The sequence below is a fragment of the Equus caballus genome, chromosome 2 (assembly GCF_041296265.1).
Source record: "Equus caballus isolate H_3958 breed thoroughbred chromosome 2, TB-T2T, whole genome shotgun sequence".
Classification (NCBI taxonomy): Eukaryota; Metazoa; Chordata; class Mammalia; order Perissodactyla; family Equidae; genus Equus; species Equus caballus.
Window position 1 is genome coordinate 86,870,887 of NC_091685.1, and position 113,468 is coordinate 86,984,354.

Here is a 113,468-nt window from a genome sequence, read left to right on the forward strand (position 1 = left end):
CATACCGACCTCCACCCCCTCAGATTTAAAGAATGAAGTAAAATATAATCAAAGTCTCTCTTTTAGGATCAGCAACGATTCTTTTTTTTTTTTTTTTTTTGAGGAAGATTAGCCCTGAGCTAACTACTGCCAGTCCTCCTCTTTTTGCTGAGGAAGACTGGCCCTGAGCTAACATCCATGCCCATCTTCCTCTACTTTATATGTGGGACGCCTACCACTGCATGGCTTGCCAAGCAGTGCCATGTCTGCCCCAGGGATCCGAACTGGTGAACCCCGGGCTGCCAAAAAGTGGAACGTGCGAACTTAACCACTGCACCACCAGGCCAGCCCTGGATCAGCAATGATTCTTAACTTGTTTTGGCAAAAAGAAATGGAAACTAAGTTATCAGGGCTAAAACAAAAATGTGCTCCACAGGAAAAAAGAATCAATCCGCAATGTCATAATTTCTAAAGGACTAATAATATTTAGCAATGTTAAATCAGCTAGATAAGATAAAAACTATTTATGAGGCAATGTTTTAGTGTTTTTTTTAATTAAGGCCACATATTACTGTACATGTGATTATATTCCCAGAGCAAGAGATTATCACATTGGCATAAACTTCACCAGTAATAAAAAGAGTCATCTGTAACTCAACAACAAAAAATGAACAATTTGATCAAAAAATAGTCAGAGGATATGAACAGAAATCTTTCCAAGGAAGATATACAGATGGCCACCAGGCCCATGAAAAGATGTTCAACATCACTAATTACTAGGGAAATGCAAATCAAAACTACAATGAGATATTACGTCACACCTGTCAGAATGGCTATTATTAAAAAGACATGAGGGGCCAGCCCTGTGGCCTAGTGGTTAAGTTTGGCACACTCCACTTTGGTGGCCCAGGTTTGGTTCCTGGGTGTGAACCTACACTACTCGACAGTAGCCACGCTGTAGCGGTGACCCACATGCAAAATAGAGGAAGATTGGCACAGATGTTAGCTCAGGGAGAATCATCCTCAGCAAAACAACAACAACAACAACAACAACAAAAAAGACGAGATATAACAAGTGTTAGGGAGGATGCGGAGAAAAGGGAATCCTTATACTCTGCTGGTCTGGACACAAACTTCTGCAGCCACTATGGAAAACAGTATGGAGATTTCTCAAAACATTAAATGTAGAAATACTATATGATCCAGTTATTCAACTTGTAGGTATTTATTCAAAGAACATGAAATCAACAATACAAACAGATCTGTGCACCCCTATATTCACCACGGCATTCTTCACAATAGCCAAGACTTGGAAGCAACCCAAATGCCCATCAACAGATGAAAGGGTAAGGAAGATGTGGTATATATACACAATGGAATACTACTTAGCCATAAAAAAGACAAAACTATGCCATTTTTGACAACGTGGATGGACCTTGAAGGTATTATGCTATGTGAAATAAGTCAGACAGAGAAAGACAAATACCATATGATCTCACTCATATGTGGAAGATAAACAAACAAACATGTAGACAAGGAGAACAGATTGCTGGTTAGTAGAGGGGAAGGGGGTAGGAGCAGGGTGGAAGGGGTAAAGGGGTACAAACATATGGTGACGGATGAAAACTAGACTATTGGCGATGAACACGATGCAGTCTACACAGAAGCTGAATATTTATATAATGCTATAAACCAATGTGACCTCAATAAAACAATTAATGGGAAAAAAAGAGAGTTACCAGGAGGATAGATTAGGTTCATGTACTTACTTAAATGGAAAATTTTAGTTTTAAAACAGGAAAACAAATGTGATTTTAGAATTATTCTTTGAAAAAAATTATAACTTATCTTTATTAATTTGAAAAAAATAACTCTGGAAAGAAATCATGGGTGACACTTTCATTTTATGCCATCTACTCATCTGTGTTTTCTAACGTTTCTACAGTGAGCATGGATCATCTGAAAAAAATTAAAATGTTATATTAATATACGGATTATAAGTAATTACAGAGAAGACAGTTTCTATTCAGTGTCATACCCAGCGTGGCGCCATAAGTAAATAAGTGCTTGCCTTTTTAAGCCTGTTAGGGTGACGATCTCCACCACAGAGTCAGCAGATGTAAATGGCACTAGATACTCTGGGAACACACTGTGGCTTATTTTGACTCATTTGAATTTAGAATTGTAGTAATAAAGCTATTTGGGTTCGTGTCATATGATGGCTACTCACATGACTATTTGTGCTATGACTTCACTTACTATGTACTTAAATAGCCACCGAAAGGACAGCTGTGCAAGATGCTATTTTCATCTGCCTCCAATTTCTCAGTAAGTTGTTTCATCCAAATTGTAGCAAAGCACGCAGTCCTCAGTGAAAACCCACCAACAACAAATACAATGGTTTTAAAAGCAACCCATTTTCTAATGTGGGCAGGAGGAATAAATGTTATTTAAAAGAAAATGTTCTTCATGAAGTGGGCTTACTAAAATACTTGTCAAATCACGTCACCACTGCCCTTAAAAATGTCCAGGGTTCCTCATTACCAAGAGAACACAGCTCCATCCCTCACTCGACCTCCAGGACCTTGGAAAGGACCCCAGCCTCCCTTCCCCTCCTTACTGCCCGCTGTATTTCTTTATACACCCCACTTTCTAACCACATGAGAGTCCCCTTCCCTGAGCAGGCCAAGCACTTTCAGACCCCCACATATCAAAAATTCCTCCTGCAGGTGTACAAGGAAATGTGACCAAGAGCCATTACCGAACGAAACTCTGCAGCTATTTCACCGACACTTGAGTATTTTCCTTCAGTTTCTTGCAATCACTACACACTGGAATTGGGACCTTCCTACCTTTTGCTTCAAGGGGAGTCCCTTTCCCTAAGTCACCTTCTGGAGTACAGCATATATTCACTCAACCATTTAGTTCAGAGATGACGTCACTGTGTCACATGGGGCTCCACAAGAGGGTCGACAGAGCAAGGAGCTGGGGCCAAAGACCTGGATTCCAAGTTGTGTGACCTTGGGTCTGTCCCTGGACTTCTGCTTCCTCTGCTGCCACAGGGAAATAAGGATGCCTGCCCTGCCTGCCTCAGGGTTTGGGGTGAGGAGCAAAAGGATACGAACACCCCTTGTAAACTGTAAAGCATGCACAGTGTGAGGTGTTAACGTCTCGATAAATCTCATTATTGACTTCAGTTCAGCACAGTTCCCCAGCCTCAGCACTACTGACATTTGGGGCTGGGGAATTCTTCGGGGGAGGGGAGGGCTGGCTTATGTGTTGCAGGAGGTCTACCCACTAGATGCCAGTAGCACCGAGTTGTGACAACCAAAGATGTCTCCAGATGTTGCCAAACGTCCTTTGGGGAAAAAATTGTCCCTGGTGAGAACCAGTGGTTTAATAAAAGCTTTTAGAATTGTGTTCTGGTCACCTTTCCATCTCTTCCCTCAAGCTGTCCCCTTGGGCCCCATCCATGTCTTTCCTGGTCATTGAATAACCAAGGCTTCTCAAAATTCCATGTTGGGACGCCTTCCCCCACTCTCCGCCAGCCTTTGACAATGATGCTTCTACAGTTATCAACGTGCAGACTTAGCAGCCTCTCTGGATTCTGTCAACAGAATCTCCTGGAACAAAACTTCATCTCCTGGCGTTGAACTCAAAAACACTCCCTCCATTCTAGCTCACCCCTTCCATCTTTGTTTACTAGACCAGCCTACTTTTGACATACGATTTCTCTTAAAAATCCAAGTTTTTTCATCAAGTCATCTCTCCTCTTCCCCACTGGCGTGAACAATCCAACCGTAGGCCTAAAGGTCATTCTATCATTGTAGGTCTGCTTTTCTCCTCACACATCTTTTTTTGCTTGTTTTTTATATTACAAAGGTAGCACAGGCCGCTACAATTTTTTCAAGTAGTACTGAAGTGGATTAAAGGAATCCGTCTCCTTATTTCCCCTTTTCCTCCTCCTTGCTGTCCTCTCACCCAGCTTTCAATGTCCCTCACCAGAGAGACACTGTTAATTCCTGGTGGATCCTATGCTTTCAGTTTTCTCTGCATATTCAAGCGTATTTTTGCTCATTGCTTTTTCAACATGCTAATGTTTGTATGTGAAGATAACGATTTTTGTCTTATTCTGTCTCTGGCCAGAATAATTCTCAAACCCAAAAATGATCAGAGAGGAGGTTTCGTTAGTGCTCTGCAGGTCTGGATAAGAGACCCCCGCCTCCTGCCAAAGTCCCACAGGAGTGCCACGTGCTGGACTTGCCGACAGCCTGAACAAGCCTCCAGACATCACGGAGCAAACCGCTTCAGGCATCCGCACGCAAAACCCCAAACATTAAAACCTCCATTCTATTGTGTTTGACTTAAAAAAAAAAAAAAAGAGGCAAGGGGTTTTTCAAAGGACCGTTAGGAGAGATGATAGATAGGTTTACGCAATGGAAAAAAATAACTGGACAGCCAAGGAGGAGAATTTAAGCCGGGTGAGCATGGGGGCTCATTGCAATGAATGTTCTCCCTTGCAAAGTTCCGTGCCTTCAACTCCTGGCAGGGAGACAGCACAAATTATTTTGTTTCTGATTTGTTAAACTGTGACCATTTACAAAGGCAGGTGCCCAAGTGCAAAAAAGAGATTTTTTTTTTAAATCCTATTTGAATAAGGGCCATTTTTAGATTCTTTAATTCCTTTGTTCATTCAATATGTATCAATTGGTTTTAGGCTCTCTTATGGAGCAGAGCTTTGAGTAAGGAAGGAAGGAAGGGGAGGAAGTCATAAAGTTAACTCAGACCTGGATCCTGCTTTCCAGAAGCCCGTGGTCAATTAGGGCAGAAAGATTGTCTAAATCATATAATTCAAATATAAAGTGATAAAGATCATGAGTACTACGCCCAGGGGCTATCAATATACTTCCTCTTCAGTAAACACTGCCAGGAACAGTGTTTCTAGCACAACTGTCCAGGAACTCAGAAATCCAGGAATGCCATGGGTGATAACACAGCATGACTCAGCCGTGCATATTTGTTGGCTCTGTGCTGACCAGTGGTCCCCGCAGGAGGAGAGAAGAAGATGGCAGTGGCGAGTTAAGTGTGAACAGCCCTGTCTTTACAAGCCCTGTCTTTACTGTCCACAGTAAGATGTGACAGCCACATTTCTCCAAGGTTCACGACTTTGCCAAAAGGAGCTCTTATTTTCTTTTCTGATTTTCTCCGTTCAGTTTGGCAACTTGTGAATAAAGAATCTTAAAAGACATATTAGGCAGCTATTGCTGCATTAACGCTGTGTAAAAAAACCTAAATCTCTCCACAGCTTACAGTCACAAACTTTTATTTTCATGCTCATGGGTTTGTAAGTCAGCTGAGATTTGGCTGATGTAGGCTGCGCTCGGCTGGATTCCAGGCGTCTGATCTTACTGAGGTCTGCTTCTCATTATGGGGCTCATGATCTCAGATCGCAGAGACATGGGATCGCAGGAACACAAGAAGGCAAGCCAGATAATGTGATGGCTCTCAAAGAATTTTGCCCACACCTGGCATACTGTCTCTCCTACCCATATTTTTTGTTCAGAGCAAGTCATACATGGCCTGGCCCAATGTCAATAAAGCAGGGAAATAAACTTTGCCTACTTCAGCGGAAGGAACAGCCAAGTCATGAAGGCGTAGATATAGTTCATATATTTCAGAGAAAGCATGAAGAACTGGGAACAATGATCTAATCTACTATAAGGGGTTGCCATTTTTCATGAAGAAAGAACCTAACAGTGAAATATATATGTAAATGACCTCTTCCCATGCAGTGGAGTTGTTGCTGACCTTTGGGTACTGAAACATGGTTGCTGACACCGGTACCCAGGGCCCCTGTGTGGCTGTAGCCGAAATGACTTGAAGACTTTTCTTCCTGGCTTCAGATATACTTTACACCTGATGCTTCACCGTCAGTGAAGGAAACACTTCCTCTTTCTTTTCAGCGTACACGCCTGCTTATTTCCTTCCTCCTGCCCGATTCCACAAATGTCATGCTTCTCCAACCCGCCATGTTTATGCTGCTCCATTTCAACTCAGTGATACTCAGCTGATTGGCAGCTCTGTGAGTCCCCTTCTGTCCCCTCTCACCCAGCCCATGGCTGCTACGTTGCTGTGAATGCATGTTTACATTTCTGGATTTCAGTGATGAAGGGAAGGTTCGAGAACCTGGCTGGGCTGTTTGTAGCAGGCCTGTCTTTAGAACCTAAGGTCTGCCTCTCTTCTGAACACCTTTTCTTGAGCCTGACCCCTAAAGGATCTCATGGACTCACAGGCTTTAGAAATCATCTAGTCAGCCCCACTGTGGTACAGATAAAGCAAATGGGGCCCAGAGAATCTAGCTAGTGAAAGAATTCACACTGGGGCCTTGGACTTCCCATTCTCAATCCAGTGGACCCAGAGTGTCTCCCCACGTCCATCCTTCCCTGGGGATGGGAGGGTGGGAGGTTAGTTGTGTTGTTATTGAAATTATCATGAATGTGTGTGGTGGGATAGTAGATGAAATTCTATATAGATTTGGGAGCCCTAGACTGTCTCTGTTTACATACCCATCTAAAGCCCCTCAAACTAGCAAATTGGACGATTTGGTCCAGGAAAAGGAGGTCTCAGCTCAAATGCAAAGATAAATAAAGAGTTAATTCTTGGCTTTTGATCTTCTAAGGTCCCAAGACCAGGGCTGCATTTTAGAGGAAGCCCTCCCTACCAACTCTGGCGTGCCCAAGGCAATCCTAGAGAAAAATTGGGGGTGGAGGGAGAAGAGGGGCCCTGAAATAACTGAAGTTAATCCTGGATAACTGGGAAATCACCAAACTGACTGGTTGTATTTGTAAGTGACTGTCTTCAGTTTACCTCCACTAGAATTGAAATTCAAAATTGATGCTATAATAGAAAAATAGAGTTACTATTTTTTCATACCTGAGTTTGTGGCCTATGAATTTTGTACTTACAGTGTGTTGACAGGATAGTAATACCAACTGCTAGCACTGGAAATGAAAGTAAGAGTAACACTGCTAGCTAATATGTATAGAAAAAGATCTGGAAGGATTTAAATATGGATTAATTTTGTTTTGCTTATGTGCATTTTTAACTTTTTCACAATAATAACGTACTGTTCTTGTAATAAGAAAAATATACTATTTTGTTTTAAAAACAATCACCTCCTACCCTCCACTACTCACTCCCACTTGGTACAAATCCTCTCAATTTCCATTTATTTTTGGCACTACCCACATACCCTGGCACTGGAGTTGTTCTTCCTACCGTCTTTCTTAGTTCTATTATAATTCACTATTTCCCCAAAATTTTTGCGCCTTTGTATTTTCTAGTTTCATTAGTGTTGAAGATTTAGTTGGCCAAGACACCATCACCCGTGAATCTGAAAAGCCAAATTAAACAGAAAAACAAAAGAGAAAGCATTGACAACGCTAATCAGTGTTTATCATTCTGAAGCAGGCTTTGGTGCAGATATTACATATTTTTGGATGATGTATGTTCTACTTCAAAAATACTGAAGAGACAGATAAAAAACTTATCAAGATATGATTTAATCGAAAATGAAACAGCAGCAGAAGGAAGTCTAGTTCCTTTTAACAGGTGTGGGAGGCCACAGATGAATAAGACTTGGACAGTCAGGTGCAGGGAGACAGACAAGATCTTCTTGGTATATTCTGATGGGCATTCTGGGGGCAGATGGAGGAAGGGAATTCAGCTCAGCCAGGGGGCTGGGGGCACTTCTGGGAAGGCTCCCTGGTGGAGACATCTCCTGAACTACGTCCTGAAAGACGAGTTAGAGTTAGCCAGGAAAAGAAACGTTCCTAGAAACGGGAAGGGGTCTGGGCTATGAAAGGTATGCAACCAAGCTTTACTTTCAGTTCTTTTAATTCTAGGCTTCCTGGCAAAGAGGACAAAAAAGGGAAATATGATGTACTATTTATTTCTTACTATTTGGAAAAAGGGACATAACTTTGCAGGAGCTAAGAATGACGCTCTAGAATGGTGATTCTTAAGTTTTGTTGTGTATAAAAATACCCCCAAACATCCTTAAAAATGCAGAGTTCTGGACCTCAGCTCCAGAGATTCTGACTCAATTGTTTTGGGGTGAGGTCTGGGGCTCTGAATCTAACAAGCTCCCCAAATCAGTCTGACGTAGGTGATCCTCCTCCAGCCCACTTAAAAAATACTGCCATAAAAGGAAGTTTTATTCATTCATTTGTTCACTCAAAACAATATTAAGCACAGTCCTATATCCTGGGGATGGACTGGAGAACAAGACAGAGCAGCCCCCGCCCTCAGGAAGACTCTGGTCAGTTAGAGGAGGACGGCCGACTCTGAGGACCTGCCTCTTCTCCTCAGGTGCTCCCCAAAGGGCCCTCAGGACCAGAGCTCTGCACCTTGTCCCCCACACCAGTTGTCACTTCTGCTCCTACACACAGTCCTTCTCAGTTTCATTTTTAGTGAACAGGCCATCTGCCTAGGCCCTGGAGACTGTCACAGAAAAGGTCCAGGTGGAGGCCTGTGGTGGAGGCCCCTAGGATTCTCCAAACCCCGCCGCAGCCTCCCTGAGTGATCAGCTGAAGAGTGTGTGACCAAGGTTGGCAGCCAGGATGCAGGGACAGAGGCCACTGAGGGACTGACAAGTGCTGATGGGCTGGTCAGGAGGAGCCTGGGTGTGTAGGCTCCCAGCTTCAAAGGCAATATGCAGTATGTGACCCCAAATTCAGATGCTGAAGCCCTAACTTGCAACAGGATGGCATTTGGAGATGAGGCCTTTGGGAGGTGACTACAGTTAGATGGGGTCATCAGGGTGAGGCCCTCATGATGAAACTAGTGCCCTTGAAAGAGGAGACACCAGACACCGTGCTCCCTCTCTCTCTCTCTCAGTGCCATGTGAGGACACAGCAAGAGGGAGGTCTTCCAAAACCATGAAGAGGGCTCCCACCAGAAATCGAGCACGCTGGCACCCTGATCTCCAGCCTCCAGAACTGTGAGAACATATATGTCTGTTGTTAAGCCACCCTGTGTATGGTATTTCGTATGGCAGCCCGGGCCGACTAAGACACAGAAATGCTGTCAGCCCCTCTCCTGGCAGCGGCTTCTCTGCACACTCTGGGGTCCTGTTTAATTCTTCTGCCCCGCCCCTGCCCTGCCCACTTATCTCTTGGGCACTCCTTCAGACTCTGGGACCTTAACCTGCTCCCTGTACCCTCCTAACCGGCTTCAGAGTGACTTCCAGGCCCCACCTGATGTTGCCATTCCCATGCCTGAGGGTCGGTCCCCTTGCTAAGCAAACCGTCCAGAGCCATCAGCTACCACCAGCTAGCATTTAGACGGAGAAAAAAGCCACAGAAAGCGTGCGCAGGAGTGCCAGCGTGAGTTTGTGTGTGAGCATGTGTGTACTTATGAGTATGTAGGTGTGTGTTGAGAGACTGAATATATAAAAGGACAATGGCCAGACCATATATACATAAAAACAGAACTCTGACCCATGATCCGCAGCAGACAACCCAGGAAGCCAGCCTGCTGTCAATCAAACTTCTAGGAAGTCAGACCTGATCTCTAGCAACTGGTCCAGGAAGCTGAACAAGAATCCTCGTAACAATGGGCCCTGCTCCCCCACTGCCCCCCCCCCCCCCCCGACTGCTTCCTATTTAGGAGAAGCAAATTTGCACCCCTGAGCAATCCTAGAACGATAACCAGAACTCTCCTCCAGCTCCCCATGCCAACCCCTCCCGTCAGGGCACACCTGAGCCTCCCCTTTTTCCGCTGCAGAGCTTTCCCTCTCTGCAAAACGCGAGTGATGGCGGCAGCTGTCTCCTCCTTACAGCAAGCTCGCATAAACCGCCTTTGCTTGTTCTCATTTGGTTCCTCTTCATGTATTTCTCCAGTGTGCCTGAGTGTGTGTACATGTGTGAGTGTGTCTGAGTGCGTGTGCCTGTCCCTGCACAGTGGGAATTGCACAGTCGGGGGCTCAAGGGCAATGCCGAGGGGGAGCCTGCACTGGCTTTAAGATCTCATTGTCTCTGGAAAAGTCTCTCCTCTATCAGGGCTGAAGGGGAGGGAGGGGAGAACGGGGGTGGGGGGGGAGGGAAGGGAGGAGGAACTGGATGAGAGTCACTTCTGTCATACAGAGAGTTGACTGTAAAAGCCAGACTTGTGTAAAGTAATAGAGCCTGCAGAACCAGTAACTGGCTTCTCCTCCTGCCCTCCTGAGCATGACGAGGCCTCAGGGCATTTCCTAGGCTCCATACTCCATCCCCTCCCTTCCTCCTTTCACTGCGGAAAGCCAGTGGCACGCACCAAGCTGCCATCACCCCTGCCTGTGCGCCTGCCATTCGCTCTGCAGGCTTCCCCTGGCGCCTCGTGGTTGTGACTGGGGCCCCGACTTCCTGCTAGGAGTGTATCGGGATTTAATCTGAGGCCAGGCAGCCACTTGCCAAATTAATGGTTGGTAAAATTAGAACAAACAGAGGTAAATAGCCCTTTACCTAGCACACAGCGTCTCTGTGATTTTAACAGCAGCAACGAGATCACCGAGGTGCTACAATTTTCTGATCAATGATGGTAATTTTCTTCCCCTTAAGATCAGCTTAACCATGCTAAGGGTCTCAGAGAGCTCAGGGGTCAAAAGAAAATTACACGGTTGTGCAGGATTTCTCTGCAGCCGAGGTTTATTTTGCACATCACTCTGACGCTGCTCAGAAGCAAGGCCCGGCACACTTGTGGAAAGGGTGAGGAATGGTCTGGCCACACGGCTGGGCTCCACTGAGGACTGTAGGGTAAGCCAGTCTGTGGTCCAGCTACAGATCCCTACTCTGCAAACTTCCAGCAAGGTGCGGTGTTAAAATCGAAGAAACCAAGGCTGACACCTCACCCTTGCCAAACATGTGCCTCTAGCCTGAAATCCAACAACAGCCACAATAGGGCATAAATGGCAACGTGAAGGGAATTTCCAAGCCATGGGCCTTCTCCCTTGCATGCATGTGTCGCAGCTGGAGAAATGTGTACTAGTACAGGCATAACTGCCAACCAGTCTCAGAGCCGGAGGGTCTCCGAGCCAGTGGGCTGTTGACATGCTCAGTGAGAGTTCCATTAATAGCTCTTTCCCTATGGTTTTCAAATCTATCATCCAGTTTTGAACTCGTCTATTTTCTTCCGCTGTATATTCTATATTGTCGCCTAAGGTGCAAAAGCATATTATACCAGGAGTTGACCTGATTGCCAGTTAACAACATTAAAGTGCATATTTAAATCCATTAACAAACTGATCATTACATGAATCACCAACCTATTTCTTGTGGATGAGAACTGAGAGAAATGGTGACTAATGACATTCAAAAGCAGCAAGGCACTAAACAAAAAATTAATGGCTATGTCAGGGGCTGAGGAATTCCAGTCACCTCGTATGTGTATGCCAACCAGACCACTGAAGATGAAACCTTCCGGAAGGTGGTGACTCGTGGTGACTCATGGTGACCAGCAGGCAAGGGGTTGGAGATGAGATGGGTATCTGATGCCTCTCCCTATCTGCTGGTCCATCTTGACACCATCACAAACACAGTTACAAAACTGCATTCTGTAGGGCCTAGGCCCTAAACCTAAACCAAGGGCAGGACTTCAACCAAAACACAAAAACCCAACACACTCTAATCTCTCCTACATCTGGTCTAAACAGATACCTTCATCCTGCATTGTTTCAATTGAGTAGGATTTCCACCCCATTCTAATGCATCTCAGGCCTATTTTGCTTGCTGTTAGCAACCTCTGAGGAATCTATTTGTCACGAGAGATGGAAGAAAGTGAAATGCAGATTCCCCACCCCCACCCCAGAGCATATTCTGCTTTGGAAATGGGCTCTTTATTTAAAAGATCTTTCTCTCTTACCATCAAACCATCTACCAAACCCTTTGGTAGTTTCCCAAAGGAGTTGAAAACTTCTGTCCACACAAATACTTTCACATGAATGTTTACAGCATCTTTATTTATAATTGCCAACATTTGGAAGCAGACAAGATGTCTTTCTTTAGGTAAATGAATAAACTGTGGTACATCCAGACAACGGAGTATTGTTGAGCACTAAAAAGAAATGAGCTATTAGCCATGAAAAGACATGGAGGAACCTTAAATGCATATTACTAAGTGAAAGAAACCAGTCTGAAAAGGCTGCACATTGTATGATTCCAATTCTATGACATTCTGGAAAAGGCAGTCCTATGGAGACAATAAAAAGATCAGTGGTTGGCAGGGCTTGAGGTCTGGCGAGGGACGAATAGGTGAGCACAGATGATTTTTAGGGCAGTGAAACTGTTCTGTACGATACTGTCATGCTGGATTTGTGTCATTATGCGTATGTCCAAACCCAGAGAATGTGCAAAACCAAGAGTGAGCCCTAATGTAAACTATGAACTTTGGGTGATTATGATGTGTCAATGTAGGTTCCTCAACTGTAACAAATGTGGTGGGTGTTGATAATGGGGAAGGCTGGGTATGTGTGGGGCAGAGGGTACAAAGGAAATCTCTGTACCTTCCTCTTAATTTTGTTGTCAATGTAAAACTGCTCTGAAAAGAAAAGTCTTCATAAAGAAAAAATAAAAGAAATAAAACAGAAACAAACAATAAAAATCTTTTTTTCTCCGAGGAAGTGGAGCACACTTTCAGGCAGGGTGTAGCATTACCCTTTACCTCCCTCTGAGCCTTGAAGTGAGGGGGCATTCAGGACCCAGCCGGGAGGATGCACCTGGCTGGAAGGAAGTTGCCTGGCCACTTTCCTATGGTGCAGGTGTCCCTGCTGTCTGGGCCTGCACTGTGCAACACAGCAGCTACTAGCCACGTGGCGTTATTTAAATCAGAATTAATAGAAATAAAAACCAAGGGCTGGCCCGGTGATGCAGCGGTTTTGAGTTTGCACGTTCCGCTTCTCGGTGGCCCTGGGTTCGCCTGTTCAGATCCCAGGTGCGGACAGGACACCGCTTGGCACGCCATGCTGTGGTAGGTGTCCCACATATAAAGTAGAGGAAGATGGGCACGGATGTTAGCTCAGGGCCAGTCTTCCTCAGCAAAAAGAGGAGGATTGGCAGCAGTTAGCTCAGGGCTAATCTTCCTCAAAATAAATTAAATAAATAAATAAATAAAAATTCAGTTTGCACTAGCCTCATTTCAAGTGCTCAACAGCATATGTGGCCAATGGCTACCGTATTGCACAGCACAAACGTAGAACATTTCCATCATCTCAGAAAGTTCTACTGGATAGGACTGCTCTAGACTCCAGGCAGCCCCAGAGACTCACCTGGGGGTGGAGTAAAATCGCAAATTGAGAATGCCTGTGGTCCGGGACCCCCAGTTGCAGATCCCGAATGATCTGTGAGCAACGGATACTGTTTCCACATCGACAATTTCAAAAGCTGGAGGCCAGTGCTAGGGCCGGGGCTGGAGAGAGCTGGCGAGGCGTGCTAACTGAATCAGTGCTTGAAGAGCAACTTCTCTTTTGCAATCCTTGCTGGTCTGACAGGCTCCTGCCGAATTACATCACTTCCTAAAAAACAGGCAAACACCTCTCCTTCAAGTTAGCACCGACCCAAACAAGCAGGAAACAGGAAATGTTCACGTTTCAGGGAGGCTGAAAGCCGGCGCAGCATCACGCCGGAGCAGCGAGCGCCCAGGCCCGCTGACATGAAGGCTCCTCGCGCCGCCCTGGTCCTTGCCCTGGCGATCGCGCTCCTTCCCACCCGCCCGGCTCAGGGTAAGCTCCCTCCAGGCTTTCCACTCCAGGGAAGGAGGAGAATGAAGGCTTGGTTGGTGCCCGAGGCTACAGAACTCTGCCGGGGAGGGGAACACCCAGAAAAATCTAATCCTTTCTACGAAAGTAGTGGAGAAAATTAGAGCTGTCTTTTTGGGGGAGGGTGGGGCGGGAGGGTGGACGTGGCTTTCCCTGCAGTTGGCTGCCGGCGCTCCAGCGCGCTCCCTTAATTTAACCTTCCTGCAATCTTTGTCTTCTAAGATACGTGGGTCCCTGTAATTTACAAACTTTAATGGCATATTAAGAAAACCGTAAACTCTTTGGCAGTTCGTGTGAAAGAACGTTTCAATCAGCTGAAACAGAGCAATAATGAATTTGCTTTTAATAATATGGGCTGAGAAGTCTGCCCGGTTCCAAAAACTCTTGGAAAAACTGGGGTGTGGAAATTTACTACTGGAAAGTATACTAAAGAAAAACTGTAAGTTAAAAAGGAAATTGTAAACAGGAAATTATCTGAGGAGTTACGAGGCATCCACTCTAACTTAGCAAGAGAGATCTTTCCTCTGCTTTTCTTTGATCTCCTTACTTTAGAGAACAGTTTCTTTTCATTGATTGTTACTAATGAAGCTTTGTTGAAAGAGGTAATGTGACTGTAGCAAATGAAAGGTATTGGAAAAGAAGAAATATTAGATCTCATTATTTTGAGCTAAGAGCAGTAAGCGGTTTATACCCTTGACCATGGCTTCAACAAGCACAATCAGCCTCAATTGCCTCTTACATTTTGTTGACTTGCCCTTTGGTGAATAAACTCGCTGGCCATGGATACTCTCTGCTTCTAGTATAGGGCCGTGTTAGCAAAAGGAAAGTTCTCAAGCCACAGTTCTTTAAATAGGATGGGGGGCATACGGCTCTGACCTAACAGATGTGGCAACTTCCTGGAGATTAGCAGTCAGCACCCAACCACCCCCACCCACAAAATTCTCTTTCCCTGGATGCTCTCCACATGGTCTCTCCAGCATCTGAGGTGGAAAACGGAAAGTGATGGGTGAACCATTCCAACTAGTTCGGTTAAAATTGAGGTTAGTGTTCAAAATGAGTTTGGGGGACAAAGTGTTGTTTTGTGCACAAAGTTTTGGAGCTGGAAGGGAGCTTTAAAGTGATGCAGCTCGAGCCTTACGAGGGAGACAGGTGACGAAACAGAGGCAGAGGAAGGTGAGATGTCTGAGTGTCCCCGCTCTTCTGACTTGGACTCCAGGGGACCGACCACACTCCCTGCCAAGACCTCTGTACCTGACTCCTTTCCCCAAAGGGCATCCCTTGGCGCCAGAGGCAGCGGAGCCTAACCATCCCCCTGCCACCTCTCTTAGCTTTCGCAACACTACCGCACGTGCCTCAAACACGCCCCTGAGGGTAATATTTAACCTTGCCTGAGTATTTGCTTGAGCTTCTGAAAAATGATTGAATCCAGTGTCTGCAGTTAGATGATGCAAAAGGAAAATCTGAAGAGACTCGGTAAGAGTTGTCTTTCTGATGCCTGTGTCTGATCATGTGACTCTCCACTTAGAGACCTTCCTTCGGATGTTCCTCATTTAGGCCCCTTAGTCTCTCACTTCTATCTCCCTTCCAGTGGCTCCTCCGTCCATGCACCTTCCCACTCCCCAGCCACGGCCCCCTCTAGTCGCACTGAATGGAGCATGTGCTCCGGGCCTCTGTGAAGTGAATAAGTTCTCTTTTTTCTACTTAGTGAACTCCTGTACGACTTTAAAAGACTCAGATCGAGCAATACTTCCTCCTTGATGTTTCCTCTTACTCCCCCTTTCGTGGTGCCCTGCACTTACCCCCTGTTCTGCCCCTAGAGACCTAAATTTCTGTGAACACAGCTCATCGCTTCGAACCATAATTGTGCCTATGTCTACATCTCTGACCAGGCTGTGATCACCTCCAGGGAAAGTCGTCTTCAGTTCCTCTTGGACTTTCCAAAGCCCTGTAAAAGGTTAGCAAAAAACTCAATAACTGCTCATAAATACTAAAATCATCCTAGAATGCGTAAGAAGCTGATCACTAAAAACTGATGAACTCCTGACAACAGGTAGAGTTAGAATGTCAGGAGCGGTCAAAGACGAAATGCCGCGTTTAAGTCAAAGACAGAAAGCTGCGTTTCAGTAGAGCGCAGGATTATGGAGGTAACCCAACCCACTTCCTGGGCCCTGCCTGGATTCCCCATGTCTGAAAATGCAAAACTGCCCATTACAAAAAGCCATATAATCAAAGCTTTTTAGAGAGTAGTCAATAGAAAGTCTGTTCTAAAGACCAAATGTATTAATCTTTTTTTTTTTTTTTAGGAAGATTATCCCTGAGCTAACATCTGCCGCCAATCCTCCTCTTTTTGCAGAGGAAGACTGGCCCTGAGCTAACATCTATGCCCATCTTCCTCTACTTTATATGTGGGATGCCTGCCCCAGCATGGTTTGATAAGCGGTGCATAGGTCCGCACCCAGGATCCAAACCGGCAAACCCTGGGCCACCAAAGTGGAATGTGTGAACTTAACCGCTGTGCAACCAGGCCAGCCCCCCAAATGTATATTTTTTAATGAATTAATGTATATCCTTTTGAGCTAATGGTGCCTAGGACTTCAAAATGTGAGTTAGTTTATAGGTGTCACACTTGTATTTCCTTGAATTCTTCAAAAAATATGTTGGAGGGGCCGGCCTGGTGGCACAGCAGTTAAGTTTGCATGCTCTGCTTCAGCAGCCCAGGGTTCGCCAGTTCAGATCCTGGGTGCAGACATGGCACCGCTTGGCAAGCTGTGCTGTGGCAGGCGTCCCACGTATAAAGTGGAGGAAGATGGGCACGGATGTTAGCTCAGGGCCCGTCTTCCTCAGCAAAAAGAGGAGGATTGGCAGCAGATGTTAGCTCGAGGCTAATCTTCCTCAAAAAAAAGAAAATATCTTGGAGACGTTTGGTAGAAGAATCTAACCGACTGAGCAGCCCAACTCTCTCCCTTGCAGGCATATTCCAGGATATATCGCAAATCAAGCATTTATTAACCACAAATGGGCTGCATTGTCTAACCCTGCAGTTGCCCGGACCAGCAGCTTTACCTCTGAGTCAGCATCTTTTCTCTTTGTGTAGATAGAGAGCCTGACGCAGAATTGATTACTATCCCAAGTGAAAGCAACCACTTAGACATCACCGGGAGAGAAATGAGAAAACAGCTTTTCTGGGATTTTGACCAAACAGATGAGCATAGTTACAGAAGACTCGGGGCCTGAGTATCGTGGCTGTGTGGGATGCTAAGAAGGTCAGAGTCAAGGCGACATTCTGCCCCTGGAGGGAAGGGAGGCGTCTCCACCTGGTTCTTCAGACTGTGCCCTGCCAACGTCAGCTTAACACTATCAGAAAGCTGAAAGCAACCTCCCAGATCCCAAAAGCATGAGATTTATTAGCTGCCACAGGCAGGATGGTTTGTAGAAAGGAGAGCTAAAGGGCATGAGGCAGAAACAAGGAGGCTGTAACAGTTTTGGTGGCCAGAGTCGTCAAATGTTGGGTTTGCCAGGAGGTGTGAGAGGTTTGCTGGGCTGTTTCAGAAGAGTAAGAACCAAATAATTATTGGATGAATCTTGCAAAGGAGAGAAATAATAGAAGAAAATACGAGGTGCGTCAGAGAAGTTGCACTTTCTGACACTGTTCTTGTTTCAATGAATGTGACTGCCATCTGCTATTTCCCGGGAAAGTCTCAATTTCAACTAGTAATAATGATGATGGCAAACATATACAGTGCTCATTATATGCCAGGCATTGTTCTAAACACTTTACATATGCTAACTCATTTAATTCTCATAACAACCTTATACAGTGGGTACTACTACCCCTGTTTTAAATATGATAAAACTGAGGCACAGAGAGGTTGAGTGACTTGCCCAAGGTCACACAGCTAAGTAGTAGATCTAAGTAAGTTTCAGCCTCAGGATTTCGTGCTCTAAGCATACGCTCTATTACTTCTGGGTTTTCGGGCTCTGCCGGGCTGTATGTCTACTTTCAGGTTTGGAACAATATAGCTCTGGTGCCTTCTCAACTGTAGATGTAACACGTAAGGTCTTGGCCAGGCTCTAAGGTTACCATGTGTTAATAAAAGAGCTGTGTTTGGTTGGTTGGGTCAGAGACTGGCTGACAGGAAAATGAATGGTGAGAATTGGGTTAAACTTCAGCCTGCAGAGTGGGAAGTGGGGGGGAGGGGAGCCGCTGAAAGGTGCAGAGTGAGCAACAGAGAATCTGAGGATTAGCATAATTAATACCAGAAGCAGGAAAAACAGAACGTTGAAGTCGCTCAGCAAGAGGCTTGAGGGTGTGGGAACCAGGGAGAGACGGCGCAGCCTTCTGTCAGGCAGAGTCGCTGTGGGAGAGCTCTGCTGAGAACTGACCCCAGGACCAAACACCAAAAAAACAAGCCGAGAGGGACTTACTGAGGCTTAAGTCCCTCTTTGTCTGAAAGGCTGACCCAGGAAACCAGAAGAGGGCAGGGGCTTGGCTGGGATCAGCTCAATTCTGTAAAGAAACAATGCAACCCGCAATTTGCCTACCTGTGTCTGGTTTGCACCACCCTCAAATGTTGGCAAAGACGTGGAGAAACCGGAACTGGGCGCCGCTGGGGGGATGGCAGGTTAATGCAATCGTCTCGTCTATCCTGCTGCAGAGCCCATCTGTTGGGCTTTTCCTTTCCGTTGTCACATTTTTCATTTCTAGAAAATATTTTTTTCATTTCTGGAAAATCCTTTTGTATGTTTATATAGTGTCTTGGTTTTATTTTTTTTCTTGTGTTCTTCTTTTACTTCTTTATTTTAAACATATTACTGTCTATTTGATACCTTTAATCTGAAGTTTATGTAGATCTTATCCTGTTGCTCATTGCATCTGTGGGCTCCTGTTCATGAGGGAAATCCTGGGGGCACTGAGGGCAGAATCTGGCACACAGAGGCTGGCTCACCCTGTTTAACAGAACCCCAAATTTTCTGATCCCATCATCAAGCTACTGTAAATACTTTCCCAATACACCCTCAGTGCCATCGCCACAAAATAGCATTTGGAAGAGACTCAGACAGGGATGTGCCGGCTTGAGGAGAACCGGTGCTTGGACCCCCCCCCCCCCCAGCCTTGGGATGGGGAAGGGGCCGCCTCAGGGGTCAGCCTCCAAGAGTTGAATGAAGACGTGCCGAAACCTCCTTAAAGGTGCAAGCCAGCAACCCAGAGTCAGCAGTGGGGCCAAGGTGGTAAACAGAAGCAGGTAACCAAGGAGACCAAAGTGATTGCCAAGGAGAAAGAAGTAGACAAAACAAAATTCAGAATCGGAGGAGGGGCCAGGGGCCGGCTGTCAGGATGATAGTGAGATCAGCTGGGGTTAGTGCACCTGACTTTGACTTTAAACTTTGCCAAAGACATTGCAACTGCTTTTCTTTCTCCCTCTCTCTCTGTCTCTCTCTGTCTCTGTCTCTGTCTGTCTCTCTCTCTCCATGGCCTTGTATTTTAGCTTTAACTTTTGACCCAATAGATGGACGGGAGCCCCTGAAAGCATTATACAGCCTCGTACATTCCTAAAGGTCCAAAGCTTTGTTCTCGGGAATCCCCATAGGAATATACAGTTCTGAATTTGAATTTCCTCTACAATCTTTTTTTTTTTTTTTTTTTCATATTTTCGGCCCTAGGGATTTCCTTGTTTTCTTGAGATTTCTTTTTTTTTTTAAGATTTTATTTTTTTTTCCTTTTTCTCCCCAAAGCCCCCCGGTACATAGTTGTATATTCTTCGTTGTGGGTCCTTCTAGTTGTGGTATGTGGGACGCTGCCTCAGCGTGGTTTGATGAGCAGTGCCATGTCCGCGCCCAGGATTCGAACTAACGAAACACTGGGCCGCCTGCAGCGGAGTGCGCAAACTTAACCACTCAGCCACGGGGCCAGCCCCTCTTGAGATTTCTTTATACATTTAAAAAATTACTTCTTATATGTCATCCAGTATTTCTAGATGTTGCATATTGGGAGAATTTTAGAGGTTACCAACTATACCAGATTACTAGAAAAGGGAATTTTTCCAGACAACCATTCTGAAGAACCATTTGGAAATATTTAGTCAAATGAAGACGTTCATACCCTCCAACCCCAACAATTTACTCCTAGGTGTACACCCCAGATCACTCACAAACGTGCAGCCACGTATCGCGGCCAAGAGTGTTGATTGTAGCATTGTTTGCCAAAATGGAAAAAATACAAACAACCTAAATGTCCATTAGCAGAAGAAAAACACCTGAAACTTGGTGTAGGCATAGTATAAGATATCATAGAACAGGTAAGATTAATGAACTAGAGCCAAATGTATCAAGATGAATCAGTCTCAAATGTGATGTTGACCAAAAAAGCCAGCTGAAGATTATTATGCACAGAATAATTACATTAGCTAAAGTTTTTAAGACACTTCAAATTCTGCTGATATTGATTAGGGCCATAGGCGGGATGATCCGTGCTAAGTTAGGAGAGCAGTTACTTTTGGGGAGGCAGAGAGAGCAGAGATCAAGGAGAGATGTAAGGAGGGCTTCAACCATGTCTATCATGTCGTTTCTTTCAGAAAAGACATGGAATCCAAGGGTCAGCAAGCTAAGACCCATGAGCCGAACTCAGCCAGCTTCCTGTTTTTTCCAACTCTTGAGCTGAGAACAGTTTTTACATTTTTAAATGGTTATATTTTAATGCTTATATAAGAACTTATATAATAGCCTATATTTTGCCTCTTGGCCCACAAGATCTAAAATACTTACCCTCTGGCCCTTTAAGAAAGAGATTGCCAATGCCTGCTCTAGTCAGCATGGGAAAATGTAGGACAATTAGTGGTGGGTACCCTGTTATTTGTTACATTATCCTCTATTCTTTTCGGTAGGTATACATTCATAATGAAAAATAATGAGAGAGCCTGTGAGTTCCGTTCCAGCTCTCCGGAGTCTGCCTCCAGCTTTTTTCCATCTTTCTTTTCCATAACTCTCCATCTCTTTGAAAGAGAGTCAACACTTCTTCATTTTCTCCCTTTCCATTCATTCCTCAACCCACCGCGATCTGGCTACGGCGTCAAGCACAGCATACAGAAGGCTATCACTGGGTCACTGGTGCCTCCTAATAGCTAAACCCAAAGGACCCATTTCTGTCCTTATTTTACATTTTTCTCTGTAACACTTAACATGATTAGTCAGTTATTGGAACTCTCCTCTTCCTTGGGTCTTATGATGCTATTTTCTTCTCCTATGACTCTGATTGGTCCTTTCCAGTTTTTGGTTATGAATCTTCCTCTTCCACCTTCTCATCTCATATTAATATGTACCTTTTCTTTTCACTCCTTACATCATTCCTGGGCCATGACATCCACTTGTGTGGCTTTCATCTCACTCCTCAGCCAATGATTCCCAGTCAGCCACCTCCAGCCGGCCTACCTGCCCGACTTGAGACCCACATGCTCATCATCAGTTCCCCTTGGATTTGTCACAGGGGCCTTGACCTCAGCGTGTCCCAGACAGAACTCATTCTCGGCTCCCTGCTGGTTTAGACTCTTGTTAGCTCTCACCTGGTCTGCTGGGTGGTGTTTCGGTTTCTCTTCCTTAAAACAAAACCAATTAATCTAGTTTCTTTTTGAAATTTGAATTTTTTTCTATAGTTCTTTGTTTTATAAGAATTGGAGCCATCTTTATTATTTCCTGCTTCTCACCCCATCGAAGTTTTCAGAAATAGAAGTCCAGTGGTTACCAGAATTTGCTGACATGTTCTTTCTGCCCCCTGACAATCCTGTTTACTAATTTAAAATTTTATTTGTTCCTTTCTAAAAATTATGCTTGTTTATTTATTTGTTTATGATTAAGATTGCCAGATGAAGCAAATAAAAATATAGGACACCCAGTTAAATATAAATTCCAAATAACCAAAACTTTTTTTAGTATAAGTACATCCCATGCAACTTAATATAAGTATAGGACACACAAATATTGCACGGGATATATTTATACTAAAAAATTATTCGTTGTTTATCTGATATTCAAATTTAACAGGATGTACTATGTTTTATCTAGTGACTCTATTTATGATTATGATTATCTTTTGTCAAGCAAAGAACATCCCTATATTGGTTCATCACTAAGGCCTCAGGCGTATTGACTATGTAGCCAGCTATCAAATATCAGAAGAATATTCAGGCTAGTCCTAGATCAATCATGCAAATGGCAAGTAAAGAAATCATTGCTGGAAAAAACAACCAATGATTAAGTAGAAAAAACCAGGGACCCAAGAGTGGATCAACTTCAGAGAATCTATTAATTTGTTGTATTAAAAACTAAATGAAAAGGGCCAGTCTGGTGGCGCAGTGGTTAAGTTGGTGCACTCCACTTCGGCAGCCCAGCGTTCGCGGGTTTGGATCCCAGGCGCAGACATGGCACTCCTTGGCAAGCCATGCTGTGGCAGGTGTCCCACATATAAAGTAGAGGAAGATGGGCACGGATGTGAGCTCAGGGCCAGTCTTCCTCAGCAAAAAGAGGAGGATTGGCAGCAGATGTTAGCTTGGGGTTAATCTTCCTCAAAAAAAGAAAAAAAGGGGCCGGCCCCATGGCCGAGTGGTTAAGTTCGTGTGTTCTGCTTTGGCGGCCCAAGGTTTCACCTGTTTGGATCCTGGGCGCGGACATGGCACCACTTGTCAAGCCATGCTGAGGCAGCATCCCACATGCCACAACTAGAAGGAACTACAACTAGAGTATGTGACTATGTACTGGGGGGCTTTGGGGAGAAGAAGAAGAAGAAAATGATTGGCAACAGATATTAGCTCAGGTGCCATCTTAAAAAAAAAAAACTAAATGAGAAAAAAATCATAGGATTATATTAACAAACCCAGAAAGAGTGAGCATAGCATGTCAGTAGCTCGAGCAGCAGCACTAAAATTCCGAGGACGTGGGGCCTGTTAGACCGTCTAGGATGGAAGGGCAGGATTGACTCTCTTTCAAGGCACAATAGGATCAGAAACTAGCCAGCCTGGGAAACCTGTCAAGGGCTTTGCTGACCCTGGAAAATCCAGCCACCATTTTGCTCCCCTCAGACACCACTTCAAAGACCTCAGGAACTTGCTTCCTTCTTGAGCCTCTTGTAAGAAAACCTCAGACAATAAACAAACTTCTGCTCCCTCCTCCCCATGGGCTGGCGATGTGGAACTTTCCCGTCCCTCCTGCTGCTCATGGTGAAGGTACATTAGCCACTGAGAAGCCCACATCTGCTTTCCCTGCTTTCTTGGTCTCTAATTTATCACAAACATCTGTCTATCACTGAGCACACCTGGTTTATCCAGCAGGCAGCGTGTCTCTGTTCTCTCTTCAGAGGGAGGCTGACAAGGCAGGCAGTCTAGGGAGAGGGCAAGGGCATGGCGAGGAGCACTTGTTTTCAAGTTACTTTTTTTTTTCTTTTTGTGGTAAGGAAGATTGGCCCTGAGCTAACATCTGTTGCCAATCTTCCTCTTTTTGCTGACCAAGATAGTCCCTGAGCTAACATCTGTGCCCATCTTCCTCTATTTTGTATGTGGGATGCCGCCACAGCATGGCTTGATGAGCAGTGTGTAGGCCTGCGCCCAGATCCAAACCTGTGAACCCCAGGCTGCCAAAGTGGAGAGCACAAACCTAACCACTATGCCACTGGGCCAGCCCCTCAAGTAACATTTTTAAATTATCATTTTGAAATTGGCTATTTAAAAAAGATATAGAAATACAATAAAAATAGGAAAGTTAATAATAACTATTATAATGATAACTTAATAATTAATGGCTAATATGATGATGATAATTCATTTAATAATCCTTTTAATTATGTTAATAATGGTAATAACTATCATTTAATAATCCTTTTTTTTAAGGTACTTTTGTGTCCTCTTATCCCACTGATTGTAGAAAGAATTTTTAAATGTTAAAAGTGTATGTATATTCTGTCCCATAAAAATACACACATTCCTTTAAACTGTCAAGTACTCTGGGCCAGAATAGGATTCCAGAGCACGAAAAGGTAGTCAGATGGGGAAAAATGCAGCTTCCCCAGGTGAGTAACTTCAAACCTGACACAGCCTTAGGGTCTGGGCAAGTCTGATGAACTATGAGCAAGCTTTCTCTAAAAAAGGCATCAAAATAAAAAGATTAAAACAAAAAAGACATCAGAGCATTGTAGGCCCCGCTGTGGGGCAGGTTTTAATCTGATAATAAATTGCAGCCACAGGTGTGCTTCTCAAGGCAACGAGGTAAAAATACAACCAGCCTTTGCCAGTAAATTCCCCGAGCAGACCTGCATCAAACCGTTTTACCAGACGACCCGTCCCCAAAAGAAACATTTCTTAACATTCTTTCCGTGTCCGGCAGTGTCACCTTTAGTTGGCTGACGGCTGAAGAGAAAGGTGTACAAAACCTAGGCACTGCTTCGCCTAAAGCGCCCTCTGCTCTGAAAGTCTGCCATTGACCTTCAGCGCCTTCACCTTGCCTCTGTTCAACCCGCTGTTTACTCTGAGCAGATCTTCTTCAAGTGAATATGTCAGGAAAAACATCCTAAGTGAATATTTTCACTTAATAAAAATTGTCAAATACATAGTAGGCAGAGCTTACAATGTAAACAAGGCTCCCTCCACTTGCCTGGTCCTGCTCCCCCCTGGTCTTCGCCTGTGGGAGACTGTGTGAAACACCACGAATGCCCTGGCCGAAAAAACAACAAAAAACCCACTAGGTACGTGAAGTTTCGTCATTAGGGATTCATAACTTCACGTTAAACAATTCCTCTCATTCCCCAGTGTTTTCTTTAAAACTCAGGTAGCTTTTGAGAGAAACCACTGAGAACACGCTGTGTGTTCCTGGAAGGCGGTGGGGGGGGGGGGGGGGGTGGTTGATACATGGGGAGGAGATCAGACTCTTGACTAAAGGTAAGAGGTGTACAACATTTCACCTCGCACTGACCTGCCTATTTCCCATCTCCTAGGCAACGCTTTATGGACCGGCTGCTGCACAGCAGACAGCATTGCAGGTGCTAGAGATGGATTTGGTACAAAACAGTGGGAGAGACAGACAAGAAACAAGTGCTCAAATGAAAGGATTTCAGATATAAACAATAAGTACTGTTTTGAAACCAAGTAGACTAGAGAACGGGCAGAGTGCTTCATGCTCCATCTGCGGTCCATGCAGCATGGTGGCCCAACACCAAGGAGCGACATTCATCTACTTGGTGTTAGCTCTCCCTGCATCAAACACGGTCACCCTCCCAGAGCCAGGCGGGGGCCTGAGGAGTCTGGTAAGGTCATTTGTTCCCATTTTGTTCCAGTTTTGTCCCTGGCCACATCACAGATCCCACAGATGCTGAAAATTGATCTTTAAAAAAAATTAGAGCTGAAGAGATAGACTATGTGATGCGTGCATGTGCCTACTGGTTTTGCTCCCAGAGCCTTCTTTCTGTGCAGGGTTCTCCAGTTGCCTTAAAGCTAGTAAGGACTGTCTTCGTGAACAATAGCAAACTAAAATAAACTCAACCGACTTATGATTTAACTCAGTAATTCTCAACCCAGCATATATACTTTCTGGAATCATTTGGGGAACTTTTATTTTTTGTGGTTTTGTTTGTTTGTTTGTTGAGGAAGATTAGCCCTGGCTAACATCTGCTGCCAATCCTCCTCTTTTTGCTGAGGAAGACTGGCCCTGAGCTAACATCTGTGCCCATCTTCCTCTACTTTATATATGGGATGCCTGCCACAGCATGGCTTGCCAAGCAGTGCCATGTCTGCACCTGGGATCCGAACCGGCGAACCCTAGGCCGCCAGAGGGGAACATGGGAACTTAGCTGCTGCGCCACTGGGCTGGCCCCTGGGGAGCTTTTAAAACATACCATTGCCCAGGCTGCAGCCTCAGATATCTTCAAGTAATTGATCTGAGCAGAACTTGAAAATCACTAGGAAAGTGAGACTAGCCCAGTGGTATGGTGGTTAAATTTGTGCACTCTGCTTCAGCAACGTGGGGTTCATGGGTTTGGATCCTGGGCGCAGACCTACACACCGCTCATCAAGCCATGTAGTGTCAACATCCCACATAGAAGAACTAGAAGGATTTACAACTGGGATATACAACTATGTACCGGGACTTTGGGGATAAAAAAAAAAAAAGAAGAGGAAGATTGGCAATAGATGTTAGCTCAGGGCCAATCTTCCTCACCAAAAAAAAGCATACCTTTAAAAAAGAAATCACCAGGAGATGCTGGTGCACAGTAAATGTTGAGAACAATAACATGTGTGACTAATGATTAAGTACAACTAAATGAGATTGTTTGGGCAACTTAAACCAATGGTTCTGAAATTATGGCCCCCAGACCAGCAGCCTCAACATTTTGTTAGAAATGAAAATTCTGGGGCTGGCCTGGTGGTGTAGTGGTTAAGTTTGTGTGCTCTGCTTCAGCAGCCTGGGGTACGCTGGTTCTGATCCCAGGTGCAGACACACAGACTGCTCATCAAGCCATGATGTGGCTGTATCCCACATACAAAACAAAGGAAGATTGGCACAGATGTCAGCTCAGCAACAATCTTCCTCAAGCAAAAAGAGGAAGATTGGCAACAGATGTTAGCTCAGGGCCAATCTTCCTCACCAAGGAAAAAAAAAAGAGGAAAGAAAAGAAATGAAAATTCTTGGCTCCATCCCGGACCTACTAAGTCAGAAATAGGAGCAGTGTCCAGCAGTCTGTGTTTAAGGAGCCCTCCAGGCGAATTCTGATGCAGGCTAAGATTTGAGGACCACTGATTTAAACTTCTAAGCTGTTCTGTGAACAGTGACCTTTGCTGGAGATGCAGGTTTTAAACTGCAACACGCATCTCTCTTATTCAGACTTATTCGAGAAGGCATGATTGTCAGAGTTCCCTCTCAAATATCCTGGCCAGAGTCTCTCAGGTGCTCGAGTCTTCAGGGATGACTTTTAAGCTATTGTGGTCCAGTGACAGAGTTGGCAGCTGTTGGGCAAGCCTTTGGCATCCAACTCCTGGATCTCTGACTTTTCACCAATTTGCCAAGAAGGAGCATAGAGAACAAGAGGGGAGAGAGATGCGGGGTGGCCCAGGGGAAGGCCAGAAGTGGGTAGGGTCTGGAGCAGCGGTCTCAACCTTGGCTGCACACTGGAGTCACCTGGGGAACTGTAAAAAATACTAAGGGCTGGGTTCACCCCGGATATTTTGATCCAATGGTTTGGCGTGTGGTCTGGCCACCAGGAGTATTAAAATCTCCCAGGTGATTCTGATGTGCTGCCGAGGCTGAGAACCACTGGGGGCCTCTTGGTTTGGTTGAATCTCTTCCTTCCAACACTCCTCTGGTTCTTTGCTGTATACGGAGATACAGGGGGAGAAAAAGTCGGCGGATTTCTTGGGTGTGGTTTCTTGAGCATCCTGAAATTCACGTACTGCAGTTACTCCACAGAGCAGGGCAGATTTGAACGCCTGACGTCTGACTTGTGTTTTCTTTCATTTCACTCTCTGAACCATAAAATCGCTTAAATAATTTGTGCATGGAGCCTACATAACAAATGAAAGAATGAGGCGTCTGATTGAGGTCCAACACACTCATGCTACCCTGAGTTTAATAACATCCTCTCATCATTGCTTTCGTTTACATTGTAATATCAGTGTGGCAATCGTTCAGTTGGTATAGGATACTTTTTGTTTTTAAACTTTAAAAGCCAGAGCTTGGTTGCACATTTCTTCCACTTTCAAAAAAACAGAAGTTCGCTAGTTTGCTTCACCGAGCACAGAGACATTCCACCAGCGATGATGCTTGGAGCAGTGATCAAGGGGAACGTGGCCGCCCTGCCGGGGGGCAGCCGGGCTCCCCTCAAGCATTGCCCTGTTTTCCCCCTTACAGGGGTCCCCCCAGAGACCTCACCAGATGTGTGAAATCTGCATCCCAGATGCGTTTGCATGGATATTATCAAAAATTGTTTGTAAGTGACTCTGCACATGTGTGGTTTATTGTTCAGTAATTTTAGGATTTTAGGATTAAAAGTAAGGGCAATATTTAGCTTAGTCTCATCACTCACGTGACCACTCCCATACCGCTTCCTAATACTCCGCTGTCTGAGCAGAGAGAGAGAAAGGGAGAATTCTAGGAGAGGTTGCGTTGGGGTCACTTGAGATAACCTTGACTGGCCCTCTCAAAAGGACGAGAGAGCGGCTGCTGGCCTGCTGCCCTGAGCCCTCACGCCAGTGATTCCACAGGCGGGTCACACGCAGGGTACAAAGCCAACCAGGCCCACCCTCACCTGGCCCTTCTGCTCTTAACGTGCTGTCCTCGTTCTTCCTTCTCTTCCGGACTTTTGCTGGCTGATGCCTCCCTCTTTTGACTCTCATGCTTGATCCTCTTTATCTTCTGCAGCATCTCCAGTTTTACCCAGGCTCACCCCCTTTTACCCTGAAATATGTCCAAATCCAGATAAGAAGATACAACAATAAAATGAACACGTTATAGCAGGCAGATGAGTCTCCTGGGGAACAGCAGAGAAACAGATACGTGTAGAGATGGGGGAAGAGAATGGGCGGAGAAGAGCACATCTCCCAGCACCTGGTGTGTGTTCGGCACTTCAGACAGCATTTTCACGATTAGGGTTTCCTTTGCTCTTCATGGGAACCCTATGGGATAGGCAGAGCTGATGGCCTCCTCTCTTGGCAACTAGGAAAGGGAGGGCTGGAGAACAGAGGGGCTGGTGCCAGGCCCCACGACTACAGAGGGCAGCTCCCAGGCTCAAGCTCTGCTCTTCTGAATCCAAACCCTTCCTTCCACAATGTCAAGGAGATGCCCACGAAGTCCACAGGCAACACAAGAAATGGCCCTGCACCTTCTGCAGGGTACACGCTCCAGATTCACTTCCTGAGACTTCTGGGCGCCTCTCCAGTGGTGCTGGACCCTTAAGTTTGTATAATGTCACTTTATCCAAGAAGCAGAGCCCGGCGCCTGCAGGCAATGACTGTTGACTATTATGGCCCTTAGCAAGTGTTTCTTAGAGAAGGCTGGACCCACAGGGGTGTCTGAGGCTGCGCCATCGGGTTAAGAATTGCTGTTAGCCCAGAGGCCACGGAGGAACTGCAGTAATGCTGGGCGGAAAGTCCCCTAGCCGCTGTCTGCGTTTCCTCTCCCATCCCTGTTCGTGACCTCTGGCTCCTCTCTGGTTTCCACCTTGGTTTTTTGTCTGCCTCTGGCTTTCTTCCTAACTCTCACCTATGTCCCCTTGGTGAGCCCCTCCTGGTTACCGATTTGATTCTATGGCCCACCCTGGTTTTCCTGCTCCCCTTTGATGACATTCGATGCTCCTGGCACAAACTCGTGGGGCTGATCCCCAATGTTTTCAGCGTCCCCCTGTACCATCACAGACCCCTTACATGCCCAGTCCTTCCCTGATTTAGTTTCTGCTGATGCTCACTGTGTGAGGACTGGGCTGGAGTTGTCTTGGAAAGGTTGTGCGGGCAGACCACCAGGAGCGGCTTGGTGCTAATCCCCTTCCTCTGCACCCAACGCCCTCTCCCCTGCTCTCCCCACTCTTGAGATGCGCTGCAGCATACATGTGCCCATGTGCACACTGAAGGATGCCGAGGGGTGTTTGTTGCAACATCATTGGGAAGTACAAAAGAAGTGACTTAAATCTCCTTCAGTAGGAATAGGTTATAATACGTCCAAATAATGGGAGGAAAAGAGAGTTCTCTGTACGCAGACATGGAATAATCTTCAAGATCAAATTTTAAGTGAAAAAAGCAAAGGGCCAAACAGTATATAAATTTTGCTACCATTTGTGTTAATAGAAGAAAACAGGAAATGATACTTATATTTGTATATGCATAGATTTCTCTGGAAAGCAGCAGAAACTGTGGTTACCTCTGGGGAAGGAAACCAAGTCACTGGGGAAAAGGGTGGCGGTGAAGTTTCCTTCCTGAGCTTAGTCCCATGTGTATGGTCCTTATTCAAAAATTATATTTAAAAAGATAAATGCTTTAGAATCAACACAGAGGCGTGGAAATACACGGCAGCTTGGGGACCACATTTTAGTTGTACAGATTAAAACATTAAACCATTAAGGGGTAAATAATGTCCAAATTCCCACAACTAGTAAGTTGACAGAGCTATGACTAGACCCCTCGCTGTCATTTGGCACCTATGCTCAAGGGAATGCGTCTTCTAAACCCTACGTATCAGTAGAACATACAACAAAAATGACAGAGTTATACCCCAGGGTGAGACATTTGAGACTCAGTTTCTTCATCTCTAAGTCGCAAACAGTAGAGTTGTTGTGAAGGTTGGATTAGATGGTGTGTGTTTATCCTAGCACCTGGCACACGCTAAGCATTTGATAAATGCCAGTAACGGTTACTGATCATTTTGAGGCTATTATGGAGTTGGTCGGGGCAGGCAGGGCTGTGAGGAAGGTTGTCATAAGAGTGCATGGAGGTGAAGGCTTGCAGGGTAAAGAAAAATAAAACACACAGAGAGAGAACACTTGGTTCTCAATTATTTAAATAGTCACTGGAGAATCGGAGAGAGTAAATGATGCTTAACCTGGAAAACATATATTAGGGAGTATGTGAGAGGGATACTGTGGAGAGAACTTCCAGCCCCTTTTCCTCCGAAATGCCACTAAGGGCCACCTGTGACCAGCATTGTCTCTCATGCTGAAAAATAAATGTACACAACTTGAGCCCATCTGGTGCGCTTCTTTCCATTTCTCTTTCACTCTCGATTGTCGAAATGCCCTCATTATTCTTGCTAGCTTATTTCCTTTCCTATCTTCTCTTCTTCTGGGGCCACGGGTCAAGTGGTGACTCAGGCCCTAAGTGTTCTACTGGGAGCTGGGTTTGCCTTGCTCGGAGAAGTGCTGACAAGATGCTGTCGTTCTGGGCAGCTTTGCCCACACCGCATCTGGGCTGTCAGCTTAGCAGGAGCCCCTGCAAAGCCAGGTTTCTGAGCACCGTTCCCCTCCCTTCCCCTTTGTGCCGGGAAGCCACCTCCTTACAGGCTGAGGGGCGAGAACGTGAGGTCCCCTCTCTTGTTCACCACTTTGAGATTTGTTATTATTATACTCCTGCCTGACTGGAAGGAAAATACCAGATGAGGTTCAAAGCTCAGGTTCTGCCATCGGCCCTCCTAGGTTCAAATCCTCACTCCTCCCCGATAGCTCGTGACCGTGGGCAAGTTGTGTAACCTCTTTGCCCCGGTTTCTGTCTGAAGAAATGATGAGGACAAAATGAGATAATCCGGGTAAAAGGCAGAACGCAGAACCTGAGTCTTAGTGAATTCTCTGTAAAGGTTAGCCTGAAATAGTACCAGCAGCTACTGCAGTAGCAGAAGTAAGCACAAGAAATACAAGGCCGGGGCCCGGCCCGGTGGCGCAGCGGTTAAGTTTGCACATTACGCTTCGGCAGCCCAGGGTTTGCCGGTTCGGATCCCGGGTTTGGACATGGCACTGCTTGGCAAGCCATGCTGTGGCAGGCATCCCACAAATAAAGTAGAGGAAGATGGGCATGGATGTTAGCTCAGGGCCAGCCTTCCTCAAAAAAAGAGGAGGATTGGCAACAGTTAGCTCAGGGCTAATCTTCCTCAAAAAAAAGAAAAGAAAAAGAAATATAAGGGTGGTCTGGGTATTTGAGGAAGATCCATAAGCGCTGACCTCAAGGAATAGGGTCACTACCTCCAACCACACATGTGTGCCATCCCCGTCCCCCACCCCATGCCCTCGCCCCACAACCGTCCAGTCTTCACTGGCTGGGTTACCAGTGAACAATGCTGTGTGGTCCCAATAGTTCTGAAAGCAGGATGACTTTACTGAGATTGTCCTCATGGACAAATATCTTTTCCTGATCCAGGGTGACACATCGCACATTGAAGCTTTCAACATATGAGTGAATACATTATTGACTTGCCTTATTTCAAAGACGTAAATATAAGACAAAGTCGCTTAACCAGGAAGGCAGATATTTTTTTAATCCTGCTCTTGGTACATACGTGTGAGGGACACCAGTTAGTTACACACTGCCATTTGTAATTGATTCTGATGGTTTTGGGTGGCATTTACTGACATGGTTGTCAAGTGGATTCTTGGTCTTGGGGGAAAGTGAAATGTTTGTCTTATATAACCCAAATAATTAGACGGTGCTCAAATGAAGATTTTTATAAATCAAATCAGAGGAATCCATTGTGCTAGAGTCATGCAGATAGATAAGTTACTGAATTGGCTCTCAGTGGCCAGTTGGGTCACTCTTTGGAGCGGTGACCTAACCTATAGTAACAGGGCACGGTTTAAAGCGTCAACTTCTCTGTTTGCATCGGACCTTTCTCCTTAGAAAGAACTTTCACATAAATTCACTCACTAGATAAGTTTCCCGTAGCCTAATCTCTATGCTCTTTTCCTCGATGGGCCCCACCTGTATGGTAGGCAGGTTATACCGTGATAGGACAGAGCCCTCAGCCTTTCACCGTGACCACTGCATAGCCAGACGAGGAAAGAATTTTCAAATAATCATCAAGCTACTAGTCCTTTCCTGTCCTGCCATGAGCCGCAGGATGATTTTCCAACACAATCTGACATTCGAACAGAATAAACTTGCCTGCGGTTTACTAATAGGGAAAGTCCTGAAGATGCATTTGGATTAAATAAATTTTAATATCGGTGCAGTTTCCCTAGCGTCTCAGGAAACTTCCCCCTGGAGAATTTCACTTTAAAAATGAGATACACGTGAATACTCTTATGTAGAATCCAGGAGGATTTCCGTCATATCGTCGCAGAGGCAGACTCAGTTCTCTGCAGAACGCGAGACCTGACGCTGAAACCTAAGCAGTCACCCCAATTTTAAAGAAGTCTTCCCCATCCATAGGTAAACTTTTATCAAAAATTAGGACACACACACACAAAAAGGGGGCCGGCCCCATGGCCAAGTGGTTAAGTTTTCGTGCTCTGCTTCGGGGGGTCGGGGTTCGCAGGTTTGAATCCTGGGCGTGGACCTACACACAGCTCATCAAGCCATGCTGAGGTGGCATCCCACATAGAGGAACTAGAATGACCTACAACTAGAGTATTCAACTATGTACTGGGGCTTTGTGGAGGGAAAAAAGAGAGGAAGATTAACAACAGATGTTAGCTCAGGGCCAATCTTCCTCACCAAAAAAGCATAGCTTAAAAAAAAAAATTAGGAAACAATGCATTGCTTTATATCTAAAAGTATTATATGGCAAGTACTTAACTTTCAGTAAATGTGAATTTCTATTTACTCAGAAATATTATTAAAATATCATGACACCCTATAGGAGGAGTCCTGGAATATAACACTTGACACGACAAAGCTTCTCAATGCCCTTTGCTTAAGCATCACTGAAACAGCTGATCGAGGCCAAAGTGCTTGCATTTGTGGGAGGTTTATCTCCGGCCTCTGATCCCACGTTCAATATACTCCCAGCTTGAGCTCCATTTATGTTAAATCAATACTTTGTGTCACATGGAACTGGAAGACCAAACACAGTGGATCAAGTTTATCCCTGGATGTACGCAGGATAAATTTAAAAATCATTGAAAACATAACATCCTAGCTTTGTCTCCCTGGCCATCTCAATTTTGTGTTTCCCCACAGATGTCGAAGGATCAGCACAGTCCGCAGATATGCCCCTGGAATTGGAAAGAACAGATGAAGAGGCTACTATTCTAAGTACATTTGCTGCAGTGACCACAGAAACGTTAATTACAAATACGAGTTCTACCCACACTGATGAGGGTGTAAATCAGTTAGAGTTTATATTAATGGTGTTGATTCCGTTGATATTATTGGCCGTCCTATTTTTATCTGTGATATTCCTCGTAACATGCTATAAAAGAAAAAGAACTAAACAAGGTAAATATTTTGTGTGTCCCCGTTTCGAGACAATTGTTCCATGTGTTAACGAACGATCAATAAAGCAAAATACTTTTTGCTTCTACACAGAGCCTTCTAGCCAAGGATCTCAGAGCGCTTTACAGACATGTGAGTATTTTCCTAACACCTGCCTGGCGTGGGGCATGGGGCAGGAGAAGGAACCGGGAGGTTTTAAAGTTAAGCTATACAAAATAGTAAACGATGAATGACGTATTTCAAGGAAATTTTCTAGAGTTTAAAAAGGCCAAATCGCTTTCTTTTTAAAAAAGAGAATGTTTTCAGCCTAAATTGAAATTTAAAATACACAGCGGCCATCCCTTTGCGTAATCCAGGTGAGGGCCCTGCATAATCTTGGCCAATAGGTCAATGTAACATTTCCTTGCTGTCAGGGCAGCGGGGGGGGGGGGGGGGGGGGGGGGGGGGGGGGGGGGGGGGCAGGAAGGTAAGCTGGTGAAGCAGTGGGTGGGACTGGGGTGAGGAACAGGAAGGCTGAAGACCTGGAGGCCATCTCCAGAGGAAGAGGGTCCTTACGTGTATATTTTTGTCACAGATATTGTTTTCTCCCCCACGTCACATCCCAATTTGGTCTTGAAAAGGCCTGAGTGAAGCATTGTTCCTATTCCCATGAAAGCTATGCTAACTTTTGTAATCCAACTCCTAATTGCCTAAAGATTACTACCATCAATCTGAAACCAATCTGATAGAAAATTCCCTAGGTCAGAGATGCACTTTGAGAGTGTTCAGTTCCAATCAGCGTTGTTCTGGGTCCAAAGAGGACTTAGGTCCTTCTGGCTTCTGCTGGTAAAAATGACTCTAATTAGATTTTTAAGTTGAAGCCTTTGGTCATTCCAAAAATCACTCCAGGGATAAGGATTTCTCTAATAAGATACATATTCATATGTGCAGACAAAACTCACTCTGTCCCTCACACCCGCTAACAGGGCACCTCTGGCTTTGAGATCATGACCTTGGCCTAGGGCCTCGCTCACTGTCCTTGCACGGGGAGCACCCTTCAGCTCTCAGCAGCAGCTGTAAAGTGTCCTTTTCCATTACGCCAGCAGGCACGGCATATGCGAGCTGGGGAAGAAGCGCTGGAGTGGATTTCCTTTCATGACAAGGGCTGACTTAATAGATTACAAGGAAATAGAAAATACATGTTTCTCCATGGCTTGAAATCTCAGGGTGACCTAATAACAGTGTCGTGTGGGAGCTCCTTTGTAAGCTGAAGAAAAAGAAAAAGCAAACAGGGCTGATTGGGTTCCATTTTTTTTAAAGTAGAGAAAGTAAGCATTTCCTGCTCAAACCATAGCCCACAGCTAGTCTTACCTCATGGAGTTATGGCGTTGGAGGGAGGATGGAGGTGTCCAGTCAGTGGTCGTGCTCTTCGGCTCTAAATCCAGAAAGGGGCTTTCCATTGAACTTTACTGTGAGAATCTCAAAGTTCAAAAGCCCTTCACGAGTGAGGGCTGGCCTCATCCCCAGACGTGGCCTGTGCATCCTACACTGTAGCCATACATGAAGCGTTTGCTCTTCCCCCAGCATGGTACATTCACGATGCCTCCATGCCTGATCGATGCTATTTCTTCTGTCTGAAATTTCCTCCTCGTCTGCCTGGCAAACTGCCACCGCATTCTTCAATGCCCAGTTCTAAAGTTTTTATGAAACCTTGAGTAATCACTCCGCAGGCAAAATTAATCACCACCTCTTCTGTGCTCTCACAGACTGTGGTCGCCCTTGTTGTGCACAGTATTTACATTGGCTTAAGATAGGAACTTGCCCTTTTTTGGTCTTTCTTTCTTACTAGGCTGTGTTCTATTTAAGGTCCAAGAGAAGCAAGAACTTGTCTTATTTATCTGGTTTAACAGCGTGGCACTGAGGCTGAGAGTGCAGACTCTAGAACCACATTGCCCAGTGGGCTTTCGCACTTCCTAGCTCTTTGACTTTCTGGTTCAGTTTCCTCCTCTGTAAAATGGGCAAATTCAATATCTACCTTAGAGAGTTATTGTGAGAATTAAATGGATTCATCCATGTAACGCACTTAGAAAAAACAGTACCTGGTATATTGTGTTAGCTTATTATCACTGTCCCTTTTACCTAACATAGTGGCTGGCCCAACACATATATTAGCCACTCAATAAATGTTTGTTGAATGAATGAGTTCGTGAAAGAATGTTAGAACTTTTTTTAAAGAACACCTATTCTCAGAGATAAAAACAAATTTGCACATTATCTTTAACACAAATTGGCACATTATTTGTAGTTTAAATATATTTTACTATAACACAAAAAACTTAAGAGTTTCAAAACAATTGCTTATTACAAAAGATTTTGAAAAAGACCTTTATTTCAATATTTTCTCTTGTTAGCCATTCCTTTAATACTGATACAGATCATTAACTGCTAAAGAGATGAATCTCTCTTCAGACAAACTGAATGCTAAAGGTTAACAGCCACTGTCCACCCATTCATATTTAACATGATAACGCAAGTCAATAAAAGGAGAATATTTAAATTTAAAAAATTTGATTTAAATACATTTTTTCCCCAGGAAAAACAAAACTCCTACTGGGTCAGCCCAGCAAATTGCTTGGAAAGTTCCCAAAGGAGCATTTTGCGGGAGAGCATGGGTAGAAGATAGACTCTCAGAAAGTTAGGAATAGACACATTGTTTCTTTCCCCACCTGAATATTCTTCTACACCTGGAAAGACGTCATTAAAGTGGACAATTGGGGAGGACTTGGCCAACATTTTTAGAAAGAATGTTTCATCCAATTGGAAATTACCTTTTTCTCTGGATTTATCCCTTTGATGTCCAGGAAAAGGAAAGGGCTATGTAGTAATTCAGCGTTCTACTGTCATTCTTCCTGGACCTCCAGGCGTTAAATTTGCAGTTGTTATTCAACATTTATTAAGTGTCTGGATGTGCTGTGTCTCTGAAAGAGCTGCAGGGAAAGCAGCTGGCAGTCAACCATCACTTTAAACAGGCTGTGGCTTCATGACACCTGGCTCTGCTCAGTGAATCTCCAGAAGGAGGCTCTCTTGCTCACTGTTCAGCACGGAAACCAGATAAGCAAACCAGTGTCCTGCTGGGCTCCAGCAATCCCTCCACCAGTGCACAGAGGAGAGTAGCTGGGAGCCGGCATTGTCAGGCTAAAGGGGTGTAATGTAGGAAGCGAAGGAGAAGGACAGGGTGGGTAGGAGGATAGGAAATGGAAGGACTGTAGGCGGGAAAATGGAATCAAGGTGGGGGTGGGGGAGCCATGCAAGAGCTGCATTCGCCTCCCGGTGCAAGGGAGTAGGTGGCTATTAATAAAGAGATATAAGCCAGGTGGAGCAGAGCGAGCAGGGCCTGATTGCTGAGGACGAGTAATTGGTCTCCCTCCTGGTTTAATACTCTGCTCTGGTGCGCTCTCCCAGATGTTTTCCTGTTGCCATGGTGGCCAGGGCAGGGGTAATGGCTGTCGAGGCCACAGAAGGCTTTTTGCTATGTTTGAATACTGATTACAGGAGCCTTGCGTTTGGTGCATCTGGAGCACTTTTGTAATGAGTTTTTAAACTTTTCCATCATCTGCATGCAGGGCTAGCTTTTGCCCACCGTGAAGCCTGCGGGCGCTCAGATTATAAAGATAAATCCGTGCCCTCAACAGTGGGGATGTGGGGCCACTTGCTCTCTGAGAAATTAATGGGGGGTTATTAAGCAGGGAAGAGGAGAGGGAGTGACAAAACAGGGGGATCTTTATGGGTCACCTGGAGGGGAGCTTCAGTTATACAGGGGCTTTATTTATAGTAAAATCTCTTAAGGAAATAGCCTGTAAATTTGAGATAAAAAATGTATACATATATAAAATATAAGATGAACATACTCCCCTTCACCCAGTGTAAGTGTCTGAGGAGTCAGGCATCAGTAGGAAGCTTCAGACTCCTCCTGGGGGGCAGGAGAACAGCCCCTCCAAGGTCAGCAGTGATGGCATGAAAGTTACATCTGTGCCCAGCTTTCCTGGCTTAGCAATGGCATTAAAGCTTGCCAACCCACAGGAAATTACAGTGGCTCCTCGCTGCCAAGAGCTCAGTTCCAGGTGCCTGCTGTTTGTTGTGTTCCCTCGCTGGGGACCTGCATTTCTGCAGGCCGGGCAAAAGGAGGCCTCTGATTGCCAAGGATCAGGAACCTCTGACTATTCGGGGGACAAAGTGATTTGCTTCTCAATGTTTTTCACATCATAAAAGGTGCAGTGGGCCTATGCTATCCACTCACTTGACATCATTGCCTCATTTCTCTGGGTGTGTTGGTCCCCCTACCAAACAAAACAGAGCTTGAGCTGGGGCACTGGGCTCTGTTCTCGCCACATATTCATTTGGAATCTGATCTGTCTTAGAGCCATTTTGCAAACTGTTAACTGACTGTCGCCTCAACCAACAGGAATGAAAATCAGTCTTGTTGGAAGTTTCACTATTATAATAATGCTGAGTCCAAAACATTGGGCGTGAATTTACCCCCAGTGCTGGACAATCCAGATTAAGACCTATTTGTTAATTCCATAAATACTGACCAGGTGTTCACCAGGAACTGTGCTAGCTGGATGGGAGGCGAGGGGTTGCCACAACGAACAAGACAGACATGATCCCTGAGCTTTTGGAGCTATGTCTAGTGTGAGAGACAGACAAGACTTAGATGAATTCATCAGTGTCAAATTGTAGCAAATGCTATGTAGCAGTAAGCAAGGTGCTGAGCTGGAGAACAATAGGAAAGACGGGCCCTACTTCAGAGACGGGAGGTGGGGAGGCCTTCCCCAGGAAAGAGGAGGAGCTGAGAACAGGAGGATGTGAGGGATTCACTCACGCAAAGAGCAGGGGGAGGGGAGAGTTCCAAGGGGAGCCCTTGATGGAGTACCCCACATCCTCCTCGGAGACAAAGGGACGACGGCACAGCGTGTCACAAGGAGATGAAACAGCAATGGTTTGACCTGGGACATTTTGGGGCAGGGGGCTAAGGAGCAAGCCCTCCTGTAGGACCCTTCCTTTCTTCCCCTCCCCTCTGTTCTCCTCCTCCTGTGGATAAAATAGAGATGAACATCTGATCTGAAGGGAGCGCTCTCCGAGCACCATCACATCTAAAAGAAAACAGATTTTACGTGGATCGGGACCTCTTTTCAAGATGGCAATCTGTACTCATTTGACAGGGGTTAATTATTGCTCCTTTAAAAAATCGACTTACTTAGTCACTTCTCTTGATAAAGGAGATTTCAGCTGTTGATGAAATAATGCATTGTTACAGACAAACAAACCTAGCATGACCTTCATATTTATTCTCTTTCAGATGAACTTCCATGTGAAAACGTGAAAGTGTAAGTTTCCCGCTGCTTCCAGTCCAGCTCAGTGTGGGCAGGGATGGGGGGGAGGGGAGCAGACCAGAGAGCCGGCTGCCTTGTCAAGAGCTCTTGCGCTAACATCCCCTCCGCCCCAGGAGAAGGCTTCCCGGATGGGACTCCCCAGACCTCAATGGGGGGGGGGGGGGGGGCCGGAAATGGGGGCTGGGAGCATCTGAGGACAGGGTCCTCTGTTCAGAAAAGAATTTTGTTCTAACGGCTACCTATTCCAAATGCATAGTAGTTAAATATTCTGCCCCTGGGTGTATTTCAAGGACATTGGTTCTCTTATTCTGATTAAAAATTTTATCACCAGAGAAGCGGCTTTCGCTGGTGTTAAGGGAGAAGCGCCCTGGTAGAATAGGAATGGAAGGGGAGGGGAAGGAAGGATGGAAAGCGCACAGGCGAGGGTGGAGGGCGGTGGGGGGTGGGGGTGGTTGGAGTAAAGATTCCGCCCAGAAGAGCGTTCTGGGGCGATGTCCCCCACACCCCCACCGTCCTGCAGCCTTACTCATTTAGACACTTTGCTGGCTTCCTCTACACTGTGTGACGCCCACGCCGCCACTCGGAGCTGGTGGTCCCCCTCCCCCAACCCCATCTACAATACCCAGGGGCTGCTTTCCCCTAACTGGGCGCTCTGAGCCCCGGCAAGTGAAGGGACCGGATTTCTGAAAGCAATGGCTCCATTTCTCCCAGACAGAAAAGCCTGGGAATTAAAGGGCGAGATGATGAAAGGAGCCTCTTGCTAGTGGCCTGTGGACCCAGGGCACTGATCAAAAACCCCAAAGAAAGGGAAGTGAGATTAAGCAAGGCGAAAATGCTAAATGTGGCAACCCCCTCGAGGAGCGCAGGGTCGACTTTGTGCCTTGGGCACAAGGGAGCAGAGGCTCCTGGTTCCGTTTCAGCCCAGGCACCGGGCTGTGCGCCCTCCGTTTTGGTATCAGTGGTACAGAAGGTTTGTTCTAGTTCTAGTCTTTCCTCCTGTTAGAGTTTGGTACTCTTGAATAGCAAACCCCAAAGCTGCCCTGGAGTGTCAGACACTGACTCAAGTTCATGTTCTTCAGAGTCCACATTCTAGGATCTCCCCAAATGAAACTCAGCACGACACACTTTTTTTTCAACAAGCTTTTTGCTCTCTCTAGCCCTATTTTTGAGGAAGACACGCCCTCTGTTATGGAAATAGAAATGGAAGAGCTTGATAAATGGATGAACAGCATGAATAGAAATGGTACGTGGTAACCTAAGGTTGTTTTTTCTGTCCTTTCGGGTAAGAGCAGGTGGCAACAGTTTTGTAAATACCCGGTAAACCCTGGGGTGTGACAGCATGAGCCCAAGCCACGTTAGAGCTGTGACATGCAGAATTTTCGTCTGACAACCCTTAAATATTCAGTTTAATTATTGCATCAGTTGTTGCCACTTGTTTTTATTTTTGTACAAGTTTTTCAAATGGTCTTTTTCAAGAAGAAAATGGTCTTTCTTCAAGCAAGGAAATCTCTGAGACCAAATGATCTGCAGCAAGTTAGTATCTGGCATTACCTTTCATATCATAGGATTTAGAGGCCTATGATTTTAATCTGTATAGGGACATAAAACTTCATCAAATACAGTTTACATAGGTCGGCGCTGTCCAATACAAGACACTAGCCATATGTGACCATTTAAATTACATTTTTTTAAAGCTAAATATAATTTAAAATTTAGCTCCTCAGTCAATCTAGCCAGATTTTGAGTGCTCAGTGGCTACTATATTATACAACACAAATCCAGAACATTTCCATCACTGTAGAAAGTTCTATTGGGCATACTAATATGGATAGTAATATAATATCCCCATATAACTTAATTTCCGATTGATCTCTGGCAGTAATTGTAGTATATGTTCCTTACTTTTTATTAAATCAATATTTGGACTTAAAATGATGACAGCTGTTTTTACTTTTTTTTAATTCCTTTAAAAATCAATAAATTACTTTTAATGCCCTGATTAAATTAATAAAATCCACTATTTATGTTATCATATCATTTGGTTTTTTTATTCTTTTTTTTTTTTTTAAGGAAGATTAGCCCTGAGCTAACATCTGTCCCAATCTTCCTCTACTTTATATGTGGGATACCTGCCACAGCATGGCTTGATAAATGGTCTGCAGGTTCGTGCCTAGGAAGGGAGCTCACAAACTTAACTGCTACACCACTGGGCTGGCCCCATATCATTCATATTTTTAACATTTATTTTTTAAAAAACTACCACGGGGTCTGTCAGATTCAACAATCTACAATGGAGTTCTCAAATCCAGAGATTTGTTATTAGAATTATTGTCCCAGAGGCTTATCAAGATGAACTTTCCAAAAGATTCACCCAAGTAACTTGTACCATTTTTAACAGTTTCTCGTAGTCTAATATTGAGAGAAGAATGGCTCTGTAAGGTGCTTGAAGATAGGGATGGGTCACTGAGATAATCCTTAAACTAGTTTCATTTTGTTGTTTTCAGTTTATAAAAATAATATACGTACACAATAGAATTTGGAAAATGCAAAAAAAAGTAGAAAGAAGAAAAATTTTCACCACCCAAAGACAACCTGTCTTAATATTTTGATGAGATAATTGTAATACAAAGTCATGATCTTATTATATTCCCCAAACCCAGAAAACTGGAAAAAGGTGTTTCTATGGGACAACTAAAGCCGAGGGTTCTTCTCACACATGGGCGATAGATCCAATGGATTTTTCCCCCTTAAAAATAAAAGTGGCGTGCAACTAGAAGGACCCACAACTAAAAATACACAACTATGTGCCGGGGGGCTTTGGGAGAAAAAGGGAAAATAAAATCTTTAAAAAAATAAATAAATAACGGTTGTGTAAAAGGAGAGAATTCTGATGACTCTAAGAAGCTTAGCCGCTCCGCACTTTTCCTGCTTCGTTTCGATCATGCAGTCTGACTGAAGTCATTCTGCAGACACATTGGGACCCCAGGTGAAGCCATTTTATTCCCGTTTCTATCCTGAAACACGCGGCTCCAGCTTTTGGAGCAACAGTGGGGTCCTTCAGGGACTGAATAACCAAGCCGTGATGAATCGTGCCCTTTCCGCCAGGGCCAGAGGCACGCTGAAGTCTTGAATCTGTACTGTTAGTGCTTTTTCCATTTCAAGAGCTGTGCCGTCCTTAATCTTCTAACCCCTGGAACTCCCTGGTGAGGCCACTTTTGCACAGCCGCCCAGACCAGGGAAACGCGATGCTCAATTGTATGAGTTTTGCGGATAGAAAATAGAATTTCAGTGACTAACAATGAATTTGCTTTTATTCTGCCCTAGCCGACTATGAAGGTTTACCTACTTTAAAGGAAGAAAAGGAATCAAACCACAACCCAAGGTACTTCTGATGTCCACCACCGATTATATGTGGGGGGAGGGACCTGGAGACCACGGTGGAGCCCTTTCCCTCCCCTTCTCTGTCATTTTATGTAAATTTTGTGTGACAGTTTACATGGGGTGTATGTGCATAGTGTGGAGAAAAGGGAGTGTGAGTGATGGAAGAACAGAAAGCCACCAAGTAAATATCCTAGTGGCTCTTTATCTTCAGAAATAAATTAGTATTGACTTGTTTTTGTTCTAAAAAGACACTGTGGAGTTGGTTTCTCAGTCATAAAACTTTCTGATTATAAGACACTGTAGGTTTGTTTATCTTGAAAGAATAGATGTTTAGTAAAGAAAACACATGGAGGTGACAGTATCAAAGGGGGTAACTGTAAACAAGGAGTGAAATAAACTTTTTTTTTTTAACCCACCTGGGTTGGATTGTTCTATGAGACAAATTAGATGAGAATTTTGAAAACCATATTCCATTGTACCACTAGGTGGCTCTGCCCGATAGAAGATTTTAGTGCCTGGGCGCTTGGGTGAAGCGGCGCGCTCCGCGATCTCGTTTCAGTTATTTGATCTTTTGTGAGTTTAGACATGACCGTGTTTGGGGTGTTTTTGATCATAGAATTGTTCGATCAGGACGTGGGAAGGGCTCACAGGAAATAGGATTGAAGATTCAGCAAGGTCCGGGACTTGCTCCGCAGAGCACCGCTGGGATTTTCGGGGGCACCCAGTTGTTGGCAGGGGCGAGCAGAGAACTTGAGCCCGTGACTGAGATATTACACTTCTGCCAGAACAAATAGAATACACCTTCAGAGCAGGATAAATACACCACCTTCTCTCCCCCCGTGGTAACCAGAGGTCTTGTGCCAATCATCTTAAATGCTTCCAGGGTGCAGCCACTTGTCCTCGGGCAGTCCCTGAGTCTAGAGCGTTGCGGGGAAAGACTGATTATTAGACAGTGATTGGGGCAGGCAGATGTTTGTCTTCCAGACCCTTCTTCTTCATCCTGCCCCTAAACCTCCCCTAAGAAGCCGTCATCCTACATCTCTCCCCGCATCATGCCAGCACAATCTTACCGAGGCACCCTCAGCCCTGATGCAGAGGTCTACACCTTGTTGTAGATTTCAGTCATCTTTACCTCTCCAGGTATTTGCCTGTTAAGATTCATTGCCATTTCAGAAAAGATTCTATCCTATTTAAATGAGGTTCCAGATATTAACAAGCAGATGAAAGAAAAAAGAAATGCTAGGGGGAGTATTACAAAAGACTTAACAAAGGAATATTTTCCCCACATGTATACTTTACCTAAAAATGAGCCACTGCGTATGCGGCTTAGGTCACCAGCACAGCTCTACAAATGTCTTATTACTGTCTATGGGATGGGCACCCTCAGATGTTGCAAAATGTCAGTGCTTTTTATATACCTGCCTCTTGTTCCTTGAAATTATAAGCAACATAGAAGCAGCTTAATGTTAGAGAACTATGTGGTGGTGAAAACGTCTTAAAAATCATATTTTTGGAATATTGAGAGGTTGGTCTTTGAAATAAGCTCTAGTTCATTTCTACTTGTAAGGCAAAAAGCCTTAACCTGGTCTGGCCCTGTGGCCAAGTGGTTAAGTTCACATGCTCTGCTTCAGCAGCCCAGAGTTCGCCAGTTAGGATCCTGGGCTTGGACCCACACATTGCTCATCAAGCCATGCTGTGGAGGCATCCTACATTGAAGAACTAGAATGACTTACAACTAGGATATACAACTATGTACAGGGACTTTGGGGAGGAAAAAAAAGAAGATTCGCAGCAGATGTCAGCTCAAGGCCCATCTTCCTCACCAAAAGAAAAAAAGAAATTAGGTATTTCTTTCCACCTCTTTGCAAGTGCATAGTTTAAAAAAAAAAAAAAAAAAGGCTTAACCTATTTGGAAAGCTGCTTTATGCTAAATTAGTGTTTTTAAAGGGAATGTTTACATTCCTCTGTTGGTCCAGAACTAGTATCTGGCTTTACTTCACAGGACAACTGTCAGGACTTCACCTCCCTCCCTCTCTGTAAAGCCAGCACCAGCGTCACTGAACCAAGAGGGGCAAGTCCCAAGTTTTTGGTGCCACACACAGGCACTTTCTGATCACTTTGAAGGGTATTACGATATTGCAAAGCAAAGTTAATTTTTATTCATTAAAATCTCGGCAAAGTGCAAAGCACTTAGAACCAAGCCTGGCACAAAACAAATTCTCAGTGAGTATTGGTTAGTAGTAGCAGTAAGTTAAAAGTGATCCATAGAAACTCGCTGCCTTTGGGATAATGAGCCTGCGCCCTAAGACCCAGGCGCATCTGTGTGGGCGGGTGGGGCATTATTCTTGCCCCTGGTTTCTCCGGTGACTTCTTTTTGGGTCTGGCCAATCCCGAGAAATCAGGAATTTGTTTGATCTCCTAGGAATGCTCTGGAGACTTTCACTTCCTCTCCGTTACTGTTATAGGCCCGTTAATGTTGCTGATTTCAGAATAGTCCTCTTTGCCACCTGGAGTTTTTGTAAGGGTATAGAGTCTGCATAATCTTATAGTTTGGGTAATCTTTCTTTTCTGTCATGATTTCATTTACATTTCTTTCTCCTATTCTTTTAACTAAATTGATAACTGGTGAAATTTTTACTTTGAATATCTAAATCCAGGACAGATATATGACTTTGGTTTTTTCTAAAAGCTTGTGAATCTTTAGAGATCCAGGTGGAGAGTGCATTGGTCATTGGACTTAGGATCAGAAGACTAATTTTAAGACCTGAGTCGGATGCTCGTTTGTTCTTTATATTAAGACAAGTCACTTTAACACTGAGCTTCAGTTTCCTCATATTGAAAAATGGAAATAATGACACCTGTCCTTCTAGTTTCACAGGATCATAAGAGGGAATAAAACCAATTTGTAAGTTTTAAAGCACTATGCAAATGAAACTAATTCTTTTATGCTCTGGCCATAGTTCTCTTCCCTCTGCCCCACTCCCCAATTGGCCTTTTTGAAAAAAGACTTTCTATCTTTGAGCAGTTTTGGGTTCACAGCAAAATTGAGCAAAGAGTACAGAGAGTCCCCACATACCCTTTATCCTCACACGGGCACAGCCTCCCCACCATTGACATTCCCACCAGAGTGGTCCGTTGTTAGAATCAATGAACCTGCTTTGACTCATCATTGTCCCCAAAGCTCCCCATCGGTTTTGCTTCTGTGAGTCATCCTCCTTCCACCCTTTAGACAGTGTACAGGAGACTCCAACCCTCCAAAAAGTATGTAACAGTCCCTGAAGATGGAACTTAGCGGAAAACACACTTCTCCATCCTCTTGCTAAACTGAGACGTCTGGAATCCGTTTACAGAATTCAGCCCTTCCTGATGCTAGAAAGACACCCTGACACAGAACCTCTGTTATCCCTAAAGTGCTCTATGCTTCTGGTCACCATCTTACCCTTAACGCACCGCATTGTGTGAAAAGACTTCAACCCTTCAGCCTTCTCTTGTTAGGGTCTATCACCTCAGGTCTTCCAGAACTTTCCCACATATCCCATTGGGCAGCCATTGTTCACTACTTTCCTTGTCCTCACTGAATGGGCATTTTCCTTGAGCTGTGGAACCTACAATTTAGCACAGGATTTCAATAAGGGCCAGAGATGTACAAAGTACTATGGGAAGCTTTTACTATGGTTTTTATGTTTTTAAAAAATCAATAGGAAAAGACAACAGAGAAATTGTGGAGGAAATGGAGTTCTATATTCTTATTTCCCACCTTAGCATTTTTTCCCTGTAATTTATACCTGTTATGTGCCAGGCACTGTATGAGGTACTGGGAATAGTGTCAGTGGAAAAGGGTCCAAGGGGTGAGGCAGGGCGGTGGGAGAGTTCTGCCCTAGAGTTAAAGAGAATTTCATCACTGACATTGCTAAGCACTCTCAGTGCATGGTGATAACAAAGAACAGATCCATTGAGTTGGTTTCATTATTGTTTTAATTCTCTGTAAAGAATGCACTTCCTTATTGTCTACCCCCACCCACACAACACCTTCCACTAGATAGTGGTAAAAGCGAGAAAGATAGAGTCCCCTTTATCACGGTGTTTACCAGTCCAGCCAGCCTGTTCCTTCTTCCCGGGGCCTTTATAGTTGGACAATTTCCTGCAAGCCTAGATGAACAACTACAGAAAAGGAATCGCAAATATTAGCCATGCGCCCATCTTCTTTCCCTTTATGCCTCTTGGCCACAGCGAGGATTTTACATTGAGTAACAGCCTTGGGAAAGATCAGGAAAAAATTGGATTTGGTTACATGCAAGTGGATTTATAATTTTGAAAGTATATTAATAACAACAATAATAAGACATTTATATAGCATGTTCTATATGCCAGATGCCTCGGTACTCTTAGCTAGGAACTTAACGACGTCAGAGAGGGTAAGTAACAGTAAACCTGTTCTGCTTGTGTAATAAGTCTACTGTTTATTCTGTGATTCATGCCTGAGCTCAGTGACATAAAAAGAGATCGTTTCAATATTTCTCAGGAAAATTTAGGTTTGTTTAATAGTGAATTTTTTGAATTTCTTTCTGTTTCTCTCTTCTCTTTGTCTTTTTTTGGAGAAAATACAATGGTTGATGTCATTTTTCAAAATATATTTATTGAGCACCTAACACGTGCCTGGCATTGTCTACATCATGCCAAGACAATCAGTTAGAATCATCTGAGTAAACTTGGAACTCAGAGGGGTGAAGTGATTTGTCCAAGTTCACACAGCAAGTTTGTGATAAAGCTCAGTCTAGAGAAGAGTTTCTTTTAAAACTGCATGTTTCATTTTCTTTGATTAATTACAGAGATAAATTAAAAGTCAAATTAGAGATTAAAAACAAAGAACACTTAGAAGCAAGAAAGCCAGCCACCATGAGGCTAATATACGAAAGTGTCTGATGGGTGATGTGTCCACCATCTAGTGCAGTCATTGATGAGGCTGAACCATTCACTGCAAGAAAACAGCAGTCTTGTGTGAATCATTTTGGCCTCTCCACTCAAGTAAATCTCTATGGCCACTGCCAATTATTTTCTTTGTTTATGAATTTCTTTCCTCTTTTCCTCTCTAAGTCATTTAAAAGTCAACAAATATTAAGTGCCAACTGGTTTCCTTCAAATCTGAGCTAAGTATTAAGAGGGATACAAAGTAACAGTTTATAATCCTGCAGGATGATAACCTCAAGTAACATTGTTAAAATGCAGGAGTGTGTGTGTGTGTGTGTGTGGGAAGATGTTCTAAATTTAATAAACCAAGGCATTGCTTGAATAGTGGCCCAGATTATGTCTACACTATGGGCATGATCTATGTGTGTTGGACTAATTCTAGGCCTGTCTCTGATATTAGCCAGATGCGTGACCTCCATAATTCCAACTGGGCCAGGCCTCTTTCGGGAAGGAGGGATGTTATATTGATGAAGAGAAAGGGAGCATGAGCTAATCGTTACATGACTTTGTGCTAAACTGAACTCTGCACTCCCCCAAAACCAAGTCAGAGAGCCTCATAGTGCCAGAGTGGTCTAGCGTAGGTTTATTGCCATCCTCAGAGATCGCGAACACTAGCTGTGGTCATAAAGAGGGATTGTTACAAGATAAACTGGTCAGGAGAACAAAGCTGGCTTATCTGATCCTGACTGCAACAAAGGGGCAGTTATGAAACAAGGTGTTGGGGTTGCATCTGTCCTCATTTAACTGGTAGCGTTCCAATTAAATGCTTTCTTAAAAATAATGAGATGATGCTTCTTAATTAAATTCAATTTGTTTTACACTTTGAAGCCTTGTTACTATACAGGCTTTGGGAAAGTTGTCTCACATTCTTAAAATATCTACATAACACTCCGAGAAAAATTACTAATGCCGCTGTCATAGATAAGTTACTAAAACTGTACGGATTAGCATCGAGGCAAGCAATCGAGGTTTGCAGCGGGATCACTTATTCTATTTGTTGCAATTCTGAGGCAGTTTGCCAAGATATTTTTAACCGGGAACTCTAGGATTTGCCAGAGTTAGAAATGTCTGGGCTTATTCGATCATTTCACAGAGATGATAAATAGCCACAAAGACAGCGGGAAACACGTCTAACTAAATAAAGGAATGAGCTGGAGAGAGAGAATGCCTCCAGCTCAGCGTCTGGGCCAGATCCCAGGTGGCTGACTTAATAACAAGCCTGATGGCTATCACACCACTGGCGAAAATTTGCATGTGAGAGTTGCAACACCAGGAATGACCTGATGTCCCACAGCTGAAGCACCTTGTACCCACATTGGGACGGTGTCTTGTGCGGCGGGGCCTGTCCCGTTGCTCACAGACCACAGAGCTGTAGCAGTAAGTGCCATGCATGAGCTCCTGTGCTCTTGGTGCTTTGAGTAAACGCGTTCTGGTTGGTGGACAGTGTCCCACGCTAAGCCTTCAGAATGCTTGTGGAGTGTTCGAAACAAACCACATTTAAGAACCTCCTCCTCAGAAACTGAAAGTTTGTTTTGGAAGATGGTTTCTTAAAGCCGTTGGATATTTGAAGCAATGTTCGAGCTCACGTTTACCTGACAAACACTTGCTAGTGGAAACTCTGCAGAATAAGAATAACAGACATTCCCGTGTCTGTGTGTCAGATCTGTAGCATGGTAAGTCACCTCCACTTTCTCACTTATTCTTTACAACAACCTTGTAAGATACATGCTATTGTTATGTATGTTTTTCATTTGAGATGAGAACAGAAAATTTAGGCTAAGAAAGGTTAACTTGCCCAAGGTCACACAGCAAGGAATTGGTTCTGGCCATTCAAGCTCTGGCTGTCTGACCCAGGGCTCTTATCTGCGGGGCTAGAAAGCCACTGTTAGCACATGCCAGCATAAGTACTACCATAGAAGCAATATGAGATGTGAAGTACTCAGGCATAAAATTCACCAAAAAGGGGCCAGCCCGGTGGCGCAGCAGTTACATTCCGCTTCGGTGGCCCGGGGTTTGCCAATTCCGATCCCAGGTGCAGACATGGCACCACTTGTCAAGCCATGCTGTGGCAGGCGTCCCACATATAAAGTAGAGGAAGATGGGCACGGATGTTAGCTCAGGGCCAGTCTTCCTCAGCAAAAAGAGGAGGATTGGCAGCAGTTAGCTCAGGGCTAACCTTCCTCAAAAAAAAAAAAATCACCAAAAAATGCATGGGGTAATATAAAAAGAGATTGTTCAAATTTTCATTGACGGACATAAAAGATTTTAAACAAATGGAGAGAGACATACTGTGTTCCTGAATGAAAGACTGAACAATGTAAAAATTATTATTGCAAATTCAACCCAATTTCTTAAAGATCCCCATGAAGCTTTCATCTGGAAGAATAACTGCCCACAAATAGCCAGGACAATTCTAGTTTTTTTTGTGGTAGGGACGCCTACCACAGCACGGCTTGAGAAGCAGTGCATAGATCTGCACCCAGGATCCGAACCCGCGAACCCTGGGCCACTGAATCAGAACTTGTGAACTTAACTGCTGACCCTAAGGACAATTCTAAAAGAAGGAAGGAGAGCAATAGTGAGATGAGGGGGGAATTGCAGGGAACATGCTCTGAGAATTAACTGTGTACACTCAGAACCAAACAAGATGTATTATTGGAATAGAATAGAATATTTTTCAAAAGCAGCCTCAAGAATATGTTAACATTTAATATATTATAAAAGTCGCATATCATGCAAGTGGGTTATTCAATCAATAGTTTTGGGACAGCCAACTAACATTTAGGGGGAGATCTTAGAACTCTCCCTCACATTTTAGATTAAAATAGACTCCAGATAAGTTTAAGCATTTAAAAAAGGGAAAAAATATAGGTAAATGTTATAATTTTAGGGTGGGGACTAATTTGAAAGCGTGACACACAGTCAGAAACCATATCAGAAAAGGATGGAGTTAGCTGCATTAAAACCTCAAATTTCCTGTACTTCAAAGTCACAGTAAATAAAATTAGAAGGAAAGTGATAAGCTGGGGAAAAGTATTTGTAATATATATAATGAACAAAAAATTATTATTCTTAATACTGAAACCAATAAAAAAGATAATTGTCTCATTTTAAATATGAGCAAACAATATCAATAAGCAATTCAGCAAAGAAGAAATGAAAATTACTAATAGAGCTTTGAAAAAAATGTTTATTCTTCCTAGTAATAAAAAAAAAGTTAGCAAAGAAGAAGTAAAGATAAATATGATACTATTTTCACCTATTGGATTTATAAAAAAATGAAATAATATCCAGCACTGGAGAAGATGTGGGAAAAAGGATATTTCCCTAAAGGAAAGTGTTGGGAGAAGGCAAATTGTACAAAATTTCTAGGGAGGGGAGGTAATCTGACAATGGGGTAGTCCAGCTTTAAAATGGCATACATTTTAACCTAGCAATTCCTCTTTAGGTATTTATGCAAAGATTAACAATTGGAAGGGTGCAAAGATGTAGCAATTTTATAATAAATGAAACTAAAAATTGGAAATAGCCTAAATGTTTAACAGTAAGGATATAGCTAAAAAACTTGTTTTTGGTCTAGTGAGATAATGCAATGGTCTGTAGCAACGAAAAAGCTACTGTATATTTACTAGAAAGGGAAGATGTCTGTATGTAAATGAGAGTGAGAAAACCAGATTACAGCACAATGTGTACCATATGATCCCATTTTTGTACAAAAGGAGTATATATCATTATCACGGAAAAATAAATACCAAAATGTTAATTGTATTGAGAGTATTAGTATTTTTGTTTTGCTTATTCGTATTTTCTATTTTTCCAACAACGAATATGGATTGGTTTTATAATAATTAATATTAAAAAATCACTTCTTTTATAACTGCTGGACACAGATCAGTTCTGGGGACAAAAGAGGAATTGTGTCCATTGCTATTCAGCTTTGTGATATACTCTGCTTAGAGTAGCTGAAATTTCAAGATAAGGCCACAAAAGGAAAACAGGCAATTCAGAGACCTATGCTCTGTAGAGATGAACTCCTAGATCTTAGAGATATTTTCACGCTACCACCCAGTTTCCAAGAAATGAAACCTCCTTGCCCAGTTCAAGTGTTGTTCAGGATGACTTCAGCCAAGTGGGTTCAGGATGACTTCAGCCAAGAGTACGTCTACTCTTCAGATAAAAATGGCTTAATTTTCCATCAGGTTTCCATTTTAAATTAATTTTGCTACAGAAGTTGTCCGTTTGTTCACTTCTGCCTTCCCCCTTCTTTCTCACTGATCATCCTTCCTTATCATAGCCTCTTCTCCTGACTTTAGAACACAAACACAAACACACAAACATACACACAATGTCTCTCCTCCCCTTTCATGGATAGATCTATCATCTATCTATCTATCTATCTATCTATCTATCCATCTATCTACCTATCTACCTATCTACCTATCTATCTATCTATCTATCAAGTTGCTTCAAAGTCCTTTTGGAAACACTGTGTTTCACTGAGCAGCAGAGCACTGAAGTAGGAGTCAGAAATTCTTAGTCCATTGCAGATTATACACGCCCATGAGCTAAGGAGATGCCAGGTCATGTTGGTTATTGACAGTCAGGCAGTTCCTTGGAGACAGAGGTCACTTCAAGCAGAGACGTGCTAGAATTTGGGTGAAGGGGCACAAAACTAAAAAGAGAGGTGGGAGGAGAGGTCGCGTGGCCTGATTCCCAGGAGTCTTGGGTGGAGGCGTGGTCTCACCAGGAAAAAGCCACACAACCATGTATGTGGCAAAGGGAGCCAAGTTAGAAACAAAAGCACACATTAGCCAACCAGCACAGTCACGTCCAAATACCACGTCCATAATTTATGTCAGCTCACACCTCAAGATGCCTGATGATTGAATTCTAAATGACACTGAGAAGGCACTTCTGGATCCTTTGTGGATATGAACAAAATGGGCTTTTGAAAACATGCCAGGACCAGAAACTCTTGAGGGAAAACAACACATGGAAATTTTTTTAAAAGGCAATTTGGCATCTATTCATAGAGAATGGGATTAGACTTAATTAAAAGGGGAAACCCCCAACTCCATCTGGTTCTCTGCATGTCGGCCCTGGGGAGGGGTATTGGAACAAGAGCTAGGACTATTTCTTGGCTTTCATGGATTTCCTCCTCAGGGTCAAATATAAAATCCAAACCGATCTTTGTTTTAGAAATTGTAAACTGGATGCTCTTGGCTTCCTGACTGTTTATGCTCTCTTGATCACCTCACTAGTAGAGTGACCAGCTCTCGGTAGCTTCTTGGAAATATACTATTGTTCTATTTTTTACAGTGACAATGAATCCTAAAACTGAATGGTGCTGATGTTTTCCAAGAGAAGCAGCCCCGAAGGGAGCCTGCTGGGCCTGCCAACAGAGGATGAAGAGGATACAAATTCAGTTAATTTAAAATCAACGTAGACACGAGAACCTTTTGCTGTTTTTTCCAACACCCGCTCTTCCTAACGATGGCATCACCTGTGCTTGGAAGAAGGCGCGATTGAGAAGTACTAGGAAAAGGCCTGGCAGACGTCCACTGTGGAGGGTGGAGGAGGCATATGATGCATTCACCTCTAATCGATGGGTGTTCCCTCCTCTCAGCCAACCTCTAGCTGACTGGTCTCAATCTGGCCATGCCCTCTAAGTCCTTGTTACCTGTCTTCTTCATTCCTTAGGGTTTAAATCAGGAAGCTGTCTTTTCATGGTTTCCTTCTGGGTCACCTTATTACCTAACTAGCTTTGGATAATTTCCTTGGAGTAGTCAAGTCCTCTGACAGGTCACTTGCCTTCAGCAGGAAATTTTCTCAATGTGAGTTATGGCCTGGAAAAGACAGCCAACAAAGCAAGTGTTTCACTGTATACACCATCCCAGGAGGTTGGTAAGCCCCTTTCTACCTGCCAAGAAGGCACAGTGAGAGAGTCCACAGTCCTGGGAAGATGTTGCATGGTGACTTGTGGACCCTGAGTTGGCCAGATCCGGTCACCCTTGGGCACTTCTCAGAGGAATAGGAATCTTCAATGAAAGAGCAAATGTTTTCCTTCTCAGCTAAAATCGCGTTTCCCCAAAGCTCATTCTTGTGCTTACCACACCTCCCTGGCATGTGATATGTGGGCGGGGAGTGTGTGCAGGTGGGGGTCGTCTGCCACCCTTCTATGTCTCTGAGGTCCTTAAGGTCATTTGAAACCAACAGACTAGGAATAGGGACTATCTGTGCCTGTGGTAGACATCGCTTGTCGCACTCAGTATTCTTTCCTGCCAGGCTGGGACAAGCCTCCAGCCCTCCTCAACACAGCTCTCCAGGAGGTCATTGTCATTCCATCAGAGGTGACATTCTGTGTGATATTTGTTGACATCCTCGTGCTAGAAGCAATGGAGCAAAATGCAGAAGGGCCTGTTTATCACTCCCACTCACGTAAAATCAATCTCCATTTAATTCTTACTTTTCTAATTCTGACCTTTAAAGCAATCTAGCAAATTGGGAGCTCTCAGCTCTTCAACGACATGTGATATTTTATTCCAGGAAAGCAACAAAGAGTAAAAACTTTATTTATTTTACTCCCCATGCAGAAACTGAGGGGGAGACAAGGTTCACCAAACGTTTGCTGCTGAATTTTGGGATCTTGTGTTTGAAAGGCTGCCTCAATGCACAACAGAAAACCGCCCTTCTCCTCCCTTTCAGAATCCCTTTAATAAATACTTGCCTTCTGAACTTTGCCCATAATTGTAAAGGCAGAGTCCCAAGCCGGGGAGGCCTTTCCATGCAATGAAAGACAGAACTCTCTAGTTGTGTGTAGCCACTGTCCTGTGCCGTCCTGGGACTGCAGAGAGCTTTGGCCAAAGACGGTCTTCCAGGTACAGAATTTCAACAGTTTTCTGTCCTATCCTCATTACCACATCCTAATATGGCATTTTTTGTTTCCATTGCTGTTTTGCATATCCATATTCAACTTGTGGTTCACAGTGACTCACAGATATTTACACCAAAACTGCCATTTTCTGAATCACTGTTTCTGCTTATGTCGTCACCCTGTTTCTCATCAACGTTTTGACTCTCAGAAGAGTCTCAGCTTGCTCCTTTCTCTCCCCAGGTATCTAAGATGTTTGCGGAACAGTTAGGCCTGTAAACTTCATCCAATCCTATCAAATGATGAACTTCAGGAGTTCAGAGAAGTGTAAGGGGTCTTGGAATCTCACTTTGATGAAGCAATAGTTTATGATATGATAAAAAATATTTTCATTCAATATTTAAAATTACTCAAATTCCAGAAGAAGCAAGCTTCAGCAACATGTCATTGAGTTTATATCTGAAAAATGTACTAACCTCTATAATTGTACATATAATTGCACTTTTTAAGATAGTTCATTCTGGCAAGATATATGAAGTTAGTAAGGGGCAAAAGAGTCAAGGGTCAATTCTAGCATCCTGTATCTTTTTGTTACTGTTCAATCAATAGGCATCATAAATTTATGATAATTTTAAGAATTGCTTTTAAACCCAAGCTTAATTTTCTGATTTGGATTGTTGCTAGTAAAAATCTTATGAACTTTATGTAGTTGAGCATTCAATCAAAGCAAAATCTGACTTTAGAATATTTTAAAGATGTATAAGTTGTATTGCATTTTTGTACATTTTATGCAAACTGGGTTAACAACATTGCCTAGTTGAACTCCTCAGGAAACTTGTTTTAATAAATATGTGAAAATATCAATCTTAACTCAGTGATGTGGCTCCTCTCTCTGGGAAGGTCATTGTTATCCAAATACAAGCACATGGCATGGGTCAACCTTGATATCCACAGGGTGACGGATGCTTTTGCTGGTCACCTTCATAGCTCTAACAACATAGTTGAGTGCTTTAAAAAATACCTTTGTCTTGAGGCCAGCCCAGTGGAGTAGTGGTTAAGTTCGCAAGCTCTGCTTCTGTGGCTTCGCAGGCCCAGATCCCGAACGCCCACCTAGCACCATTCATCAAGCCATGCTGTGGCGGCATCCTATGTAAAATAGAGGAAGATTGGCATAGATGTTAGCTCAGTGACAATCTTCCTCAGCAAAAGGAGGAAGATTGGCAACACATATTAGCTCAGGGCCAATCTTTCTCACACACACACACACACACAATACCTTTGTCTATTCTTTTATTTTGGTTGTTTAGACTATCACTTTGCACCATCTCCAGAAGAACGCCCTTATGTTGAGTAAACATAAAACGTAGACTTTAGTTGCAACTTCTGTCAGAGTTAGTACAAATTCTGAATAAAGCAGAGTGATAAGACACGGTTTCACACTGGGAAGACACTGCTGAAATTCTCATTGTGGGGAAAACATTGAAATTTTCTACTGAATTAAATTTAAATTTTCTACTGAATTAAATTTACACATGCTCCTTTTTTCACACTCAGAAGACACTCAGGATGAATTCTGGCGTTTTCATTTAACATCTACAACAGGCAGTCCAGAGTAGCTTGACTCATTTCTTTGATCTTAGAATAACCAGAAGAGTCACTGTATATTAGTGTGGAGTGGAATTAGTCAAGTTGGTTATTAATAATTGCAAAGCCCAAACAACCAATTGCCTGAATTACTTATTTTTTGAGCAGCTTTTTGACATTGCCTTGATACTGTCTTGTCTGACATCAGAATTTTATTTTCCACTTAGTCCTTTTGGGGTGGTTATTTGTATATACCTAGGGTGGGGGTTTGGGGGGTTGTTTCTTGCCCTATTACCTTTTCTAAACAATATGTCATGTTCATGACATAGCAGTCCATACAATTATATAAAATAAAACTTTTTTGTCAACTGTATAGATGCTCTAAGCTCTTTTTTGAAATGATATTTTAAGAAAATAAATTCCTGGGCTGGCCGTGTGGTGGTCAGGTTCAACACACTCAGCTTCAGTGGCCTGGGTTTGCTTCCTGGGCACAGACTTACACCACTTGTTAGTGGCCATGCAGTGGCGGCAACCCACCTAGTTCAGGGCAAATCTGTCTCAGCAAAAAAAGAAAGGAAGGAAGGAAGAAATTAAATTCCTAAACCAAAGTGTTTATAAGACCATGAAGACTTTAATTCCAGTGCTGTACAAGATTAGAAATATAATGTTGACTATTTAACACAACCAGAGGAAGATGAGTTTTTCTACAATTTGACTTCGGCTGCAGAGGGCTCAGGGCATCATCCTCCTCAGTTCACATCACATTATCATCACTGGCCTTTGGTACGTTATAAATAAGTAACTGGACTTTTTACAAAAAAGCATATTCTTCACATTTTTCACTTTTTTGGTCTATATGGAAAGGATTAAATGAATGATACGTAGATACTAAAAACAGTAAGCAACATTTTTCCCCCTGTAAAGATTGGTCGAGAGTAATGATTGTATTACTCTGACTTAGGTGAAACCCCTGAAATTATAAATAACACCAGAAACATGTGAAAAGTCTGCATGTTTAATAAATGCCAGTTTTCAGAAAGAGCAGGGATTGTAGTTATTCAAGAAGTTAAAAAATAATCTGATAGATTAGTAATAATTTACTATGTGTGTATCTTGCTTTTAAAGTTAAGTGAGAATCATGTAAAAAAATACTATGTTAGATTCTCTCATTTTACAAGCAATGAAAAGTATTTCCTCAGGAGGTCAGTAAGGTCGTCACTGGGTTTTTGTCCCAGCAACATATGAATTCTACCTTGTAAGCCTCATGGAAGAAATGGTCCCATTGGTACTGCTTAGAACTAATTTGCAAAACTATCGAAGTTTTAAGACTGATTGAAGGTTCTGGGTTTATTCTCTTACCTCGCATGCTGCGAATAACATATACAATAATCTGTTTCCTTTATGACTTCTGGCTTTATAAATGTCAGGTATACATGTACATATATGTACAAATTATTCTATTCCCAGCTGCGTGGTTTTTATAAAAATAAATAAGTACATGCAGGCTTGTATGCTAAATTGCTCATTCAGCAGTGATAAACTGCAAAGCATTTCTAAATTTAATTGAAAAATAAAGCACTATAAGATAGGAGGAAAGTATATTTTCTTCATTAGTTTGTATGTCATTAACGTATATCACTATTTAGAATAAACGTTTATTTGAAGGTAAGATATTTGTTTACTAAAATGTTGATGACAAAAGTAGTGAATGATGCATCTTTCTAAAGGAAAATTCTTTTATCTTAACTTCTATAACTATGGAAAAGAAGGATTGTTACCTTTATAATTGTATTCTTTTGATCCATAGGCCTCTTTAAATAAATGAAGCAATACGAATTCAAAGATTCTTCTAGCATTGAACCTGCTTTATACAAAATTGTCTAGACCAAAAAATTAATGGATTCTCTGTGTATCTAAAAGATATTATTACACATTTTTGTCTTTTTCTTCCTTACAAAATATTTTTAAATTGAGGAATAAAATTTTAATTGTCTATGGGAATGTAATTTTTAAAAATATTTTTGGTTATTTGGTTATTTAAAAATAACCAAGGCTTGGTGGCATAGTGGTTAAGTTTGTGTGCTCCACTTTGCCAGCCGGGGATTCACAGGTTTGGATCCCAGGCACGGACCTAGCATCACTCATCAAGCCATGCTGTGGTGGCATCCTGCATGAAATAGAGGGAGATTGGCACAGATGTTAGCTCAGCAACAATCTTCCTCAAGCAAAAAAAAAAAAAAGAGGAAGATTGGCAACAGGTGTTAGCTCAGGGCCAATCTTCCTCACCAAAAAGAAAAAAAAATCAGTAAAAATGGAAAAATCTTAGCGATAAAACCTTCTCTTTTCCCTGATTACTCACTTTTCTTCGTGGCTTTACTTCTAATCTCATTTTCCACACCTTGACATTATAACAGTCAGAGCGAGGCTAACTGGTAGGTTCATAAATGTGGATAATATGAAAACATCCTTGAATAAGGATGCATTCTTGCAGACCACAAAAACTAGTCAGTACATTGACAAACAATGTGGAGAAAAATTCCTTCCTGTGGTCCCAACTAACGTGAAACCCGGTCAATTATGGCAATGATACACCCCTAGAGTCTACTTCGGTGTGTATTTTTTTCCTGTTTTAACCAGAATGGCTAAGTGACTAAAGTGGTGGGACAGATCAGCCTGGAGATGGCTTGGACCCAAAAAGCAGATGTCCCACAGAGTTAGGGAAATGATGCTCACAGAGAACAATAATCCTGACTAACATTTACTATGCGTTAGGAATTAAGTTCAGCCTCTAATACTAGAGACACAAAATAAAATTGTTTTCAACAAGATGGTTTTTTCCCACACGTGAAGGAGCACAGAGGTAAGCTGGCATGGTACCTCCACGGTCACCTGAGCTCCTGCTAAGTCTCCCCACCTCCATCATTGCAGAGCGTGCACCCTTGGGCTCGCCACATGATCCAAGATGGTTGCTCCAGCTCCAGCACCATATCCACAAGAAGGAGAGAGAGGGAACCAGCGTGGGGGTGAGCCTCCCGTCTAAGGCAGCCACTGTAAAGAGCTTTCCCGCCAGCCCAATGAAACAACTTGGCCTGCAGCTCATTGGCCAACCTATCTGCAAGGCAGCAGGGAACTGTAGCTCTATGGTGGGTACGTTATCAGACCCAAGAATAAGGGCTTTCTTTGAAGAAGCGGTGAAAGAATATTGCGAATCAAATGAGGTCGCAATCCTGGCCATAAGGCGCTAAACATTTAGCACATCATCCCATTGTAATATTCACAATATACTCTTCAGGCAAGTTTAGAGAACTTATAAACACTTGTCCCATGTCACCCCAATGCCAAAGCACGTGCTTTGAACCACTATACTACTCTGCCTCCTCAGTAATAAGCAATAGGAAAGTGTCGAAGGCGGCGTCAGTCATTGTCAAGGAGGCCTCAAGATGGGTACAGACTGAGATAAGAAGTGACAGAAGCTGCAGGATGGCAGTGGAGGCAGGACCCCAGGGCCAGTGGAAATGGTATATCATGTGAGGAAAAACCAGGGCTTGGGATAGGGGTGATAAGGAACAAGCTTGGTTTCTGGACTTAGGTTCTGGTAAGGGTGTATTCGGTCACAGGGTGAAAAAGTAAAGTTCCCACTTACTAGAGCTGAAGCCAACAGGCTAGTAGCTGTACTCTCTAAGGCTGCAGTGGAGAGCATGCCCAGCTACTCTCAGGAACAGGGGGGCAGCGCTAGAATTTTAGAGAATTTAAGGTGGCCTGAAATATCACCTCTTTCACAGCCATAGTCATTCTGGCTTTCCGAACAGCCAAGCCTAGCCTGTACACAGCAGTTGTGTAGAACAGGAAAAGCATCATTGCTGGGGATTCAGCCTGAGTTCAAGAGGCCCACCTCTGGATGCATTCATACTTGCCAAGAGTGGAAATCTGTTGGATTGGTGTTTAAGCCATCCATCACTGCCTAACAAACCACCTCAAAGCTTAGTAGCTTAAAGCAGCAACAGTCGTTTATTTTGCTCATGAGTCTGCAGTTTGGGTGGGGCTCAGTGGGAATAGGTCATCTCTGTTTCACATGGCATCAGCTAGGCAGCCCAACTGGGGCTGGAGGATCCACTTTCAGAAGTGTCACTCACATGGCTGGCAAGTTGGTGCTGGCTGGTGGATTAAAGCCCAGTCCGGTCTATGGGCCAGGGGCCTTGGTTCTACCATGTGGCCTTCCTCATGGACTCTTGCGCTTCCTCACAACATGGTAGCTGGGTTCCAAGAGCAAGTGTCCCAAGAGAACAAATTGGAAGCATGTGGCCTTTTTATAAGCTAGACTCGGGAGTCACATACCATCACATCTGCCGTACTCTGTTGAGGCAGTCACAAAGTTCAAGGGGGAGAGGACATAAACTCCACCAATCAATGGGACCAGTGTCAAGGTCACATTGTGGGAAGAGCGAGTGGGACAGGAGATTTGTTGCAGGCATGTGTGGAAAATCTGATTTGCCAAAATTTATGTGGCCCCATGCAATATGGAAGAAGTATATTAGGCAACCTCACATCAAGTGTCCTCAGGAATAGGTGAGCTCCCTTGAGCTTGGTGCCACTGCGGCTGTCTTTGCTCTTGGACATAGATCCCTGGTCCAATAATTTGTGGTAGGTAGAACTGGTTTCACCCACTACATGAGGCATGAGCTACGACACAGAAAAGATTGTGGGTGGGTCAGACACAGAGAAGCTTATGACTACTCTCAGTACTTAAGGTTAAAATGGGAGCAGATTAGATTGTCAGCACCTTGAGGGTAGGGATCAAGTCTTACGTATCTCTGTATCCTGAGCAGTACTTGGCACTGTAGATGCTCAATCATCATGGAAAAACCAATCATCTACTGAGCTAAGAGTCCCTGTATTCCCCTGACTCAAGTGTCTCATCAGTCTTTGTCGTCAGTGAGAACACAACCCAAAGAAAGAACTGTCCATTTTTCCATCACCATTTTCTTCCCAAGTTTCCTGGCTTACTTGTGTTTTTCTCGCCTTCCATCTAATGGATTCTGATAGCATTTTTAATCTTTATTTGAAATCGTCCTCTTGTTTGAGTGTTTTATTTTTTAGCTACTTTAAATCCAGCCTGGAAGCAGGCAGAGAACAATCATAATTGAACCAATAAGCTAGTGGAGGCAGAGGAAAGTGGCCCCAATCTGGAGGGTGAAGGAAGGGTGCGGAAGGAGCCCAGCAGGTCACTAAAATCCTCCCGGCAGCTCCTTCTGCCTCAGTTCCGGGCTTCTCCTCTTTGACCTCTGGAGAGTCCACGGAGAAAAGAAATACACCTGTTATTAATAAAAAGAGTAAATAATCTATTTTAGGTCATGCTCGAAGCCCAAGATACGGATTGTTTCTTCTCTGGACAGGAAGACAGATTAACAAAATAAGAGGTGCCGTAAATTCTTCCCGAAACGTTCCCCAACCAGCACTGAATGTAGATGAAGCCAACCAAGCCAGTTAATCGGGCAAGATAGGAAACTTTGAGACCCTTTCATTTCTCACCTCCATGAATCAGGACAGAAATTCCTCCATCTTGTTACAAGTGGCTACAGATGAATTTTTACCTCATGTGAATATACCTTTCTTTTCAAAACCCACCCCTGTTCCACTCCGGATGGACCTCTAACCTTCCTCTTTGCTCATACTGCCCAACCCTCTGCCTTCAGGGAGCTGGGTTAGATATATCTGGGGAAGCAGCCAAATGAATTAATGTCAAGATTTATGTTTTGCATGGGGCTGGAGCATGACCAAAGAGAACACAGTGAGTTGGGGGTGGGGAGAATGTGAAGAAAAGCTCTTAGGGAGTTCTCTGGTTAAACAGGAGAAACCAGATTAGTTGTGAAGACTCAAGGGGCAGGAGAGGAGTCAAAATCTGGGACACAAGTGAGAAGCAGGTGTTGGACAGAAGAGGGCTGGAAAGGTTTGGGAGTGAGGTGAGGAGCGTTCTGGGTGATTTCCACACTGTTGCCGAGCTATCCAAAGGCTATCCTTTATTGGCCACATACACAAGGAATGGTGATCAGCCTGGCCTAATGGTGGAAAGGTGGAAAGGACATTAGATAATCAATACCTTCTCTTTGTCAGAGTTGCCCGTCCTCCCTTCTCTCTGGAAACCCAGTTCCAGAGAGACAGCATGAATAACAGACCTAGGACTCGTGCTCCCACAGCATCGGGGCACATACCCTGACTCCTGTCAGAGCTATGGGAGTGGCAGGAGCTAGCTGGCTTACCTGGGTAGGGCCAGGCCACCTACATCTCTGGCCAAGTCCAGAGCAAGTGACATGAAGCGTGGACAGGGCAGAGCTCAATACTGTCCTTCAAATAAATTTTTAAAAATTTATCCTAAATAAATACACTTCTCCTAATTTTCTCTCCTTAAATGCAACTTTGGTGTGTTTGTTTAAACAAGACTCTCGGTTTCACTGAGAAAACACTCCTGGGCTCATGTAAACTGGGCAAGGGCAGGAAGTGGCTTCTCTCAGGGGCAACCAGAATCGGGTACAGCTAGAACGAGGGACAGCCAGACTAGGGATTCAAACGCAATACAGCTTCTTAGTCTTTTTGTCTTTCCTTCATTCTCTAAGACAACTTTCCCTATCGGGCAGTAACTACTGCAGCTAGTGGCTCCAGGGAGCTCGTCTTTCTGTCTTTCCCACCAGAGGAGAGGAATCTCTTTCCTTGCATCTGGTTAAGAAAGGTCTCCCAGAAGGAACCAGATTAGACTGTCTGGGGTTTATGCCTAACCCTGTGAAAATGGGGATTGGGACTGACTAGGATCGACACTTCCCTCTACTACCTCTGGTTGAAGTGCATGTGCCTGTGCGTGTTACATGCATAGGTTGGTTGGTTGGTGGGGTGGGTGGGTAGTTGATTAGTTGGTTCATTGGCTGGTTGGTTATTTGGTTGGTTGGTTGTGGGGAAGAGAACGCAGGGGGAAGCAGTTTCTAAAGGGAATCAGAGTGCTATGACCAGAGGCAGGGTCTTGGGGACCAGCCAAGCACCCCGATATCCGCCATTACACACCTTCCTCTTTCTCCTTCCACTTCCTTCTCTACGTTCAGAACTCAGGATGGGGAGTTTACCAATGTCTTTCAGTTCCTTCTTTGTGCATTTTTAATATTTTCTAAGTGTTCTACAGTAAATATTTAGTACCTTTGTAATACATGTTTAAAAAAAAGAATAGAGTGGGTAGGTTTTCAGTAACCAAGGCAGAAATACTAAGAACTAAAAGATAGAAAAATCCTAATTTTAATTCTAATATTCTTAGAGCATAAATGTCTTTGGAAACTTAGTTGCAAAGCTGAGTGGATATTTTTAGGTGTGTGTGACCAGGACCATTTTTGTAGGAGGGAGAAAGGATTCCAAAAGGAGAAGGAAAAAGCGCCTAGAGGCTCGCTCCAGGGTGTGGAATAATCCACATGCCCACCTGTAACCCAGGCTGGACTCAGGCACACTTTTCCCATTTCCCTTCGGGGACCAGGGGAGAATCAGGGCAGTTTCTAGAAGTCTGAATTTACCTTGTGAATCAAGTCACCTTTTAGGCCAGGAGCAGACAGCAGTCAGGCTGTTGTCAAGACCCTGACAGGCCAAATGAGAACAAGGCAGAACTGGAAAGATGTTCTCTCCCCATAATGCATAATATCTAACCACTTGGGTTCTTCTCATTTTCTTACCGTAAGGACCACTTAACATTAAAGAATATTTTAAATAAAGGGCAAAACTATCTTCCGTTTTAAATTCTCTTCCTTGTGCACTTCTGTAGTTGCCAAAGTTTCTACAATTAATATGTACATCTTTCATAGAGTAAAACAATTATTGAAAATAAAATCCACGGGGCCAGCTCCATGGCCGAGTAGTTAAGTTCGGGCGCTCCACTGAGGCGGCCCAGGGTTCGGATCCTGGGCGTGGACATGGCACCGCTTGTCAGGCCACGTTGAGACGGCGTCCCACATCCCACAACTAGAAGGACATGCAACTAAGATATACAACTATGTATGGGGGCGGTTTGGGGAGATAAAGCAGAAAAAAAAAACAGATTGGCAACAGTTGTTAGCCCAGGTGCCAATCTGTAAAAAAAAATAAAAAATAAAATAAAATCCAGTTAAAATCTCCCCCCTGCAAAATTATTCTTAATTCTACCTGCCTAACAAAGCAATTTTTATTTTTAGAAGTGTTTTAGAGTCTCCATCTATCTCTCTCTAAGAAAGGGAAAGTAAGAAGAGGGCTGGGAGTGGACCACAGTGTGGGGCCACCCAGGGTCACTTCCTCAAGCAGCCCGTGGCAGCATCGTTTCCTGAACAGAGCAGAAGCACTTTCCGCCCCTATTGGAGGGTTTAGAAGGGTCAACAGGAGAGGAAGCCAGTCAGAAATCCTGGATAGAGGAGATACTAGAAGCCTTCCCTGAAGATGCCACTGGGATCTATTCACTCAGCAAACATTTATTGAGTGCCTACTATGCACTAGGTGTTAAAAATACAGAGGGGAGGGGATAGTGTAGAAAAGCCCATAGTCCCTGCAGCCAGACTGGCTGGCTTTAAATGCTGGCTGTGTGCCTCTGGGCCCTAACCTCTCTGGGCCCTAATTTCCTCAGAGGATTTCTGGGAAAACCACATGAATTGATCCAAGTGAATGCTCTGAACACTGAGTGCCTAGTGTGTGGTAAGGATTGTATAGTGCTGAGTGTTACTATTATGGTCTCTGCCCTTAAGGAGTTTCACAGGTCAGAGGCTGAAACAGCACAAACCGGAAGTCTGTGCAACAAGATGAAGGGCCTGCCGGGTTCATCGTGTTAAGATGTGGAGTGGCTGGGAGGCTCCTTGGTTGAACAGCTTGCAGGAAATCATCCTGCCCAGGACTCTGGCCCCAAGCACCATTTTGTAGGTAACTGGGTCACAGACGGCATCCTCACCTAGTGAGGGTCATTCTGAGTGGGAATGAGAAGATGATGATGAAGACTTTTATTGCGTACTTACTCTGTAACAGGCACATTTCTAAGTACTCCATGTGAATTAACTGGCTTAACTCCCCGGGTAGGTATATTATTACCCTCATTTTACAGATGAGGAAACTGAGGCATAGAGAGATGAGATAACTTGCTCATGGCCACACAGGCAGTATGTGGTAGAGCTGGGATTTGAACCCAGGTAGTCTGTTTCCAAAATCAGCCTGCATGTTAGCAGGGTCACCATGCAGATGTGCCATTTTCACTGACAACCAAGAAATTGTGCAAATTGCTATTTGCCTACTTATTTGAGCATCATTCATTTGCTCCTTCAGCTGACATTTACTGAGCCCCTCGCTCTAAGTAGGGCACAGTGGGACCTGTCAGGTGCAGAAAGGAAGCCAGGATCCTCCCATCAAGCTGTTTCAGGAGATAAGGCTTATGCCCAAATGCAGAAAATGACAAGTTCCCAGTGAGGAGCAGCAATAGGGCTCAGAGACACAGAGGAGGAAGGATGACTGGGTTGGGCAGAGCAGGCGAAGCCTCAGGGAGAGCGTTGCCTTAGAGCAGAGTCTGAGAGGACAGAAAGTTTTGACAAATGGTCAATCAAGAAAATGGCATTCTAGTTCCTAGGGAAGAGCGTGAGGAAAGGCCCAGAAACAGGGGAGCCCAGTACAGTACAGTGTGCCTGGGGCACATAGGTATGTGAGAGACAACAGTAGGTGACGCAGGCTGCACTGGGAGGCCAGGGCCTTCACCTCTGCCTTGGAAGCTGGATTTCATTTAGCAGGAAATGAGGAGCTCTTGAGGACTTTTTTTTTCCCTTGAGAAAGGTTGGCCCTGAGCTAATATCTGTGCTAATCTTCCTCTATTTTGTATGTGGGTTGCCCCCACAGCATGGCTGCTGATGAGTGGTGTAGGTCTGCACCTGGGATCTCAACCCACGAACCCCAGGCCGCCAAAGTGGAGAGCACCAAACCCAACCACTAGGCCATGGGACCTGCCCCTCTTGAGGACTTTTGAGAATGAGAGCAGAATGATCAGCGCTGGGATTTGGAAGAATGATCCTCAGTTTTGGAGGGTGAGTTTCAGGAAGAGAAGCAGGTAATAGGGCACGAGCATAGCAGCAGAGGGAATTAAGAAAAGAGAAGAAAAGAAATAGGAAGGACACTGCAAATATGATCAGGTCACTGCCCGTCCTCCCTTTGCCACTTAAAACTCTTCAAATGTCTTCCCACCGATCTTAAAATGAAGCTCCAAGTCCTCAACATGGTCCGAACCCTTCCTTTGGCTCTTGGATCCCTCATGGCTCCTAGTGCTTCGGCCAGCAGCCTCCTTTCAACTCGAGGAGTAGACCCTGCCCCTTCCTCCCTCGGCTTCTCACCTTCTGCTTCCTCTGCCTGAAATGCTACCCTGCCACCCCGCAGCCCTCTGTATGCTTTGCCACATTCGGTCCCATGCATCCTTCAGTTGTCAGGTCAGCCCAGCCTTCCCCAGCCCCCACTGTAGGTTCTCAGTACCTTTTGTTTGTAACACTTGCTGCCGTTGCAATTTGACATTTGTTTGTGTGATTATCCAACTAATGCCTGTCTTGATTATAAGCTTCAAGAGAACAGATAAATGCCTTCCCTTGATTGCCAGCATCATGAGAACAGATAAACATCTGTTTGGCTTACCCTTGTACCCCAGCCCCAATCATCTTGTGAGATAATATGCCCTCAAAATGTTAGATCAATGAATGGAGAATCTATAGCGTTTGGTAACTAATTGAATAAGAGAAATGAAAGGTAACACCAGGCTTTTGAACACAAGTGACAGGAAAAGTGGTGTTGCCACTTACTGAAACAGGGAACAGAGAAGAAACCATTTTCCAGGGGCGATTATGAATCCAGTATTGTACATATTGATTCAGAGGTACCAGCAGGTCATCAATTTATCCAGCAATTCGCAGCAAACAACACTACAATTTAAGGGAAATATTACAGCCAGAGGAAGAAAGAGTGCAGAGTTTGTAGGTATATCAGTGAGGACTGGTTTGCCTGCATCTAGCAAAAAATCCAAAAGAACAGAGGCTTAAATTTGCAAGTGTTTCTTTTTCTCTCACCCAAAAGAAGTTTGGAGGTGGGAGGTCCAGGGTTGGTATGGTGGCTCCATGGTCATCAGAGAACCATGTTCTCTCTGCCTCTCTGTGCCACCATTCTTAGCATATGGATTCCATCTTCAAAGTCACCTTTGGTTCCAGATGGCTGCTGGAGCACCAGTCATCAAACCTATTTTTCCTACAGCAGGAAGGAAGAAGGGGGAAGGTGAAATGGACTCCCCAGAAAGCCTGATCCACTTACATCTCACTGGCCAAAACTGGACAAGGACTGCATCTTGCTTTAAATAAGGTTGGAGACGTAGCCTTTTAGATGGGTACTTGCTACCCTGAAGAAAGTCAAGGATTCTTCTACTAAGAAGAATGTACATCAGGTGGGCAACAGCTGATTCTACCACAGGAAGCAACAGCCTAGATGAGACAGCCGAGGCCATGAAAAAAATGCGAAGTTTCATAAATCGTCCCCCAGCTAAGAGGAATGAATACCCAGTAACAGACATGTGGAATTTTAAAGCAACAAGGAATTTCAGTAATCACCCAATCCAGCATTTTGCTGATAAAGTAACTTGACCCATAGACATGAAAGACTTGGCTAATGTCACATAGCAAGAGAGTGGCGGGGGTGGGGGTGGGGGGGTGTGCAGAACCAGATTCCTTGGATGAAGTGATGGAACAGAGTGGGGTGAATTTGTCACAGGCCCATCTGAACATGACTGAATAAGGGCTTACTTTATGCAACGTTACAGTGACTCAAAGTGCAGTTTGGCGTGGAGCAGGCTCGCATTTGAATCCCAGCAGTGTGACCTTGGACACATTACCCAGACTCTCTGAGCCTCAGCTCCTCATCCGTGTAATGGGGTAAAGGCACAGAGTACGTACTCCATAAATGGTAGTCATTATTATCATTATTATTAGAAAGCAACAAATATTTTTGGGATCACTGTATGAACCAATGAAATTAGAACAGACAGCTATCCACCTCAGATGGTTTAGCTGTTTGTTTGCTAAGAAATATAAAGTTGGATAAGTAGGTTCTTATACGCCCGAGTCTTAAATTCTATCACTCTACCTTTCTGCATGTGCCCTACCAGCACTGTGCTTCCTTGAACTCACTGTGGCCTGCCTGCCAAACCACGCCACTCTCCGTGACACCTGACCCCCTTCTAAATACACCAATCCTACGAAGGAACAGTTGGACACAGGCTTCCTCCACCTTTGACTTCATTTTCCTCTCTCACCCTCCCACAGCCCCTCTCTCGCCATTTCGTCTTCTCCTCCACTTCCTCTCCCATTCATCAGGCAACGTATTTTGAGAGTTTACATAAGACTGAGCTGGGTGTTGTGCGACAGTATAAAGACGACAATAGTCAGACACTGGCTTTGAATTACCTACAATATGATGACAAATGCATGAGCCATAATGACATTTTCTAAGACATCACTACTTTGAGGTAAAGTACAGATATCTGTGCTGTAGCTATATTTTTCCCACCTTCCTCTTTATCACTGACATTTTTCCCAACTCTGTCATTATCTACTCTCTGCTACTTTACATAGTTTTGTGTTATTATTAGTAATTCTTGTAGAATTGAAAAGGCTGGGAAATAGTTGTACTTATGGTCTTTTCTTTCCTATATAGAAAAAAAAAAACCACTTCATCAATTCCATATCAATACTCAAGGTAAAATGCATTAAATGACCAAATGAAATATGCAGAATCCGTGAATGCTCTAAGTGAGATCCTCATTAAAATTAACTTCTTTTCATGGGGCATATACTGGATTCTAGTTTTATTTGGAAATGCTGAATTTATGTCTGTTGTAAAATATGGCAATAAGGCCCACATTGCTGCGGCCAGGACTGTACGCCGGCTGGAGAGGAAACGGAACTCAGCATTAGCTTTCCTCGGAAGGTTTGCATCCAGAGAGCCTGAAGCCCTCTCTGCAGCACGAACACTCCTGCATTTCCTCTCCTAGGGTTCTGCTTCTACCACTAGCTAGCTAGGTGACTTGGGGAAGCTGCTTCACTTTCCCAGGGCCTCAGTTTCCCCATCTGCAAAATAAAGTAGCTAGATGTAATCATTTCCAAGGCAGCAGTTCTCACACCAAATTGCGCATAAGAAGCATCTGATTAGCTTCTTGAAAATGCAAAGTCCTGGGTCACCATCCCGGAGACTAATTCAGTAGCTTGGGGTTTGGCCCAGGAATCAGCAGTTTTAATGAGTACCCCGAAAAACTCTCAAGCAGGGAATCTGAGGACCACACTTTGAGAAATCCACTCTAAGCTCTTCTCCAGCCTCGACATGCTGTTATCCTCTGAAACATATTGCAAATAAATTCTCAAAGAAGGAAGAGGAGGAAGCAGAAAAAGAATAAGAGAGAACCCTATTATCCCTGAGAAAAGACGTGTGAGGGATAAGTGGTGACCTGGTTGCCCGGGCTGAGCTGTTCGCATGGCCTCTACCCTGAGCCCCTGAACTCTCCCTTCTCCACCGCACACTGGGGAAGCCTGGCCAGAGCTGCCTTTTTCTATTATCTAACTGTTCCCTGTGAATGAATGCCTTATCTCCTTGAAAGAGTGAGTCCTCCAGTGGGTGCCGAGTCTGCTTTGACGTCCTGGGCGCCTTCCGCAGCCCCAGCACAACGCCAAGGGAGCCCCCCTAAGGCTTGAAGATCTACCCACACACGTGACGCATGCCCCACTTCGAGTCCAGGAGCAGGAGGTCTTTGCAGTTCTTCGCCCACGGAAAAACCTTCCGCAAGCATTTCTCCCTCAGCCCCAGGGTGCCGTGACCTTCAAGGACCGCTACTTCATTACGGATCCTAGAGGGAGAGGCGGAGAAGCTTAATTTCCCCTGACGAGGTCCTCTTTTTCCTAGTTTAGGGTAACAGGTACAGTGGGGCATTTTGGGGCATTTACATCAGGGACTGCTTAGTACAGGAAGTTGAAATGATAACAACAGTGGCGAAAACTTACTTTGTGCCAGGCAACGTTCTAAGTAATTTACCTGCACGAACTCATTTAAACCTCCCAACAAACCCCTGAGAGAGGAATTCTGAATGTATTCATTAAGCCACTTGGTGAGGGTCGCGCGTCTAGTAAGCAGGAGACCCCAGATTCCAGACAGGGCAGTCTGACTCTGCGACCGAAGTTCTTAACCACTTGGCACTCCTGCCTCTCCTATGTTTTGAGGAGCCTCAGCCGTGCCCTGTGACCCCAGAGAGCTCCTTATCCATCCCTTTCCCAATTTTCCATTTGCATCTTTGCTCTGCAGGAGGGCTGTGAGGAGGGAAAGCCAAGCCAGGAGGAATAAATGTGGTTAACAGAGGGCAGCCTCGGTGCCCTATTTCACAGTAAACATTTAGGAAGCTGGAGAAAGCAGGGAGCCTGGTGGGCTCAGCGGTGATGATCAGACCCTTGGGGGTCCTGCTATAAACATGCACGCAATTGCAAGAGAGGCGGGAACAACCACAAGACCCTCTCCTCCTTGGCCCTGTATCTTTTAAGAGGAAGGTCTGGTGCATTTTCCTTTGAGGTTTTGGGGGTTTTTTGTGGTTTTTTTTGTCTCAGTAAGTGTGCTGCTCTTATCCTTCAGGTGATTAGATGAAAAGGATAAAACGCCTTGCGCATATCAAGTTCCCTCCTGCAGGAGGTGAGGGGATGGGAGAGAGTCGCTGCAGCCATGAGTCACCGGCTGGGTCTGAAACACACCCACGAAGATACACAGGGTGTAGACTCAGTAAATAACCAGCTGACTGGCCCTTCTGAGACCAATTTCTACCACTGCTTTGTTTTCCTAATTTTTTTTCTCTCCATTTCTCCCCTGCTTTGGAGCTGTGTGAAGCAGCAGCCTGCTTATTCTCTCCATTAAAATGCAAAGCTCTCCTTCCTCCTCTACCTTCAGAGTCCTGGGAACCAGACTCAGTACAGAGGGGAGAAATGAGGGCAGGGCTAAAGAGGAACATATAAAAAATAAATGAGCCATTCATAAAAATGCATATTATTACCAGAAGGAGCGTCTGCCAACAGCTCGGCGTATATGTTAACTCAGCTGCTGAGCTCTGGAACAACACGGAAGGAAGCCAACACATCATCTTTCTCGCGGTTGCTCAGTTGATCCACTATTAACTTGAAACAACCAATTGTGAAATGAGCGCTTCACTTTGCTGTAATGATGATGAGGCGTCGCCCAGGATTGTTTTTTATAAAGTAAGCTTGAAATTTGGTAAAATAAATTCAGCTGTGCTTAGCACCGTCTTACAGCTCTCCAAAGAACCCAGATATCCAGGTGGGGGGAGACTGCTTGACTCAACCAGCTTCGTGAAGTCATTTGCACAAATTCTAAAAACGGACTGATTTTTCTTCAACTTAGCATCTCTTTCCCTGAAAACCCGAAATGCCAAGATGTTGGGCTTTTTGCTGTCTGCCTGAGCAACAGCAGTTGGCTGCTTTCTCTTCACACGGAAAGACGTTGCTATTGATGGCTGTCTTTTCCTCTGAGGCCTGCGAGTGTATCTAGGTGACAGTACGAAAGAGGCCCACAAGGAGCCTTCACGTTGATGGCGCGGTCCCGGAGACAGGGAGCACCTGTTTCTTGTTTCTTGCTTGGCGTTTGGCTGGGTGGCAGGAGTCTTTCTGTTCTTCGCTTCTCGCAGTCAGTGTTGTGCTCTGGGCCCTGGTGTAAGATGCGCCTCTAAAGAAAATCGACTGATTTCCACACGTGGCTTGTAGAATCAGTGTCATTACTTTGCAGCCACACCTTGTAAATCTCTCCAGGCTACAAGCCTTGTGTCTGTCCCCTGCGGTTCCCAGAACAACCCGCAGCAAATGCTGACAGGAAGGGCCATTATGGTCTCTGACGTTCTCGCCATCTGGAATGGTTACAGTTGTCAGGATGGGAGATGACTCACTGTGCCAAGGAATCATTTCTCTAATGGCAGCAGTAATCAGGAGGGGTGAAGCCGTTGCTAAGTGCCGCAGCGTGAAGAAAATACCCCGCCAGATGAAACGGAAGGGCTGGTGACTTGCTCTTGCCCATTTGAAAATAAAGTGGCATGGAATGTCATCCTCGGTTCCATCTAATAACAGCCATCCTTCATGTCAGGAGCCAGCACCCGGGGCCAGCCTTCAGGAGTCTTGGCTGTTTCCATGGGCAGAGGACCTGCACCGAGCTCTCTGTCCTTCATCTCATGGCCAGTTGTGCCCTGAGGAGACTGGGCAATTCTCTGACAGAGGCTTAGCAGTGCGGTGTGGAAAGGGCAGCATAAACAGATGTGAATCTGTTTTTTTATGCAACGCTCTCCCCCCAGCATTTCCTAGTGCTGTTCTGGGTAAACCTTGACCTCGCTGCAGGCACCCCACTACACAGTCAGCCCCTGAGGAAATTCTCACCAGCAGCTGGCAGCTCCAAGGGGGTCACCAGGCTCATCCTGACCCTTAACTGTCGCCTCCAGAAGGAACCAACCCTGACAACCTCTTGACTTTGGATTCCAGCCTCTGGAGCTGTGAGGGGATAAATTTCTTTTGTTTTGTGCCACTCAATCTGTGGTAATTTGTTATGGCAGCCCTAGGAAGCTAATCCAGTGGGGGACCAGCAGAGCTTCTGTATCACAAGAAGAAGATGCCAGATGGGAGCCAAACAGGCTCCCCTTATGACTAAGGGTTTTCATCAGCTCCTTTGACTTGCTGCAAAGGAAGTTTCCTTTACAGTCTGTGCTTAAGGTCACTGTATTGTAAAATATAGAAAGTTTTCGTTCCCTAGGGGGTTGATTTGTTTGAATCCACTCCTTTTTTTTTTACCATCAAGCAGTCCTGAGTCCAAGCTGAAAGCTCACCCCTGCTTTTTTCTCCTCTGGGCAGAAACAAGGATACCATGACAATTTCCCCTGAAGGTGACACTTCAGGATGTCCTTATTTATTTATTTATTTATTTTTAGGAAGATTACCCCTGAGCTAACTGCTGCCAATCCTCCTCTTTTTGCTGAGGAAGACTGGCCCTGAGCTAACATCCATGCCCATCTTCCTCTACTTTATACGTGGGATGCCTGCCACAGCATGGCTTGCCAAGCGGTGCCATGTCCACACCCGGGATCCAAACCAGCAAACCCTGGGCCGGCGAAGCGGAACGTGCGAACTTAACTGCTGTGCCACCAGGTCGGCCCCAGGGTGTCCTTTTTAACCATTTCACATCCATTGCCATGTGGTGACCACCTCTTCATTTTCTCTGATCTTTCCCCCATCCTTTCTTTTCTCCTGGGCCTTGCCTTACACAGCCACTCACCCATTTCACCAGTGTTCTTAAGAATCCTGTTGTCAGGAAATCCACCAGCATCCTTTATCTTAAGATAAAAGCTAACACTTAAATAGCATTTACATGTTACCAAATGAATGTGTTTAATCCTTACAACCAAACTGTTACTGTCTTCCTTTCACAGATAATAACATTGAGTCCTAGAAAGACTATGAAACTTGCCCAAGGTCAACAACCAATCAGTGACAAGACTGAGACATAAACCCACAGAGTCTGGCTCAAAAGTCCTGTGTATAACCACAATGTAAAATGCCTCCAAGGTTGGCAACAGAGGAAGAAACGCCACTGGGGCCAGCAGCCAGATGCCATCTTCTGCCATCGCTTTGGGACTATCCCACTTGAGACTGAAGCTCCCCCTCATACCACGCTGACCTAGGCAAAGGCTCACAACTCCTTTAATTCCTCATGGCACAAACCACAGAGAGTAACAACATGCTACAATGTTCACCAGCTCCGGGATGTGCCTCGCCGTGTTGCTCCCAGGCTCTCTCCACAATGGAGGCCATCTTATTCCCTCCCCCAGGGGGATGGGGTTGGAAAATTACCTCTAAATCCTGGCCCAAGGGCAGGGGGAACCATGACAAAAAAGGGTTGCCCTTCCTGTCTGCCTGCCCTGCCCTCCCACTTCTAGCTGCCTACTGAGGACCAGCCTCCTTCCCTGGGAGTGACCACACACACACACACTTCAACAGGGAAATTCCTCCCTCTACCCACAGGGATGTGGTTTGACCCTCTGCTCTCAACAGAACCCCCGTATCCTAGTACAACACAAAAAACCTGCCATCATACCCTGAGCTCTGCAGGTCCTGGAGCAGAAGGAGGGAGTGTCCCTTGCATCCTCTCTACAATGGTGGGGGCAGTTTCTGGCCATGAGCATCATTTCATCCCGCTGCAACTTATCCACATAGACTCATTATTATCTCTATTAGCCATTTACTCATTGCTATAATCAAAAAGCCATTCTGTGAAAAAAGGGAACAAGAATAAAGGTACTGAATTTACTGAGAAATATGAGGAATGTCTGCTTCTTGTTTCATGTTTTCACTGTGGTGTGAAGGTGTTGTGGCCACTGTGGATTCACAGTGTTGTTCAATTAGCCCAAAACGCTTAGAAAATGAAGCTGATAATGACACTGCAGTAAAAGGCGACGCCTGCCTTCCAGGAAGCTGTGCTGAGCCTACCGTGCTTTATTTTATCTGGTCCAGACTTCCAGAAACATTAGGGCTTTGCAGGCGCTGCCTTCTGAGTTCTGCCTGTGCCGGTGACTCTGACAGTTCACCCAATGCCAGAGTGTAGTGTGTTAGAACAGTATTTCAAATCCAGTGACCTTTCAGCGCTAGTCGAAGGCTGTGCACACTGCAGAAGTGAAAGTATGGGTTTTCCTTTTGGGACAATCTGCAGTACACTTTCTTAAACCACTGCCTGATGAGAAAAAGAGGGGTGTGTTTTTTTCCTCCCCAGTAGAAACCTATTTTTGATTTTGAAGGAAACACAAGTTGTATGTTACGTGCTGAAAATGAAGTTATCTATTTTTTTTTAACCACTTCTGGTCCAAAACAGCAACTTGCTGTAGTGATTATGAGAGTGTTTTAGGATCGAGTTCTTCAAAAGACAAATAAGATCTTCCCCAAATGTTATTATATTAAAATATTAAACATTCAGAGCTCAATTTACCAGCAGTTCCTCTTCGGAGATGTTATGAAAGCAGTTGAGTCAACCACGGGGCAGCCTGCCGCAGAATCTAGAAAGATGCTTAGAAAATGGTTACTGGTTTTTTGAGTTAAGGAGCAAGAAGGAAACTTAGTGATTCAACTTCTTACCTTCGAGATGAGGGGAGAAAAAAGAGGTTTGCAGATCAGTTTGGAAAAATTCATCAGCCCTGAGAAGGGACACTTGTTAGCCCTGTGCAGCCATCACGTCTGGCCTCTGGGGTGCCTGTGCTGCCTGCAGGGCCTTATTTTTCGCGGCCAACCCGAACTGAATGCCACCATGAACCAGACAACGGCCTCGTCGTCGTTTTTAACACCTCCCTTGCGCTTAGCTCCTGTCCAGCTCACTTAAGATTGGAGCTATTTCACATTTTGAAACCTCAGGGCTGACGGGTTGCACTAACCACGGAGGCCACACTCCGGCTCAGTCTCATCAGTGGCGAAAGTCTAGTATTTACAGCATCCGTTCTTGTTTGCTTTCTCTCTCTTTCTGTTTTTGTTTTGTTTTATTGCTAATTCAATTCCTCTTAATCTCCTGCCTGGCTTCCTCGTGGCCTATCTCCTAAGCTGAGAACCAGGAGGCCTGCTTCTGAAGCTTAATCCCGCTGCGACACAGAGGTTTGAATTTAGAGCTGTCATTGAAACGCCTCTGCAGCGCATCTCCTCATTTGTAACACAGAACTCGGGGACCAAAGAATTTTTAATCCGATGAGATGTAGGTGCTTTTCAGTACAGCAAAATCTTTTCTCTCTCTTTCTTTTTCGCAGGTGAAGAAATTGAAGATCAGGGAAGTTAAATGATTTGCCTGAAAACTGCCACCTCACAGGATTGAGAATAAAAATGAGGTAACAAGCAAAGAATGTTATAGTAACTCATTTAATACTCTGAATTCATAATTGCCTTTGGCAAAATATTGGGGCAGATAAAGCCTGTTTTCTTATCTTGTCTTTCAGCTCCCCGCTTATCTGTGAGTACCACTTAAATTTGCAGCCGTGGGTTGCCAGGAGGGACCGGTAAGGCAATCATAGCCTGTCCAGGTGGCTTTTGATGTTACACTTAAGGACAGCTGTATTTGTATACTTCAGGAAATGTATTACGAGAAGTATTGTTAGTTAAGCTACTTTTAGGAGTATGAAGGGACATGCTGGTAGCCTCCCTGTCTTAGCCTGTTATTACTGCCACGGAATCGAACATAAAAAGATTAGTGTGCGATGAGACAGTGCCTGGCGAAAAACGGACAATACCTTGGCAGCTTAGAAGCCAATTTCTGGGTACGAAAATCATTTTCTGTTCTTCCTTCCTGAAAGCTTGATCGTTTGGAAGGCAACCCATTGTGAAACAAAGTTAATTTAGAAATTGGATGTGAATGAAATGTGATTAACTTTCAAATACCTTCATTTCAATATACTTTGGCTATTTTAGTTCCAAAACGTTGGCCTAAATTCTTAAAGCAGACCTAGAGCTACATCTTGGTTCAGAGCCGCAAACGAGAATCCCAGTGCCAGGCGTTCGGGTTAGATCTTGTACCGACAGCATTAGAATCACTGGGGAGCGTCTTTAAAATGAAGAGTTTCTGGGTCCTCACTAGATATTTTGAATCAATTGAAGTGGAATGGAGCCTGGGTGTCTGCATTATTTTACATTTCCAGATGCTTGTCAGTGTCTACTGGGGGCATGCATGGACACATGCCCAGGTGCCCGGAGAGGTATTCAGCTGTTTGAGGCCTAATGTGGAGACAGTTTATAACAAAGGTTCAGTGAAAGTCAAAATCCTGGCAGGGAATAGATGGCACACTCAAGGTGGGTCATTTGAAGAAAGATTAATCAGGAAGAATTACAAAGACATGGTTAGGGTGTAGGGAAACCCAGTACTGAAAGATTAGCAGCAGGAGGGATCCACTACCTCCCTAAGCCCAAAGGGCCAAGGAAGGGCATGGTTACTGGAACAAACAGAGGAGAGCCAATGGAAAGAGCCGCTTGACAGAATTTATGGCCTTGAAAAAGGACACGACCACTGTACACCAATGTTCATAGCAGCTTTGTTCACAACAGCCAAAAGGTGGAAACACCCCAAACGTCCGTCAACAGATGAACGGATAAACAAAACGTGGCATGTACATACAACGGAATATTATTCAGCCTTAAAAAGGAATGAAATTCTGATATGTGCTACAATGTGGATGAACCATGAAAGCATTTTGCTAAGTAAAATAAGCCAGACACAAAAGGACAAATATTATATGATTGTCCTTATAAGACGTGCCTAGAATAGGCAAGTTTATCGATACAGAAAGCAGAATAGAGGTTACCTGGTGTCAAGGGGAGGGGATAATCAAAAGTTATTGTTTAATGGGTGCGGAATTTGAAACGCTGAAAAAGTTCTTGCAAAGGCTTAGTAGTGACGGCTGCACATCACTCAAATGTACACAACACCACTGAATTGTATACCTAAAAATGGCTAAAATGGTAAATTTTATGTTATGTATATTTTACCACAATTTAAAAAATGCAGATAAGGGGGGAAAAAAAGAACAGGATGCAGCCAACCCACAGCATTCTTCAGGGAGCTTCTGGGGCATAAAGCCCTGACTTCTTTGTGTTTCTACCCTCCAGTCCTTGGCCAGAATCTCTCATTGGTTGAACCCAGCTGAAATCCACAGAGCGAGGGAACCCAATGGCGTAGTTCGTGAAGATTAATCATTGAGAGCGCAAAACAGGGTGAAGAGAAGCAGATCTGAAGGGACAAAGGAAGCTGGACAGCATGGGTCCTGTCATTCAGTCATCTGTTCTCTAGGGGAAGCATCAAACCTACTACCACAACAACATCAAAAGAGTGCTGGAATGAGAAAAGCTGACGGCAGGTGTTTTTTCTTTACCCGGAAACAGCCGTACACAACCAGTAAACACAGCGGTGTGTTTTCCAATTAACCCAGAAAATCCTTGTTTAAATGCCATGATGTTCATTTACGGCTTTGAATCTGGAAATCCCACTTCTAGGAACCTATCTTAAGGATACAATCAGAAATGTAGACTAAAAATTATATACAAGGAGATTCTCTGAAACATCATTTTTAATCACAAAGAAGAAGCAACTCCAGTCCGATGTGCACAGTATAACGTTAAGTGAGAATTACGCGCTGAATACATGATGTAATGCCCAACGTGTAAGAGGCCGAAAAGTACACAAAAACGTTAGATTATCTGTGAATGATTGAATTAAGAATGATTTTTTTGAGGTTTTCTTATTTTTCCACATTTCTGTCTTGAACACAGTTTACTTTGATAATCAGGAAAAAACAACACATTATTTTTCAAAACCTTGTGTCTGCCTCATATGATAAATACTTCCAATACAGAGACCTACAGAATCTTCTCTGCCAGCCTGTATAAAAGGCATTGATTAGCTGCTGGCTGCCTATTAATTTGAAGAGAAGCAGGCAGGGGAAGGGCAGCCACCTCCCTCGAAACAGACAGCGCGTGTGGCTGAGGGTGCAGCTTCCTTTGATGGAATATTGCTAAATGATGAAATTCTATCTCCTGCAAGAAATGATTTCTGCTGGCTGTGCAAACGTCAGGCTGGAGCCTGCCCTTGGAGAGGCGGCTGCATTACTATGTATTTGTAAAATCAGCAGAGCCTATGCATGGACGGTCACAGTGGCTGACTTTACAAGCTCCTCACGACAGGCATCTGCACATAGAAAACCATTGCTCAGAGCAGATTTAACCTGTTATGATCCCTTCTTATTTCATGTTTTGCCGTTTTGAAGGGGTGCCGTTTTAACCATGAGAAAATACTCTTTGTGTAAAATGACTTTATAGACGTATGAAAACACAATATATTAGTCTAAACTTGGTACAGTCTAGCCTGCCTTTTATGCCTGGTTTAACCCCTTCTCACCCTTGTGCCACTCACGCTCTGAAGAAGCAACCTGTTCATCAGCAATGCCAGGGGTGTGCAGGAATGTGTGCGTCCGGAAGGAATTGAGTGCTGCTCCGAAATGACACCTTTGGGAGTCCTGCTCCCTGGATGTTCAGCCCAGTTCTCCCCAAGGTATCAGGGGTCCTCCCCAGGAAAGGGGACACCTACACAGATCAGAGGCCCTGCTAGGTCTGCTCAGTGCTGGGAATCTATGCCTAAGACTTCAGATTAGTGACAATGGCCACACCGGTATTTGGTGGCACAGAGACACCTGTCTGCTGCTGGCTTGACACCAAGTCATTGCATAGAGTCAGCAGATGGTGGGAATTTTAACCCACATGCAGACTGTTTCCTTCAAACTGAAAGTTGGTGAACTCCCTAAGCTTCCCACCCCATCTCCCTTCCCCCAAGTGTCATTTGCTGTCGACTTTACCCTTCAAAGCATCTCTGAAAGTTGTGATATTTTAACCAGGGAAATTCATTTTGTCATCAGTAAAATCAACAAGACATTACAAAAAGTTATAAAAGTGCTTTAAATTTTAGAATAAGAATTAGAATATTTAAAAATCTTTAAATTTTAGAAAAAATTAGAATACAAAAAGGAGCCATTGAGAAAAGTCATTCTTAGCCAATTAGGGGAGGCACCGCAAAAAACTTGTGGAGCCTTCTTAACACATTGGGTCACATCCCCAAAGATTTTGACCTGGTAGCTCTCGGGTGGAGACTGTACGTCTATATACTGAAGATGCTGCACTTAAGAGCGATTGCATTAGAAAAATTACTAAAAGAAATGAGGCAATTCTAACAGCGTTTATTGGTTAGTAGAATATCTTCTGACGGCTGGTATATATCTTTTGCTTTTACACTTGGTCGCATCCAGAAAGAAGATGGTTACCCACTGCTTATTGTTGCCCAGATTACTCACTTAAGGTTTGAGTGGGATCCAAGAAAATAGCCACCTTAATACAAAGCAGAAGGATTGTCTTCCTGAAGTAATAATGTCTCTCATAACTGAGCAGCTCACTTTCCCCACAGTTTTCTAAGTTATGGCTAAGAGCTCCCTGATCTCAAGCCAGAGCAAGAGGGAATTCATATTTCTTAATGACTAGGATGGCATTATTTCTAGAGAGAAATTAAGTGTGAGCATAAATAACTTTGCCAAGTGTATAAAGGATGAAGGCAGACATATCTGAAGATGCCCAGAGATGCAGAACATAATGTTGTGGCTGCATTTGACTCTAAATATAATGGCATCTATTCGCAAAGAGGAAGATAGAATTGTTTTTTATCTTAATTGGGCAAAACCTTAATTCTTTATTTTTTCTTCTATCTTACATAAATGTCTCACACTCTTGAAGTTATCAAGACACTATCAGACAAAGCCAGAAAGGGAGGCAAGTGTGCCTAGGTTTTTTATGCACGTGACCAGCATTCTGAAATAGTTGTTAAACTACCATGTCAGGTAGCAAAAGTTCACTTAACACAAAGGAAAGTGTTGCAATCAAAGAATCATTTCTTTATTAACTTAAAAACACAGAGCGGTAATTGTATGTTACTATTACTTCATGGCCAATTATTCCATCTGTCTGGTTGGAGACCTCGGAAAAGGTCTTGCTAATGCCTGCTGTGAAGGAGAGGACACAGATTCGTTTTCAAGCGGCGATGTTTTCCAAAACAATGACGCTTTGTGGGCTCTCCGCAAATACAAAGTAATCCATACAGAGGAAGTCAGGGATTTGTACTCTCAGAAAAAGAGAGACTACCAGCTTGAAGGAATCCTTCAAAATTTCTCAGGTGGTGTAGGATTTTTGTCCCCTGTCTTATTAGGGGTAAGTCAGAAGGACAGCCTTCCTAACAATATCAGGGATGAAATAATAGTAATAGCTGGACAAGAAATGTCCTTAAAGATGAGACTAATTGAGATGAATTCATGACCAGACCTGCGCTGCAGCTCCGATTCTGAGGGCTTCCCTGTAAGCGTGCCTCTGTTCTCTGGGAGTTTATGTTTAAAGTTCTGCAGCGTCTGCCCTAGATCTTTCCAGAGAAAGGCTTGCTAAGCAAGAGCAGAATGATCACATCATTCACACTTGAACTCAACGCGATGAGCACATCTGTTTGTCCTCATTAAGTGCAGCGTAGCGGGTGCTAACCGACGTGCACAGGCAGCGGGCTGGGGCAGGGCCAGGGAGCCAGGAACAGGGCAGGAGAGCTGAGCTCTGCCCGCAGCCGCCCAAGAGGAGCTCTGCAGCCTGGGGAGATCAGCTGCCTGCCTCTCTGAGACCACTGGTAACTTGTCAATAAAAAAAGGCGTTTAGGTAGAGGTTTTTGAGAAGCCCCTGGGGTCCCAGGAAATGCCTAAGGCCACCTCAGGGATCCAGAGGAAGGCCAGACAGGGGCAATGCCTACAGGCCCTTCCCCCATTCAAATAGGGCATCTCTGATTGGATCCTCTCTATATACTGAATTCTAAGTCAAACTGATTTTAAAGGTGTGAAAACCACAGGACTAGCTAACTTTCATATTCTTTACTTAGAAAAAGGCAAATTGAGGAGTCTCAGCATCTTCTTTTGTGATTGTAATGGTGGTTAGAAGCATGGGCTCTGGAGCCAGCTTGCTTGGGTTCAACTCTCATCTCTTTTTTTTTTTTGTCTAGAGCTGTGTGACCTTGCTCAAGTTTCTTAACTTCTCTGTGCCTCAGTTTCCTCATCTGTAACATGAATGTAGTAACAATGCTTGCCTTATAGTATTCTCCTGAGGATTTGATGAGGTAATATATGTGAAGCCCTCGGAACAGTGCCTGGCACATAAACAAGCATTTCTTATTGTTATTGGCCCCAGCTAACAGCGAGCTTCTGGGCCAGCATCATTAATAAAGCCACAAAAGGAAATGCAGAAGAGTGCACTCGTTCTGTGTAAAGGTGTTTGGGAGCATAATTGGATTTGCTGAAAGTGCCTTTTTAAACGGTACTGTTGGTTTCTGATTCACATTTGGGAAGAAAGCAGAACAGAAGGTGATAAATTCCTTTATGAGAGAGCTTGGCAGAAAGGCAGATGCGACTGTAAAGTTAATTGGTGGATGGGAGGTGGGACTCCTGGGCAAAGGCAGACTCAGGGCACGAGCACGTTCTCCCCTCCCGCTCTGGTTTATGGTGATTAATTCATTAGGGATTCTGAGAGGCCATTCTTGGGTGGCTGCTGGTCCCGTCTTTGCCTAGACAGGGATGAAGTCAGCCTATAGTTTACGGAGTTCTGCAATCCTCTGGAGGGTTCCAGGGACTTATAGAGCGTCTCCAGGCTGCTGGCCAGCACTCTGAAAACTGAATCCCACTTGAATCTTGTGTATCCCAACTTGCTCCTCTCTCCATGGTTTTTGTTGTTGTCGTTCTCTGTGCAACCTCTGGAGCATGCGAAGTAACCAAAAAAATTCCTTACTTGAGACTCATTTTTCTGGCCCTGCTGGTTTGAGTCTCTGAGAATTCAGTTCCACTCCTCAGCCTCTTCTCTAATTCACAAAGGGCATGGAATGAGATAACACGCCAGGGATATACCGAGTTTAAGATGCAGAATTTAAGATTATAAAATGTATCATTATTTTATGTGTCACTAAGAAAGAAACGAATGCCTGCTAATTAAACTCTAACCACAAGCTTTTAAAAAAAATCCATTTGAAAATGCTCCTTCAGGCTGACTTAGACACAGATTTTTAAAAAATCACATATCACTTTTGTGCGTATGTAAAAAGGAAAATATCAAGTTAAGGTATTTCTAGAACTTCTTTGCATGCAGAGTCTGAGTCTTCTGAATCACTTTTAACCCTCGGTCAACAATATCTCTGTGTTTCTTCACGTAATGTCATCCTCTGTGCCGTCAGGAGCAATGGGTATGTAGGATGTCAATGTCAAATCATAGTGTACACTTGCTGAAGACGTTGTCAGGGGCCTGGGGGCTCAGCACAGGTGGAGGCAACCATGCATGCCTCTCAGCTGAAATGTCCTATGAACAGCTATGACAGGTCTGTGCTTGTGCCAGCGATGACATCTCCTTCATGACGGCCACCGGGCCAGCAGTGACTGTAAGAGGCATCCCGATTGAAGGAACATTGAAATGTGAAAAAATGTGCATCTTAGGATCCACAAATTGGTAATAGAGATTTAAACTTGTTTCTTTAAGAGGATGGGTTTAATTCTTAGGAAACATTTCAAGGATTGTTGAAAAACTGCACCTCGTCCTATCAGTGAGAAGGTGCAGAGTGAATTTTTGCCCTTTTCTAAGGACTTGACAATTCCTCCAATTGGGGGATGCTGGAGGAGCAGAAGATTCTAGAGGTGAGAGCCAGCCTTGGGAGAGGACAATTGCTCCTGTGATGTGTTTTACATTCACCCAAAGCATCCTCCTCTTAAATAAGAGTCATTTATTTGTGTGATGGCATTGTTATTCGCTGTTAAAATATAAATACCCTTAAAAAGGTCACTCAGTGTTCCTCCACCTGATTAATGATTTCTCCCTTCCAGAGTGGATTTTACCACAGATTTACTTAAAGGAGCCAACCTTTTAAAAATAAAAAAAATCTCTGAATGTTTCAACAGCGTAAAGCTTAGATCACAAAAGAACACATATTGTATGATTCCATTTACATAAAATGTCCAGAATAGGCAAACCTATAGAGACAGAAAATGGAGTAATAGTTGCCAGGGGCCAGGGTGAGGGGGAAATGGGAGTGACTGTTAATGGGTACAGGGTTTCTTTTTGGAGAGACAAATTGTTCTAAAATTAGATTGTGGTGATGGTTGCACAACCCTGTGAATATACTAAAAACATTGATCTGTGTACTTTAAATGGGTGAATTGTGTAGTATGCGAATTACGTCTCAACAAAGGAGTTTTTAAAAAACACTTAGAATGAGTCGTGTGTGTTTTAAATAACCTAAACAGATGTTCTTTTTACGCTTATCTCAGTAATATTTATTTAATAAAAACTTAGAATTATTTTGTTCAAAGCAATTCCACAGACTCAATAAAGCGAAATGCTAGGGGATGTGACAAAGAAGAGTTGAGCTCTGCTTGGAGGAACCCACAATCAAGGAGCAGCAGGAGAGAGAGACATAGACATAAACAGCTCCGGAGGACGTTGGAAATATTCTGAGAGGCTTTGACAATGTTTCTTGAACTCAGGATTTGACTTGGCCTTGAAGGCGTTGGACTTTGATAGGTAGGAGTCAGGGGATAGGACAGGGTACAAATGTGAAACAAAGAAATGTCTCAGATCCTTTGCAAGCTGAGAGAGGCTTTCTTGGAAACAGGCCCCAGTCCAGGTGAGTTCATGGGTCCAAACCGCCGAGAGCTTCTCCAGGCAGAGTTGAGGAATCCATGAGCCAGGGAGAGTGAGGGCGGGTGGAGTCAAGACAGAGGAGGTTCCGCGGCTGAGGGGGAGAATGTTGTCAGCAGGATGGACCAGGAAACGATGTGAAAGGACTGGAGGACTTGAGCCGGGTCACTCAGCCAGTTGCTGGTGCAGATCGTGAACTCAAATCCAGCTTCCTAACTCTCAGCTCAAACACCACTCCTCCAGGATGAATGTCATAGTACGTTCCAGGCCATCCCCAGCAATGGCCACCGGTGGTCTTGGGAGATTGCACCCCAGTGGACAAATGCAGCCTTTGGAAGGCTGAAAGACAAAAGACACGGAGATGACAAAGTTAGAAGCTTCCATTGGTCCTTTTGTTTCTTGCTTCAACCTCTTCCCTTAGGATCAAAAGCACTCATATTACATTAACATCCATTCCTGTGAGTGTAGAGTAAAACCCACTTTGGCAGGAGCAAACCTCCACGCCCCTGTTCTCCGAGGGATGCTGCTCACCTGGTCTGTCTGCTCCGGAACCTTGACTGCAATTAACAGTTGGATCCATGGAGGACAGCTTCCTTTCTTTAACAAAACCTCTAGATTTGTTTAAAATTTCAGGTCTTTATAAAGACCCTCAGAATAAGTAGAGATTTATTGAATCCATACTCTGGCAACCAACAACATAGGGTTAACCAAATAGTTTATGCAATCAAAAGTATGTGTACTAAATATACGAAAATACAGAGAACAGTTCTGGTGCTAACTTTTAATCCCTCCCCACTGAGCATTTAATCTGATTCTTAACCAGATTTCAGTGAGGTTGCTGTGGCCGTGTTGGCCTGTCAGGATCTTTTCTTTCCCTGAATGTTTGCAAGTAATCCCCTCCTAGGCGGCATGCTGTTCCTCATCCATGCTTGTAGTCGTCAAAATGGTTATTTCCTTGCATGAAGGCTTTTCATTAATTTTCTTTCTCCATCTGCAGTTGCCCAAGGTGCTGCCTTTAAGAAGGGAATCTTCATCAACTGTGTTTCTGTTGGGGGCCAGATATGTACGTATGTAGAGCAGAAGGCAAGTGTTTCCTCCGTCAATACACACGCTGCGAGGGCCTCCAGCAGCCACCTGTTATCCGGGAAATTCTCCCTCCGCCCCCTCTCTCTCAATAGATTCTTTGCTCTGTGTTGAGCTGTCCCTGTAAGCTCTCGGAGAAGTAGAGAGGATGTTTATAACTTCTAGTTTTAGTACTACCTAAAAAAAAAATTGCCTATCCTTCCCAGAAGTTATCAGCTGATATAAACACCCTGGTTTTGCTGTTGAACCTTCTCTGTGTAGGTTCTGCTCAGCTTCTGTTCCTCGTGCGGACATCTTTGCTTCCTGGGGCGGGAACCCTGCATACACATGCAGGCACACGTGCCACTTCTGCTGTGGGGATTATTCCTTTTAAATGAAAAGCTGGAAGGCCCGCTTGGCCTCTCAGCCCAGCAGTCGGCCCTGATTTTGTATCTGAGTTATTTCCTTCCTTGATCAATTGACATATGCTAATATAATGCTATAACCAAAGATACATAATTAATTCAAACAATAAATATTCCTGTCCTTCTCTACTGTCATGGTGGATAATAAAAAATTCACACACATCTTTATAGGTAAAAATAATAAAAGAATAGTATAAATTAACTTGCTTTCTAGTCCCCTAATGTCACTCACTGAAGACAGCTTTCCTTCAAAATATTTGAATAGACTGGCTAATTCACACTATGCAAATTTTAGACTGCTTACCAGATTAACGAAGGGGAAGGAATTTGAACCAGATGTTTTTCAAAAATGCTTTCTTCATAAACCAGGAAAGGATCCCAACTGTGAGAGAATCCCAGATGTTTGAAGGTTTTATCTGAACCAGTTCCGCGATGATAAAGACCCTCTTGTCACTCATTTTGTCAGATCAAATGACTTCTATACTGTGACTGATAATTGAACAAGAGTGGCTTTGGCTAACACCATTATTGACATTATCCTTCCCACAAACACCAGGAGAGGAAATTTTTGAATTCTTAAGAATGGTCACGCTGTATGACTCTTCTTTGATTATTTCTGTCAGCATCTTCAGTTAAACATTTCCAACAAATGTACAAATTAACGCCTCTCTTTCCTTGTAGGCCAGTTAGTGGAGAGCACTCTTGCTTAAAATCCTCTTAGTGGCCTGTATTCTCAAATGGTTATAAACCTAAAGACTTCCACACCCTGGAAATACCTTTTAAATCTTGAAAGTTTAAATAGTTCCCCCCCTCTTTTAAAGCCAATTATCTTGTGTTCAGAGTTTGTAAATTATTCATTCAACAAATATTAATGTATTATTAACTAGTGAAAGGATAAGTGGCAGAAGCAGTTGATGGTCAATAAAGAGATAAAGAAAAATACGTAATTAAGTATGTGATAAATGCTATAAATGAAAAGATGCAGTGGGATATTAATGGTGCGTGCATGTGAGTAGTTAGGTAGAGGGACGCCTTTTGGAGGAGGTTGCACTGAAGCTGAGGTCTGAAGAATGAACAGAATGTTGGCAAGCAAGGAGTAGGGGAGGAGGGTCCCGAACAGAAGGAGCAGTAAGTACAAGGCTTTGAGGCACAAAAGGCGTTGGTATACTCAGTCAGAGAGAGGAGTTCAGTGTGGCTGAGAGGTACAGAGCAAGGAAACAAGTGGGACAAGATAGGAAAAGGGGACGAGGGTAGATCAAGTGGGCCATGAAAGAAGTTTAGATTGTATTGAAAGAATAACTCATTTAAGGCTGTCAAACAGTGGTGTGTCATGATTCTATTCGTGTCTTAAAAAAATTGCTCTGGCTGTCTTTCGGCAGGAAGCAAGAGTGTGAACAGGGAAGTCAGTCGGGCCACGACTGCAGTGATCCGGGACAGGGTGGAGAATGGCTTACAGCTGGGGAAAAACTACCAAAGATGAGAAGTGTTCAGGGAACCTGAAATGGCTGTATTCACTGAACGCGAGAGAAAAGAGGAAGGGAGGAATTAAGAATGACAGGGCTTTTTAAACTTAGCCATGGGATGGAAGATGGTACCACTCACTGAGATGGAGGGAAACTAGGAGAGGGAGTGTTCTGGGGTGGGGACTGGGTTGGATCAAGAGTTTTATTGTGGAGATACTGAGTTTGAGGTGCCTATGTGGAAAGTTCTGATTTCTTAAGGATGGTCCTGCTGGAAGACTCTTCTGTGGATTATTTCCACCAGCATCTTCAATCTTCAGTTAAACAGGGAAAAGGTGAGGAGGCAGTTTAAGCAGGGTGAATATAGGGGGTAGATGAGCCTAAAGGAGAAGTTCGGGGAAGTATTTAAAACCATGGGACTAGATGAACTAGGGAGAGGATGTTGTGAGAGAAGAAATGAGGGCTCCAGTTTGAACCCTGGAAAACTCCAACGTTTAAAGACTGTTGAGGAGAAGAAATCAACAAAGAAGCCTGAGGAGAGGCTGGAGAAGTCGGAGGGGCACCAGGAGAATGTGGAGTCAGGAAAGCAGACAGGAGAGGGTTTTAAGAAGGCAGAGATGGTCTTTCATTTCAAGAGGAGAAATTTTAATTGAGTGGTAGAAGCGGAAGCCATATGGGATCTTGGGAGAACCCAAAGTTCACGGTGGTTTTAAATGCTCTGTTTAGTCCAACTGTGTATGAAGTTTAGTTTACAAACTAAGATCCCACTGACAGGCACGAATCCAAAAGTCAAGCAAAATATCTAATGTCCTGCAGGATCCTTCATTCCTGGAAGGAAAGAGGAATAAAAGAACTTAAGCAGAACTTATAACATGAAAGATTTGGCAATGTATATAGTAAATTTCAGTAAACAGATCAAAGAACAAGTTTTTGTTAAAGAGGGTGGATTTATTTACTGTTAAATATTTCTGCATAAAATGAGTGCAACTATATTTGAACCATGCATGTGGGAGGTAACATGAAAAAATGAAGTTTCATTAGTTATGATATTTACATTTTTTAAAAAAGTATGTTTATATTGCTACTATATTATCTTTTTCTAAAAGAATGAAAAAAGTTTATTCCACGTGACATGGAAAGAAAGGAACTCAGGTTTCTGTAGTTTCTGTACATTTTTTGACAGATGAGAACTCCCCAGACCAGATAGGTATGGAGCGACCCTAGGTCATTGAGTGAGACGGTGTGGGAGGACCAGTAACCGGTCTTTCCCATTAGTGTGTATAATTCTTTTGCCACTGTTTCTTTAGAATTACAAAGTAACCAACCCTCATTACTCTACAATCTATTTCTCATCTTAGTCCCTAACTTCTTTGTGACAAGATCAGAGTTGGCTGTCAAAGCAGCACTATTTATCTTCATAATTTCCCACTTTGACTTTTACACCTAAACGTGTTTCCCTGGGTTTGTTTCTCCTGGTGACTGAACCATCATGGCTTCCCTGGCCGCTGTCCAAGCCCCAGCTGTACTGGCTGAGGATGGAAATCAAGGGAGGCAGTTGCCTTACTGTTATCAGCTAATACTTTGTTACTTAATTCTTGGCACCTGCCCACCATGAGCCAGCAGAAAGAATCTCAGTTAAGTTCCTGAGGTCAAAATTGAAATTGGACAAAGGACAAGAGGGAGGGAGAGGAACGCGCATGGATCTTCACCGACCTCTTAGCCCAGTGCTTGCTTAGGTCAATCTTAACATCAGTTTTTACTTAGTAAGCATTTATTGAGTGCTTTGGGGTGGGGATCACTGTGTTTGTTGCTGGCCAGATTCTTAAAGGGGCTCACTATGACTATAAATTATGAGAAATGAAATAATGTCAGGATATGTGTCCTTTTGAAATAACTCTAAGAAAAGTAATAAAAATTGCCACTGCTTTTGTAAAATTCAGAAAACTCCGACTATGCTCCTCGGAGCCCGGTCTAACCCCTTTTGCACTCTCTACCCACTCAAATAGAGGAAATTGACAAGATGAGAGGCACAGAGCTTTCAGATTCAAGTATGTTTCCAGAACCCTTTGCATGATCTGAGGTAGAAGTTATTCAAAGGATTATAGAAAAACAAAATCTCCCTCTTTTAACTTTAAAAAACTGTTTAGAATATCTTTTGTTTTTTAGTATAGTAATTATTTCTTATTCCTCATTTTTAAATATATTTTAGAAACAGTTACTTCTCCTCTTAGTTACTGTGACATCCATTTATATTTGAAAGAATATCATCCAAGATCGACAGTAATGATGCTGTTTGAAAGGTTGGTCATTCACTTGCATTGAGAAAAGACAAATTTTTAAATGGCATGTTCAAAATGTGTGTAAACATCTTAAAGAAGGCAGTCCATTATGACGTTACATATTCTCTTTTGGAATAACCTGATTTTAAAGCTCATTTCTCTTCTATGCCATTTCTTATTGCTCCCTTTGCACAAAAGATTCTCAAAAGGATGGAGGGAAAAAAATCTTTTTTAAAATGATAACAAGATGTTCTATAGAAGTTTAGTATAAAGGCAAAATAGCTTAGAATCTAGACACTTAGATTAAGCCTGCCCTAGCCTCAATTTCCTCTTCTGTATAATGGGAGATAATAAAGGTACCCACCTCCTAGAGTTATTGTGAGGTGTGGAATAGATAGCAGCTAGCATTAATAGAAAGCTACATTTGGGGTTGGATGCTGATGTGTTTTGGAGGGATGATACCCCAATTGGAATCCTAAAGATAGCTCAAACCTGTAGGGCTGTACATGTATTTTTTGATTCAGTGACAAATTCACATTCAGTATTCTAGTTTGTAAGACGTGAGAGACAGTGCAAAGCATTTGTGGAAAAAGAAATCTTACTGAAGTCTTCTTAATTCATTTATTTATTCAGCAAACACTTATTGAAACCTACTAGTGTATATCAAGCATTGCGCTAGGTGCTGGGGAGTGAGCTAAATAGTTTCTGATCTCATTGAACTTGGTCTAATGGAGGAGACTGTGATTAACCAAATAACCACAAATAATTAATACAATCAATAAAAAAGGTATGAAGAAAATTTTGACTGTATTTAATCTTGGAGACTAGAGCAGGCATTGACAAATATACTTGGGCAGTCTAATTGCCATTTCTCAATCTCAATCTCTTTTGTAACTGATAGTTTGATGTTGGTACTTGGGCTCACTTGTTTGCATGTGGTGGTGTTTGTTAAAATAAGCTGTACCAAATACATCTCGAATTTTCAAAGTTGGATTAAAACATGGACTCATTAAATGGCAAACTGATGAATCTCTGAAGCTATAATTTCATGTCATGGCCATGCACACATTTTCGAGGGGCAGGAAAGTCCGGACAGGAAGCCTGGGGTGGAGCTGGAAGAGTGAAGGCCTAAAGAAGGCAGGACAAGGTTCCCAAAGCAGCTATCAAGCCCCCTGGATCATGACACCCTGAATCAGAGTGACAAAAGGAGAGAGGCAGGACCACAAAGATTAGGTCATGGCACCCTGGAAAGCAAGTCCTCATAAAATGGTGCCCATTTTGGTGTTTTCATTTGTATTCGAAGAATTTATCCAGAATACCTTCTCCGAGAAGTACTTTTCAAACAGTAGATCATGACCCATTCGTGAGTCACAAAATAAATGTAGTGAGTACCCACCAGCATTTTTGTAATGAAATAGAAAAACTTAAAATAGAAAATGTCAGTGTCCGTTGTCCGTAGTAGGGGTGACATCAGATATGTTTGGGGGTGTATATGTGTACTGAGTGATTCTCTGGGGCCCAGAGCCTGTTCAGAGGTGGAAATTCCCTGAGAAACATGCTGCCCGCTAGTTTTCTCAGAATGTGGACCTTCTAAAGTTAAAACCCTCTACCAAGCAAGTTGGGCAGGGATGGGGCCACAGAGCAGAGCTCCTATGCAGGCTGAAGCTCAAGGATCAGTTTGAGCTAAAGATGGCGTCTGAACGTGGGGGCTAGTGCTGCAAAGGAATAATCCAGAAGAGATGTCCGTTGAAAGTGAATGAGGTGGAGACCGAATCAAGGCACCCACCTACTGTGATGGGAAGGAAATGTGTAGGTTGGAATTGCTGGTATTTGGCCGTTTTTGACCTGCAAAAATGTCAGTCGATTATATTGAACTAGTAGGTGGGTGGCCTTGGAGAGGTGGTCTCCTTTAGGACTTCACCTGTGAGTGGGAAAGCCGCTGATAACGGAGACAATTGGGAGTGGGATTAAACCAAGGGCTTACATCCCTATTTTCCTTGCTGGGCTCTTTGCCCTTGAGCAACTGCTCTCCGCACCTGTCAGCTGTCTGTAACTGAAGCCATTGTCTCTTAAACAAGGTGTGCTTAGAGGTAGTTTCCTTCTCTCCTTAGCACCTTCATGACTAAGACTGTTTTCCAAATACTGTAAATGTTTTCAATTTTATTTCCCCACTTGATAAGATACTTCTTTAACTGAGTTAAAAAAAAATTAAGTTAGCACAACTAGGACCTGAAAGTAGAATATACAACTATGTACTGGAGGTCACTGGGGAGAAGAAGCAGAAGAAGAAAAAAATTAATTTATATGAGGACTTTTTTCGGAAGGATCAAGGGCTTGATAATTTTATTTGCACACACAATTTCTAACTTCAGATCTCCCCACATTGTTTTTGGACGACAGAGTGGATTCTCCAGGAAAAGGAATGGATAGTTGGTCTTCCTTAGAGTTCTTTTTTTTTTTTAAAGATTTTATTTTTTCCTTTTTCTCCCCAAAGTCCTGTGGTACATAGTTGTATATTCTTCATTGTGGGTCCTTCTAGTTGTGGCATGTGGGACGCTGCCTCAGCATGGTTTGATGAGCAGTGCCATGTCCGTGCCCAGGATTTGAACCAACGAAACACTGGGCTGCCTGCAGTGGAGTGCACGAACTTAACCACTCGGCCATGGGGCCAGCCCCTTCCTTAGAGTTCTTAGAGCATTCCAAAGAGGATATCTTCTTCTTCTTCTTCTTTTTTTTTTTTGGTGAGGAAGATTGGCCCTGAGCAAACATCTGTGCCAATCTTCCTCTATTTTATATGTGGGATGCCTGCTACAGCATGGCTTGATGAGCTGTGTGTAGGTCTGCACCTGGGATTGGAACCCATGAACCCCGGGCCACCAAAGCGGAGTGCGCAAACTCAACCACTACACGACTGGGCCAGACCCCAAAGAGGACTTGTTAATGTTGAAAGAGGAGGAAAAGTCAAGGGACGACTTTGTACAAGTTTGGCAAAACTGTGGTCACTTTTTGCTGAAAGTTTAACGGTTGGTGGAGAGGACAGTGAGAGAATAGGCTCTTAGCTGGGGATATGCACAGAGAAGCTGTGAGGGAAGAAAAACTACTAGTCATGAATGCTGCCAGCTTTTAACCTGAGCGTGAGTGGTGAGGAGCAGGGTGGTTATCTGAGGAGGTGGAGGAAGAGTCTAACCCAGGGACCCCAGAATGTGGCCTAAACTGTCAAGACACAGATGGCTGATCTCGAGGATAACCACTTGAGTCTCTGTCCTACTCTTCAAGAACTTGAGTTCTTCCAAAAGTTTTTCATGGTCAAGTCCAAAGGCCTCTTTATTTCACGTGTGGAGAGAGAGAGATTTCTTTAAAACACTTACATAAAATTTTTATGTTGTAGAAAAAGCACGTGCTTAGAAATGAGACAGACCTGGGTAGCATTTTCTTAAATGCTCACCACAGACTGTGAGCCCTTGAGTAAGATAGTTAACAAGTTAGGAAACTCAAAAAGCTGCAGTTTCTTAACCTGAACATAGGGGAAATAATACCTCTTTTGTAGGGTTGTTGTAAGGATTACATAAGATAAGGTTTATAAAGTGCAAGGCCATTGCAGGACACTTAATAAATGAAGTTAGTATGTATAGTATCATCTTTCCATTCCAACAGGCAGTTAAAGGACAACCACAGCAGAATTTGCAATTCTTTTAGAAGCTAGTGTTGATCCTAACATAAACATTTAGGGCACATTTACAGAATTTATAATTTAAGATGGGATTTTTTAAAGGCTTTTATGAAAGTGTTGCATGAAGTTGCTTAGACAGTTATGTGAAAATTCTATGTCAAAATCAAGGGAAACGGATCCAGTTTTAATTCTTGAGTGATTAATCAAGTCTATGAATTACCCAAGTGCTTTGCTTTTCTTCCTTTCCACTTCTGCTGTTTAACTTTCTCTGTTTTATTTCATTTTGGCTTCTCTTTATGGTTCATGTGAGCAAGCTTTGGAAGAAAGGCTTAAAAATTATAGACATTTTAGACTTAGCGCTAACCCATACCTTAGGGATTATCTAGTCTAGTATTTTCCAGCTGTTACTCATTCAAAAATAACATGTCAACATTTTGTCATATCCTCATATCATTTACTTAATATTTGTTTTTATGTTGACTGGCTTTTAAAAAACGTAACACCCACTTTATTTCTAAGCAGGAATATCATAAACATCACAGGTTTGATAGGCTAGTAAAATAAGTACATAACTTAAAGCAATGGTCCATGTGCCACCTGAAATCATCTCAGGTGCTACCAGTGGTATGGGTACCACACTTGGGTAAACGCTGACCACATACACCTCTCGTTTGATAGATGAGGACCCCGAGATCCAAGGAACGGGAGTGAGGTGCCCTCTCCTGAGTCCCTTGTGATTGCATTCCAATAAAAGTTTTGATATGTTGAAGAATTTGGTCATTAAAAACCATTCAGTGTTTCAGATGTTCCAACTCTCTCTTTCCACACTTCCCGTATGGTCCCCAAGATCCAAGAGAATGGGCAAAACAAGGACTGGCCTTAGCGAAAGAGAAAGCACTACTTATTTATTATATATAGCCCCTTCAATAAAATATCGAGATGGGTCCAGGGACAAAGAACTAGATTTCGTAATTGTTGCTCTCTTAAAACAATTTTAATAATCGTCTAAACAGATCCAAAAGCTGAAGTGTGTTTACGTTTTTGCTTATACCTGTTTATGGGGTTTATTCTTACTGACCAGATTAAGGTCGGCAACACTGGCCTTCTCCTGACCCTGAATCCTTGTTCATTGAAACCCGAATGTTAGTTCCTGTTTGCACCATTGTACCTTGTTAGAGAAGGTATTTCTATTCTCCTGAGAGTGAACAATAAGCTACTGTATGTTTGGTCTCTAGAGTTCATTTCTTCATGTTTTCATTAGTTTTATTCATAAGATTCTATTAGAGTCAATTGTTAAATTGCTGGAAACGTCCCCAACAAAGGACAAAAAGGTTCTTCTATAAAACAAGAACAGCCCATCCCCTGCCCAGACTTGAAGGACCATAAATTAGGGTAATAAATTGCAGACTATAAGCAAGTAAGTTTTCTTCCTACTCTCCTAGGGGCCTGGGATTCGTGAGTCCACGTCTAAAACTAGGTCAGCAGCATAGTAAAAAAATCCTACTAGATACAAGTTTTGGAAAATTGCAGTCCCATCTAGTTAAATCAGTGTCCATTACGTTCACTTTGATATATTCAGGTTATCATGTGTAACGTAAAATAATTGAAATAATTGTTATAATTGTTAATAATATCTCATTTGAGAGATTCCTCTTTTTAGAAAATTCTCCTTCCTGGTAAAAAGAACAATTTCTCAGTTTTTCCTGGAGGTTTCATTTGACACAATTCCATTGCAGAGTCACATTTCCCTAGTGTTTTGAAAATCCTAGAATCCCTTTCTCTCTATTTTGAATTCAAGGAAGCATTTGAATATAAATCTATTTTGATTCATTGTTACAAAAAGGACATAATCCAAAAAGATGCAAAATTTGAGGGTAGGCCTGGTCATGTAATTTCTAGCCAACAACATAAAAGCAAATACATCACTTAATATTTATTAAGAATTATGTACCCAGAGGGGGTTAGTCACTAACAAAGACAGGAGCACATGCAATTCTATGTCAAATGAGAAATTTGAGCATATTCATTGGAGCAAGCCTTAATCTTTCATCAATTGTACAATTTTAAATAAAGCGGCATGGGGGAAATTATAATAGAGTGAAGAAAAGAGGCAATTTGGGGGAATTATAATGTATTGAAAACACATGCCAAATTCTCCCCTCAATACTGATGAATGGGTTGGAGTCCCACACTATCTGAGCTTCCCGTTGGTTTTCCATCCTACATCCTAGCAAAGTCTGAAAACAGCAACGTAAGGAAGCTGGGATGAAAACACTGCAAAAATATTTGTTTTACACTACACTGGATGTTTATCTTATTTTAAATTAAATGTTCTCTAACAGACAGCTGCTTAATGGCCCTCATGCACTCCCCCTCCCCCTCCTGTGATTTTTGCCACAGCATTTCCCTAAACAGCCAGAGTGGCTTTTGCTATTCTTTGAATTCTTTAAAACAAATGGCCAACCATCTCTCTAACACACTAGTAGAGCCTTCCCAGAGAGTTATAAGCCCCTCTATTACACATTAATGCCTCAATCATTCCATGAGCTTCAAGACAATTTCCCAACTACTTATTTACATTGAGTACTTTTCTGTGCAAACGCAGAAACCAGCTGCCATTCCCTTTATACCCTTGTAATGAGGCAGGAGTGTGTAAAACAATGCATGATATAAGGAAAGGGCCCCTTTCCTTCCCATTGCACCTGTGGAAGAACTCATTCAAGAATTGAGGGACCCTCCAGGGGACACAGCCCCCTGCCTGGGCTGCAGCCCCAGCCAATGACACCTGCGCAGTCCTTTCTTGCTGTGGATAAGAACGCTCCTGCCAGGCTATGCCAGCTCTCATCACTTGCATTTAAAAACAAGACAGAGGATGAGACCTCTGACTTAGAACCAAGAGTTGTGCTCTGACAGCATCTTTGTGAATTGCGTAATTTTAAATAAGCAATATGAGGACATTAAAATAAAGTGAAGAAAAAATGCAATTTGGGGGAATTATAATGTATTGAAAACACATGACAAATACTTCCCTCAATGCTGATGTATGGAATTAAACCTCTCTGGTTAGCCTTCTGGTCCCTTGAACTGGACAAGTTTTTCATCCACTCCTTGGACCCTCATCTGGACACTTGGACTCTAAGCCTATCTTTGCCTTCTTGCCCACACAGAACCCTTAGTGTCTGTCAGTAGCTAGCTTGCCTGCTCAGAGGTCACAATTTGTCATTTCCTCTAGGTCGGTCAGATGCCTCCCATCTTATATCGGCTGGTTCCTCGCTCTCCCTCCTCCTGCCTGTGGCCTCCTTCACAGTCAGCTAAGCCGAGTCAGCCAGGATGGTGTCAACCAGGGACGTCCTTGGTCCTGGTTCTCTCTAGCCTACCCTTCTGCCCACTTCCTGCCATCTTATGCTGACTCCTGTCCAATTCCCCAATTCATGAATTAAGGAATCCAAATGTAGGTTAAAATTCTAGCCCCAATTAAAAAAGAACCATGTAATTTTGTTTAAAATGTGAAAAATGTAAAGTATTTAGATAATCAATATCCTTGAAAGCTATCATTTACTCAGAGGAATTAATAGTTAAAGCCGATGAGTATTTCTTAATATTGTATTCTGTAGGGAAAGTGTTCAGATCATCGGTCTGAGGGGGGAAAGTAGAGAGAGGGTGGCAAAGACCAGAAAAATGCAAAAAGGGCTGGAAAATGGGACCAATACGAAAGATGAGAGGATGTGGGATATTTATCTGTGAGAAGAAATTAATTTGCAACTTCACAACTCCCTTGAGAATGTGATGTTACTACATGGGCATTGGATTGTATTGTCCTCTCATTTCCTCTGTTCAATAAATACTACTGAAGGGACCAAAAAAAAAAAAAAGAATAGAAAAGAATATATTCATTCTAGTGCTTACTGAGGGTGGATCAGGCAATGACTTAAAAGGCATACCATGGAGATAAGGAAGAGTTTCTTGAGAGTTGCCAGACCAGTATTTCCCAACACCCTTATTTCCTCTCCTGTGTCAGCAGGGCCTAACCCACATTGTCTAAGGATAAGTCATGAACTGTTCCCACTCTGAGACCCAGTAATTCCACTTTGAAGAACATACTCCAAGGACAAAGCAAAAAAATAACATCCACAAATCTGTTTATAGCAGCATTGTTCAAATTGTGGTGACATCTTTTAGGGGTCAGCCCAGCCCGTGAGCCATCCCCTCTTCTCTAGGAACTTCTCCTACGCACCATCCACAGGGATGGGGCCCTGGCAGCCATATTTGTATTGGAGAATCCCATCTTCTGATGTACAACTCCACTGGAGACAGGCCTATTGCAAGCTAGGATGTGGAACTGCAACAGAGAATTACAGGTTTATCTCTGCACGTGGTCAGGGTAGTAAAATAAACTCGACTTGGGGGTAACTCTATTCCCCTACAAGGGGAGACAATCAGGGTAAGAGAAAGAAGAATGAAATAGATTCACCAAGAGAAACAGAGATAAACAAAGAATGGACTGACAACCTTCTGGCTCCTTCCAGATGCCCAATTGCATTTCTACCCTTTGACTCCGTGACACACACCTCTATCTTTATAATACATTACATTTCAACTTAAAGTAACTTGAGTCACTTTTGGTTGTTTATAACCAGAGTCTTAACTGAGATGCAATAATAAAAAATCAGAAGCAAATCAACCCAAAGAAAGAAAATGATTAAATAAATTATTGTATGTTAGCATGATTAAATATGTTTTAAACTGATGAAGTTTCAAATTGTCTGCATGGAAAAATGCAAGCCATAAGGCAGAATGAACATATTGCTTGCAACTTTTAAATTGTAGATTTAGGAGGCAGGCCCCGTGGCTGAGTGGTCAAAGTTCCTAGTGCTACTTTGGCTGCCTGGGTTTGTGGGTTCAGATCCTGGGTGCAGACCTACTCTACTCATCAGCCACGTTGTGGAGGCATCCTGCATACAAAGTAGAGGAAGACTGGCACAGATGTTAGCTCAGGGCTAATCTTCCTCAAGCAAAAAAAGAGAATTATTGGCAACAGATGTTAGCTCAGGGCAAATCTTCCTCACCAAAAAAAAGAAAAGAAGAAAAGAAAAAGAAGAATTGTAGATTTAGTTAACAAGGACTGGAAGAGTATACAAAGTAATGTAAACAGTTACTAAGTGTATGGGATTTTTGGAAACATTATTTGTATAATATCTTTAAAATAAAATTTAGACCACTGGCATTTTGAAATAGACTCATTTGAAGTAGATTCATTTAGACCACTTCAAATCTTTCCCAAAATATTCATTATCCTGATATTGATATTCCCCATCAGTCTTCACTCAAAACTTAGAAGTTGTCCTTGATTCTTTCTTTTCTCCAAGGAGCTTTTTATTGGGGAACAGTATTTGGAAGTCACAATTCCGGGTGTGATTTTAAAATCATCCTTGCTTTTATGCGTAGAATGAAATAAAAGCAAGTTGAATGGAATCAGAGAAAGCGGTTAGGTGGCATGGTAGTCTACCTGGACTACCAATAAAAGGAATCAGGACTCCTTAGAGATTAAGCTGATTACAAGTCTGGGGCAAGAAATGTAAAAGACTAGCCTGGAACATCTTGCCATACCAGGTAGCAGTGATGCAATCCAGGACTGCTGAGGTCATGTCCAAAGGATTCAAGAGGTAACTTGAAGAGACACCCACTGGCCCAAGATGGGATAATTAAGTACTGATAAAAATAATAGTTGAAGAGATTGAAATAAATCAAGGTGTTTAAATTCATGAATTCATAATGATATATATTTTTAAAAAACCTTTGAGGGATATTACATGGTTACCTATGTAGATAATCTCAGGGAATCATTAAAAAAACTCTAGAATTAGTGATTATAGCAAGGTTGCAGGATGCAAGATTAATATAAAAAAGTTAATTGCTTTCTTACATACCAGCAATGAATTTAAAATTAAAAACACAATGTCATTTACATTAGCACCAAAATAAAATACTTAGGTATAAATCTAATAAAATATATTCAAGATCTATATAAGGGAAACTATAAAACTGTAATAAGAGAAAGCAAAGATCTAAATAAATGGAGAGAGATTCCATGTTCATGGATAGGAAGACTCAATATTGTCAAGATGTCTGTTCTTTCCAATTTAATCTGTAGATTCAATACAATTATAATCAAAATCCCAGGCCAGTTATTTTCTGATTATCAACAAATTGATTATAAAATTTATATCCTTTTGATACTAAGGAGCCCATCCATTATTTTCAAAACTGGTAAATAAAGGAAAAGAATGAAGCAAAATAAAAGTAAGTCAGATATGTCACTTTCCAGATTTAGACCTTTCAGCTGTTTCAAATTGCACTTTAAGGCCATGCTTAATCTGGCATCTCATCTTATTTCATGCCACTTAGCCCCTTGTTTACAATGTTCCAGCCATATAAACCTTCAAATAAGCTCTGTTTTTTCCTACCCTAGGCTACTCCTTCTCATGCTTCAGATCTCAACTTAACTTTTCAGAAGGACCCTCCCTGACCATCCCAGCAGGAAATCCTATTTGCTTCCTTCCTAGAAGTTACCAAAATTTGTATTTATTTTGTTTGATCACTTGTTTTTCGTTGTTTCTCCCAGTAAACTGCAAGTTCCAAGAGGGCAAGGATGCCTTGTTTATGCCCAGAATCTACCACATACGTACACTCCATAACTATTTGTGGAAAGAGTGAATGAAGTTATCCATCAAGTTGAGACTGGGTGATTTAAAAACAGGTAAAACCCTCAAATAAACCAGCAAGGGTGCTTGTGGGATCTCTGGGAAGGCAGAGATGCCAAGGTCCATGTGGGTGAAAGAACCAGAAGACTAGGAATAAGGAGAAATTGATTTCAAGGAGGAAGAAGGTTATTGTGGAGTTTAAGAAACAGGTGTGATCACCTGGGGATATTTGGGACTTTGGGAATACTTTTATGGAGGGTGAAATTTGAAAAATTGTATATATCAGTTTAAAAATAAAAACTGTAGAATTTCTAGGCTTTAGCCTTTTTGTTCTCAATTTACAACTCTCAGCTTGCAGATAATAAATAACAGACATTTCATTATGCAGTTGGCTATGGCATTGGGCCAAATAATTCTAAGAACTTTTATTATTGTATCTGATCTCTCATATGTCATGATGTGAGCTTAGGTGTATGTATAGAAAACCCATCACAGCTGTATTTTGTGCTTTGACAGCTTTGACAATGACCCAATGCAAGTTTATCCCTTATGATTAGGAGCACCATAATAAACTAACATACCAAACGCTCCTTCTAATATTTTTCTTTCTTCTTTTTTTAACCAAGAGATTTCCTGAGGCTAGTTATCAGCAAAACCTGTGAGTATAGTTTCTGAAAATTAAGACTATGGTAATTGAAATTCTTCATAAGAATGCAAGGAAGCTAGTGGGTTCTGAAGAGCATATAAGGTTTTTCTATCTGTCTTAATCAATCAAATAGTATAAAGACGTTACAGAAAATTTGGAAAATCAAAAAAAAGATGAAGGAGGGGCTGGCCCTGTGGCCAAGTGGTTAAGTTTACACGCTGTGCTTTGAAGGCCCAGCGTTTCGCAGATTCTGATCCTGGGCACCAACATGACGCGGCTCATTAAGCCATGCTGAGGCGGCGTCCTACATAGCACAACTAGAAGGACCTGCAAACTAGAATATACAGCTATGTACTGGGGAGCTTTGGGGAGAAGAAGAAGAAAAAAAAAAAGGAGAAGAAGATCGGTAACAGATGTTAGCTCTTTAAAAAAAGATACAGGAAATCAGACATAATCAATCCCCATCATCCCAATATTATAAATCCGATATATATTTGCTCATATGCTTACTGTTTCCTAGTTGTAATCTCAGTGTACATATAAGTTTTTATCTTGAATTTTTCCTTCATTCTAAAGCAGAAGGCAGATAATAAACATGCAAATAAATAAGATAATTTAAGATAGATATACTTAATGTGAAGTAAATAAAGGAGAGGAATGTGGCATAAGAAGTCAGGGAAGTTCTCACAAAAGTGTCATTTGAGATGGGACCTGATTGACAAGAACAAGGCAACCTTGTGAAGGTCTGGGCCAGGGCATTCCTTGCACATGAGGTAGTAGGCTCAAGGACCCAGGACAGGCATGAACTTTGAGGAACAGAAAGATGGTCAATGTGGGTAGAGTAAATGAGCAAGAGGAGCATGGAGGGAAAGGAGTTAAGGGAAGGAGAGTGTGTGCGTGTGTGTACGTGCACGTGAGAGAGAGAGAAGAGAGGATCCTGTGGGACCACATAGGGCACGGTAAGGAGATTATTTCTTGGTCTAAGAGCAATGTGAAGCTGTTGTAAGATTTTAAACAGAGCAATGACGTGTCTGATCTAGATTTTCGAGTACTCTGGTCACCAAAGACATTGTACAGAAATCATTTCTGCATGAGTGAGGACACAAATGCCAACGGCTGAATACCAACTCACACTGGCTTAAACATTCCTAACTGTGTGTCAAGAATGCTCGTGTAAGTGGAAAATATAAGGGCTTTAGGTAGGGCTGTATCCAGGGGTCCAGAGCATGTCCTCAGACCTTTATTTCCTCTCTCATTAATTCTGCTTCTCTTTGTTGCCTTCATGCTCTCCTTCCGCACTTCTGAACCCAGCCAGCAGGGGGTACAGCTGCCAATAGCCCAAGATCATCCAAACGAAAGAGAGAGCCTCTGTCTATCTTACATTTGGAGAAATCTGGGAAAGGATTCAAACTGGTCAGGCAAGTAAAATGTATCCTTCCTTTGACCAATTACCATGTACAGGGGGATGTCACATTATCAATAGTCCAAGCCGGGTCATAATAGCAGTTAGCAGAGATGTGGTTGGGCCATCATGATGTACATCCCCACCAGGATCACACAAGATTGGGGAGGATTCTCCAAAAGAAAGAGATGCTGTTGTCAGAAGGAGATTGGTAAGCATGCTGGACAGAGGAGGGGAAAAAAATTAAAACAGTAGCTGCTCTGCATGGTCATTGTAGTGACGTAGTAATCTTATTTTTTGCTGAATAATATTCTACCATATGTATGTTTCATTCATTCATTTTTTTGTTGTTCAAACTACCATTTGCCAAGATCTATACTTTATTGAACCAATTTTTGATTGTTATATAATTTGGTTGATTCCAGTCTTTTATAATCATAAATAATATTCTATGACTGTCCTAGGGCATATGGCTTTTTCCATACTTGCATTTTCTTCATCTCCAGAATAGGGACCCTGGGAAAAAAGGGCATGAGATTTTTTTTTTCTTCTTGATATATTTTGTCAAATGTATTACTTTCTAAAAGGTTGTGTCCATGTGAAATGCCACTAGAAGTGCATAAGCATATCCATTTTTCTGTCCTTTCTACATTAATGAGTATCATCACTCTTTAATTTTGCCAGTTTAATAGGTGAAAATGACGTATCTTTGTTTCGTTTGTTGCTTTTTAAAATCACACTGCAGGTGAAAATTTTATGTTTAAGACTAGTTGTAGTAGCTCTTCCATAAATGTTTTGAACACGCCCTTTGCTGATTCATCTATTAAAATCTTAGTAATTTTTATATCTATTTATCTGAACTTTTTAGACTTATTAGTCCCTTCCCATGAAGGATGGAGTTTCCTAGTTTGTTGTTCACTTTTTTATTTTAACTTTAAATTATTTGTTCTTATGTTGTCAAATTTTTGTTCCTTCTATTGTTTTCAAGCTCAGAAATTCATACTTTTCCAGAGGCTTGAAAGTATTTAACTCTCTTTTCTTTTGGCTCATCTAAATCTTGATTTTTCTTTTTCATCTCTTTACATATTCTAAAATTTATTTTTTTAGTTATGCTGTGAGGTCAAGATATGAATTGATTTTTCTCCCAACTGCTAGCTCTTCAGCCAATTAGTATTTGTGGAATGATCTTTCCTTCCCAATAGATTTGTGATACAACTTTTAGCATGATTTTATACATACTAGAATCCATTTACAGGTTATTGTGTTCTATTGAGAGATTTGTCAATTCAGTCTCCATACCAGTACCACAGAGTTTTAATTCTTATTGCTTTATAATTGGTTTTAGTATCTGGTAGGGTTAGCTCCCTATCTCATTTCTCTTTAAAATATCCATGTCATTTTCATTCTTTCATTCTTCAAATGAAGGTTAGAATAACTTCCAAGTTAAAAAAAAATCCTACCAAGCTGTTGATTGGAACTGCACAAACTTTAAGAGAGAAAACGTCTAGAACATAGCCAAATGCTAGGATCAGCATTTCCTGCCATCAAAGTTGATCAGGGTTCTGGTACTTTGCTCTCTGTCCAGTTCATTCTTTCTCTTTTTGTGAGCAAAATTCATTTGCATGAGGAAGAAACTTCCTGTTCTCATAGAGCTGTTGTTTAAAATTTGTATTTTCGGACACACTTCTGTTGTGACTGAACTCAGAATTGAAGGTAGGACTTAAATAACAAGTGAGTTTTTGGCCAAAATTCCTACACTTCTTGTTGTCTCTTTTTAGTTTTAGTATTTGTTTCTATCCTTTGTTACTTAGAAAAAAAGACTTAGACCCTCAGAATGGGAATTCCTTTCATTCATTAAATTTATTGTATTTCTCAAATTTACTTGAAAATATGGGTCCATGTGCCACTTGTATGGATAGCAAGCTATTTGGTTTGCTTCATCATTTGTGAGTTTGTTATAGAAAGAGGGATCTAAAATCTCTACCTGCTAATCCTCAGTCCAGCTGCAGGTCTTGAATTATATGAATGGTGCTCCCCAGAGTTGTGCAGTGCATCATTTGCACGGCCATATGCTATAGCTCTGGTGATAACAGTCTGCTGAACTTGAAAGCAAGTCTATGTATTTCCAGTCTTCCAAGGTCACACCAGGGGTTGAATCACACCCTGAAAACATTTAGGCAGTTTCCTGGGTACTTCTTGGACAACTTGCATTTTTCTGGTGAGGGAAAAAATAGTGATGATGATGATGATAGTGTACCAATAACTTTTGCTTTCATTCTCTCATTTTATCTTCATTACAACTATCTGTTGTAAAGGACAAGTATTATTAAACCCCTATATTAGAGATGGGGAAAAGAGGTGCAGACAGATTATGTGGCTTTCTAGTCTAGTAAGTAGTAGAACTGAGCCTTCTGTCCATAAAGCCCGACCTCCACGTTACCTCCTCTTTTAGGGGTTTTCAAGGAATGCCCCTAATCCATTGTAGTCCAAACATGTAAGATACTTTTCCAATGTTTTGAATCTTGGGGGATTGTGTGTGGGTTTTTAAAAAATCTATCTTGAGTAGGTTATAGGTCCCAAATGCTGTATTCAAGTTTGGACTCTCCTTGTGTGGGCTAGGATATAGGGAAAATCACATTGCTTTCCTTTTGTCACCTGTCTTTATCACTTGATGCATTGCAATTGATGTACAGATAAAACCAGCTTAAAATACACACCCAGGCCAGAGTTGAAGAATAAAGGCAATGACAAAACGTCAGCCAGAGGAGTGGGTGTGGAAGCAGGAATGGGCAGTACTGTTTCTCTGCCTTTTGGGTGATGAGAAAGATGTCCTAATTGTATAAGCCTGTGTTTTGCTTTGTTTTGTTTTAAGCATCAAATGACACATTTTCTTGCCTACCTCCCATGGCTGCATTCAACTGTCTATAACTTGGAGAGCCTCAGAAAGAGTATAGCTAGTGTGTGTGTGTGTGTGTGTGTGTGTGTCCGCGCGCCCGCGGGGTTGGGGAGAGAGAGAGAGAGAGAAAAAGAGATTGAGATTCTAGGTGATTATAGCATGTCTCAGATGACTTATAAAGTCATACACAAGCTTTCCGACTGCTTGTTGATATTGTAATTCTTACATCCATTTACTTGCAACGTTGACTGTTTTACCTTTACTACACTTTTATTGAAATGTTTTCCCTGTCTTCATACTTTTACCTAGTCTTTGAAACTTTTTGTCCCAATCAATTTTGTTTAAATTCCTACTTAATTGTCACACTCCCTAAAGTTTTTCTTTTTTCTTCTTTGGCAGGTAAACATTTTCTCTCCTGAAGAGTCTTGTGGTCAAGAGAATAAAAAGTCTTCCTTGTTGGGGCTGGCCCCGTGGCCGAGTGGTTAAGTTCGCGCGCTCCGCTGCAGGCGGCCCAGTGTTTCGTTGGTTCGAATCCTGGGCGCGGACATGGCACTGCTCATCAGACCACGCTGAGGCAGCGTCCCACATGCCACAACTAGAAGAACCCACAACGAAGAATACACAACTATGTACCGGGGGGCTTTGGGGAGAAAAAGGAAAAAATAAAATCTTTAAAAAAAAAAAAAAAAGTCTTCCTTGTAGTTCTCAGAATAAGGAGTAATTTCTTTTCCTTCTATACTGTACGCTGCCCAGCACTGCTTTAGTTGGCACTCGATGGATATTTGTTTACTCAAAATAAAATAGATTCTAAAGAACGTTACCTCAAATACCACATTCATTCCTTTACCTAGTTTCTGGTAGCTCCTTTTATATTATCGTGGAGTGGAAGTAAGGGGCACAATAAAGCTCCATAAACTTTTTTCTAAATTAATAAATTTTATTTTTTTAGAGCAGCTTTAGATTTATAGAAAAATGAGCAGAAAGGACAGAATTCCCATAAACCCTCTTCTCTCTCTCCAGTCTCCCCAATTACTAAGCTCCTGTGTTAGTGTGATACACTTGTTACAATTGATGGACCAATGTTGATACATTATTATTAACTAAACTCCATAGTTTACATTAGGGCTTAATCTTTGTATTGTACATACAGAATAGTTTCACTGACCAAAAATATTCTCTGTGCTCCACTAATTCATCCCTTCCTTCCTTCTTCCCTCCCATTGAACCCTGTCACCCGTCGATCCTGCTGTTGCTATAGTTTTCCCTTTTCCAGAATATCATAGTGGAAATCATACAATATGTAGCCTTTTCAAACTGGCTTCTTTCCCTTAGCAATATGGATTTAAGTTTTCTCCATGTATTTTCAAGTCTATAGACTTTTAAAAATTCATCAACAACATGTGTTAAACACTTACTGTGTGCCAGGCAGGGTGCTAGGTGCTGAGTATACTGTAGCAGACAAGACAGGAAAATTGCTGTCCTTGATCTAAGCTTCGAAGCTGTCAGAGACTCAGCACCCAGCAACTCCAGATTTCCCAGGGCAACAAGTACTGGGCCTGTTATGTTGGAGGTTCTCTCTTTTTTTCCCTGAGGAAATAATTTGCTTACATCATCAACTATAAGGAGACCAACGTACCCACAAGTGATTTACCGTATTCCTGACTAACCAGTTCCTTCTCCTTCGTGTAGCTGGAATGAGCCCTTCTGGCTCACAATGCAGATCCTGTTCTAATGCAGATCCTGTGCTAATCCTTGACTACAACATTTGATGAAGCAAGAGAAAGGCAACTGCTCCAAAAGGTGGTCTCCACCTGTTTTTTTCAGCCTGGAGTATATCTGGATCTTCCTCCCCACCAAATAACTAACATATATAAATTTATTTCTGCCTGCAGTCAGTAATAAAACCTAAAATTGTAGTTAAAATTTCAAAAGATAATTTATGAATACCCAACAATATTGATGCAAATGAAAAATATAAGCATCCTCTTAGTTATTAGCTGTTTCTTCCCTTGAGATAGGCAAGACACATGCATCCTGTATCTGCTGGGTTTCATTGGATTAACAAAATGAGGAATCTAGTCCCAAGCTGTTTCACTTAAAAATATTTCTTGTTTTAAGGATCTTTTTTTGGTTGCTGCTGTTGTTTATTGTTCACTCTGAAGATGGAACTAAAGAGATGGATCTCCATTACAATTAATAGCAGTTTTAAGTTTTCAGTGAATGTAGGGCATATTTTACCCTAATTTAAGGAGCAAGAATGTATCTTTTTACACAGGGAGTGCTTATCTTAAGCCATTTGGACTCTGCTTGTATTTGTCTTCTGATAAGACCAGATAACGTTAAAAATAGAATATATTACCAAACAAAGCAGTATTACATATACAGTTAGAAACAACACTGCTAAGAACATGAAAATGCACAGCAGATCAGTAAGTTACTTTAGGTTATTTTTTTCTCTTTAAGCCTTGAGGTTTTCTGTGCTATAACGTGTATTTATAGAGTCACGAGAACCAAACCGCTTTTAACCAGAATAGAAAATATCATGATGCCTGAAGAAATGAATTGAATAATTAAATCTTTCATTAATACACAAACACAATGACAATACTGAGATACTCTACTTGTCACTGAATACTTTCATAGATTTTATTTTGAAGTCTTGGGCCCACAAAAGAGGACTGTCAAAATGGTTATGAAATCACAAAAAGCGTGAATGCCCACAAACAGACAATTCTTTTCATCCCCACAGCAAGCAAGAACTCTACAACCGAAAGATAGGAAAATCTGGGAAGGGGCTTTACATAATATATTAATTTTATATCAAGAATGTGCATCCGTTTAGGACAAAAAAATTTCTACCCCAAGGATAAGAAGGGGGCATGATGATTTCAGTTATTCAAAGTGATTATTATTGGGGTAAAAAAGAGCATTTTAAATTGAGAACTATTTAAGATCCTGGCTGGTTTTTTTTCCTTGTCGTCTATTTTCATGTGCAGGATGCAGCTGAAGTTCTTTGTCTTAGAGACAACCTGGATTCTCTTTGATTACAAACCTGTTATAGTTTTTTTCCTTTATCTGTTCTCTATGCTTAGATGCCCTAATCACAGCTGCTGTTTTCTTTTCTTCCTTTAATAAAGGAAGCAACACGTGGAAGGAGCAGAAAATCGTGGTCAGATGAACAGTGCCCAGGACTGGCCGGGCCCCAGGACAGGTGCTGCATGGGATGTAGGATGAGTCAGCCCTTTCGTCCAGGCAGTGTGGGAACAGGCCAGTGTGGCCTGGGGCCATATTGATGTCGGAGGGTCAGGAAAAATCAGTCATACGGATCTCGTCTTTATTTAAAAGTTTGATATCATTTCTATATTTTGCATTCATTTTTATTTAAAAAATGTTTATGTAAAATATTATATACTATAAATATTATAAAATGGAGCTATTCCATATTACTGAATATGGTACATTCTATAAGGTACATTTTTTAAAAAGTGGGAGGAATGTTCTAGATTTAAAAAGACTAAAGAGATAACAACCAAATGCAAAGAGTGAACCTTGATTACTGATTTGAAGGTACTTGATCACTGAGGTTTTTGGTGGCCTCTTAAAATTTTCATTTCAGGTGAGTGTCTTTGTGCCTCGCCCTGTCCCAGCTTCTTTGGAAAGGACAACAGGGCAGTAGAAACAACAGGCTAAGCAGTCTAAGGGGAGGAAGACACATCTGGTGAGGGTGAGAGTAATCAGCAGTTTCCAGAAGAAGTCTTAAAGGATGAGTTGGATTTCCACCTGTCAGAGACAGTTGTAGGGAGAAGGGAGCCCATGTGAAAAGAACAACATGGACAAAGGCATCAGCAGTGCAGGCATGAGGGCTGAAACAGCAGGCAGGCCATTCAATCTGGGAATGAGATGTGTATGAGGGAGTAATGGGAGAAAAAGCTGAAAAGCGAGATTTAAATCCTTTTGTGAACTGCCTTTATGTTTAATTTAGGAGGCAAGGGGGAGCTACGGAAAATCTTTTTTTTTCTTTCGGTTTACAAATTAAAATGCATTTTCAATGTTTTCTTAAATTATTTCCAAGCGCTTTCATAGAAGTAGTTTAAAACTTAAAATGTGTTTTTGCTATTGCTTAAGATACATGCCTTCTCTAAATCCAGTATAAAGTGATGTGAGTGAAAATAGGATATCAGAGAGAAATTTAGAAGCAGGTAGAATAAAGACTTGGTGATTGATAATAAGCTAAATTCCTATACAGCCTAGATATTCCAGGACAGTCTCAATTTAAAATTTTCTGTTCTATTATTTTCACTAGTACATTCTGTCCTCCTCTAACTTTTTACAGCTTTGTGGAGTTGTAATGGAAGTACAATAATTGACACATATTTAAAACGTACTGTTTATCAGTTTTTGCTTTTGTGTTGTTTTGAGGAAGATTAGTCCTGAGCTAACTGCTGCCAATCCTCCTCTTTTTGCTGAGGAAGACTGGCCCTGAGCTAACATCCATGCCCATCTTCCTCTACTTTATATGTGGGACGCCTGCCACAGCATGGCTTGCCAAGCGGTGCCATGTCCGCACCCGGGATCCAAACTGGCAAACCCCGGGCCGCTGGAACATGCACACTTAACTGCTGCACCACGGGCCAGCCCCTGTTTATCAGTTTTGACATATGTATACAACTGTGAAACCATCACCACAATCAAATAATGTACATATCATAACCCCGAAAGTTTCCTCAGAACCCTTTGCAATTCATTCCTCTTTTCTCTCATCCTCTTCCCTCATCCTCAGGTAACCGTTGATCTGCCTTCCATCACCATAGATTAGTTTGCATTCTTCAGAATTTTACGTAAATGGCGTTATGCAATATGTACTGAATATGGTACATTCTATGAGACATATTTTTAAAAGGTGGAGGAATGTTCTAGATTATGTTGAAGCATTTAGGTATAAGGTGTCATGGTTCTGCAATTTACATTCAAGGGGTTCAGAAAGATAGTTAAATAAAGCAATATGGAAACAATTTAACAACTGTTGAACCTACTTGGTGGGTATGGAGTGGTTATAAAAGCTCCTTTCAACTTGTCTGTATGTTTGAACTTTTTAAATAATAAAACATGGGTAGGAGGGGAAAGGACAGAAAATTAAAAATTGGGACTCTTCTGGAAAATCTAGGCTATAATCAATCACCAAATCTTTTTCCTACTTTTAATTCTCTCACTAATATCCTCTCTATAGTCAATCTCATCACCCCATACCTGATTTAGAATGTGTACGTCTTAAATAAGAGCAATAATGAATCTTGACCTTCACCTCACATCATATATAAAAATTAACTTAATTTGATTATAGACCTAATTGCAAGGGAGCTAAAACTATAAAATTTCTAAAAGAAGATGGAAGAGAAAATTATAGTTTCCTTGGGTTTAGCAAAGATTTCTTAAGTACAACACAAAAAGCATGAATTATAAAATGAAAAAAATCAATAAATTGGACTTCAAAAAAATTAAAATGCAAATTAAAACCACAATGAGATACCACTACACACCTGAAAAAAATGGATGAGATTAAAAAGACTGATGATACCAACTGTTGGGGAGGATGTGGAGCAACTGGAACTCTCATGCGCTATTAGTGGGAATGTTAAGTGATATAACCACTTTGGAAAATAGTTGAACCATTTCTTAAAAAGTTAAACATATACCAACCAAATGACTCAGCAATTCAACCTTTAGAAAGTGACCCAAGAGAAATGAAGCATATGTCTAAATAAAAACTTGTTCACAAATATTCATAGTAGCTTTAGTGTAATAGCCAAAAGTTGGAAACAACTCAAATGTCTATCAACCAGTGAGTAGATAAACAAATTGTGGAATATCCACACAATGGAACTCAACAATGAAAAAAACCCATATTGTTGTTATGGGAGAGGGGAAAAACTCTCAAAATAATTATGCAGGAGAAGACCTAGATAAACTTGGGTATAGTGATAACTTTTTTTAAATACGACACCAAAGGCATAATGGGTGAAAGAAATAAATGATAACCTGAACTCCATCAAAATCAACAACTTCTACTCTGCAAAAGACAATGTTACGAGAATAAGAAGACAAGTCACAGACTGGGAAAAAATATTTGCAAAAGACATCTCTTAAGGGGCCCATTGAAAATTTACAAAGAACTCATAAAACTTTCAAACAACCCAATTAAAAAATGGTCCAAAGACCTTAATAGACATCTCATCAAAAAAGATATACAGATGGCAAATAAGCATATGAAAGGATGCTCCACATCATATGTCATTAGGAAATGCAAATTAAAACAATGAGATACCACTACACACCTATTGGAATGGCCAAAATCTGGTACACTGACAACACCATATGCTGGTGAGGATGTGGAGCAACAGGAACTCTCATTTATAGCTGGTGCGAATGTAAAAAGGTACAGCCACTTTGGAAGACTTTGATGGTTTCTTACAAAACAAAATATACTCTTGCCATATCATCCAGCAATTGTGTTCATTGGTATTTACCCAAAGGAGTTGAAAACTTATGTTCACACAAAAAACCTGCACATGGATGTTTATAGCAGCTTTATTCATAATTGCCAAAACCTGAAAGCAACCGAGATGCCCTTGAGTAGGTGATTGGATAAATAAACTGTGATACATCCAGACAACGAAATATTATTCAGAGCTAAAAAGAAATGAGCTATCAAGCCATTAAAAGACATAGAAGAAGCTTAAATGCATATTGCCAAGTGAAAGAAGACAATCTGAACAGGCTACATACTGTATGATTCCAACTATAAGACATTCTGAAAAAGGTAAGACTCTGGAGACAGTAAAAAGATCAGTGGTTGTCAGGGGTTGTGGGGGAGAGAGGGATGAACAGGTGGAGCATAGAGGATTTTCAGGGCAGTGAGATGACCAACTCTATATGATATTATAATGATGGATACATGGCATAATACATTTGTCCAAACCCATAGAATTTACAACACCAACAGTGAACCCTGATCTAATCTATGGACTTTGAGTGATTATGATGTGTCAATGCAGATCCATCAATTGTAATAATGTACCACTCTGATGGGAGATGTTGATAATAGGGGAGGCTATGCATGTGCGGGAGCAGGGAGTATATGGGAACTCTCTGTACTTTCCTCTCAATTTTGCTGTGAACCTAAAACTGCTTTAAAACATAAGGTCTATTTAAAAATTATGCTAAGTGAAAGAAGCCAGACAAAAAAGACTTCTCTGATTATTTCCTTGTGGTGGTGTTTAACTTATACCTAATGCTTTGGAAGTTAAATCTAAAGGCTTGATTTATTTTTGGCAAGAATACTTTATAGTTCATGCTGTGTATTTCATATTGCATCACATGGGGAGGTAAATAGACTGTTCCACTGTGTGATCCTAAATTTGATCATTTGGTTACGGGGGTGATTGCCAGATCTCTTCTCTATGAAAGTCTATGTTTTTTCCTTTGCAATTAGCAAGTGATATGTGGCTTATCTATTAGCAACAAGGGAATATCTTCTCTGATATTAACCTTCTCCTAACAATTTTAGCATCCATTGATAATCCTTGCCTGAATTGATTATTTCATAAGGTTTTTTTTTAAGCATTGATTTTTAAGAGTTTGGTCATTCTTCCTCAATGAATTAGCTCGGTTTTTTCTTAATCAACTGAGACTGAAAATTTTTGAATGGAACAACTTTCCCATGTTTGTTTCCCTTGACAAATCACGCTCATCCTTCATGGCTCTGCTCAGTGAGCCCTCTTCTGAAACCCTAACCACTTTCTCCTTCCTAACTTCCTAACCACATAGCTTAAGTGTTTTTAAGCCATATTGCAAATATTACTTTTTTTCAGCTCTTCATTCATTCAAAAATATTTACTGTGTCTTTGCCACGTTTTAGGCACTGTTCTAGGCATGGAGCATATAGCAGTGAATAAATTGGATGAAATCTCTGGTCTCTATTCAAGTGTATGTGTGCAGGACAGACTACAGATAAATATGTATAAATATAATAGAATGCCAGGTAGAAATACTACTGTGAAGAAAAAGAAAGAAGTGGAGAGGAAAGGGTGAGGATGGGGTGTGTGTTATTTTAGATGGGATGTCAAGGAAGGTTTAACTGACAGCCATGGTGCCATGCTCACATGCCCTGGGCACTCTGGAATGATCCAGTACAAGCCAACCTTACTGAAAGCACTTGTGACTCCCTGCCTGTGGCCTGAGGGCTTCTCCCTATCTGCATGTGGCGCAGGCCCAAGCTTGGGGGACAGCCCTCAGCCAATGGCACATGGGAGTTGAAGGACTACCATCCCAGCTTCCCAGCCCCCTGGGGTGACAACTGTGAAGTGTATTCCACATGTTTCCCAGAGATTCCCTGTGGGAGTGAGCCCTAGTTGTCCTCAGTAGTACCCTGCTCATTAAAGTGCTCTGTACTGTTTCCTTCCTACTGCTGTCTCACTTCTCCACTCCTTTACCAGTACTTCCTGGTATCACATTTTACATTTCAAACATACCACTTGCACTCAGATCCTTAGTTTTGGGATTCTAGAATTGGATCGCTTGCTGGTCAGATGGCAACAAAGACCCTGTTACTGTGGGTGAATGGGGCCATGATAATTTCTGGCATGCTGGAGCATCACTATGTCTAAGAGTCTTACCTGTGATGAATTAGGATGGTGTGCGGGTGCAAGAAAATGCACTGGCCTATAGAGTAGCTCTTTAAATAAAAGATATGGGGGACAATGATAATTATTAGCATGTTGGAAT

At 42.8% G+C, this 113,468-nt stretch overlaps 1 protein-coding gene across 2 annotated transcripts; it reads left to right on the plus strand.

The window, feature by feature from the left end:
- The first annotated feature begins 13,415 nt into the window (after positions 1–13,415).
- Positions 13,416–55,104, plus strand: TMEM154 (transmembrane protein 154). 2 transcript variants are annotated; one of them, XM_070261483.1, is made up of 8 exons: positions 13,570–13,732; positions 15,658–15,722; positions 33,388–33,645; positions 33,736–33,774; positions 38,981–39,008; positions 40,172–40,257; positions 42,339–42,396; positions 52,683–55,104. In XM_070261483.1, exons 3-8 carry the CDS (start codon positions 33,417–33,419, stop codon positions 52,696–52,698), a joined length of 456 nt encoding a protein of 151 aa, XP_070117584.1. In that variant the 5' UTR covers positions 13,570–13,732; positions 15,658–15,722; positions 33,388–33,416; the 3' UTR covers positions 52,699–55,104. The 2 variants fall into 2 exon arrangements, with proteins under 2 accessions (XP_005607873.1, XP_070117584.1); XM_005607816.4 differs by lacking the exon at positions 15,658–15,722 and having other exon boundaries at positions 13,416–13,732.
- The last annotated feature ends 58,364 nt before the right edge of the window (positions 55,105–113,468 follow it).

Bases quoted from the DNA above. Each gene is read 5' to 3' on its own strand.
- TMEM154 (XM_005607816.4), top strand. From the start codon at position 13,663: ATGAAGGCTCCTCGCGCCGCCCTGGTCCTTGCCCTGGCGATCGCGCTC. The intron at 33,775-38,980 runs GTGAGTATTTTC...ATTCTCTTTCAG, and splicing joins TCAGAGCGCTTTACAGACAT to ATGAACTTCCATGTGAAAAC. The intron at 40,258-42,338 runs GTACGTGGTAAC...ATTCTGCCCTAG, and splicing joins GAACAGCATGAATAGAAATG to CCGACTATGAAGGTTTACCT.